Raw genomic sequence first — 134,672 nt, 5'->3', positions numbered from 1 at the left:
CCAATTCAAGAACTTGGCAGGAGGGGTACATCTTGGCTCTGAACCTGGGAGGCTGTGGGGAAACTTTGTTAGTGGAACAGAGTACAAGATAGAAATCAAGAGCTCCCTTTCCAACTGGGTGTTGTGGGCTTTTTTTTTTTTTTTTTTTTTTGGACAGGGTTTCTTTGTGTTGCCCTGGCTGTCCTGGCTGTCCTGGAACTCACTCTGTAGACCAGTCTGGCCTCGAACTCAGAAATCTGCCTGTCTCTGCCCCCCAAGTGCTGGGATTAAAGGCGTGCGCCACCACTGCCCGGCTGTATGGTGGGCTTTTAATCCTAGCACTCAGGGGGCAGAGGCAGGTGGTTCTCTTGAGTTCAAGGCCAGCCAGATCTACAAACCATGTTCCAGGACTACACAGAGAAACTCTTGTCTTGAAAAGAAAAGAAAGCCAGGCGGTGGTGGCACATGCCTTTAATTCCAGCACTTGGGAGGCAGAGGCAGGTGGATTCTTGAGTTCGAGGCCAGCCTGGTCTACAGAGTAAGTTCCAGGACAGCCAGGGCTACACAGAGAAACCCTATCTCGGAAAAAAAAAACCAACCCCCCCCCAAAAAAAAAGAAGAAAAAAAAAAGAAAAAGAAAAAGTCCCCTTTCTCCTATCCTAGGGTAGGGATTCATGTGAACTTCAACTCACCTGTGTGAGCCTGCTCTTATCTTTTGGGACAATAACAGGTTGGCATATACCTCTGGGCACCATCCGAGCTTCTGTTTCCACTGGTTGAACGCCTCAAATGTGCGTCCTGACTCTGAGCCCCTCCCAGGCAGCTTTTGAAGGAGCTGCTGGGCTCATAGGAAACGGTTGCTCAGTTCCTTCACGGCATAAAGGCACCTGGTTGATGACACTTGCCACTGTGTCACACCATATAACCCAACAGGAGTGCATGGGTCCATGTTGCCTGGAGTAGGATGTCTTTTCCCAGCTAGTACAAAAGTCTTAGAAGGATAGGTACCGCTTTGTGGAGGAGGGCCCGTTAGAATGTGTGAATACAAGTGTTCACATTAAAGCTGGGTAAGGAGGCACATGTCTTTGATCCCAGCAGAAGCAGAGACATTTGGATCTCTGTGAGTTTGAGGCTAGCCTGGTCTACATAGTGAGACCCTGTCTCTAAACAAAAAACAAACAAAACCAGTCATTCACATAAACCAGGCATACTTGTGATCCCAGTATTTGGAAGGTAGAGGCAGGTAAATCACTACCAGTTTGAGTCTAGCTTGGTTTACATAGTGAACTCCAGGCCAGCCTGGGCTGTATAGTCAGAAGCTATCACAAAACAAAACAACTGTGCTTGCACAAGGAGGAACCTATTTCTCTTCTCTGACTTCTCAGAGTTGCCATGGAGATGGCTGGCAACAGGACCTGCTGAAGCGCTGCCCAGAGAATGGTTCCCAGAGGAAGAACAACAGTGACTCTGCCCCAGCCAGGGAGGGTCCTGCTGGAAAGCACCTACTACTAGTAAGCCACTGCTACAGAGACTGAGCTGGTGGCTCAGGCAAAGGTTGTCCCATCCCCATGGTCTCTCAGAAGAGCTTATTTGTAGAGGGAAAGCATCGTGGGTGGCCTCCCCTACCTATGGCATGCCTGAGATCCCCACTTGTTTTTGTTTTTTTGTGACAGGGTTTCTCTGTGTGGCCCTAGCTTTCCTGGAACTTGTAGAGATTTATCTGCCTCTGCCTGACATTAAAAGTGTGCACCACCACTGCCTAGCAAGATCCCCACTTTTGCCTGCTAGGGCTTGGGCACTGACTAGAGCCTGTGAGATTATGTCCTGGCGATCCTAGTGGCCTCCGCCTCCCACTGTGGCCTTGGGCTGCATGCTTTTCCTCTCAGACGACTTTTTTCTAGTGAGGCTGTCAGGACCTGTGCAGACACTGGGTAGGGACTCTGAGGAACAGCCTTATGAACCCCAAATGAAGAGATTATTAAGCTGCAGGTACCCCAGTGAGTGAAGGCGATGAAGGAGGCGCCAGAGGCCCCATGTGTCTTTTTTCCTTCTCTTGTGTCATAGGATGGAATCCAAGGCCTCACACAAGTTAGGCAAGCACTCCTCTACCTGCACCCCAGCCCTGTTTCCTTCTTGTCTTGAGACACAGTTTTCCTAAGTTACCCAGGCTGGCCTTGAACTTAGTAGGCCAGGCAAATCTTGAGCTTCTGACTCTCCTGGCTCAGTCTCCAGTGTAGCTGCACCACCAGGCCTGGCTTTTCTAAGTATTTAACATAGGAGTCCTCCTGGAGAGTAGGCCAAAGTGGATGTCCAGGGTTGTGGGGGTCGAGAGTGGATGCTAGTGGTTCATGGGATGCTAAGAGTGGAACTCAGGGTAAATCGTTGGTCTGCCATGGTAGTGAGGATTTGGCCAAGTTTTTTCTACTTCCAAGTCTCCATTTCCCTAGAGAAAGTACAGATAAAGGTCTGGTCTTCTATAACTTTTTCCTCCAAAGCAAGCTCTTGACAAACTCCTGATCCTCCTACCCCCAGTTCTTGGGTGCTTGGATTACAGGTGTATATCCGAATACATTTCTATTGCCCTGTGACTAGAATGTTCCAGATTCAGATTCTGATAGGGGGCCATGCCAAAGTCCCAGCACAGCTCATAGGACCCTCCTACCAAGGCCCCACATTTACTATGTCTATGTGTGTATGCTGGCATATGGCTTCCCCTTTGCACACCAGCTCCTTCTCCAGCATTGTATCACAGGAACTGATACCAGGGGCTTGTCCTGAGCAGGGTAGTGTAATCATACCTCCAAGGATACACTGACCTCTGATCCATATCTTACACAGGGAAAATCTTATTTAAAAAAGGAAGACACACTTGTGAGAATGAAGAATAGCAGGTCTTGGCCCATTGTCTCAGAACATTGTAACATTTGCCCCTCCTTCATTGGGGGCAGGGTGGAAGTGCTGGTTTCTCTGACTCAACACTGCCCCTTCTCCTGCTCAGTCCCACTTCTGTCTTCCCATGGACGGGAGGGTCTCTAATGTACCTTCCCAGCTCCCGCCTTGCTCCCACTTTCAGGGGCTGGGAAGTTACCCAGGGAGTCAGAGAGCCAGGGCAACTAGGACTCAACTCTGTGGAGACAAGCCAGCATCAGATCCAGCCCTGTTGTCTTGACAATGGCTCATGTCCCAGGCACCCTAGGCACCCACAGGGGCAATTAGTGAGTGTGGGAGAGGGTTTCTATGGTGGCGGTTCCAAGGGAGCACATCAGGGTTTATGGAAGAACAAGGCCCAGCAGGACCCTTCTCCTTTGTCCTCAGCACACTAGGCCTTTGTTCTTCTCTGGCTGTCGTTGACAGATGGGAGCAGGAGCGTGGTTAGGAAGGCCAACATGGTTTAAAGTCCCCCACCGGAAGGGAGCCCTGAGCCATCTAGGGGAGGCAATGAGAGGTTGGAGTGCCCCTCTGGGACCTAGGTGTCACTGGGGAGCCTTCCTCTGGCAGGTAGAAAAGTCTGACCTGTACCCCAGAGGCTGGGGCAAGCTGGCTCTCTTCCCTGTAAACACCTTATCCAGCAGCCAATGGGCAGCCTTGGTGTGTCCCCTGTGGGACAAGGGCAGAAAGGGTGGATGCACGCAGGAGAGAACATGGCCATAAGTCCAGGGTGGAGAGTGGAGGAATATTTGATCCAACGTTATCTATCCAGTATCTTCTCAGTCAGGCTTTATTTGAGGATTCCCTTGCAAGAAGCTCATGGAGTACCATATCTCAGCCAGAAGCTTTATTCCCACAATCCTTCAGTGCTGGCTTTGGTGCTGGCAATGACAGGCACCAAACAAGCTCCCCACAAGCTCCACTCAGTATCCTTCCTTTCTTTATCTTTGTTCCTAACATAGTCCTTAAAATGAGGAGATACTGCATGCACTCCTCGAGGTGATCCTTACTGGAAACAGCAGAGTCATGCAGCCCAGCAGTAAAGGACAGTACTCATTTCTGGGGCTGGCATTACTGTTCAGATGATTGAGATATTGTGGCACTAAGTACATGGTACCCTTAGAATCGGGTGTCCAGGAAAGAAGCAGAGCCTCGGTGGGACCTGGAGGGACCCTCAATAGGGGGTCCTCTGGCCCTTATCAGGAGCCCATGGAAAGTCTTGCCACGGGTCTGTGGCTTGCGCCGTGGTGGCTTGGGCTCCTCTGGGGGCTGCACCACAATCCGTGGTATCTCAGGTTTGGTGCCTTCTCGAACCCCGGCCAGCTGCTGGGACTCAAAGATGGCTTGGGCCCCAGGAAGGCGGGCCTGCGGCAGAGGGGCTGGTCCCGGTGATGACTTGGGCAGCTGGCTTAGCTGGATCCTGATTTCCCGTTGCAGATCTCGCTCAGACAGGGCTACATTGTGCACCTATGGGGAACAGTTGATGCTAACTTTGCCTGGACTGGGGTGTCAGGGAGCAGGAAGCCTTGAGGTCCCATGGGGCAGGCAGTACACAACCCCAGGAAGTGGCTGAGGGCTGAGACACAGCTTTGCTGAGACCTAAAGGAAGGCAGTTGAGGCCTGGGGTTCTCACATTTTCTGCAGTTCAGAGCACAGGAACTGCGCCTTACTATGAGTATGGGGCAAGGCCACTGAGGATTGCTAACAGATACCCACCTGCGCCATGAAGACCTCTTCCTGCAGCTGGGTAGGAGGGATGGCTCGTAGGGCCCCTAGTGTCTCCAGGAGCCCTGGGCATGCCGTGCGCTGTTCAACAGTGCCCAGTGCCAGCCGCATCAGGGTCAGCCCTACGCGGAACAGTACTTTAGCACCTGCAGGGAAGGAAGTAGCTCACTCACAGGAAACCAGTCTGCGCCCCTCCCCCTCGGTTCTTCAGCTGAATCAGCCCTCAGACATGCTCCTTCACTGCAGCTCAGTTCACCCAGCTCAGGCATGGAAAAATGGCCAGCGACTGCAATGAGTTTACTTTTGAGACAGGGTTCCCTGTAAACAGACCTCCATCTGCCTGCATAGCTGAGGATGACCTTGACCTGCTGAGCCTCCTTTCTCTTCCTCTAGAGAGCTGGATAGCAGTCATGGGACATCACAAGTGGCTTGGGGTTTTGTTTTGTTGTTTTGAGACAGTCTTACTTTGTAGCTCTGGCTGGCTGGAACTTACTATGTAGCCAAGGCTGGCTTAGCCTTGGATAGCCTCTGCTTCCCAACTGCTCAGATTAAAGGTAAGCACTGTCATGCCCAATGTGTTCTGTTTTGTTGAGACAGGGTCTCACTGTGTAGCTCAGGCTGCCTTGGAATTCAGTGTGTAGCACGGATTGACCTTGAACTTGCAGCAATTCTCCAGCCTCCTGAATACTGGAATTATAGGTGCGTGCCACCTCGCCTGGCTATTTAGTTGTGTGTATTATGTGCCTGCCACATCACTCGTGACGGTCATAGAGCCTCTTGTAGGAGTCAGTCCTTTTCTTCTACCATGTGAGACCTGGAGATCAGACTCGGCAGGCTTGGGAGCAAGCACCCCTACCCACTGAGCCACCTCACCAGCTCACATACTGGCTTTTAGTTTTCCTGAGATAGTGGCTCACTCTGCAGGCCACGATGGCCTGGAACTATGTGACCCAGCCTTGCCTTGGACTCACAGCAATCCTCCTGTCTCAGCCTCTGCACTGGAATTTTAAGTATGAATTATGATGCTTGGAAGGAATACTACAATTTGAGGTCATGGGACACTGAAGGAAGTGCACAGGACACAAGAAGCCTGTCTCAGGACGCCAGACACTTCTAGGAAGGGCAGCTAGGGAGCAGCCAGGGCTGCTAACAATCTTATGCCAAGCCTTCTCCAATCTCAGCATTCTGTTTCTTTGAGGAGTTCGGGTCTGGGTCGGTGCCTATTAAGTGCTTTCCATCTTGAATCTGCCACCTTCAGATTCTGGAAAGGTTCTGTGCAGAACTTTTCTTCCTACAGCAAAAACATAGCACTCATGTACACACATGCAGACACACACAGACACATGCACACACTAACCCTTGCCAGTCCTAGGACTTCATAATCCCTTTCTGGCATCCTCTGAACTGGTAAGAGCGGCTAGCATGCCAGGGAGACCTAGTGACAACAACTATAACTTATTAAAGGAACAAATGCCACCGACAGTGTCATCACTGCTGTTGAAGGGAGCCTGTGCCTTGCTTGTCCCCAGGTACATTGGACAGGGATCAGATGGACAGCCATGATCAGCCCTCCCTCTTGGGGTCTGAAGCTACACGGGGAGGTGATATGTGTGCTTTGGATACTTGGGACATGATTTTCTTGTTTGTTTGCTTTTTAAGTTTTGGAGCCGGGCAGTGGTGGTGCACGCCATTAATCCCAGCACTTGGGAGGCAGAGGCAGGCAGATTTCTGAGTTCGAGGCCAGCCTGGTCTACAGAGTGAGTTCCAGGACAGCCAGCGCTACACAGAGAAACCCTGTCTTGAAAAACAAAACAAAACAAAAGAATGTTTAAAGGGCTGGAGAGATGGCTCAGGGGTTAAGAGCACTGACTGCTCTTCCAGAGGTCCTGAGTTCAAATCCCAGCAACCACATGGTGACTCACAACCATCTGTAATGAGATCTGATGCCCCCTCTTCTGGTGTGTCTGAAGACAGCTACAGTGTACTTATATACATAAATAAATATTTTTTTAAAAAAAGTTTTGGAGACAGAGTCTGATGTAGCCTAGGTTGGTCTCAAATTCACTGTGTGGCCAAGGAGGACGGTAAGCTCTGATTCTCTTGCTATTGTCTCCAAGTGCTGTGATTAAAGGCATGCATCCCCATCACCAATTTTCTATAATGCTGGAGGCTGGACCCAGGGCTCATTGCATACTTACTGCAAGATTTCTACCAACTGAAGAAATAGTACATTACCAGCCCAAACTCGAACCTGACTGTAGGAACAATCTCTAGACTTATGGGCAGCATACGACAAAGCTCTAAAGATCCAGTGTCCAACTTGGCTCTCCTCTGAAGCCCCTTCCTCTCTCAGCCCCAGAACCCCCTTCTCCACCTTTACCTTTCCATATCCTTCCTCCCAAGAGTCAGCTGGGCTGGCTGTGGCCTGGTCTTCCTGCTGTGGCCTGGTCTTCCTGGCCTCTACTGTCCCCCTGCTTGCCTTCTTGTTTACCTCCTCCACAGAGCAGCCAGAACTGTCTTTAAAAACAGCAACCACCTCTTGCTGCTCTCCTGACACTCTGTCACATCCCTTGATTTATTTTCTTCATGGCACTCATGACATTCTATAAATATCTTCTTAATTTAGGTACTGTCACCTCCCAGCCCCACCCCCACTAATGAAAGTTTCACAAGCTAGCTGTCAGAGGCAGCTTCGCTGAGCTCCTTAGGAAGAGTCATGGGTACAAGGCCCTGAGAAGGAGAGCCTCCTGTGGCAGCGGACCATGCCTAACCCTCGAATGCCCTGAGCCACTCACATTCCACATGTTCTCTGACCAACCCAGTTCCTGCACTCAGACCCCAACCCCGTCAGAGACCTTCCTGTCCTTGCTCTCGGCCACCCACAGTGGTGTTTGTGACAAAGCAGAGGCCCTCATTCATCACTCTGGGACTGTGACCATGAGATGGTCTGTCTTCTCCACAGACACACTCAGGTCCATGTGACAGAATGTGGGAACTACGAGCACTGCAAACTCAGAACCAAGAGCCAGCCCCAGCCCCACTCACCCTCACTAAGGAAGGCGTCCCAAATGCGCAGCACGGTGGGGAAGGGCAGCGATCGAGTGAAGAGGCACAGGAACCACTCAGGCAGGTAGAGCAGGGGGCCGACGCCTACCTGCTGCAGGTGCTTGTACACGCGTGGGAGCAGCCGCCGCAGAAGGGCCATGAACACTTCGGCATCCAGCTGCACGGCCTCCTGCAGCCAGGCTCCTCGTCAGTCTGGCCGGCCCACGCACACCTCCACTCCAAACCCCTCATTTTCCATCCCCCACCTCACGACCCAGCCTCTCACCATGTGGGGCCCGTAGTAGCCAGGGAGGTAGACCTCACAGATCTGCACCAGGCACCAAAAGGCTTCCTGAGGACAGGGCACAGGCCAGTGAGCACTCAGTGAATTGTCCACAGAGGGGGAGGAGAGGTGGGGACCAGCACAGAGGCCTGGATTCATGCCCCTTCCACTCTTCTCAGAGCCTGCCCTGTCCTCGGGGTGAGGAGTTAGAAATCACAGGGCCTGGGGTTCTGTATTTGAGGGCCATAAGGTTGGAGCAAAACTTGGGGGACTCTCAGAGTTTATATCCCAGAATCCTAAGGTCATTTGGGTTCCCCCACCCCCACCCAGGGCCAAGGCCACAGTGCTGCAGATCCTCAGTGCCACAAATTATAAGATAGGGAAGGCCAATGTGAGGGGATGCTCCCGATAAGCCTGGGCATGGTGCAGGACTCAGGGTCAATATTCAGAATGTCAAAGTGAAAATTTTCCAGACTCCTAGGTCACTGGGTCAGGATCAAGGATAACAGACTTAAAGGTTACTGAAATTGGTGGACATGAAGCTTTGGTCACAAGAACAGGGCCTAAAGTAAAGGAACACAGATTCCTGAGGTCTAGTACCTGGAGTTGGGGTTAGGGGAGTCTCAGAATGATGGGGGCACAGATCGCTAGGGCTTGAGGGTCTGAGAGCAGGGTCAGGGTCACTCACCTCTGGGGGCAGATGCATGAGCAGCACAGCAGCTACAGGCCCCTGAGCCTGGCAGTACCCCTGCTCTGGCCGGTACAGGGTGTAGGCCTTGAGAACCTGCAGCAGCCCCTGCTGCCTGTGCCAGAAGACCTCATTAAGGCTAGCCTCCCAGGCATCCCTTCCCTGCCCTCTGTGGCCTCTGCCCAGGCTGTAGTTCCCCCCCCCTCGTCCAAGGACGTAAAACTAGGACTGAAGAGTCTAGCATGAGGACCTGGTGTCACTGGGTATCCCTGGCCTCGTACCCATGTCCCTGGGGTGACACAAACATCTCGTGCAGAGGAAACTGACGGTGCAAGTCCCTGCCAATGGTCTCCATCCACTGCGGGTCTCCTGGGGCCACTGCCAGCTCCTATGGGTGGTAGGAAGGTAGATGTGAAGGTTCAGATGGAGCTCTGAGAAGGGTAGTAAAGATTCTGCCAACTTTCTCACCTGATAGGTACCAGGGTTGTTCTTCTGACACATCTGAGCCCCACACAGTAGGGGCCAACACCGGGCACGTAGGGCTGAGGGGATGCCCTTCCGGCATTGTATTTTTACCTGCGGGTAAGGTCAAGGTGTGTTATGTTTACTTCTCCTGTTTCTTGCAGGTCTCAAGCACACAAGAACAGCTTGCTTTCTTTTTTCTCTTCCTTCCTTCCTTCCTTCCTTCCTTCCTTCCTTCCTTCCTTCCTTCCTTCCTTTCTTTTTTTGTTTTTGTTTTTGTTTTTTTTTTTGTTTGTTTTTGGAAACAGGGTTTCTTTGTGTAGCCCTGGCTGTCCTGGAACTCATTATGTAGACTAGGCTAGCCTCCAATTCAAGGAGTTCTGCCTGCCTCTGCCTTCTGAGTGCTGAGATTAAAGGCATGTGCCACTACTGCTCAGATCTAAGCACAGCTTTTCATCAGTCAAGAGTCCACTTGGGTAGCAGAAGCAGGGGGGATTAAGAGCTTTGGGAACCAGTGTACATAGCCCTCTCTTTCCTGACCTTCTTGTATCGTCGAGACATGGTTTTCTCCCAGTGTAAGGTCATTTCCACCCATTTCATCTCTCGCTGGCGGATGAGGTCTGCAGAGGGTTGACCAGGCCTGGAGGCACACAACAAGCACAGTACCAGAGTTAAAGGAAGGGATTTGGGCTTCAATAGGGATAGAAGCTGGAGAGACTAACGGGATGATGAGGTGTGTATTTAGGGAAGGTCTGTTTGGCTGTCCCCTAAAACAGAGACAGAGATAACTCATAGGGGAAGCTGGGTGGATAGTGCCCTGGACTGGAATCCATTAGTCCTGAGTTTGAATCTGCTTCTGTTTCTTATCTGCTGTGTGATGTGTCAAGTTTCTGTCTGGATCTGATTAACTGCATAAGGTAAACCTGGAGAAGAGAATGAAAGACATCCGAATTTCCATCTGGGGTTCTTGGGCCACAGATTAAAAGGGAAAAGATGTTCAGTTTTAGGGGAAGGTGCAGACCCTCGGAGGACAAAGACATGGAATGGGCATTCTGTCCACCGCCCTTCTCACCTTGGAATCCCACATGGAACCCGAGGAGTGACACCGACTAAGTTCTGGGCTAGTGTCGACAGCGAGATGCTTGGGAACTCAGTTCTCAGCCTCTGTACCCCACTCTCCCTCTACCCACACCTCACTCACCTCAGTTCAGCTGAGTTGCCCCCAATGAAGCCATAACGGTCGGCCTGTCGATATGGACTGGGCCCACTCAGCTCTGAGTCAGACCCTAAAGAGCTAGAATCATCCTGTAGCTCTGATGGTAGCAGCAAGTCCTCGCCCAGGGCCTGGGCCATTCTGCCCTAGACCCCAGTGTCACAGGCTGCAAGACATACAGAGAGCCGGTGTGAGCAGCCAGATTGAGGCTGGGAGTTCCAGTCACCAGTCCTCAGCCACAGGGGACTAAGCCTCCTCTTTTGCTGGGGAGTTAGGTAGACCCTGAGGTACCACAAAGACCAGGCCTCTGTTCAGAGAGCCAGCCATGGGCCTGGCCCTGCCCTAGAGCCCAGCTTACCTCCTTGCTGCACCTCTCCTCCTCCTCTCACTTCCTCCTCGGTCTCAGCCTAAGCAGCCTGTTGGGGGCCCCTCCCTGGTGGGGGGACTCCCCCTCCCTCTATGAGGTTCTTCCTGCTTGCCCTGGCGACCTAGCCTCAAACTCCTCCCATCCACGGGATGCTGGGTATGTTGGGTCTCTGGCTTGCCCAAATTGAAGATGACAGGCCACCATCAGTTTTGAGGTTACTTGCAAGTAAAACCAATTCATGGTTCCAATAATAATTATCCTTTAATGTCGTCCCACCCCTCCATCCGCGTGCCCGGGGTTTTCTTCTTTGAGAGTGAAGGGGTGCAGTCTGGGAACAGGGGTCTCATGTAGCCCAGGCAGGAGATGATCCTCCTGTGTCCAGACGTCTGAGGGCTGGAATTTCAGGCACTAGAATGACAGGTTTAAGACACCATGCCTACTTTAATATTTTACTGTTTAAAAATAATACCGTTTCCCCCCCCCCCTTTTTTTTTTTGCTTTATTTTCCTTCCAGAGCCAGAGATGGAACCTCAGGCCTTGCACATGCTAAACAAGTCCAAGTACACAAAGGACTTGCAACACAAACGAGATACAATAGTATTACATCACTCGTGGGAAAAAAGATGACGTAGCAGGCACCAGGCAACCTGGACCGAAACACTGCTTAGAGTGCAGTAGCAGGTGTTCATGGGTCTGGCCATAAAGACGGAGGTGAATGTGAGGTTCTGAAGGTCTGGAGCCCACTCTCATTATCATTGAGCCTTCGTGTCTTTTTCTGCACTTCGAGGAATTACTTTAATGTTTGAGAACTCAGCGATTAATATGCTCACACCACAATCCCACGCAGGGCTGGGGTGGGGAGAGACTTGGAAAGAGAAAAACAATTTCTACAGTACTTCCGGTCCTAATCCTCTGAACGCAGCAGGGTGATTCCAGGGTGGAGCCGACCCTACACCGCCCTACCAAGCCCCGCCCACCACTCCTGCCAGGCCCCGCCCGCCCCCTCCCAGACCCTCCCCGGCTGCTGTGCTTCCCGTCCAGGGGAGGCGCTAGAGAGCCGGGAACTACGGACGCGGCAGGGCGGGGCGGCCGACCGAAGGGGCGGGGCGGCGGGCCGGGGGCGGGCTGGGGAGGGCGGAAGGAGAGCCAGGCCGGAAGGAGGCTGCAAGAGGGCGGGAGGCAAGAGAGGGCCCGGAGCTGGTGGGCCGGAGCGGCGGCGCCGCCATGTCCGACAGCGAGAAGCTCAACCTGGACTCCATCATCGGGCGCCTGCTGGAAGGTGGGTAGGGTAGGGAAGGGGCGCGCGCGCCGAGCCCGGGCCCCTCGCCCTCCGGAATCGGCGCGCGGGCGGGCCCGCCGTCCCAGGGGCAAGCGTCGCTTGGGCGGGGACAGGCCGTGAGGACCCATGGCCACGGCAGCCCCCCCCCCCCAACTCCCTGCGCCTAGGCTTTGGAGCGCGCTCCGAGGCCGTGGACGCATAGTGGCCCGGAATCTGGGTGAGACTCCTGCGAAGCGAGCTGGGAAGGGGTCCCTAAACGAGGAAGCTTCGGTTGACAGCCTGCTGAGCATAGGCGTCTCTCTGGAGGCCCTCCGGGTGGCTAAGGGGTTGGATCTTGCCTTGAAAGGCCTGATGCCAAGGTTTCGGGGAGGGGGGTGCTCACTTGCAACAATTGCCCATGGGGGGGGGGGCATAACACCTCCCCTCATCCGGTCTGCGAGGTCAGGGTCCTAAGACCCAATTCCGTACCTAGTGCAGGGCTCACGGCCTGGAAAGAATGTGCAGCTGACAGAGAACGAGATCCGTGGTCTGTGCCTCAAATCCCGGGAGATTTTCCTGAGCCAGCCTATTCTTCTGGAGCTTGAGGCCCCTCTCAAGATCTGTGGTAAGCCCTTGCTCAGAACCCCTTTGCTTGCTGAAAATAGCCCCTATTCCTGCCGCATTGCCCGTGTTTCTCCACCCTTTAGCTCATTGCTGGCCCTGGGTTCAAGTTTACATCTTGCACCTTTCTCTGGTTCCCAGGTGACATCCATGGCCAGTACTATGACCTTCTACGGCTGTTTGAATATGGTGGCTTCCCTCCAGAGAGCAACTACCTCTTCTTGGGGGATTATGTAGACCGGGGCAAGCAGTCTTTGGAGACCATCTGCCTGTTGCTGGCCTATAAGATCAAGTACCCAGAGAATTTCTTTCTACTTCGTGGGAACCATGAGTGTGCCAGCATCAACCGCATCTATGGCTTCTATGATGAATGTGAGTGCTTTGAATGTTGCTGGTTGCCCAGAACTACGTTCCCTGCTCTTCATGGGCCCCCTACATTGCTCTAGTGCTAAAAGACCCCTGGTGATGGGCCCTGTAAGGCTCCAACATGCTATCTGCCATCCAGGGCACTCAGGAGGGGCCTGGTGAATGGATGTACATGCAGGGCTGCCTGTTTGCTAAAACTCCCCCAGTCCCACCTGATGACACTCCCCACTCTTACATCCCCTACTAAGCATTTAGGTGCCTGTATGAATAAACCAGACCCACTTTTGGTTTGGCCTCATTCATGGGACCAGAGTGGGCACCAGCGTGGAGGTTGGGCCAGACAAGTGCAGGTTCTTGTGGGCCGAGGTTAGAATTCCGTAAGGTAGATGAGGGCAGAGCAAGGAGAAGAATGTCAGCTTTCCTTGCCTTCCGGTCTTTTCTCCCAGGTTTGTCAGAGGAGCCCACAAAGTACCCTGGGCGGGTGCACAGAACACTAGACTGGGTCTTATGTGGTGGGTGGTCTTCCCTATGAGCTGTTCCTTCTGTGCAGGCAAGAGACGATACAACATCAAACTGTGGAAGACTTTCACTGACTGCTTCAACTGCCTGCCCATAGCAGCCATTGTAGATGAGAAGATCTTCTGCTGCCATGGAGGTAAGAGTGATTGTGGGGTCTGTGCTTGGGTTCTTGGGCCACATCCTTAGGGGCCTTGGAAAGTTGTTTTTTTGTTGTTGTTTTTCGGGACAGTGTTTCTTGGTATAGTCCTGGCTATCCTGGAACTCACTCTATAGAACAGGCTGGGCTCGAACTCAGAAATCCATCTGCCTCTGCACTGGGATTAAAGGCGTGTGCCACCACCGCCAGAACTTTTCTCATTTCTCTGGAATAGCTCTTTGAATCTCATCTTGGATGTCACATATTATAGTAGGTCACCCACACACGAGTTTGTTTTTGAGAAAGGCTTTCTCTGTGTAATAGCCCTGTCTGGAACCCACTCTGTAGATCAGGCTGGCCTCAATCTCACAAGAGTTCTGCCTACCTTTGACTCCCCAAAGTGCTGGGACTGAAGACCTGTGCCCTCACTCCTGGCCCCACACACCAGTTTGGCTGCACTCTTTCCTGTTGTGGCATCCTGTAGGCGACTCATTGATCTGCTTTCTTCCATGAAGGGGGTCTGCTGTCTGCACTTCTGAAAGTTGAGGGATGGGCAGGTGGTGGTGCTATAGAAAATGAATTCCAGGACAGCCAAGGCCACATAGAGAAATGGGGCTGTTGGGGGGGGGGGGATAATGAGCCCAAAAGATGAACCCAGTGGTGGTGGGGACAGTGGAGCTGACCCCTAAGAGCTTCTGGGCACGGGACAGCACTTGCCTTTTGCTTTAAGAACACTATTCCCACTCCATCACCCCCAGGCCTGTCTCCAGACTTGCAATCTATGGAGCAGATTAGACGTATTATGCGGCCCACAGATGTGCCTGACCAGGGCCTACTGTGTGATCTCCTGTGGTCTGACCCTGACAAGGATGTTCAAGGCTGGGGCGAGAATGACCGTGGTGTCTCCTTTACCTTTGGGGCTGAGGTGGTAGCCAAGTTCCTGCACAAGCATGATTTGGACCTCATCTGCAGAGCACACCAGGTGGGCTAGTGCTCCGGGCAGGCTGGGGTGGCTGGCTACTTAACTTCCAGACCAAACTGTCCCTGTCCTTGACCAGGTTGTAGAAGATGGCTACGAGTTCTTTGCCAAGAGGCAGTTGGTGACACTCTTCTCTGCCCCCAACTACTGTGGAGAGTTTGACAACGCTGGTGCCATGATGAGTGTGGACGAGACCCTCATGTGCTCCTTCCAGGTGGGTGAGGGGAAGAGGCTGCCAGGTGCCTGACTCGGCACTGGGACCCTGACGAGTGTGTTCTCTTCCAGATCCTCAAGCCCGCTGATAAGAATAAGGGCAAGTATGGGCAGTTCAGTGGCCTGAACCCCGGAGGTCGTCCCATCACCCCACCCCGCAATTCTGCCAAAGCCAAGAAATAGCCGCCACGTGCTGCCCTCTGCCTGCCCCAGATGACATGTACAGAAGTCATGCTGCCATGGGTCACTCTGGCCCACCCTTCATGGGGAACACACAGCGTTAAGTGTCTTTCCTTTATTTTTTAAAGAATCAATAGCAGCATCCAATCCCCCAGGGCTCCCTCCCACCGGCACCTGTGGTGGTGGCTGCAAGTGGAATCCTGGGGCCAAGGCTGCAGCTCAGGGCAATGGCAGACCAGATTGTGGGTCTCCAGCCTTGCATGGCTGGCAGCCAGATCCTGGGGTAACCCATCTGGTCTCGTGAATAAAGGTCAAAGCTGGATTCTCGCCATGGCCTCTGTCTCCCTCATCCCAGACAGTGGGCCAGCAGTTCTTTGGTACAGAGCCACCTGGGAGCGCAGACTGAGTGGCTGGACATGGGCCCAGCCGGGGCAACACCAGTAACAAGAGGTCCAGAGGCTATTAGGACTCTAAGCCAAGGTCCACGTGTTGGGACCACAGAAGGGTCTGACAGAATTCGTGACTGGCAGGAGGTGCTCAACACTGATCATCTTCCTTTAAGGCAGGTGAGCCTGAGGAAGTGAAGTTTCTGGCTCTGGCTATACTATAGAGCCTCAAAGGAAGTAAGAAGTGAAGAGTTTCTCAGGTGACAGCTGGGCACCAGAAAGAGACATGATTAGGCCGAGTAAACATAGAACACAGACCAAACATGGTTGCCTAGGCAGCTCTGCAGCAGTCAGCCGGGTGGAGCCTACCCAAGGCATAGACCCTTCTCCATGTCCTTGTCCAGGGATTGACGCCCAGCTCTGCCAGTGGCTGGGCCTGGTTCTGGTCCGTGAGCCTATGGACACAGACTTTAGTTTCTCAGAAGATTCAGCCTTCACCGTCACTGTCTTCAGCCAGCACAGGGTTGGGGCCCTGGGGCGAGTGTGCAGGGGCCAGGATGGAGCCAAAGAAAAGTGATCGGAACTGGAGAGAGAACGGAGAAAGCCAGTTAGTCCTGGGAGCTCTTCCTTCCTTCCTCAGTTCCTACCCCAACCTTCTGCTTTTACCTTCTTGGGTGGGGGAGTCCCAGGCACTGTACTGGGCTCAGCCTCCTCCTCTTCCTCATCTGAGGTGGGGGCAAGGTCACGGGAGGCCTGGGGGGCAGGTAGGAGGGATGTGGAAGGCTGTGCCCGGGAGCCCTCATTGCCCACGGTGGTTTCCATAGCAATCATGTAACAGTCAATGTCATCACTGGTAAAGTCATCTGAGTGGGGTGTACTGTAGGCAGAGATAATAGCAAGGTACAGAGAAAAAAGGGATACAGAGGCAGGCCCCACTTTGGAGGGCTCTGAGGAGGGCTTGAGGCCTCAAGACTGTTGGTGAGCTTTTGATTTTATTACTTCCTGATTTGGCCGGGAGGATAGGATGCAGGGGTTAAGTGGGAGCTTCCTGGAGGGGGCGGAACTGGAACCCCTTTGATCAGAGTTCAGGTAGGGGCCTGAGGGCGGATCCTGGGGCCAATTTAGCTCAGCTGGGGGAGGAAAGCAACAAGTCCTGTGAACAGGGCCACGTGGGGCCCAATCCCTCACCTTCCCAAGGGACAGAAGCTGGAGAGCACGAGAGCCCAGGGATAAGCTGGGCTGAGCGCCAGACCAAACTTCCTCTGCTTCTACTACACTGAGCTCAGCCTCCCAACCCACCTGCCCTTCCAGCCACCTGCTTCCCTGCACCAGGCAGCTCCCTGCCTCCCAGCAGCCCTTTCTCTCCAAGTCTGGAAAGAGGCTCAGAGGGGAGGCCTCAGCCAGAGAAGGAAGCCAGCAGGACCTTGGGGGATGCCTCTGTGGATGGGAGGGGTCTCAGTACAGCTGACCATTAAGGCTGGAAGCCCTGTTGAGGCTGGGCCTGACAGGAAGTATGTATGGGGGAGGTGCAGAGCTAGAAGTAGCAGGCTCAACCTGAGTGTGCAGAAGATGGAGGGAGAGCTAGGTAGTGAGCACCCTTACCTGTGTGCCTGCTTCTGAGGCACTGGCTGGTGGGGCTTTGGGGAACACAGGTCCTGGGAACATGAGTCTGGCTCTAAAAGTGTGGCCAAGACAAAGTGGGCATCCAGCAAAGAATCCTCAATGGTAAAGATGACTGGCCTGGGTGACAGACAGGGGTTAAGCTAGGCTATCCTGTTCTGGGCATCCCAGAACCCTACCTCCTCCGCAGTCGAAAAGCCTGGAATTACCTGCCTGAAACATCAAAGTGGATAGTAAGAGGCAAATTCGCTGACTCTGCAAAGCTCAGGAGCCCCTGGGATGGAAGAAGCAGGTAGTGAGAGCCTGTGTTGGTTCAAAGACCAGGTGACAGCCATAGTAAACTCACCCGAAATTCCTTGAGGCAGAAGGTGAGAGCTATCCCTTCTGGGGCGTGCAGCTGCTGGAAGTCCTCCTCCCCTATGCTGGTCTCCGTCACCATGGCTCTGCTGGTACCATCTATGTGGCAGGCACAGGAGGAGTTAAAGTCCTTGAGCCCTGGCTTCACTCCTAGCTCTTGTTCCCTCTTGGGACAGGTCTAACTCCCTCACCTGCCTCCTCTTCCTGGTAGCTGCGCAGGATGACCCGTCGGCCACGGCCAATGCCCAGTGTCACCTCAGTCAATGCAAGGGGAAAGGACAGAACAGCCTCTGCCAGAACCCTGTGACAAGGACAAACAACAGATGCGCATGAAATGCTTTGTCCATTCTTAAATGTTACCTGATCAGAAGCGCTTAAGGCAATGGAAGCCACGGCTGTTGATCCGGCTACGTTTTGGGGGATGGGGTGGTGGTTCTTTATATGTAGCCCTGGCTGACCTCAAACTTATCCCCCCCTTTTTTAAGATTTATTTTATTTACATGAGTATATTGTAACTGTCTTCAAACACACCTGAAGAGGGATCAGATCCCATTACATATGGTTGTGAGCCATCTCTCTAGCCTGACTCTACCTCTTAAAGAGCTGGGATCACAGGTGTGCACTTAACATACCCAGCCCAGCTCTTGAACCCAGGGGCTCAACAATGCTCTATGTAAAACAGCAACTCCCTGCGCGCGTGCGCGCGCACACGCGCACACACACGCGCGCACACACACACACACACAGAGAGAGAGAGAAAAGGAACAGGTTTGTTTGTCTTTTGTTTTTTTGAGACAGGGTCTTACTATATAGCTTGGGCTGGCCTTGAACTCAGAGATCTGCATACCTCTTCTCCCCAAGAGCTGGGATTAAAGGTGTAGAACACCGAGCCAGGTCCTGGCTCCCATCTTCTTAAGGATATATACTGCTGAACATTTATAGAAAATAACTCCTGGGGCTGGAGAGATGGCTTAGTGGTTAAGAGCACTGACTGCTCTTCCGGAGGTCCTGAGTTCAAATCCCAGCAACTACATAGTGGTTCACAACCATCTGTAATGAGATCTATTGCCCTCTTCTGGTGTGTCTGAAGACAGCTACAGTGTACTCATATACATAAAATAAATATCTTTTTAAAAATTTAAAATTAAATCTTAAAAAAAAAAAAAAGCCAAGCAGTGGGGGTGCACGCCTTTAATCCCAGCACTTGGGAGGTAGAGGCAGGCGGATTTCTGAGTTCGAGGCCAGTCTGGTCTACAGAGTGAGTTCCAGGACAACCAGGGCTATAGAGAAATCCTGTCTCGGAAAACAAAAACCAAAACCAAAAAAAGCCCTGACAACTCAACTGGGCAGGTTTAAAGCAAAAGCCTTAACTGCTGAGCTGTGTACTGACTCCTGTATCTGAAACTCTCTGTGGGAAAGAGCAGTTAGGGCTGGGAATTTAGCTCAGCGGTACAGAGTACCTAGCAAATACAAGGTCCTGGGCTCTATTGCCAGTATTTAGGTGGGGGGAAAAAAGAAATAGCCCCTCCGGGAGGGGGGGGAATCCAGGAAAGGGGAAATCATTTGGAATGTAAACAAAGAATATAGAAAATAAAAATATAAAAAAAAGAAAGAAAGAAAGAAAGAAATAGCCCCTCCAAAAAGGAACTCTTCACTCTTAACAGACCCTACCTCAGGAAGGTGGCACTGGGACCTGCAGATCCGAACTCACAATGAATGGGGGGGGCCTTGGGCTACTTGGATGCAGTAATGTCTGAAAGGGACAGGGGCCGGGCAGGGGAGCCCACTGCATTCTGGGCTTGTCCTCAGTGACCCCAATCTCTGGGGGAAGCACACTCCCCTTGCCATGCCGCATCTTCATGCTGACTGGTGGGTTGCGCAGCTGCCCTCCTGGACTCCAGCTTCCTGCCCATGTTCTTCCTGTGGCCCAGATTCTAGAGCCCTGGCAATTAGGAAGAAGCCACTATAAGGGGGACACTACCAGAAAATGAGAGGTCAGAGGTCTTTCAAACTATCTAACATAGGGTCAAGGACAAGCCTTCAGGGTTATTCGGGTCATACACGAGATCTGTAGGCAGGTCATAGGTTCTCTTTAGAAAAGCAGTTGGAGCAGGCCCCTGGGATACAGAAGGAAGGATCAGTCAGTGGAAATGGGGAGAGGCAGCAGCCTCTGCTTTTGGTAAGGGCCCAAATATGCACTGGACTGTGTGGCCTTGACACAGAAACCCCGAGTTTCCCCCCAAAGACAAAGGTGCTTTCGTGTCACATGTGAACACGCACAGGCAGGAGCAAGACGTGCTTGGTGCTGCTGCTTCTCAGGCCCTGTCCATCCGAGGGTTTGGTTTTGCTCTTTTTTATTTTATTTTCTTAAAAGACAGGGTTTCTCTCTGAAGCCCTGCCTGTCCTGGAACTTGCTCTGTAGATCAGGCTGGCCTCACAGAGATCTGTCTGCCTCTGCCTCCTAAGTGCTGGGATTAAAGGTGTGCGCCACCACCACCCAACTGATACTACACATTTTTATAGAAGCCCTGGGACTCAACACCAGGCCTTCATGCTTGTACATCAAACATTTTACTGAGTTATCTCCCTAGCACATGCACCATTTTTTGAGAAAGAGTCTTATATTACCGAGGCTAGCCTAGAAACTCACTGGCCTTGAAACTTCTGATCCTCTCATCTCTATCTAAAAGCTACCAGGATGACAGGGGTGGGCTAGCCAGGCAGCAGAAAGTGGAGCATTCCCTAGAATGACATCGAAGCCCCAAAGGTGGGAGAGACTCAGCTGAGTTTGAAGCAGGTGTGCTCACCGTGCTGGGGTGCGGAGCAAGTGGGGGCATGAAGCCGGATCGAAGACAGCCTGCAAGGACTCACAGTCCTGGAAGGAGAGGTTGTGTGTCTTCTTGACCCCTGGACAAGGGGAAATGGTCTCAGTGGGCTTGACGACCTTCACCTCCATCCCCCCACACCACAGAGGAAGTCTCTCGGCTGGCTGCTTGCTCACCATGCTTGCAGCGGAGCTGGACCACCAGGTGGCTGTTGCTGCCACTGAGGGAGATGCAGCACTTCTCCACAGTCTTCTCCACCGTTGCCAGAGAGCGGAAGACGGACAGGAAGGACTGGGCAGGGCAGGACATCGCCTGGCACTCTGCTTCCATGGACCAGCTCTACACCCCATGTCCATCACTGGCCCCACAAAGCTGTGCAAGGGGTTCCCACTGCATGCAGGACATCTGTGCACTGCCATGCACCTTGGCCATGCTATTTATTCCCTTTGCTGGGAAGGGCTGCTAACCTTTTCCTGACCAACTTGAATGCCACCACCCTCCCCACAGCTCTTATATAAGCCTCTAGAGTCTAAATATCGTTACCTCATTGCCTTTTACAGGGAATCGCTCCCATATGAGACTAACACTCTAGTCATGATTTACTGAGGCCCTGGTGCAGAGGCTCAGCTGTGGAGAGGCTGCAGGAGGCCCTTACCTTCATCAGGATCTTACAGCGCAGCTGGTCCTGACCAGGGGATGCCTCCTGGTACTGCTGGAAGAAGAGTGGGGCAAAAAGGAAGCAGGCATAGGCAGAACGGGAAGAGTTCACGGTCCGGAGGGAGAGCTGAGACACACAGAGCAGGCAAGGCAGTCAGGGACAATGGCAGGCCCACCCCAATGGCCTGCCTTTTCACCCTGCCGCACTTCTCTTCCACCGACTTCCCCTTCTGTGTAGCAAGACCTTCAGCATGTAGACCTCCCAGTCTTCCGCGCCCCAGGGTCTGCCATGCTTGCTTTTCCCTTAAGTTAGTTTAGCCCCACCTTGCCTGCTACTAGGCGTTCCTGGAAGAGCAAATGTCCTGTGTATACATACATACTCATGCAGCCTCAGAAGACTGGGCCCAAGCTGATGTCCCAACAACCCAAGATAATCAACTGCGCCAAAATGCCTGGCCACCATTACCCCGTAAGGCTGAGTGAACGCCAAGTCCAGGCTCTCCACTCACCACTGAATCCGCCCCCATCCCTGCGTCCCAGTCTCTCACCCCGTCCTTCAACGGTTCCAGATAGAGCTCGTCCCCGATCCGGGATAGCGAATGGACAGCCTTGCCCAGGACTGCAGGGACGAGAGCAGAAAGTGGTTAGGGGAACTAACTCCTGGGGCTTGTCCACATGGTCCGCTGTTAGGCAGGTCCAAACTTACCCTTCACGTTGGCCCCGGTGATCAGACACTTCATGGTACATAAGCACTAAAGTCGAGCTTGTTTTGCAACCAGACCCGGACGGGATAGGACATACAATGAGTCCCAGCAGCTACTACGAATGCCTGAAGTTCCCTTCCCGCGTACTGTTCCCACCCCGCCGCCAGCCTGGCCTTCTCTTCCTTATTGGTCCACTCGGGGTTTCTCCGTCACGTGAGAAAAAACGTTCCTAGGCTAGGTGTCACGTGATTTAGACGTCTCCTTGGGTGTGGCCTGGATCACGTGACTGCGTAGTGCGAGCTCCTGCGTACTTTAGGTCTGGGTCTCCCACCCGAACCCGAGCCCTACACATCCGCAGAGCTCTGCTGCTCCACTGGGCTCCGCTGGGCACACGCGGTGAAGGGCACACTAGATGGGGCAGCAAGGTGCCTGCACCAAGGATCGAGCTCTGGATCAGAGTCCGAACGTGAGAAGAGTAGACCCTCCCGGGTCGCTAACTTCAAGTGTAGGGTTACAGGGTCAAAGGTTAGAGGGTTACAGGGTCAAAGCAAGATAGTCTGCGCTCATCTGGGCTGGGGATTCTGTCGTGGCCGCCACCACCAGCTCCCCTCAGAAAATTAACTTAACTTGCTTCAAGAGCGATGAGAAAGGGCTGTTCTTTCTGGTTTCAAGATCCTTCACTGACCTTCATAAATACACGGAAAGATCAGAAGGTTCTGGGACAGGAAAGGGTAGAAGATGGACCTGTCAGAGAGGAAGCAGAAGCACAATGGGGTACGCGCATATGGGTGGATGGGGTGTCCTGAGCCTTGTGGGGGCGGGAGGGAGGGTCAGAGCTGAAGGGATGAACTGGGAAGCCCTGGAAAGGTTTAAGCAATAAACGTGGTTTGTGTACGTTTTACCAGTTAACCAGTCAGTGTGAAAGGACGAAGGTTATCAGCTGGGATGCATTCACCTCGCTCTGGGTGTTAGTTCAGTTCGTTACCTAGCAGCTCTTTGTTTTTCTAGGCTCCTCTGCTTTACTAGCTGCTTCTTTCTTAAAGCCTCTGGGGACGACGCTGCTTTTCTTTGCACATCCAAGGCAACCTGCATACAATGTAGAGGCGTCCAGTTCTCTGTTAGACTAGGAACTAGCTTTACCATCATCCTCTCCTCCTCACTTGCGCAGTTCTTCGGTGGATTCTGGATGCTTCATTCCCAAACAGATGGCAAAGTGGCCCTCCTTCCATCTCCACTGTCCTCCTCGCACTGTCCAGACAGCCCTTAGTGATCTGCCTCCACCGGCTTAACCCTCCTGACCAAAGTCCAGTCTTTTGATCTGGAACTTTCAGGATCCAGGTCCCACACATGCCTCCATTGTTTCCTACCTCTGATCAAATATCTCCAAAGCCCTGTCAGGCCCTTAGCTGCCACCTGGCTGCTTCCAAGGCTGTGGCCTGCTTCTCCCAAGCTAGCTCAACAGCAAAGGTTCCCTCAGCACAGAAAACTCTGGCTAAGCCCTGGGCTTTGAGCCATCATGGTGCTTCTCGGTTTTCTTAAGTGTTTAATGTTTGTGCTCCTTGCTGTTGTGGCTGCTGCATGTAGGCCGCTGCTTCTGTTTTGTTTGTTGCTCTGTCTGTGTACCTCACACACAGCCCACAATCAATAAATAGGTGTTAAGCCAGGTATGGTGGCTCATACCTATAATCCTACCACTAGTGATTCTGAGAACTTGGGAGGACCCTGTCTCAAAAAATAGAAAAAGGAGGGCCTAGAGAGATGGTTCAGTGGTTAAAAGCACCGGCTGCTCTTCCAGAGGACCTGAGTTCAATTCCCAGCAACCACATGGTGATCTGATGCCCTCTTCTGGCATGCAGGTGTACAGATAGAGCACCCATGTAAATAAAATAAATAATTACATCTTTTAAAAAAAGACGGAAAAGAACAAAGTTGAGTATGTGGCACAATTAAGCCAGGCTGTTCCAGATCACCCTCCGCCTCTGCCCACAGTGCCCCTCTCCTGATTACTCTCCCCATATTTAGCCCATGGCTGCACAGGTTTGTAATCTCAGGTTCTTGGGAGGCTGAGGTAGAGTTGATAGAGGAAGTTCAAGGTGAGCCTGGGCCAGTGGGGGATGGGGCATAAGATGCTTCTGGGCAAGCCTGAGGACATGAGCCCTAAGGCCAGCAGCCACAGCAGAGGACGCTTCCTGAAAGCTGCCCTCTGACTTCCACAAGTGCTGCCAATCTCAAACACACCAATAATAGACAAAAGCAAAAATAAAGGGCTGCAATGTATCTCTGAGTACAGAGCACTTGCCTAACATTCAAAAGCCCTGGGTTAAACCAGGCCTGGTGGGGTACTCATTTAATCCCAGGAGAGGCAGAGGGATCTAGAATGAGTTCCTGGGCAGCCACAGCTACACAGAGAAACACTGTCTCAAAAACAAGCAAGCAAGCAAGCAAGCAAGCAAATGCCCTGGGTCAATCCCTAGAGCTTCCTGTTTCTTCCTCTCAAGATAACCTCCCACCCTACCCAGGACCTGGTGAGATCTTAAAACATGCACCCCCCCCTTGCTCCCCTGCCCTCTGCCTGAGCAGCCAGTCTCAACAGGAGACAGAAGGCAAGGTTCCCTGGAGGCCAAGGAGAAGTCTGTGATTGACCTGTTGCTGTCCCTGACAGTGGGTGTAAGAGGCTACCCACCTGAGGTGTATATAGTAGGAAAAGGAGCAAGGAGATACTGGGAGGGTGTCTTAGTCAGGGTTTCTATTCCTGCACAACATCATGAGCAAGAAACAAGTTGGGGAGGAAAGGGTTTATTCAGCTTACACTTCTGCATTGCTGTTCATCACAAAATGAAGTCAGGACTGGAACTCAAGCAGGTTAGGAAGCAGGAGCTGATGCAGAGGCCACGGAGGGATGTTTCTTACTGGCTTGCTCCCCCTGGCTTGCTCAGCTTTCTCTCTTATAGAACCCAAGAGCACCAGCCCAAAGGTAGTACCACCCACAAGGGGCCCTCCCCACTTGATCACTAATTGAGAAAATGCCCCACAGCTGGATCTCATGGAGGCACTTCCCCAACTAAAGCTCCTTTCTCTGCGATAACTCCAGCCTGTGTCAAGTTGACACACAAAACTAGCCAGTACAATTGACCCCTTGTCAACTTAACACACAAACATATCACTATTAAGCCTCAACCCTTACTTTCTTATTCATCCCCAAGATCTAAATTATTTTAAAAGTCCCACAGTCTTTACATATTAAAAGTTCAATCGCCTTAAAATGTCCAATATCTTTCAAATTCAAAGTCTTTTAAAAATTCAAAGTCTCTCAACTTTGGGATCCACTAAAATACTTTCTTCCTTCAAGAGGGAAACATATCAGGGCACAGTCACAACCAAAAGCAAAACTCAAACTCCAATGGTTCGATGTCTGGGATCCAACTCACGATCTTCTGGGCTCCTCCAAGGGCTTGGGTCACTTCTTCAGCTCTGCCCTTTGTAGCACACAGCTTGTCTTCTAGGTTCCAGCTGCCTGTACTCCACTACTGCTGCTGTTCTTGGTGGTCATCACATGGTACTGGCATCTCCAAAACGCTGCTATCTTACACTGTAATTAGGCTTCACCAATAGCCTCTCATAGGCTCTCATCAGGGTGACAAGCCTCTGCTCCTATGCATAACCGCTTCAAGTCCTGGGCCATCAATTGCAACTGAGGCTGCACCTTCACCAATGGCCTTCTGTGGCCTCTCACAGTGCCAAGAGCCTCAGCTGCTCTTCATGACCCCTTCATGCCTTCAAAACCAGTACCATTTGGGTGACTCTTACACAGTACCAAGTCCAGCCACAGCACAAAATACAACTGTGGCTATCTCTGGAACACACTCTCTGTGCTCTCAGAAAACACTTCCAAGAAGATTTCATCTCAGTGATGCTGGTCTCTTCTTAATCATCACTAATTTCTTAGCTCCAGCTAACCAGCATCAATAGTCCCAGTAGCCGGGTGGTGGTGGCACACGCCTGTAATCCCAGCACTCTGAGAGGCAGAGGCAGGCGGATTTCTGAGTTTGAGGCCAGCCTGGTATACAGAGTGAGTTCCAGGACAGCCAGGGCTAAACAGAGAAACCCTGTCTCGAAAAAAAAAAAATTCAAAAAACAAAAAACAAAAAAATAGTCCCAGTAACACAAAGGTTTGCTTTAGTGGTTCTGGTATCTTGTTACTCACAGCTGATTCTTCAGCCCCAGCTAACCAAAACCACAGAATCTTCACAATCAAAACATGGCCACTGTAAGAGTCTTTAATCTTCCCTCTAAAATTTCACAAGCCAGGCTTCCATCTTTTGCACTGTTCTTAACATTGTCTTCCAAGCTCCTACAGAACTTTACACAGAGCTCTTAATATCCTAATGGCTCTTCCAGTTCAAAATTCCAAAGTCCTTCCACAGTCCTCCCCAAAACATGGTCAGGTTGTCTCAGGAATACCCCACTACGCTGGTACCAATACATATGGTATTACAGTTTGTTTGGAAGAAGAAATGGCCAGATGTACGATTGTTCACTGACTCATGGGCTGTAGCCAATGGATTGGCTGGATGGTCAGGGACGTGGAAAGATCACAATTGGAAAATTGGTGAGAAAGACATCTGGGGAAGAAGTATGTGGATATATCTCTCCAAATTGGCAAAGGATGTGAAGATATTTGTGTCCCATGTAAATGCTCACCAAAAGGTGACCTCAGCTGAGGAGGAGTTCAATAATCAAGTGGATAAGATGACCCGTTCTGTGGACAGTCAGCCTCTTTCCCCAGCCATCCCAGTTATTGCCCAGTGGGCACATGAACAAAGTGGCCATGGTGGCCGAGATGGAGGTTATGCTTGGGCTCAGCAACACGGACTTCCACTCACCAAGGCTGACCTGGCTACAGCTGCTGCTGAATGCCAGATCTGCCAACAGCAGAAACTAACGCTGAGCCCCAGATATGGCACCATTCCTCGAGGTGACCAGCCAGCAACCTGGTGGCAAGTTGACTATATTGGACCACTTCCCCCCGTCCAACAAAACAGCGTTTTGTTCTTACTGGAGTAGATACTTATTCTGGTTATGGATTTGCCTTTCCTGCACGTAATGCTTCTGCCAAAACCACCATCCGTGGACTCACAGAATGCCTTATCTATCATCATGGTATTCCACACAGTATTGCTTCTGACCAAGGAACCCATTTCACAGCCAGAGAAGTGCGACAGTGGGCCCACAATTATGGAATTCACTGGTCTTACCATGTTCCCCATCATCCTGAAGCAGCTGGTCTGATAGAAAGATGGAATGGCCTTTTGAAGACAGTTACGGCGCCAATTAGGTGGCAACAGCATGGAGGGCTGAGGCAGAGTTCTTCAGAGGGCAGTATATGCTTTGAATCAGCGTTCAATATATGGTACAGTTTCTCCCATAGCCAGGATCCATGGGTCCAGGAATCAAGGGGTGGAAAAGGGAATAGTTCCACTCACTATCACTCCTAGTGACCCTCTAGGAAAATTTTTGCTTCCTGTCCCCACAACCTTAGGTTCTGCTGGCCTAGAAGTTTTGGTTCCAGAGGGGGGAGTGCTCCTACCAGGAGCCACAACAAACATTCCATTGAACTGGATGCTCAGATTTCCCCCTGGCCATTTTGGGCTTCTAATGCCCTTAAACCAACAGGCTAAAAAAGGAATATCAGTGTTAGGAGGGGTGATAGATCCAGATTACCATGGGGAAACTGGATTGCCTCTCCACAATGGAGGTAAGCAGGATTATGTCTGGAGTGCAGGAGATCCCCTAGGGCGTCTCTTAGTACTATCATGTCCTGTGATTAAAGTCAATGGGAAACTACAACAGCCTAATCCAAGCAGGATGACAAAGGATGACCCATCAGGAATGAAGGTATGGGTCAATCCTTCAGGAAAAGAGCCAAGACCTGCTGAGGTGCTTGCTGAAGGTGAAGGAAATACAGAATGGGTAGCAGAGGAAGGCAGTTACAAATACCAGCTAAGACCACGTAACCAGTTGCAGAAACGAGGATTGCAAGTAATACGAATGCTTCTATCTTATTGTGTTAAGGATACATTTGTCTTTCTTCCAATTACTTTAACATCAATTGGTATTGAAATACTAAAAGAATGTTCCCAAGGGACATTGCCCCTTTGTAAATTTACAAATGCATTTGCGATTGTATGAGGAATAGTTATATCATGTTAGGTGTATTCATGACCTTGTTATTGTTTTATGTGGACATGAGATATTATTTGTGTCAAGTTGACAAGGGGTGAATTGTAGTGGCTCTTCTGGTTGTCAACTTGACTATATCTGGAATGAACTACAATCTAGAATTGGAAGGCTCACCTATGATCCTAATCTAGAGGCTTAGAGATATAAATTTCTGACCTGGATCTTGGCATGGAGATCTTGAAGCATAGTGACTATGAATTTCAGAAGATTAAGACAAGGAGATCGCTGAGTTCAAGATCATCTGGGATTAAAGGCATGGAGGCACACACCTTTAATCTGGGCCACACCCTCTGCTGGAGACCCACATGCCTGTATTCTGTGCCACACCCTCTGTTAGAGACCTACAGCCTTTAATCTGGGCTACACCCTCTGCTGGAGATATGTAAGGACATTGGAAGAAGGAAGATTTACTCTCTTCCTTGCCTGCTTGCCTTGTGGGACTCAGCAACTGCTAGATCCTTGGACTTTCATCCAAGCTGCTGCTGACCATTGTTGGGGAGTTGGACTATAGACTGTAAGTCATCAACAAATTCCTTAACTATATAGACTATCCATATGTTGTGACTCTAGAGACCCCAAACTAATACAGAGGGATCACCCTCCTGTTTTCTTGCTCCCTGCTGGAACCTTCTATAGTGCACTAGACCCAGGAAGGGTAGGGAACAGCATGCTCACCCAGACCCCCTCCAACTTGACACTTAAGATCCTGAAGGGCTTCCCTCTGAGACAAACTCTCCTAGGGTCTGTTTCCCCATCCCATTCCTGGGTTGTGAGCCTAGTAGGGAGCTTTCCAATACACCACTTTGTCTTGTGGTTGGCACAACCAGCCATGCATGTATACCCAAGAAGCACAGTAAGAGGGAGGGAGCTAGGGCCCAGGGGATGTTATTATGTTGGGTGGGAGATGGATCACCCAAAGAGGGCTTGGGTCCATCCTGAAAGTAGAGCAAAGTGTGACTCCAGCAAGCCAAGGCCCCTCTGCATCTCCATTTCTCCTTCAAATGCAGTTAGTTGCAAGAGATGATGAGATGACCTCTCAGGATTCAACCCCCAAGTTTATGGTATCCACCTCACCCCATGTTTGAGTCAGCTTCCTACAAAGGTTCATCTGTGTAAATGCAAGTGTATCTGGGATAGTGATGAAGGGTTGCTGCTCCTGCAAAATCTCAGAAGCATCCTCTGTCCAGGACCTCTTCCCTTCCAGAGCCACTTCTCCCCAGCTGGCTAGGGCTGAATCGCATCACAGGAAGCCCAAAGCTGGGACTTGGTGCTCAACTCTTCACTAAGTCAACACATGCAGCACATGCTATGTGCAATTTTCCAGGTTTGGGACAGAAACAAGATAAAACTCCCTGATCTCCGAGTACAGTGTGTAGGTGCTACGGGGAGGACAGACGGATGCTGGGAGAAGAGCCTCCTCTAGAACAGCATGTCCAGGTTAGGCATTTTTGCCTGAAGACCTGAGGGAGGCAGCTGCAGAGTGAAAGTCAAAGCTCTGGGGCGGGGCTGGGAGGGTCTCCAGGGACTATAGCGGGAGATAGCTGACAAAGAACAAGGGCTCACCAGTCCATGTAGAGCTGCATTGTGGGAAAAGCCAGGAATCTGTGGCTCTGGGAATGTGCTGTCGTACAGGCTTATCAGGAGGGCTGTCACTTCGTGGTGTGTCCCATGCAGTCCTACTTATAGTTGACACAGGTGGGATAACTCTGGGGGTTTTGCCAAACTGGGGTAAATAACAGAAGTGCAGAAGAGTTTGGAGAGTTGGGGTTCACTTGGGTTTGTCTTGATAGAGGCTGTAGATATGGCATTTATGTGCTTACTCTGGGATACCCAAGTAGACATGGCAGCTCTGAGCTGTTGGGGCACTAGGAAGGGAGAATACCATTTGGCCTGCCTGTGATGCACATGTAGCACACCAGGTGCTGCCAGTCCCCACTGCCAAACCCTACTCAGGGTTTCTTGTTCCCTGGCATCTGTCCCATCAATCAGAACAATGTTTGGCACATAGCATTAGTTTGATGCATCTATGCTGAATAAGTGAAGAACAAAGATTCAGAACCTTTGCAAACTTGAGCCCAAGGTTGTTTGCTGAGACACAGAATGAGGTCTAGGTGCCAGGTCTGCCTGGGTCTGAATTCTGGCTTCATCACAAGTTGTGTAAAAATGGGCAATAGGCCAATAGGCTGGTATTCTTTTTTGTTTTGTTTTGTTTTTTGTTTTTTGTTTTTGTTTTTTTCGAGACAGGGTTTCTTTGTGTAGCCCTGGCTGTCCTAGAACTCACTCTGTAGACCAGGCTGGCCTCAAACTCAGAAATCTGCCTGCCTCTGCCTCCCAGAGTGCTGGGATTACAGGAGTGTGCCACCACCGCCCGGCTTAGGCTGGTATTCTTAAAGTCTGAATTTTCTAATGTATAGACTGGAGGTACTCAGGGTCGCTCCTTTGAGGAGCTACTGTGCATATTTATTTAGTTCATATGTGCAAAGCTCTTTCAATGTGCTATTGCAATGATGGCATCCTCTCTACTCAGTCTGTGTAGTTATCCTCACTGCAGCCTAAGCATCACAGAGGGCAACAGAGCAGACCATCAGATTAGTCCAGGATGAGGGGATCATGGAGGAAAGTCTCCCCAGGAAAAGGGTATAGAGAAAGGCATGGAACCCCCAGGCTGGAGAACCTTCTATGACTGTGTTTGCGACAGAAGGATGAATCAGCCCTTGAAAGCAGCTAAGAAAGCAGGTTGCTGCTGCTTTGAGCCACTATGTAGTCCTTCCATTCTGGACTTGACTGGTCCTTAGCCTCCAGAGCAGGGAGAATGACAGTGCTTATGTCTCTCAAAGTCTCCTGGAGGTTCCCATGAGATAAAGACATGGCCACACTCTAGACACACAGACACTGTGCACATGAGGGACCAGGTCTTTTCAGTTTGCAGGGCTGGAGGTAGAGGGAAGATGGAATGGAATTTTTCAAACCCACAGGGGGATGGAAAGGGGGAAGCTCAGCTTGTTCACCAAAACCTGGCATGCTGGAGTTACAGGCCCCCTTGGGGTGCAAGTGAGGTAAGCTTAGGATAAATCAAAGGCAGCAGCGTCACCCAGCAGGGGGGACACCGATGGAACTCATTACCCCAAGATGTGGTCCCGGCTGGAAATATAAATAGCTTCACAAAAGGTTTAGATAAATCCATGGATGACAGCTCCATTCATGAGTTAGAAAGGAAAAAGGGCTGTTTGGGGCCCCCCTGGGCAGGCATCAGGGGGGGGCAACCTGACCTCCTTAAAGACCACCCCTTGGGGGGTCTTGTTAAAGACAATACCATGGCTGCAGGAATTCCAGAAGGTAATGTTGGCATTTCTGTGGATCAGGGTATGGCCTGAGTCCCATGTCTCCTGAATGTCCCCAACACTTACCAGTCACTGCAGGGGAGACATGGACTTCAACCAGCTCTAGGGAAAGCAGTTTGGCCAGGCTGTCCCCCTATGGGACCAGCAGAGGGAGACAGACACCACATCCAGTCCCAGATCCCATGGCAAACACAGAGTGGCTGGCCTGACCCTGGGTCAGGCATGCGTCTGTGGGTACTAGTCTTGAGCCTGTCTTATTTTAGGTCCCATGGGGAAACAGGGCAAAAAAAGGTGTCATTCCTAGGGTTGCTTGTGGACATGCAGGTGGGAACAGGCTTTCCGATACAGGACAGAATGGGGGAGGGGCCACTTACTGAAAGCAGGATTGCTTTAGAGCTAAGTTGCCTGCCTCTGTGATCTTAGCAAGTCATACAAGTTGTGCTTCGGATTCCCACATGGTAAGGTGGCACCTGCAATAGCACCCATTCAGGTGGGCTATATGAGGGTGTCTGTGGGGAGTATTTAAATATTTTTTGCACTGCCAGGCAGAGAAATGCTCCGTAAGCAGCAGTGACGCCCATGGGTGAGAGACGAGGAGACTCTTGAATCAACGTGGAGCTCCGCAAGTCCCAAAGCCTTTCCTTCACTGTTTCATGTGAGCCTCACCACAACTCTGAGGATTTTGTGAGGTGGAGAGGTGGAGAGGGTCACTTGTAGCTGTAGAGCTGGGCCTCCACTCTACCCAGTGTGGGGGATGAACTCTATGTGTACCTGCTCAGCCACTGAAAATCCCAGTCTGAAATTTCTAATAATAAAAAATCCTGATGGATCTGTCTAGAGTCCTTGTGAATTGGAGGCTGAGGAAAGACTGGCTCTAGGCACCCTGGTCTGCACTGGAGCCTTACAGCAGGCTGCCCACATATCTAATCAGTATTAACGTCATCCTTCCATGTGGCCCTGGAAGGCAGGCTTTCCACATTGGACAGTAAGGGTATACACAGCAGTATACACAATAGCTGCTTCAAGAAGCCTTTGGGAGGTAACAGGATGGTACAGACGTGGGAACCACCTCCTCCCCGGCTCTACACTGTTCTGTTGGCCACGCAGTTCTCTCTGACTAATCAGCGAGGTCTTCCTTGACACTGCCAAACTTTCCAATCCCCTCAGCCCCTATTTCATTATCATTGTTTTGTTCTGGGACAGGACCTCATAGCCCTGGCTCACACCAAGTGTCTTTGCCTGCTCAGTACTAGGATGAACTGTGCTTGTCATCCTCGTGGTGTTGTTGATGCTGTCTGTCTGTCTGTCTGTCTGTCTGCAGTTCTGCAGTGCCGGGGACCAAATTCATGTCTACCGGGGACGCACTCTGCTACTGAGGTTCCGCCCAGCTCCAGTTCTTACTGTGTCTATACAGATACTCTCTTGGGGACCACAGGGAAGATGCCTCTATCATATTATCACCATCCCTGTCCTGAAGAAGAAGGCATGAAAAGAGTAGAGGGGACAGTGACTTGCCCAAGGTCACTTAGTAGAGGAGGAACTTATTCTCTCCTCTGTCACTAAGCCTCTTCATCAGTTCATCATTGATGGTCTCAGGGAAGGGACTATCTCTGACCCTTGGCCTGGACAGCCTGGAAAGACCTGAAAAGAGGATAGTGGGGGAAAAGGGAGAGGAGAAGGCAGGAGGAGCCAGCAGTGACTCAGCAGGGCAGGATAAGGATCTCCCAGTCCAGGGAGAGGTAACCCCGCTCCTCTGCCAGGGGAGACAGAGTCACAGAGCCTGCAGCATGGGTTGGCCAGGGCAATGGAACATCCTTCGAGAATGGCAAGGACAACTCCTGGCAGGCAAAGGAAAAGTCAAGCACCTGGGGGTATTCCTTCTGCGCTCCCCCCCCTTCTGCCCACACCCATCACCCAGGCACCCTGTGGATGACAGATACAGCCATGGTGGGGCAGAGGGGAAGACAGCAACAGAACCAAATAGCCAGTAAGGGTGCATCTCAGCTTCCTTCCAGCTCCAAGGGGAAGTAGGGTGGGGTGTCATTTGGGGAGGCTTGAGCTGGGCCAGGTGTGGGCGGGGAGCCAGGGCAGGGCAGGGAAGGCTGAGGTGAGAGGAGCCCTCTGCCCCTGGGGTTTCCGCTGACATCAGGGCCAGCTCAGGGTGAGGCAGGGCCCTCTGGGCAGAAGTGTGTTGGAGAAAAAAGTGAAATGGCAGCTCTCCTCTCCTCAGCCTCCTCCTCCTCTCCTCACACCACTGCAGGAGTTTTCGTTACACCCTGCAGAACACTCCCAAAGGGTATCTGGGTTAGGCCCCTGAAGCCATCTAGGGAATTTCTTTGTGGAACAGTATAGAAGGAAGCCCGTCTTGCGTCGTTGGTAGATGACTTCTAATCCCCACTTTAATACTCATGGTGTGGCTCCAAGTTCCCTACTAATAGAATCCAGAATCTAGCTAAGGTTTCCATTGTTAGGATCTGGCCTCTCTTGGACACAGGAGGGTGATGTTAAGGCACCTGGTCCAGCTTACAGTGCTACATGTGGCAGAGGGCGGGGGTGTCAGGATTCTACTACTCCATGTACTAGAATAATCTGTATGTGTCTCAAGGAACACCTTGGTATCCTGAAGGACCCCCTGTGCCCATACTCACAGACCTCATAGCCACAGAACTCAATAAAGTTTTGTAACACAATTGTGTTTTCAGCCTCTTCTCTGTGGAATCCTCTCAAGGCATTCCCCAGGTTGGTACCTGCATGGTGTAGTCAAATGGCCACAGTCCCTGAGGTCAGACAATGCTGCGTCCCCAGCCCTGTTCTATCATGAGTTGGTGGAGTATGGCGAAGTGCCTTCACCTGCTTCCTCCTCAGTTTAGGAGAAGGACAACAGATGTCTCATGAGGTTCCTACAAAGGTAAGATGAAAGGGACAAAGACGGACCTGAAAACTGCTGCCACTGAGGAAAGGGGAGCTTGGTGTTTTAAAAGACTATGAGAATCTCTAAGCCAAATAACCATCAAGAAAAGACTTAGCAGGAAGGTGGATGTGGATTTCTGAGTTCAAGGCCGGCCTGGTCTACAGAGTGAGATCCAGGACATCCAAGAATATACAGAGAAACTCTGTCTCAAAAACAAAAACAGAACACAACAAACACAGGGGACAGGGAGGAGACTCACTGGCCTGGTCGGGCTGAGGAGCCACTCCTGCCTTCTTCATGTATATCTGGGCCAGCCTGTCATTCTGCCCACAGCCCCTTAGGGCTCCTCTGTTTTTCCTTAGTAACCAGCATGGAAGAGGCCCTCAGGAAAATGTCTAGTGACAAATGAATTAAAAAATGTCTCTATACCCTCTGCGGGCTTCTCCAAGCCCTTCCTGATCACCTGTCAAGAGGAGACCAGATTAGAGGTTTCCCTACCTCCAGAATTGGAACATTAGGCCTGGACCTTGTCAATGCCAATAGCTATAGAAATATAGTATTTTGGGGGTACCTAGAGAGCTCCCTCCCATAATGGTTATAAAAGAGGAAAGGGAGGGAGAGGGAGAGGAGAAAGGATGGGATTATAGCCAGTCCCTGAACTAATACCCAGTTCCGTTTAGTCCTTCCTTGGAGGGCAGTTTGGTTGCCAGCTCTTCTCCACACACACCCCCCCCCACACACACACACACATCACATTTCTTGGGTTCCTTTGTCACCTCCCCGTGGAGCAAACTCACTGAATACCGGAAAAGGAGAGCGATGAGGTCAGACCTTACTGCACACTGGCCAACTGGAGCCCAGGTACCCTGAGTCCCAGCCTCACTCCCACCCTCTTGATGCTGCTGGGAGCTGTGTGGCTGGTGCCTAGTGGACTCTCGCACTGTGCCTAGTAATGGCATTTAATAAGTGTCCCCGAACCCAAATTCTTGAAGGTAATATTGGGATTTCCACTTGTTTGTTACAAGACAGAGTATCCCAACAGAACCTGAGAAGGCAGCCTAACAGGATCTCACAGGACAGAGAGGAGGATTCTCTTCCTGAGGATACTTATCTGGAGCTGGGGGGAGGTATCTAGTTTCTCCTGCAGCCTCTCCCCTACCCTCACTCCCAGGCTGTTGGAGTTGGAAGGGCCCTGACCAGACTCTGAGATCCAGCAAGCATGAGGAAGGGAGAACAGGAGCTTCACGAGTTCTTCAGCTGGAAACCAGAAGACAGCACCTGTCCTGCCCCACCCTGCTCCACAGAAACCCTGGGGGGCTCTCCTGATTCACTTTCCTTTCTTCCTTCTCCCCCAGATTCCAGCAGCCCACCCCTACTGGGGATCTGGCAGGAGGCAAAGTCTTTACTCTGGCCCCCACCCCACCCCAACTGGCAGCTTCTAGCTTGCTGCCTTTGCCCAGACATGGCAGAGGGGCACTGGCAGCTTGGAGACAGAGCTGATTTTCCTGTTGGCACTGTAGGAGTTGGGGGGTGGCCCCCACTGGGTGAGGGGAGAGGGCAGAGAGGCAAGCCCAGACATGGGGCTAAGGGAGAATTTGACTTTCCTAGAATGTGGGGTCACTACATTAAGAATCAAAAGGCAAACAGGGAGCCTCAGGAGCCATGTGTAAAGCCAGCTGTCCTGTGCCCGACCTGAGCTGAATCTACTGGGAACAGCTGTCCACAGTTTCTGCAAGCCAGTGCTGTTGGAGGCACAGCTGGGTGAAGTAAGCCTGAGGAGCCCTCTCCAGCCTTAAGAGGGCATTCCTCCTCATCGCTATCTTCCTTCCCCTTCCGTTGCTATGGCTCTCCTCATGCTATCTGTCTCTGTGTCTCCCCTCTCTCTCTTTTCCCAGGTCCCTTCTCCTTCCTCCTTGCCTTTCCCGCCCCCTCAGCCCTCCTTACTTCTCTCTTCATTGAGACTGTTCCCCCTGACTCAGCAAGGTGCTTTATAAGGTGCTGAGGGGCTCAGCCAAATCCAAACCACATTGTCTGCAAAGCTCACGGGGTCTGGGGGTGGTGAGCTGCGGAGCTGCACAGCCCACGCCGGGCTTTCAAGCTGCTCCCCTTCCCTTCCTTGCTCCCTTCAGAAGGGGCAGTAGATGCTAGGGGACCTCCCAGTCCACTCCGGGTCACTTACTTGTGGGCATCTGCCTTCTTGACCTTGGCAAGAGCACCAAGAGATGGTTAGGCTCAGTGGCCAAGAATGTCATTGAGACTCCAGAGCCCGGGCGGGTGGGAGGCTGGGGAGGTGGGGGAGGGAGGTCTAAGCACTTTTCTCAGGGCCCCTCCAAGGCACTTTTCATCAGAGCAGCTACTGATGCTCTAGAGGCCCCTGCCCCCACCCAGACCAGCTCTCCGTTCTCAGCGTTTTCTTCTAGTTCAGAAAAAAAAGGGAGGGGGGATGAGGGAGAGAGAAAGGAAGGGAGAGAAGGAAAAAAATAGAAAGAAACAACCCAACAACAAAGTCTGTCCCACTCCAGTGAGGTAATTGAAAACAAACTTCTTCCCCACCCCCCCAGCCCCCCCACCCCCCCAGTTCTCCAGTGCAGAGAAGGGAAGTGCTACTCTGGGAACCAGCACTGGCCATGACTGATGCCTACTTGACCCACGGGCTGGAGGGGCTGTGCTGGACTGGCAGAGTGCCCTCCTTCCCCAGGGGTACCAGCAGAAGTGGGGGGGGGGTGAATATCTCATGCCATTCCAGAGACAGACATCACCTTCCAGGGCTGGCTGCCACCGTATCTGCCCCTGTTGAGACTACAGATAAACAACACAGCAACTTATCAGATGACTTAATTGGTAGTATGCTTCTACAAGCACCCAAGACTTGGGGACCAAATGACTGTCCCCCAAGAAAAATCACAAAATGGGGCTGTCTCCAAGCCCCAGATGACAGCTGTTTCCTCTGCACTAGCTCTCTTGCTCACTCGCTCTCCCTGGCAGCCCTTTTGAGGGGGAGGAAGGAGGAGGAAGGAGACCCTCCTGGGAGGGTCTAGGCTTATGGGTCCCCTAGGTCTCCCACTCACACCGTCCCAACCCAGGCCTGAGGGGAAGGAGGGAGAGTGCTCGTTGCCAAACCACCCCTACCTCACCACCGGAAAAACCAACAACCCAAAACCCCAAAGGGAAGAGGATGCCAAATGTCTCGGTGGGGAAACATTTCACAAACGGGATACTGGGTCTATCCATGGCCTTGAATCTTCGAGTTCCCGCTGAGTCACCAGGGAAGCCTCTGGTGTTGAAACTGGTCCGGTGCCTTGTGCTGATTAATGAATTACAAATCCCCCACCCATGTGCACTCTCCCTGGTCACTGGGAAGAATGAAAACCCTTGTGATGTGAACTTAACTGAGAAGCTGGGCCCTGGTGCCCTCTCCCCTCCTCAGGGGGCATTGTGAGCTGGTTCGTCACCTGCCCCAGCCCCTGGTGCCTCACTTAGCTCTAGCTTTTGGAAGTGGGACAAGTGGCGGGGACAATAGGCAAGGGGGGCGGTCAGCCCAGACAAAGGGCAGCAGGAAAAACACCATCACTTGCTTGGAGGCCAGCTTGCTGGCATTTGAGAGAATGTGTCATTGCATTTACTCAAGTGGGAGGGGGAGGGAAGGTTAGAAATGAAGAGGCAGAGGTAGAGTGGGTACAGGGACCCTAAACCCGGCAAGGAGCAGAGGGAAGGAGGCCAGCATGCCCTGGCTACACCAAGGAAGAAGCCCACACCAAGGCCAGCTCCCTTTCCAAGCTCTCTAGAGTTTGCAGAGGGACGATGCCCTCCCTGCCCCCTCCCCCAGGAGGCCTAGGGTGGTACCGTCGCAGCCTTGCCTCACCTCACCCCCCCTCAGTGTTGTGGGAGGGAGAGGAGCCCCAGAAGCCCTCCCTTCCCTCCTCCCCCCTCTTCCCCCCACCCGGGGAGGGCTGCTACAATTTGTGGTTACAGCTTTACACGTCAGAAAAAAAAAAGTTTGCAGAATGTCCCACACCGAAAAAAAAATGCGAAACCGAGAGAAAAAAACCTGCGAGTGGGCCTGGCGGATGGGATTATTAAAGCTTCGCCGGAGCCGCGGCTCGCCCTCCCACTCCGCCAGCCTCTGGGAGAGGAGCCGCGCCCGGCCGGCCCGGCCCCCAGCCCCATGGACCTCCGAGCAGGTAGGAGCCAGGCGTCCGAGGCCGAGGCCTCCGCCCCCGCCCAGCACCAGTGAGATCCGGTTCCCGTCCTCCTCCCCACCCTCGAAGCCCCAAGCCTGGGCCGGGCCGGGGAGCAAAGCTCGGGCTGGGGAGGTACGGCCGGGCGCCCTCGAGAGGGGCCGGGTGGGGACGCGGCATTCCTGGAGTCCGCTTGGCGGAGCCAGGAGGTGGCTGAGAACGCGGCAGGGAGCCTGGACAACCCTCCGACCTGGACGGGCAGCCACCTGGAGCCACGGCGAGGCGGGGTCCAAGGGAACCCGCGGACACAGCCCCGCGCCAGAGTCGGGGCGAGCGAGTCCGAGGCGGGCAGCGAGGGTGCGGGGGGGGGGGGGGGCCGCGGCGCGAGGGAGGAGGGGGCCAGGAGAGGAAGAGGGCGGGAGGGAGGCAGAGGGGGAGCCCGCGGCCGAGCAGCGGGAGGCGAGGGGGAGGCCGACACCTCGGGCCGCGCTGAACTCCTTCCTCGGCCCGCGGGGAGGGGAGGAGGGCGCGCGAGAAGAGGGCGGAGGGCAAAGCAAACCTAGCTGGGCCGGGCCGCGCCGCGCCGCGCCGCGGGACTCCGGCTACTACGCTGCCCGCGGAGTGGCCGGAGCCCTCCATGCTGCCCACCGCCTGGGAGCCAGAGGCAGGTAGGCGCGGCGGGATGGCCGGGGCCCCGGGCCCGCAGTGGCCTGGGAGTGATTACTGCGGGAGGGAGTTGTGGGGGAGACGCAGCCTGGCCGGACTCAGCAGGGAAAAGTCCGTCAGCGGCCCGGGAGCGCCGAGACTGCCGGCAGCCCCCTCGAGCGGCTGCCTAGCTAGGCGGCCCGTGGCAGGAGGGCGGGCCAGGCAGGGAGCTGACGCGCCGGAGCGGGCAGCGGCTCAGCCGAGCCCCGAAGCCCGGCGCCCGGACCCGCCTCCGCCCCCGCCGCCGCCGGGAAGGGAGCAAACGGGGGGGAGGCGGGGCCGGGGGCGCCGAGGCCACACAAGGGGAAGGCGCCACCGCCGCCGGGAGGGGTCCGGGATCGAGAGGTCACGGTCGAGAAGGTAGGGCCAGCGAACTGCCATCTCCCACCTCCCCAGTTCTCGGGGCTGATCCCCTCAAGCAAAGTCCGTGTAGCTTCTTCAAAAGTCCCCACACCCATGTTCTCACCTACCTTTCTATTACACTGGGGTGCAGAAAGCTAAGAGATCACCAATCCCCGTGTTCTCCAGAGCCTAGGAGCAGGAAGAACCTGCCAAAAGAAAGAGGGCAGACAGGAGGATGGATGGATGGCAGCAGCAGTCCGAATTTTAGAGAAAGAATAGAGGTGGGAAACATCATGCACCTTCTCTCTCTCTCTCTCTCTCTCTCTCTCTCTCTCTCTCTCTCTCTCATTGTCTCTGGCAGGCATCTGTCTCAGTCCAGTACACACCACCATCCCGACCCCCCCCCCCCCATCGGACTTTTCAAACAGTCAAGGTGCACCCTTCTAGCTCTAGTGTCCTGTAGCTACACTTCAAGGAAGAGGAAGAACAACTAGAAATGGAAGCCGGTGACCCTGGGCAACCCCAGAAGTGTCTGCTGACTGGAGTAATGGGCTCCCTGGCTGCACACTGAAATGTCCAGTTCACACTTCTGCAAGCCAGCCCTACACACTAGCTGCTGATTCCCGACACTTCACATTCCTCCCCATAATCCCACCTGCCTGTTCACACCCTGGCTCCTGCACTCTCTGCAGCCCCTCCCACACCCTCCTGTACACTCTTGACCACAACACCCTCCCAGTTCATCCGCGTGCACGCACGCTTGCTCTGGGCAATTTCCTTCATTTCTTTTCCGGCGGCCTCGGCAGGCTGTTCAAGCACAGGCTGTGGCTCTGCTCTCCTTACCCTGAGACACCAAGGGCCCTCTTGTGGCACATCGCAGCAGCTTTTCCCTCAGCCTCTGCACAGCTCCAGGATTTACTTCACAAGGAAAGACCTGCCTTGCCTCCCCTCCTGCTGCTTTCCCCTGACACTGGTCTGTCTTTTGGACTAGAAAGGAAGAGAAGGGGGAAAATAGGACTGTGTGAAAGGGCACAGAGACGGAGCCCCACTGCATTCATCTGGGAGGAGCCTGAGCACAGTGCTGCACCTTATGGGAGCCACTGCCACCAGATGGGTTCCTGGGAGAGCTCAGTCTCCTCACTTCCAGGCCTACCTCTATTCCTCACCAGCCATGGGGGAAGGGAACCTGAGACTGCAGAAATGAAGGAAAAAAATACAAGGGGCAGCCATTCTTGAGGATGGAAAGACTAGGTTTCTGTGGGCCTTTCTGTAGGACCCCTGGATCTCACACCACTTCTTAAGACTACTCCCTCCAGTTCCCCTCAGTGGACTCCAAAGTCACCCAGATGCTAGTTCTGATATGGATTGAAGGCACGACCTTTCTTCTGGCTCCCATATTTAGCCTAGACTGTAGAACTTCTGAACCCAACGTCTAGGACTTACAGCTGTTAGCCCCTGGTCCCAGGTGCAGTCTCCCCCACCTACCCTGGACATCTGCACTGCTGAGCCCCCCACCCTCACTGAGGGTGGTCAGCCTGTGGGATGGGCAGGAGGGAGGAAGGGTGCTGAAGGCCTGCCTGTGTAGCATGTGGGGGTGGCCTTTGGGCTTGCCAGGGCTAAGGCTGTGTGTGTGTGTGTGTGTGTGTGTGTGTGTGTGTTCATGGAGGGGGGGGGCTGGTTTCCCAGGGCCCAGGGATCTGGATAGAATTAGGGGCTGGCCCTGGCAGGGGCCAGGATAGGGAGTGTAGGGGTGCTGCAGCAGGAAACGTGAGCTGCACTCATTAGCTGCTCACGTGCTCAGCGGATTTATAAACACAGAGAAGAGGATGTAAACAATCAGTGGGCAGCAGCCAGCAGCAGGGCTGGGACTGGGGACAGGCCGGGGCTGGGGGAGGGGGCTGGGATGCAGCCTTAGGGTGGGGTCCACCTGCATACATCATGAACTAGAGAGAAAAACGGGGAGCTGGGGTCTACAAACCTGGGCATTGGGAGTCCTGGTTCAGTACTCACACTGAGGTCAGGTGCTCTCTGTCCTGGCCTTCCAGCTCCGCTGCCTGAGATATGGGCACATCTTGTTCAAGACAAGAGCTCTCATAGGACAGAGCAGAGTCCTATACTTCAACTCCCCGTTCACCTCTACTAGCCTCCACTCTGATTCCTACTGAACTCCCATGCTTCTTTCTGGTTCTCTCTAGGGCTGGCCAGTAGGCTCTCCTTCTGTTCTCCCATGTCCCCCACCCCCCAGCTTGCAGTGACATAGTTACCTCAGAACTGAAATATTCCTGGAAACACCGGCCTCGTCTGGTTAATTTCATGAACCGTTTTTCTGCCCAGATGACTTAGCTTTTGTTTATCCAAAGGCTTTTTCTCCCCTGTTGTCCCGGTGTAAAGAGCTATTCTCCCCAGAGATGTCCCACAGAGCCCAGAAAGGGAGGAAGAAACAAGTTTCCTGCTAGGCTCCTGACTGTATCTCTTGCTACAGGACAGACAGCCTAGTCCAGGATTCTGGATGACAGGGCTGCCTTCGGCAGGGTCAGGGGAAGAGGCCAGCCAAGCCTCCAGGTTCTGCTTTGGCAGGACTTTGGCAGTGCCGCTGGCTTGCAGCACAGCCATGCTCCATCCTAAAAGCTGTCCTGAGACTAGAATAGCCATGCTCAACTAGTCATGGCTCCAGACCAACCCTGCACGATACTAGGGTCGGACAAGGACTTAGCCAGATGCTAGCTTGCTATAGAGGAGACTTGGACATATGTGGAGACACAATGATCAAGGAATAGAAAGTAAAAACAGGTAAAAACTGGGGAAACAACAAGGAAGAAACACAGGCTGCAGATGGGAGAGAGAAAAGTGGAGCCTGTTTGTCCAGGAAGCAGTTAAGTGTCTGACCCTGCTGCCTGAAAACACGTGTGAGCCAGGCGGTGGTGGCGCATGCCTGTAATCCCAGCACTCTGGGAGACAGAGGCAGGCAGATTTCTGAGTTCGAGGCCAGCCTGGTCTACAGAGTGAGTTCCAGGACAGCCAGGGCTACACAGAGAAACCCTATCTCAAAAAAACCAAAGCCAAAAAGCTAAAAAACCAAAACAACAACAACAAAAAAGAAAACACATGTGAACTCGCGCGTGCGCGCGCGCGCGCGCGCGCGCACGCACACACACACACACACACACACACACACACGATAACCATTCTGCCATGTCCCACCTGAAAAGCTAGCGAGTCAGGCCCCTGCACTGAGTATGTTTGCTATAGCAAAAGCCCTCAACTGCCTTCTATTCTAAATGTGACAACCAGCCCTGAATAGTAACCTCTAGAGCCCTAAAGACTTGGCATTACAACAGACTCTAACCCTAATCTAGTCTCCATGCCTCCTTAACTCCAAACCCTATCCTAAGTATGACTACAGCCAAATAGTTAAGCCTATCCACTTGTTTCTAAGAAACATGTCATTATAGAAAAATCTGGAAGTATAAAATGTAAACTAGAGGAAAGAAACCACTTGATCTCATACCTATCTGAGCTTAAAACCCAGACTAGCCCGGCTTTTTGTGACATGCCAGACACCAGTTTGTCTGATGGGTAAAGCAACACATTCACATATCTTGGTCCTAGCTAACATTCTGCCTCCCAGACCTAACCACATCCTCCTCCTGGACTCAAATCTCAACCACACTCACTCAACCAAATCCCAGTCTAAATTCATCTGAAATGGTAAGACTAACCCAGCCCACTGCCTATTATATTCCTACCCTGTCCGAGCCCTGATTTTTATTTTGGACCTCACCTAAAAGTTTCTTTAGAAAAGCATGTTTCCCACCTGATTCTGGTCCTTCTCTCAACTCCTGGCTTCTGGAATAGTCAAACCCTCCATTGTCTTCTGTGGATCAGCCTCCCTCTTTAAACTCACATCTTTCTCCTTGGTGCTCCCCCTACAACACCCTAGATACAGATAGGGGAGGCAGGGCCTGACAGGACAAGCCTATAATCCCAGCTACTCCGGAGGCTGAGGCAGAAAGATCGTAAGTTCACAAGTAGCTTGGGCAGACCCTGCATAGAAAATAGAGAAGGCTGGGACTATAATTAAGTGGTAGAGCACTTGTCTGCATGCACAGGCCCTATGTTTAATTCTAGGACTACAGGAAAGAAAAGGAAGGGGATCAAAGGTCTACATTGCTCCCACGAGGAATGCTGCATCTCCTTCAGTTAGCCCCGCCCGGCCCTCACAGCCCCCAGGAACTGTATCCTAGTCTATCCCCCCACCTTTCACTCCACAGACCATCTTGGACCCTTGACCTGACCATGACTGGGGAACACTACTCCTGCCTCCCATGGCTGCTGCCTCTCTTCTCGTCCTTCCACAGGACTGTGGCTTACTGCTCACAGCTTGCCAGAGCTAGCATATGCCATATTCCCACCCCTTAATTCCTGCTGCATGGGACTGGAAGGCTTGGCGAAGAGACTGGGACACAACTGGAACTCTGGCATATTGATACAAAATCCCTAAAGCCTGGCCTGCCCCTCCTAATAGACACGTGCACACATATTTGGCACATATAGGGACATAGATGCCAAAGATTTTCAGCTAATAGCGGTCAAGTATCTACTGATAGACAACAAATGGCAGGACTGTGTCCTTGCATGCATACCTCCACATACACTCTTGGACCAGAAGTCTTCGCCTCCTCCATTCCCTTCACTTCCCCATCTGGTCTCTCTCTCACCCCCCCCCCATTCCTAGCCCAAGGTGGGGACAGACACCTGAGGGGCTGCCAGCTGTTTCCCCATTTGGGCCTGGGCCCACCCTCATACTTCTTGCCCGTCCTATCCACAGGGGACTCGTGGGGGATGTTAGCTTGCCTATGCACGGTGCTGTGGCACCTCCCTGCAGTGCCAGCTCTTAATCGCACAGGAGATCCAGGCCCTGGCCCCTCCATCCAGAAAACCTATGACCTCACCCGCTACCTGGAGCATCAACTCCGCAGCTTAGCTGGGACCTACGTGAGTATCCCTTTCATCCCTTTCCGCAAAGAGGAAGCAGAGGCTTTTGGGAAGAGAGAGCATGGGGCAGGGGTCCTTGTGAATGATGGGGTGATGAGAGGCCCTTTGGGTTCGCACAGTTTCTCCATCTGGCCAATCTTCTGCCCTTCCCTCTCAGGTGCCCCCCCATCTTGGCCCCAGGAGTAGGCATGTGGGCAGGCCTCGAACCCGCCTTGGCCCATTGCCCCATTGGCTGCCAGCCCAGCTGCCTGCCTCCCCCTGGGGGCTGGGGAAGTCTCTTCTGTTTACACCGTGTTGTGGTGTCTCTTGCAAGGGTGGGGCTGGGTGGGGATGGAGGGGCCCCACCTTCTATGCTTGTGTTCCAGCTCGCTTCTACCCCCAGACCTGGGGCCCTGTTGTTCTGGACCCATGGGCCTCCCTCTGTCTGCCTCTCCCATCCTTCACAGACCTCTTAGGGGGTCAGAGGAGGGGCTCTACAAAGAATCTAGGGCAAGGGGCTCAGGGTATGGAGGGTGGTTGTACCATAAGAATTTGAGGGTACTCTAGAGATGTTCACAGAGCCCAGGAGAGACAGAGAGAGGAATCGGAGGCACTGAGGACCACAGGGAACAGGCCCCTCTTCCCGTGTTCCTCTTCCACATCCCAGACCCTAGTCCTGAGCCAGGGAAGAAAAGGGGAGGAGGTGGCGGGGGAGCTGGCTCCAGCCCCAGGATACACCGAGGAAATTAGTTTGTCTCTGTGCTTGTCAGCGTGTGAACCTCCCCCTGGGCCCGTGCCTATCCCAGGCCTCGCCCCTCTTCTCTTTCCCTCCCAGTTGCACATCTCCCACATCCCCTTCCCTGGGCCTCAGGCCTTTCCTGAGACATTGGCAGGGCCTTTGCCCTCTTCCTATACTCCTCTGCCTGCCACGCCCTTTCTCCTGTCCTCTCTTTAGATTTCCTCAGTTTCTTCCTTTACAACTCTGCTTCTAGCAACTGAATTTTCTTTCTGGGGGTAAGTATGTTGCTATCTCTTGTCCCTTTGGCTTAAAGAACTGGGCCTGTTGAGGAGGAATTTTGGTGTCACCAGATCCCTTTGTCTTTGATACGGACTCTCCTCTGCCTGGTTTCCCAGCACAGAAAGCCTCTGCCTAAGTCTGCTACCCTCTCTAATTCCCGACCCTTTCTCTCCTAACTTCCTCTGCCAAATTTCTTGAAGGAGTCGTCTACACCCTCTGCCTCCACTTCCTCTCCTCCCACTCACTTGTTAACCCCTGCAATCTGGCTTCCAGGCCGAGGCATCCATCTCTCGCAGGCCATCAGGCATCTCCAAACCTGAGACAGCATTTTCTGCGGCTCGCTCTCATGTTCTGCAGCTGCCCCGACCGCGGAGCTCTGCTGCCTGCCGTCCTGAGCTCTCCCCTGGCCTGCACTCTCAGAGGCCACCTTCTGCCTCTCCAGCCTGGTCTCCTGGCTCCTCCGGCTCCTCTTCTTCTCTGCCCTGCCCTGTGGTGGGCATTCTCCACCCAGACAATCAGCACGTCCCTCCTGAGTGGCTCCTTCTCCTTCGTGGTTTTCTCTTTCACACCTCTCCATAGGAGAGCTCATCACCTACTGCTTCACCTGTCTCCTCCATGCAAATGACACACTTGCTGGAAAAACTCGGGAGGTCTATGACCAGAGGCCTCCCATGTCCGGGGTCAAGAGCAATAGAAGCTTTGGGAGGAGGTATCTCTCTGGTGGCAAGCTGGCCACTCCGCTCTGCCCCTTCCCCATTGCCCTCTCCTTTTCACAGCTGAACTACCTGGGGCCCCCTTTCAACGAACCTGACTTCAATCCTCCTCGGCTGGGGGCAGAAACTCTGCCCAGAGCCACAGTCAACTTGGAAGTGTGGCGAAGCCTCAATGACAGGCTGCGGCTGACCCAGAACTATGAGGCCTACAGTCACCTCCTGTGTTACTTGCGTGGCCTCAACCGTCAGGCTGCCACAGCTGAACTCCGACATAGTCTGGCCCATTTCTGTACCAGTCTCCAGGGCCTGCTGGGCAGCATCGCTGGTGTCATGGCGACTCTCGGCTACCCACTGCCCCAGCCGCTGCCAGGCTCTGAGCCAGCCTGGGCCCCCGGCCCTGCCCACAGCGACTTCCTCCAGAAGATGGATGACTTCTGGCTGCTGAAGGAGCTGCAGACCTGGCTATGGCGTTCAGCCAAGGACTTCAACCGGCTTAAGAAGAAGATGCAACCTCCAGCAGCTTCAGTCACCCTGCACTTGGAGGCCCATGGTTTCTGATCTCTGACCCTTAACCCTTGCACCTCCAGCCCCAGTCCTGTGCTTCCATTGTGGGGTGAAAAGTCCTGTATACCAACATTCGTTGAGCCAGAAGCCAGACCATGGGAGCTCTGTCCTCCTCATCCTTGGATAGGGAGTGTAACTCAGTAAACCCTCTAGCTCCTCGAGTCCTAGGGTCTGGGGGAAATGTACAGTGGGCACCAAGAAGTAATGCCTGAGGGAGTTGAATGGCTCCGTGGGTATAAAGGCTCTCTCCCTTCCTCCTGCTTTCTGCTTGCCACTTGCCAGTATCCACTCAGTTCCTCATGTGGCATTTGTAGAAACACCTGGAGGGCATGGGCGGGAGCCACTGTAGCATGTGCCTTTCTGGGATAAGGCCCCTTGGCTTCCCTCCCTCTCCCTGGATGGGTATTGCTCCCCTACCCCAATAACTACATATCCAGTTCAGGAAACAAAGTGACTGATCTAAAGAAGAGTGTGATAGTAAGAGGAGGGGTAGGGTCTATGCTGGAGATGGCCTAGAAACCAGATGTACTTCTAAAAGAGAAGGGTGGGGCAGACCAGACCCAGCAGTCACCAAGACAATTGGTGGCATAGGGTGGAAAACAAAAGCCATGTTGAGTGTTAGGACCTTGCCTTGAAGTTTCCTGCCAGCATCTTAGTGCCCCCTCTCCGCCCCCTTTCCCAGGGTATCTGTGGTTGCCTGGGCTGGGGACGGCAGCCATAGCCACAGCCACAGGGTTTCCTGAAAGTTTACATTGCAGTAGCATTGTGGGGTGAGGGGGATGGCTCCCCCAGGCTCCATCCCCAGCCCCACCCACTCATGACTCTAAGTTTGTTGTATTAATATTTATTTATTTGGAGATGTTATTTATTAGATGATATTTATTGCAGAATTTCTATTCTTGTATTAACAAATAAAATGCTTTCCCCAGAACTTGGGACTCTTTGCCTAGCAGGTAATCTTACTGGGGTGCATTGCTGGTGAACCTAGCCCTGCCTGCGTGGTTCTGTCTCTTTATGCCATAGAGGTACACCGGTCTTGAGGTACATGCTCTTTCTGCTGGCTCTGGAGCAACCCATCCACTCCCTTGCCACACCCACAATGCCTCAGTCCTCCCAGATAGCTGAGTGTGTCTCGTGTTGTCTGCCAGTCTTCCTTGCCTCTGGACTGCTTGTCTGGTCTCCCAGGTTTATCTGGCCTCAAGTTTCCCCACTCTAGCTCAGCCTTCGCTTGGTGGGACAAACGGTTGTGCTCCTCTCTGACTTGCTAATGACTCACCGCTGACATCTAGGTCCCAAGCTCCCCTGGCCTCCATTAGTCCCCCTGTCCCTTTGCTCCTTCTTTCCTGCTCTCCCTCCTCCTTCCCATTCTCCCTCCTCCTCCTGCTCCCACGCCAGCTTCTTTTATCTCACTTTGTAGCCTAGGCCACCATTGAACTTGCAGTCCTGCTTCCCAACTCTGCGGTGCTGGTTTAAAAACACGCACCACCATGCTCTGCTCTTTTCCACTGTGTGGCACCAGCCCAGGGTCCAACCTAAAGTGATGAATTCTGTAAGTGTGGAACAAAGCAATCTAGAAACGGGACTAGGATGGCCACTCACAAATGTTAGGATAGGATACAGCAGATTTACTTAAATGTAGAGAGACCTAGGCGATGGGCCAGTGAGATGGCTCAGTGGGTAAAGGTGCTTGCTGCCAAGCCAAACATGAGTTTGATCTCTGTTACTCACATAGTAGAAGAGAACCAATAAATATTAGGAAAGGTTGAGAGTCAAGCAGGCAGACCCATCAAATGAAAGTGTAAGACAGATGGCAGTACCTAATGGGGGAAGGCCTTGGGCTGAGAGCATGTAGGGAGGAAGCGGTGAGTCTCTCCATTGATGTGTGTAGTGCCTGGCACATAGCAAGTGCTCAGCACACCCTCTGCACAAAGGCACGGGGTGAGATTCAGTACTGTTCTCAGAGGACAGGAAGATAGGCAGAGATGGGTCAGGACAGGTGAATCTCCTTTTCAGGCAGACAGTATTTTGGGGGAAGGCTCCAGGATTGCTCAACCAAACATCCAGATAATGTTTTAGCCTAATGTCAGACACAGTGAAATCCTTGGCAATTTGATTTAAAGTGATGTAAAGACTCTCCAAAACCGGCAGGGGTGGCGCACGCCTTTAATCCCAGCACTTGGGAGGCAGAGGCAGGTGGGTTTCTGAGTTCAAGGTCAGCCTGGTCTACAGAGTGGGTCCAGGGCTAGAGAAATGGCTCAGCAGTTAAGAGCACTGACTATATTCCCAGAGTTTCTGAGTTCAATTCCCAGCAACCACATGGTGGCTCACAACCATCTGTAATGGGATCCAATGCCCTCTTCTAATGTGTCTGAAGAGAGCTACAGTGTACTCATATAAATAAAATAAATAAAGGACCCAAGTTTGGTTCCCAGCACCCATATGTAGTGGCTCACAGTGGCCTGTAACTCCAGTCCCAGGGGACATCTGCCTCCTTTGAGCTCTGTGCTCTATGCTCTGTGGGACTCATATGCTCATGCTCCCTGACTGAGCATATAACTAGTGGTAGATCACTTGCCTACCATGCATAAGGCCCCAAGTTCAAATCCAAGTACCTCAACACCCTCCTGAGTGCCCCTCAAAAAACCCAAAACCAAACAACATCTCAGAAACAATCTGAAAAAAAAAAAAGAAAGAATCTGACTTTTGCCAGGCTTTGTGGTATATGCCTTAATCTCACCCTCAGGAGGCAGAGAGAGGCAGATCTTTGTGAGTTCAAGGCCAGCTTGGTCTACATAGCAAGTTACAGAATTCCAGAATATCCAGGGATACCCAGAGAAACCTTGTCTCAAAAAAAAATAAAAACAAGAAGAGTTTTAACCTAGATGGCCAAAGACAACTCATTATCCCCATGACAAAAATGTACATGAAACAACCTTCAATTCTACCGGGAGCTACCAGCTCAGCAACAGACATTCCCACAAGATGCTCTATAGGATACACTGCTGAAACTCCAGTCTCTGTGATTGGGAATTACTAGTGGGTTTGTCAAAAACTCAAGTTCTGCTGCACATCTGTAATCCCAATATTTGCGAGATGAAGGCAAGAAGATCAGGAGCTCAAGGCTGGCCTTGGTTTACATAGTAAATTCAAAGTCTTGAGATAGTCAAAAGACTGTCAAAACAAAACAAAAAACAGAAAAAGAAAGAAAAAGAGAAAAAGCCCAGAGCTCTGAAGTGCTCTCCCGCCTGTTCTCACCTGTGGCTGACCTGTGAAGCCCCACCCTCGCTTTCTGTGTGTGTGAATTCAGTGCTCCACACATGAAGCATCTCTACAATCCATTCCCTGCCTTTGTTCCTTCTAGTGTCTACTCTGCTTGTAGTGTGTGGCACAATGGCTCACACCTGCTCAACAGTTCCATCCCAGTCACCTCCTCCTCCTCCTGACTGCCAGGCTTGTCTTGCTGATCCTCAGGACTGGAAATTGCCCTCTTTACTCAGCCTCAACCCCTTGCTTAGGTCTCCAGGAGTCTGTGTCCTCAGGGAGAAAGGAGAGGGTAGGGATGAGAGGGGTTGACTTCCCCCTTGTCCTCCAGAGAGCACCTGTGAATTGGAAACCTGCACCTAGGAGAGAAGGCAGCTTCCTGGAGGTTAAGAGCCAGTACTGAGGAGGCTCTAGGTAGAGGCGACTCACCACACTACAGCTGGGACTCAGGGACCCCATGGGCAGCAAGGGAACTCATTCAAACACTCATCTTACACAAACACATTCACCAATCACTACAGCCACAGCCACTCAAAATGGGAAGGCAGAGAGAGGGAGGCAGGCCTTTGCTTCCAAAGGTCAGCAATTCAGGGGAGACTGCATATCTGATAGTAGTTCCCTCTGAGTTCTCCCTTCTAAGGAGCCATAATTGTCCCTGCCTTTGTCCTCTTGATTCTTGAGCTCCCTGACTCAGTCTGGTATCCAAATTTCCTAGAAGGGAAAAAACCCTTGCCAACAGACTAGTACCAATGACATAGAGGCGCAACTGTGAGCAAGCTGTGGGTCTGAGTCCCAGTTCTCTCTGTCTTACCCTTCAGGGTCCCTAGCCTGGACAGTTCAGAGATAGCCTGGAGGTACCTCCCCAACTTGCCTCGACCTTCAGGCTATGGCTCTATGGACTAATTAGGACCTCTTTCCTGCTGGACAAAGTCTGACACCTGGTGGCCATAGTGAGGAATGACCAGAAGGGCACTTTTCAAATTCCCAGAATTTCTTCTGAACTGTTAGCCCTGGTGACAGCGGAGCTGGTGTGGAAAGGGCAGAATAGACACCAGGGACCCAGAAAAACCTTCCTGTTTTCTCACTCTTTAAACACAGGAAACTCAGAACCTTCTAGGCTAAAGTGCTGGGTCTGAGATGGTGAAGAGGGATTAGGAGGAGCTCCTGAAAGAGTAGGTACGTGGGGAAAAGAATGAAAGCTGGCCAGGCGGTAATCCAGCACTCTGGGAGGCAGAGGCAAGTGAATTTCTGAGTTCGAGGCCAGCCTGGACTACAGAGTGAGTTGCAGGACAGTCAGGGCTAAACAGAGAAACCCTGTCTCAAAAAAACCAAAAAGGAAAAAAAAAAAAAAAGAATGAAAGCTGGACGGGTAAGGCGTGTTGGGGTGTTCACCTGGGTGCACAAAATCCCCTAAACTGGGACTGATTTTCAGCTAGGAATGAGTAGCAGGGAGGAGTCGCTAAGGAGAGGGAAAGCAATGGGAGGGATGGCACATCCCCTGAGCCCCATGCAGCTGCTCTCCTCCTGCCCCGTCGCAGCTCTGTCTGGTTCTGTCCAAATGACCTGTCTCAGGCTGAAGGAGAGACTTCCAGGATGTATATTTGTGTACAGCACTGACCCCACCCAGAACTGTCACACTGAGCGAAGCCAAGCTTAGTCCACTTCCCACTGGAGCCCTGCGCACTGAGTTCCAGTTCTGGGCTTCTGTTCAGGTTGTTTGTTCTCCTGGTCTCCACAGGACTTTGACCTTGAACCTAGCAAGGCTTTGGGTATTTCCAAGGTGTAAGTTAACTCTGTCTACGATCACTAGCTTCTGGAATCAGTGCTGACCAAAGACACTTTGCATACAAGACAGAATTGAGCTGCTAACTTAGACCACCAGTTTGGTTTTCACTCTGAGAACTCTGCAAAGTGTTCTAAGCAGGAAGGAAAACAATGAGTTTAGAGAAGAAAGTAGGAAAACACCCAAAGATAGGAGAACAAGCCAGTGCCCTAAACACCTTAGAGAACCATGGGATACTGAGCAGGCCAGGATGATCCCACGGCTCACCTGGAGAAGACAGCATGCTTCTTTCTAGGGAGAGCCCCACCCCCATACCCCTCCGCAACCAGAAGGCCCATGCTAGGGTTCCTGCACTGAGGCAGTCCAGACCCCTTAGGGGCTGAGGGAACTTAAAGCCCCTGGGAGATATCTTTCCAGACAGTGCAGGAGAAGCTACCTGAACCTGAGCCAGGCAGACCTAGGGTGGGGGCTGGAGGAGGGCAGGTAGGGATGGCCAGGCCAAGATCCACAGAGCAGGTCAGGGTGTCAGGAGCTGCCAAAGGAGACAGGGGAATAGGCCCAGGCAGTGGTGGGAGCTGCTGTGGCCGCCCAGTGGCACACCCCATTTCACGCTCCCTGGGCGGTGGCAGGCCCCACGGCTATCAGCTTTCAGGGGTGGGAGGGACCAGGAATGAGGAGGGGTCTGCCCCACCCAGGCTTCCCCGCTCCCTCAGGGCTTTGTGGACTCAGAAAGTGGGTGTCACATACCTTTGGGAACAGCCCCAGAGTATCTGAGGCCCTTTTAGGGAGGAGTGGTCAGTCCCATAGAGCCTAGGAGCTATCTCACTACAGAGCACTCAGCCTGACTAGACCTAATGCCTACACCTTTCCCTTCCTAGTAGACAATCCTCCCTGTCTCCTTCCCAACTCTGTGGGGTCTCTTCTCCCAGATGTGGGCTCCACTGTCCAGGAGACAGATGGAGGGACCAGACCTGAGCCACCCCAAACAATGAGTCAGAGAAAGGCCTTCCAGGTCTTTGCAGTGTGCCCACAGCTCCTTCTAAAAGGAAGCTAATGGGGAAGGCTAGGCAAGAGGAGGCCCCGGAGACGCAGCCTTCTGCCCACCACCGGTGGGTTCCTCTGTGGAGCACACGGGAGGCCCGCCGAGTGCTCCCTAAGCCAGATCCCAGAGCTTCAGAAAAGGAGGGCAAAGGCCTCCAATCAGCCATCCTTAGACCTTGCACCCCTGGAAGGAAGAACCGGATGGGCTCTGCAGAGGGTGATTAGTGCTGGGTCAGGCCCAGGGCTGCTTCCCAGACTCCCACGGGCCAGCACTTTCACCCGCTGCCAGGAAGTTGGTGAGGGGGAGGTGGTAGTAGGGGTGAGTCAGCGATGACAGGAGCCCCGAAACAAAGGTCATGGGGAGAGAACTGAGAGAGCTGTTTCCGGCAATGACCTCCTGGAGGTCTTCTCCCAGGGCCCACCCTCCTCCTCTAGCTCTACCCCGTTCTTACTCCTGCTCTCCTCCTGTCCAGGGCTAACAACTGTGGATGACCCTTTACCTTGCAAGCGTGGGAGCTTCTGGAGCACAAGGAAGGCTAGTTAGTTACACAGTATCTATTACTAAGAGCACTAATCACAACTTGCCTACACTTCCCACTTGTAAAAAACTCTTTTGATATCTATTTTGAGTTGGCATGCGGGAGATGCTTAAAACTCGACCTGGACTTACGACTAAGTCCAATATGAGGGTTAGGTTTATTGAAATTATTTTCTGCTCATGATACATGTTCAGAAAAAAAAAAAAACAGAGCAGATCTGTCAATTAAGAACTTGGAACATGAACCCATGGAGAGTAGGGACTATATTTCTGGCGTCCTGCTTGGAATGAAATCTTCCTGACTAGCAAAGTGGACAGAGGCAGGCTGTGGGACTTGACAGCGGGCACAGCAACCGCATGCCTGGGCTGGGTGGACAGTGTCTTTGCCAGCAGACTGTGAGAAAGGAGCCTTCTGAGCTCATGGGTTTCTCCAGCAAGGTCTCCTGGGGCCAGTAGGAGCAGGGAAGGACCTGGACTAGTCCAAACTCTTTTTGGACCTACAGATCTGACCCCACAGCGCTCAAGGGCCAACCAGCAAGAGTAAAAGGTTCTCAGGGGACTTACAAACTGGCCACGGGGATTAGTGAGGCTGAAAAGAACATTTGCCTAGGAAGGAAAACGGGAAGTGAGAGGCCGAGGATAACTCTCTATACGTCCCTGGGGACCCAAGTGGACCAATGAGAAACCCGAGGAGGTGGTGAAGTCTGGGGCATCTTGACAGGTTCTTGGTTCCGACTAACCCCTCCACACTCGGAACGCAGCAGCAGCTACCCCGCCCCCTGCCTTCTGCCGATTACCATTGGCTAGAATTAAGGCCCCGCCCCACAAAGGCCGTTTGCCATTTGCTTAGGTCTCTGATGTTTGCGTGCTTGTGGGGGCGGAAGACAGGCGTCATTCCCTGGAACCTAGGAACTTCCTCTCTCTGCTTGTCTGGGTCAACTTGTCTGTCCATTGCTGGCCCATCTCTCTCGCCCCCTCCTTCTCTCACTCTCCGCAGCTGTCTTTCTCTCACAGGCCCGCTGCCCTGCCTTTTCTTTGCCTCCTGCTCCGCCTGCCTGGGTGGCCGCCATGGGTCGGAAGCGGTTCATCACTGACTCCTATCCTGTTGTGAAGAAGAGGGAGGGGCATCCTGGGCACAGCAAGGGGGAGCTGGCACCCGAGCTAGGTCTCTAAAATGTGGGGGTGGCTGGAAGAGTGGACATGAAGGGACTAGAAAGGACTCTGTGTGTGTGTGTGTGTGTGTGTGTGTGTGTGTGTGTGTGTGTGTTGGCCAAAAGGGGAAGCTAGCATGTCTCGCACTTGCGATGAGCTGTCTGTCTGCTGGACGGCAAAGGCAAATAAGTGAGGAGATAGCCAGGGTGCAGAGGCTCAGCTCTCAGTCCATGGCAGGGCAAAGGCCTGGGTGGGCCTGAGGAGCCACGTGTTATTGCAGGGGAAGACACCCAGTCTCTGAGCCAGGAGGAAATAGAGCTGGAGCTGCTGAGGCAGTTTGACCTGGCCTGGCAGTATGGGCCCTGTACAGGTGAGAATCCCATTTCCAGCCCTTCCCATCAGGCACATCTCAGAATCAGTTCAGTCACTGATGTGTCTCAGAAGTAATGCAGGTGCCTGCCTAGCTCTTGGACACTGTCTCCTGAGACTGACATATGGAGGCTCAAGAAACCGTGCTCTGTGTTCTTTAGCCTGGACTCTCCTGCCCATCCTGTCTTCTTTCCCCAATGGCAGGTATCACAAGGCTACAGCGCTGGCATCGGGCAGAGCAGATGGGCTTGAAGCCCCCCCTAGAGGTGTACCAAGTATTGAAGACACACCCTGAAGATCCTCGCTTCCAATGCAGGTCAGAACAGGCTGGGGCAGCTTTCAGGGGAATCAGGAACTTCTCTAGGAGTTGCCCTCTCTTGGTCTACGTAGGGGCTACCTTGACTTGGAGAAATGGGTACAGACTTAGAGGGTCCTTTCTGACAAGGAAGTAGGGTCTCCTAGGTGCCTGGCTCTCCATAGATCTCTATAACAATCCTTATCTCTATGAGCTAATGGTGGGGGTATGTCCAGGGCCCCCGGGACTATCCGTGAGTATTGAGGTGTTCACCAGAGCCACAGAACCATAGGCCGTAGTTCTGACTTAGAGACAGCCCATCAGGAAACAGAACTGACTTGGTTATGTGCTCGCTCCTTCTCCCACCCCATCCTCCACAGCCTCTGGCATCTTTACCCACTCTGAGGCACCACCTAGGTTGTCCTCTTGGCACCTCTTTGCCACCAAGAACTTCCGGACAGACATCATGGCCTGCTCTGCTTGTCCCATCTTTGGAGAAACAGTTAGGCTGGTGTTGGAGGTCTTCCTGGTTCAGCTCCTTATCCGTGTAAACAACAGGCTGCTGGAGCTCCTGGGCCCTGCGAAGCTGAGTACCTCCAAGCCCACCAAGACCACCAGATTCCTGCCACACCCTCTCTGACCTATGGTGTGGCAAATCCAGCACAGTCTGGCATAAAGCCAGATGTAGGCAGATAACCTAAAGGGCCTACCTTGGGCATCTAGCTGAGGGCACACCTGGCAGAGCTCTTGAATCAAGGAGCTCACTGACGTTTACAATAAAGTACATTAAGCCTGAAATCCTGACCTGTGGTGTCTTAATATGCTCTGCTCCAGCTGGCGGTTCCCAGATGTAAGCAGGCTGCGAGCCAGCTATGGGCTTTTTTTGTTTGGTTGTTTTTTGTTTTTTTTGTTTGGTTGTTTTGAGACAGTTTTTCTGTGTTGTCCTGGTCCTGGAACTTAGTCTGTAGACTAGGCTGGCCACAAACTCAGAGATTTGCTTGCCTCTGTTTCCTGAATGCTGAGATTAAAGGGTCCCAATATGGGGTGAGGGAAGCACTGTGATTGGGATGTAAAGTGAATAAATTAATTAATTAATGGGAAAAAAGGTCTCACTATGTAAGTCTGTCTATCCTAGAACTCACTATATAGACCAGGCTGGCTTCTAACTCACATAAATCTACCTGCTGTTGTCTCCCAAGTGTTGGGACTAAAGGCTTGTGTTTCTATACCACCAGGCTTCCATATCTATTTTTTCTAAAGCAGTCTTTTCAAAAGCTGAGTGGCCTCTGGAGTTCCCTGGTAGAAACCCACTCTTAAGTTTCCTTCCCTGACCAGCCATCAGAAAACCTGCCTAATATGCCCAGCTTATGAACAGTTACTAGGTTCCTGCTTCCGTAGGTCCCCATGCGGTGTTACTATCACTGAAAATATAGGCAAAACAATCATGGAAATTAGTCATGTCACGCAGTAAAGCATTAAGTAAAATTAGGGTGACGGGTTTGTAGTGGGGTAGAAAATGTCAACAAGATATTCTGGAGAAGTTGGACAGGAAAGACTCCATAGTAAGAAAGCACTTGAGAGACACAAGAAAGGAAGAAGAGAAGGCTCATACCTTGGTAAATGTTTCAGACAGGAAGAATGACAAGAAAGGTTCAATAGCAAGAACATTTCCAGACTGTTCACACAAGCTTGTGAAGGGGACAAGAAGACTGAAGGAAACGAGGCCAAACAGGCCAGTCCACTGCGCATTGTAGACCATGGTGAGAAACCTGGATTTTACAGTGAGTGAAAAGAGATATAGATGGCTTTAAGGGATGACATCAGTGAACTTAGGTTTTGAAAATACAAGTGCAGCTGTGTGTGGACAGTCTGTGGAGTTGGGAAAGCAGACAGGTGGTGAAACTGCTAAGGAAACCTGTCTGAGAAGAGGTGACAGGGATGTGGTTGAAGCAGGGTGGAGAGATGGAGCCGGTGAGAAGTGGCCAGATTTTATTTTGAGGGGACAACTGACCACCAGTGGTTGCTGATGCTGACTGGGATTTTAAGGGGTAGGAGCCAAGGATAATGCCAAGGATTTGAGTTTGAGTGACTGGAAGATCAGATATCTCATAGCAGCAGAAGAAAAAGAGTGGGAAGAGGAGAGCAGGAAGGAAACAAATCTTTAGATGATTTGGCTCTGGGGGAGGGGCTGTGGGTGGAACCTGAGGTCCTCCCTATAACAGGCAAGTGCTCTGTTACTGAGCTACACCCCCAGTCAATATGTTACATTTGAAGTGTTTGCAATGTATCACAGTAAAGATGGGATGTAGGCAGAAGATATGGTAAATCTGGAATTCTGGAGAGGTCTAGATTTGAGATTTAACTTTGGGGAACTTTGAAATGGCATTTAAGGTCACAAGAATGAGGTGGGCAAAGTGGCAATGGTCATTTATAATCCCAACACCCTGGAACCTGATTCAGGACTAAATTTTTCAAACATAGCAAGTTAGCAAGTCTAGCAAGACCTTATCTCCAAAACGTTCTCAGCACTCAGAAGACAGACAGGAAGATCTCTGTGAGTTCAAGTCCAGCCTGATTTATGTAGAGAGTTACAGGACTGTTAGAGCTACATAGAGAGACCCTGTCTTATTCCTTTTTTTTTTTTTTTTGATTTGGTTTTTTTGAGACAGGGTTTCTCTGTATAGCCCTGGCTGTCCTGGAACTCACTCTGTAGACCAGGCTGGTCTTAAACTCAGAAATCCACCTGCCTCTGCCTCCCAAGTGCTGGGATTACAGGCGTGAACCACCACCACCCGGTAGACCCTGTCTTAAAAAATCCAAATTCATCAATCAACCAGTGTATTAAAGAGTATTGAGAGCAGAGGGATCCAAGGGCAGCCTAGCCCTGCTCTTAGGCCAAGGAGGTGGGAGATGGGAGCAAAGGAGACAGAGGTGAGGGCAGCCTGCCGAGCCAAAGGGCGAGCAGAACAGTGGAGGTGACAGGGGGCCTGGAGAGTCCCAGTGGAGAGTTTCAACTGTTAGGTGTTCCCAAGAAGGTAGTCAAACACAATTTCACAGGGGTCAGCCACACAGAGGTCCCTGGAAACTTTGGTAAGAGGTAAGAGCCTGCCTGGAGAACTGGGAGCAGGAAACTTGTCAGTTTTGGTTTGATTTATTTTGACTCATGGGTAAAGGCAGTATTCTTATGCTAGGGAAGGGTTAATAGCAGGAGTGGCTCTGACTCTAACACTGGATTGTGAGGAAGAAAAATCTGGAGCGCCTCACAAATTCTATGCCATCTTAGCATTCCTAGCGTATGTGCTGATTGGATGAGCACATGCCAGTTCTGGGGGACATTTTACTGTGAAGGACTGGGGACTGCAGTGGTAGCTGACCGGGGATGAGATCAAAGGAGCAGTTGGATTTGGTTTTGTTTTAGATGGCGCAGCAGAGCAGCCTAATTACACAGTGTGCACAATCAGGAGCGGTGCCTGGGACAGGACGTGACAGATGGTCAGTCAGGACTAGGTAAATGACTGAGAACATGCAAAAGAGGTATAGGGAAAGGGTGTCCTGGGGGAGGGGGTACTGGAGGAGCAGGTGCTCAGAGCCTGGCAAGGCTGGGTACGTGGTACGTGTTCAAAGTGCTCACCTTGCCACCTGTTGTGCTGAACACTGCATGCGTGTTATTAGTTGAAGTCTGAGAACATTAATTATTGCCTATGCTTTACAGATAAAGAAACTGAGGCTGAGAGGGAAAATGCTCTGCACAGCAGCAACAGCAAAGCCAGCCTTCACAGCTGCCCAACTGGCTAGCCAAACACCTGCACTCCAGATGTTTAGGATGGACTTGATGAGATAAGGCCTACATATGGGGAAAGTTAAAAAAAAAACAAACCTCATGTAATACAAGTGCAGCCCCCAGGCAACCTAGGAATCTAGAGACACAAAAGTGCCCGGTTTGCAGGAAGCAGAGTGTGTCTGGGGTTGGGGTGTACAGGAACATTCTGCAGAAGCCTCCAGTGCACATGACTCCCCCTGCCTCACTGAAGTCACCCTGCTGACCCTCATTTGTACCAAACCTTTGAGTTCACAGTGTTCCTTCTTCTTAGACCTTCCTATGGAATTACTATGGAATTAATGCAGTCTCTGAGTATGAATACTTCTGAGTATTAATTTTCTCTGAGTGTTTGGTCTTTTTAAACTCTGCCAATTTTACATTTCACTCCAGACTCTAGTGATGTGTTGGAAGTAGCTGTTTTAACATAAAAATAAAACTCTTCAGGAAGATATGCTTGTGCAGCCTAAGGTTGACTTCATAAGCCTCTGACAACTATCATAGCTTAGCTCAGTCTAAGTAACACTGTAACAGTAAATAAGCACTCGGCCACAGGAAATGGAAGGTATCCAGTCCTTGATAGCCTGCAGGCAGAGACTCAGAAACTGGCATTCTGGCCTGAGCAAACAGAAAGGTGTGTGTGTGTGTGTGTGTGTGTGTGTGTGTGTTTGGGGACAGGGGGTGTTTGGTGGTTTTTGTCAACTTGACATAGACTAGAATCATCTGAGAAGGAACCTCAGCTGAGAAAATGTTCCCATCATATTAGCCTGTAGGCCATTTCTTTTTTCTTTTTCTTTTTCTTTTTCTTTTTTTTTTTTCCAAGACAGGGTTTCTCTATGTAACCCTGGCTGTCCTGGAACTCACTGTGTAGACCAGGCTGTCCTCGAACTCAGAAATCTGCCTGCCTCTGCCTCCCAAGTGCTGGGATTAAAGGCGTGTGCCATCACTGCCTGGCAGGGCATTTCTTGACTAATGATTGATGTAAATGAGCCCAGCCCATAGTGGGCAATGCCATCCATGAACAAGTGGTCTAAGGTGTATGAGAAAGTAAACTGAGCAAGCCAGCAGGACCAAGCCAGTGAGCAGCACTCCTGCATGGGGTCTGCCTGAGCTCCTCCTTACAGGCTCTTGCCCTGCAGGGTATATCATGTGTATTGTGGTAGTACAACCAAAAGCTATCTGGGGACTGGAGAAATGGCTATGTAGGTTAAGAGTAGTTGTCTCTCTTGCAAAGGAGCTGGCTTTGGTTCCTAGCACCCACATGGCATCCCTAGTACCAGGGGCTCTAACACCCTCTTCTTGCCTCTGCTGGCACCAGGCACACAAGTGCTACACATGCATACACAGAGACACAACATTAAAAAAGAAAAGCTAAAACCAGGCAGTGGTGGCGCCTTTAATCCCAGCACTTGGGAGGCAGAGGCAGGCAGATTTCTGAGTTTAAGGCCAGCCTGGTCTACAGAGTGAGTTCCAAGACAGCTAAGGCTATACAGAGAAACCCTGTCTCCAAAAAAAGAAGAGGAGGAGGAGGAGAAGGAAAGGAAGGAGGAGGAGGAGGAAGAGAAGAAGAAGAAGGAGGAAGAGGAGGAGGAGGAGTTGTTGTTGTTGTTGTTGAAAGAAGATCCAGCCAGCCAAAAAGGAACGTCTTGGTGTGGCAGGAAGACTGAGGTGAGTGTCACGAGGCTTACAAGGAGGTTGGCTGCAGAGCTATCTGGACAGGTGCTGTTAGGAAGAACAGAGGCGATGAATCCACATTCCCCTTTTCTGTTCTTGCTTTGCACATCTATTTGGGCTTTCTCCATGCCGTGGCAATAATGGGGACCCCAGTAACCCTCGGGGAGCACATGACTCATTCATACTGATTCAGGTGTGTTAGCATTCATCATCCCTCAGACCAAAACCCCAGCCAGGGCACGCCTGATGGGAGGGCCCACAGACGCTGCCTAAGAACTAGACAGATGAGCGCACAGCAGGGTTCAAGTGAATCTCGACAATGTGCTAGGTCCCAAGTCCTTCTTGGGTCCATGTTTGGTTCTTTGTAATCCTGCTCTAACTTTGAGGCTATCTCTGACACCACACTATGAGGTGCTAATGGCGTCTACTCTTGCTGGCTCTAGCCTTTCCTGCACCCTGGTTTTCTCTCTGTGGAGCCTTGCTAAGATGAGCTGAGCCCCCTCCCCCCTTCCCTGTGATGGCCTGTATGTATTTGTTATAGCATGGCATGTCAGGATGACAATCCACACCATTGACCTCACCGCTAGAGAGGATTTGATCTTTGCCCCCACCCCCAGCAAGGTCAGTTCTGTGGCTGACAACCTTCCCACGTCATGTTCACATCTGGTTTCGATTTATTTCTCCAGCCTGTGAAATAATTTACAGTGTGAAGGCTGCTCCTAAGCTTTAGTGAAACTTAGGCTCTACCTAAATCACTCTTCTGTCAAGTTCAGAAGCAGACCCTTTCCTGTGCGCAAGCTCAGGCCTCCAGTGGCCAGCCGATTCAGCGCACTGAAGGACACAGTGGAGACAAGCATCATGCTGGGAGCACTTGGCACTGGCCAGCTTTTTCTCCATGCGCTCCTCAGTCGCTGGCCAGGATGCTACCGTTACAGTCCTACACCGCTGAAGTGCAAACTTATCCAATCCTTCACTGAGATCATGAGTCTAGATAGATCCCTTTCATCCTCTATCTAGAACCCTATCCGGCAGGTCCACTTGTTTGTGAAAAACACTTGTCTAATGAACACTTTTTGTAAGAGCAGAACATAGCGGCATAAAAATGCCAAGAATGAAGTTTAAGTGCCTGATGGATATAAAGCTGTAGACGGCTACAAAGTTTTTCACAAGCTGGCTTATTTGACTCAATTCTAAGACATATAGAGGAGTGAGAAAAAGATTTGCAGAAAAGTATGCATTGGAACAAAAGTATATACATATAAGGCTGACCATGTGGCTCAGTAGTAAAACATGTGTTTAGTATGTGTAAGATCCTGGGTTTGATCCCAGCAAAACTCTCTCTCTCTCTCTCTCTCTCTCTCTCTCTCTCTCTCTCTCTCTCACACACACACACACACACACACACACACAGTTTGTCTTATGCATACAGTACCTCTAAAAAGGCATCCAGGAATTTTATGCCATTAGGGCTTCCCAGAGCGCTCCACAGCAAAGACAGTTACCCCAATCCTGAGTTGGATCCTCATCCACAACCAAAGGAGAGGAGAGCCAACTCTGAGGGCCAACTCTCACAAATTGTCTTCTGACCTCCACACATGCACCACAGCGTGTGCCCCCACTACCACTAAAAATAAATAAATGTAATTTAAAAAATAAATTTATATTAGTTGCCTTTGACAGGAAGGTAATTTGTGCCTTAGAAATTCAGAGTAAATCTGGGTGTGGTGTGCACGCCTTTAATCCCAGTAGTCAGGAGCAGAGGCATGTGGCTCTCTGTAAATTTAAAAGCAGCCTGATCTATCAGTGAACGCAGGCCAGCTAGGGCTAAAACATGAGGCCCTATCTCAGAAAAAGAAGAAAAAAAATAGAAAAATTGTATTTGAGCAGTAACTTTGAATTATTTAACTAAATTACCTGTTTAATCAAGTAAAAAGAAAAACCTTATTACCAAATTCATGCCTTGTGTTTAAAGAATATTAAAAATAATAGAAATACCAAACACCTATAACTCCAGCACTTGGGAGGTGGAGCCTCACCTATACTGTGAGCTCAGCATGGCTCCTTGTGACCTAGTCACAGAACAATGATGATGGTGAGAGTGGTAGTGGTGATGGCGAAGATGGAGGAAGAGGAGGAAGAAGCAGTGTCATGAGGTAAAAGGTCACTGTTCCATACACTACAACATTTCTGTAGTATGTCAGGACTCACAATTCTGCCCTCTCCATGTTACAGTGACTGAGAGAGAAGGGATTCCTACCTAGTCCTGAAGTAGGTATCCTTTTAAAATGTCTAGTGTGCTTAGTTTCCCCTTTACCAGGCAGTGCCCTAACAGTGAGACAACAGGCAACTTGTCGAGGCAACAGACTCAGCAGAAGTTCAAATATGATGACTTTAAAGTAAACACAGGGACTTTCAGTCAGTTGGTTAACAAGCCCACATGGGGGCTAGGGAGGGCACAGCAGTTAGAGCACTGACATCTGCAATGGGATCTGATGCCCTCTTCTGGTGCGTCTATGTGACTGTGCATACTCACATACATTAAACAAACAAACAAATAAAATAAGCACAGATAGGACACCTGTAGGTGTGGTAGCTTGTGGAAGAAAAAGCCCTGCTCCATCTCATAAAAATACACCCAGCTCCATGCTAGTGTCCCGGACAGCACCTCCTCTACCCAGGAGCAGCGGCAGGCAGCAGCTCCAAACAGCCTGGCTCTGGGAGGATCTGGACAAGTGTGAGGCCATGTGTGCCTGCTGTTCACTACTTGACTCAACCATCCCAATGCTACAACTAACCCTGAAGAATTGCTTCAACAAACAAAACAGCATGTGCAGAAGCTTGCTTACTGTGGTATTGTGTGAATACTGAAAGCCGTCTGCGACCCTGCCTGCAGCAGGCTGCCCGTGCAGCTCCATAGCTAGAGACATGGGAGATTTCCTGGTTCATGAGCAGTGATTGATTTCCAAGATAAATTGTAAAGTACATAGGAAACTCAATTTGTTTTAGGAAAGAAAGAGAAATAAACTATGTATCTGATAAATAAATCACTGCAGGAAAGGTAACATAGACATGCTGGGTTAGCTGAGAGTAGAGGGACGTACAGGGCCCAGCTTCTCTACAGAGATCTCATGCAGTTTCATTCTTGAGCTATGTGACTGTGTTAAAGACGTTTTAGGACATCTTTATATTTATATTTAACTTAGGACCCCTGAGTTCCAGGATAGCCAGAACTTCATAGAGAAACCCTCCCTGTCTTAACAACCCTCCCCACAAAAGGTCACATGCTGTGAAAAAAATGGAGAAAAATTATGAGAGAAAACCTTCCAGGGTGGGATTTGGAATTAGATATATTAGTAATGTGCATTTAAAAAAATCATCTTTACTGATATATAATTCATCTGCAACAACATTACAGGGTTTTTGTTTGTTTGTTCTGTTTCAGTTTGTTTTTAGTAGTATTGTAATCAAGACCAGGGTCTTGTGCAAACTATGCAACTGGGATCAGATACACACCTAGCCCCCCAAATCAGATTTTAAGTGCACATCTCTGACAAATGTATAAACTACCTTAACCGCCAAGGCCATGATAATCTAGAATGTTCCACCAGCCCAGAAAGCGTCTTACCCTTCTGTGTACATTCTCCCTTCTCATGTACAATTTGGTCTCTGTAACCAGAGACATAGCTTGTCTGTCCTAGAATTTCTCATAAACAGCACCAGAGCTTGCCTGCCTTACTTCACATTCTAAGATCTATACAATCTGTAAGCCGGCTGAGCAGATGAGGGCACAAGCCAGGCATGCTGAACTTGACTCCTGCACCCCACACAGATGTTGGTGAGGACTGACTCCACAAAGTTGTACTCTCACCTACACATGGGTGCCCCGCCCCTTTAGCCTGGCTTTTGCTGTTTTATGGGGTCTTCTTTCTTCTACTCTTCTTCAGACCCCCTTTTATTTTACCCTTTCGACCCAAAACCACAAGGTAGGACAGAAAAAAGGATAGAAAGGAAAGGGGTGAAGTTATTGTTAGCCTACTTCCTGCTGAATAAGGGGTGTCGAGTTCTTTGGGCCAAGTTTGATCTTCACAATCAGGATATGTAATTTCTTCTTGTTTTTCTTTGTATACACCACTTAACAAACAACACAAGGAGCAACAACAGCCCACGTTCAACCTCTTGAGGCCCTTGCATTCATATACCCTCTGAAGTCTCCAGAATTCCAAATGTCACACTATCGCAGAAACTATCTACAGCTGTCGGAATGGCACCCCTGCTAGTGCACAAGGCAAATCATAGTTGGCTGCTGCGGACACGGACACTGAAGCAGCCCCATACTCCACCCCTGGGATTAAGATGAAAACATATTCTTATAATATTTCTGACTTTTTCAAGGAAATGAAAACTCCAAAATTGTCACTACATCCCCTAAGTAAAACTTTTTTAAAGATTAAAATTAGTAATCCCCTCGAGGTCCACTGCACTGCTGTGCCTCAGACACTTTGTTCACTGTGTGAGTTGGGGACCAGTGAGAGCAGAGCAGGGTCACAGTGAAGGAGATGGGGAGGGAGGTTCAGGCTACACTGCCCCTCCCTGGTAACAGCCGGGAAGAGGGTGTGAGCAGTTTTACAGACTCAGGAGTGAGATCTGGAGACAGAAGGGCTTGAACTTACTTCACCAACCAGTTATCCAGAGAAGAGTAAGGCTTTTGTTATTGAGGCCTAGTCAGGAATGAAGGAATACCTGGTGACTGTCCCATGGCCACAGGCCATTGGCCTGGGGCAGAGGCAAGTCACAAATGAGTCAAGATGAACTCATTTATTTTTATGACTGAGTAATATTTCGTCATGTGAATAAGCCCTGATGCATTAGCCATTGTCAGCTGGTGGACAGTTCCAATTAATTACTTCTAGTTTTGAACCCTGCTTAATAAAGCTGTTATAGACAGTCATGGACAAGTCTTTGTATAAAGTTTTCTATTTTCTTTTGGGTAAATGCCAAAAAATCAGATTACTGGGTTGTATGTGTATTTAATTTTATTTCGTTTTAAAGACATTTTATTTCCTGTGTATGAATGCTTTGCCTGCATGTATATCTGCGCACTATGTGCATACCTGGTGCCCATAGAAGTCAGAGGAGGGCATCAGATCCCTTGGAACTAGAGTTATGGAGGACTGTGAGCGGTCATGTGGGTGCTAGGAACCCAACCCAGGTCTAGAAGAGGACAGAGTACTCCTAACCACTGAGCCATCTCTCCATCCCATGTATATTAAATTTTAGAATACATAGTAAATTCATTTCCCAAAATGAGCCTACCATTTTACACTCTCATCACCATGTAGGACAGTTTTAGGGGATGTAGCCCAAATGTTGCTAGCACTGGCACCCCGAAATGTGTGAAGTCCTGAGCTCCATCCCCAGAGCTGAAGAGTGGAGGTGGTTTAAGAGTCTTATACCCACACCAACGACTAATAATGTTGGCCTTCTAAATTTCAGTCATTCTTCTTAAAAATGTATTGTATTGGGGGTGGGCAGATGGCTCAGCAGTTAAAAAAGCTTTCTGTCGTGTTAGAGGGACAGGCATGACCTCTATGTGTGCAGGTGTGCAGTCAGAGGGCTAGGCATGACAGCTATGTGTGCAGGCGTGCAGCCAGAGGGCCAGGCATGACAGCTATGTGTGCAGGCGTGCAGTCAGAGGACATGTCAGAGAACAACTTTGTGAAACTGATTCTCCTTCTACCTTTACATGGGTTCTGGGGATTGAACTTAAGTTGCCACACTTGGCAGCAAGGATTTGCCCCCTCTGAGCCATCTCAGCAGTCCATGTGGAGAGATGGCTCAGTGGTTTTGAACACTAACTGCACACAGATATACATGCAGGAAAAACACCAATGCATGTAAAGGAATTTTAAAAAGATTTTAATTATGATGGGGCTGGAGAGATGGCTCAGAGGTTAAGAGCACCACCTGTTCTTCCAGAGGTCCTGAGTTCAATTTCCAGCAACCATATAGTGACTCATAATCCCATCTACAATGGGATCTGATGCCCTCTTCTGGCCTGCAGGCATATATGCAGGCAGAATGCTGTATACATAATAAATAAATAAATCTTTAAAAAAAATTTAATTATGTGTGTATGGCAAGGGTTACTGTACGTGCACATGAGTGCAGGTGTCTGCAGAGACTAATTCCTCTGCTGCTAGAGTTACAGGTAACTGCCTAGCTATTCTGAACATTTTACACAGAGAAACCCTGTTTCAAAAATACCAAAAAAAACAAACAAACAAACAAACAAAAAAACTAGGACAGGCTTCAATAACCAAGAAACATACATTAAATGTGCCCCCCTCCCCTTTTTAACACAAGACAGGGATTCTCTGTATAGCCCTGGCTGCCCTGGAATTCATTCTGTAGTCCAGGCTGGCCTTGAATTCAGAGATCTGACTGCCTCTGCCTCCTGACTGCTGGGATTAAAGGTATGCACCTCTATGGCCTAGCAAGTTTTAATTTTTTTTTTTTTTTTTTTTTTGGTTTTTGGTTTTTGGTTTTTTGAGACAGGGTTTCTCTGTATAGCCCTGGCAGTCCTGGAACTTACTCTGTAGACCAGGCTGGCCTCGAACTCAGAAATCCATCTGCCTCTGCCTCCCAAGAAGTTTTAAAATTTTTAAGGAAACACTATTTTCAATTTTTGTACACAAATGTTTTAGCTGAACATGTGTGTGTGTGTGTTGTGTGCATGCACCTGTGTGTCTGTGTGTCTGTGTGCCTGTGTAAGTGCCTACATAGCCAACAGGATGCTGGATCCCCTGGAGCTGGTTGTGAACCACCGAGCATGGGTACTGATCCAAACTCTGGTCCTCTGAAAGAACAATCAGTGCTCTTAAGCAGCAAAGCCATCTCTGCAGGTTCCCCTCTTTGATCTTTTTACAACTTAATTTTAGGCTGTATTAGATAGGCTTGGCATAGCTTTGTTCTTCACAGGGTTTAGAAAAGAACTGAGCTCTGTAAAGAGAAAGACAGTGAGCTCAGATATTCCTGCCCTATGGTCTCTGATACTGTAGCATAGAGGGGCAGATGGAGGAGGCAAAACACGCACAGGCTGTGGGGCGGGGCATGTGGTGGGCCAGGTCTGGGCAGCCCCTAGTTTGTCCTTCCAGTTTCTAGGTCATGGTCCCTATTCCTACAGCTTCACTGAGGTCTCATGTCAACCAAAATATTAATGAAGTATTTTCATTCTGATTAACCCAAAATCCAAATTCTTGTAGGACTGTGGGATCTTTAGTACCTCCATTTCTCTCCCAGCATCACATCAACAGTAAACCTGTCAGCTTCTCAAAGCCACCCTGCACATGCTTAGCCAGCCTCAGCTGAGGAGTCACAGAGAAGCCACACACAGACTTGGGCATCGCCCATGGCTATCTTTCCTGCAGCTTGCCTTTGAAGTCCCACCTGCTCTGACGGCCCTCAGCTGTGAAGCTCTGCCTCTGTGCAGCAGAACTCCTGTGTTCTGCTTGAGTGCCAGCTCTGCTCTATCAGGTGAGGGGAGGAGCCTGTTATCTGGTTAACCTCAAATATTGTCCTTCCCTCAGGGATCATTTCTACCTATTTCTAAAAGCTGATAACAGTGACCATACACACTTTACCCAATTTTGGCACCATTTACAATGGAAGGGCTCTGCCATGTTCTGAATCAGCAGTTCTAAAACTCACCATCTCTTCCCATTTGCCATCCATCACAAAAGCCTAGAAGCAACACAACACTGTAGCAATAAGCATATTGGAGTTGCTCTTAGTTTCTGAAAACAGCTTTCCCCACTTAAAAGAACCTCAGGTTGAATGGACGAGTGGCTGGTTTTCATCAGGGTGGACATAAGGTGTACCTGGAACAGTGCACTGTGATGGGAGCAACAAGGTGCTCAGAGACCTAGGGTCAGCTGTAGGAGCTCTTCTGCCCAAATACAGGATGATGTGGGTACCAGAAAGAACAATGTGGAGCCGGAGAGTAGTTGAACTGATGCTGTTATAGCAGAACATGGAGGTTCAGCTCCCAGCTCCTACATCCCTCAGAGCTCACAGCTTCCTGTAAGTTCAGTTCCAGGGGATCCAACACCCTTTTCTGGCCTCAGAGAGTACCCACACATACATGGTGAACATACATATACTCAGGGACATACACCTACACATAAAATAAATAAGTCCTCAAAGACAATACTGACTGCAATGATATAACACATTGAATCTGTAGGGACAAATGGGACAAGAAAAAAATCTTTTTACTGAAAAATAATAGTTTACTAAATCAATCAAATGCATAATATAGAAAAATTACATAATTTTAAAAATCAGTGAGATAGATAATTTAGGCAAGATTGTTACCTGATGGTAAAACTAGTGGTTGAGGGTTTAGAGGTACAACTTACACACTGAGGTCTTTTTTTGTTTGTTTGTTTTTTGTTTATTTTTTGAGACAGGGTGTCTCTGAGTAGCCCTGGCTATCCTGGAACTCACTCTGTAGACCAGGCTGGCCTCGAACTCAGAAATCCGCCTGCCTCTGCCTCCCAAGTGCTGAGATTACAGGCATGCACCACCACTGCCTGGCTACGGAGGCCTTTCATGATCCATTACACACACAAAGTAAATAAAAATAAAACCAGTGGTTGATAGATTATTGGGGAACAGGATATCCACATGGTTTCAACTTATCACTTGGTAAAAAATAATAAAAGGGACAAGTTTTTGATAGAGGAGATGGTTCAGAAGGTACTAGAGTATTTTGTTTATTGTGATTATGGTCTTTAGACTTTCCTTATTATTTCTTGGTTGGTATGGAAAACAGTTTGGCAGTTCCTCATCAGTTGCGCAGTGTGATCCAGCTACTCCACTTAGGTATGCACTCAGACTAACTGAAAGCAGGGACTCAAATAGACATGAGACAATGTCCACAGTCACATTATTCACAACAGACAAAAGTTAAAAGAATCCAAATGCCTAAAAGTGTGAGAATAAATGAATAAACTGTATATATACATAAAAGGACTACCATTACTTAATAAGGAATGAAACTCTGGATTATGGTACAACTTGGCTAAAACCTGAACACACCATGCTAAGTGAATTAAACCACACACAAAAGCCCAACTAAGGTAAGATTCCATTCACAGCAGTACTGAAAGAGGCAAGTTCACAGAGAGCAGACTGTACCACAGGTGAGGTTCTGTTTGTGATAATGAAAAGTTCCTAGACACAGATAGTGCTAAAGGCTGTATAACATTACAATGTACTTTGTGTGTGCAATGTTGGGGACTGAATCCAGGATCTCACTCATACGTGAAAGGCTCTGCCACTGAGCTATAGCTGCATCTGTGATACAATTGATGCTACAATTATATATTTACTAAAATTTAAACTTTTTATTAATTAAAAACAATTGGGTGTGTCATCAAGACAGGGTTTCTCTGTGTAGCTCTGGCTGTGCTGGAGCTCACTCTGTAGACCAGGCTGGCGTCGAACTCAGAGATTCACCTGCCTCTGCCTCCAGAATGCTGGGATTAAAGGCGTGCGCCACCACTACCTGGCTTATATTTCAAATTTTTATTTATATTTTATATATGTGTATGTTTGTCACTGTGTGCACATCTGCTGTCTACAGAGGTAAGAGGAAGGTACCAGATCCCCTGAGACTGGAGCTAAGGAGGGTTGCGAGCCACCCTGTGGGCACTGGGAATTTAAGTCAGGTCCTCTGAAACGTTTAACTACTCTTAACCACTGAGGCATTGCTTCAGCCCCCAAACAATTATGTACTTTGGTTTTTGTTGTTGTTGTTGTTGTTGTTATTGTTGTTGATTTCTTGAGACAAGTTCTCTTATTAGAACCCCAGCTATCCTGGAACTTGATATGTAGACCAGGCTGGCCTCAAACTCACAGAGATTCATTGCCTCTTTCTCCCAAGTGTTGGGATTAAAGACATACTCCACCATGCTTGGCCCAATTATATATTTTAAAATGACTAAAGTAAATTATAGTAGTGCACACTTAGCATCTCAACACTCAGAACGCTGAATCAGTAAGACTTTATGGCCAACCTAAACTATACAGCAAAGACCTGTTTTACCAAAAGGGATAAAATAGTCAATTTTATGTTATGTATATTTTTACCAAAATTATTATTTTTTTTTTGTTTTTTTTTTGAGACAGGGTTTCTCTGTGTAGCCCTGGCTGTCCTGGAACTCACTCTGTAGACCAGGCTGGCCTCGAACACAGAAATCCGCCTGCCTCTGCCTCCCAAGTACTGGGATTAAAGGCGTGCGCCACCACACCCGGCTCCAAAATTATTTTTTAAATATTATTTATTTAATGTATGAGTATACTGTAGTTGTCTTCAGACAAACCAGAAGACATCAGACCCCATTACAGATGATTGTGAGCCACCATATGGTTGCTGGGAATTGAACTCAGGACCTCTGGAAGAGCAGTCAGTGCTCTTAACCACTGAGCCATGTCACCAGCCTGTTTTATTAATTTTTACATTAATTTCTTACATTTCTTTATTGCCAAGTAGTGGTGCACATCTCTAATCCAAGTACATGCGAGGCAGAAGCAGGTGGATCTCTGATTTCCAGGACAGCCAGGGCTACACAGAGACCTTACCCCACCCCCCAAAAAAACATTTGTTTGTTTGTTTGTTTGTTTATTATTTATCGGGAGGGAAGCTCACTTGTGCCTCAGACAGCATGTGGAGGTCAGACAGCAGTCTGAGGAGTCCGCTCTCCCCTCCCACTTCCACTCCTTGGGCTCCAAGGGTAAACTCAGCGAGCCAGGATTGGGGGTGTGTTTACATGCTAAGCCATCCTGCCAGCCCCATTTTTAATTTGTTAGTATAGTTTCTATTGTTGTTGCTGTTTCTTTCTTTTTTAATATTTATTTATTTATTTTATGTATTTGAGTACACTGTCGCTGTCTTCAGACATGGCAGAAGAGGGCATCGGATCCCATTTCAGATGGTTGTGAGCCACCACGTGGTTGCTGGGAATTGAACTCAATACCTTGGGAAGAGTAGATGGTGCTCTTAACAGCTAAACCATCTCTCTACCCTGCCTGTTGTTCTTTCAAACAAGGTCTCACCAGGTTAACTTGGCTGGTCTGGAACTCACAAAGATCTGCCTGGCTTTGCCTCTTAGTGCTGGGATGAAAGGAATGGCAACCTTGCCTGTCCTTATTTTTAAGTTTGTGAAAGACTTATTTTTATTTTATTTGTGTGAAATGTCTTCCCCATGTGCCTGGTGTGCTAGTATTTTGTTTTGTAGATAGGTATGATATGTCTGTGTGCTAGTGTGGATCCATACATGCCACAGCATGCAGGTAGTGGTTAGAGGACAGCTTTGGGTGTCAGTCCTTGCCTACTACCTTCTTTGAGACAGGATATCTCTTCACTGCTGAGCATGCACCAGCCTTCCAGAGGTTCCCTTGTCTTCTCCTCTTCTCATAGCAGCACTGGGATTACAGGTGCCTGTGCTGTTGTGTCTGAGTTTACACGGGTTCTAGGGTCTGGGTCATCAGGGCTGCATGGCGAGCATCTTCTACACTTAGCCTTCTCCTCATTCCTGTAAATTTCTCTTAGGTATAAAGGTAAAGGTAAGAGGGACCTGTTCCAGGCAGAGTGGGCAACAACAATGAGTGCAAAGAACAATTATTGTGATGGCCCACACTTTTAATCCCAGTACTCATGAGGCAGTGGTAGGCAGATCTGACTTGAAGACCAGTTTGGTCTACAGAGTGAGTTCTAGGACAGTCAGGGCTACAAAGAGAAATCCTGTCTTAAACTAACAAACAAACAAAAAAAGAGAGAGAGAGAGGAAGATAGATAGATAGATAGATGAGAGAGAGAGAGAGAGAGAGAGAGAGAGAGAGAGAGAGAGAGAGAGAGAGAGAAGATACTAGGGGTTAGGATTCCTGTGAGATAAAGCTAGAAAGGCAGGCTGGTGCCATTGTGAAAATATTCCTGAGTCATGAAGGAATCAAAAGTCAGAACTGCACTGGCCAGGCCATAGAAAGTACCACTGAAGGCATTGGACATGGAAGAACATGAAAGTAATGTAAAGCTTCCAAAAAGATGGACCTAGCTCTGGGCCGATGGACCTAGTCTCTGGACCTAACGTTATCCTAGAAAAAGCATTGCAGGCCTAGGAACCATGAAGGCATGGTGACAGGGACTGGGCAAGGTAGAGGTAAATGTTTGAAGAAAGACCATCAGAATCTGGTCATTATGTGTGGAAAGTGGGAGAGACTTGCTTTCTGGAATCCAGCCGAGGGCTATGGCCTCCCCAGTCCCTTAGTGATCTGTACAGGCAGGAAAGACTATGGCCCTGACGCCATCATTTAGCTCTCTGACCTATTCCCTAACAATCAGACCTGCAGACTGAAAAGTGAAGCTAGCTCACAGAACCTGCTGCTGCGGAGACCAAGTGAGAGCTCGTGTGAGTAGCAGTGCTTTACAGACGGTAACGACCATTGTACTCTTGAAGCCAGCTGGCACACATGGAGCTATTGTGACTTCTTAGCCATGCGGCCTGGACTCACCAGGCTTCAGTTAGCTGCAAAGGAGTCTCACATACTGTACAAGCACTTACCTGCAGCCAGTGGGGAAGACGTGAATGGAGAGCAGCAGCAGGGCTCCAGGCACAGACAAGGGCCGTCGGGAGGCTAGGATCTCTCCTCCGCTTATGTTTCCAATAAAGGGAGCCCTTGTCCCCTGAAACTCTGAACCATCCCATATCTGGAGACAAAAAAGGCAAGTGGTTGTGTACTCTCCCTCTTCTACAGCATCTCCACAGTCTCCCTGATTTGAAGGTAACCTTGCACCCATCTCAAGCCAGAGGACTGGAAAACTTAGACCTGTGTAAAGGGGCCCTTCCTCCAGGCTTCCTCCTTTCAGTCTTGTCTGTTTGTGCCTTACTTAAGAGACAACATTGCGAAGCTGGAGAGATGGCTCAGTGGGTAAGAGCACTGACTGCTCTTCCAGAGGTCCTGAGTTCAATTCCCAGCAACCACATGATGGCTCACAACTATCTGTAGTGGGATCTGATGCCCCCTTCTGGTGTGTCTGAAGACAGCTACAGTGTAATCATCTAAATAAATAAATCTTTAAAAAAAAAAAAAAAAAAAGAGACAACATTGCCTTGAACTCCTGGACACTTGTCTCTGAAGGCTAACTTCTGGGTTAGGGGAAAAGCAGGACCCCCAAATCAGCCTGAAGATGGAGCTGCGGGTGCTCATCCTTCTGCAGCAGCCTGCTGTGGTAGAAAGAGCTCCCTGCTGCCAAGGGGGTTATAGATTGGGGGCAAATGCCCTGTGGAAGAGTTGGTTATAGGGAGAGAGTTATCAAGTCTGGACATGAACTGAGGGGTGCCCTTCTTGTTCTTTAAGGTTGCCTCACGGTCTAGGTTTCACTCCTCCTCTCATTGCTCTTCCTTTAAGCTCCATGGACCTTTCTACACTTTGAAGAGACTATTAGTTTGTTTTCTTAGTGGGCTGGCACTGTACAGAATATGCCAACAATCTGGCTCTTGCCCCATAACTGCCCGCCTGATCATGTTCGTCCTCCTATAGGAATGTATGATGGCCTAGGGTTGTTAAGTACCCAGCCCGGTTCCTCTTTACAGGGAAACTATTCACTGATACATGTTATCACACTGAGAAGAAAGCGATCTCCAGAATCTGTCTTCTAGAACCATCTAGTCAGGAACACAGACAGTTCTCTTCTATGGTCACAAGCTGTGAGAAGGGTTCTCCAGAGTACCTTTCCCCTAATTTTTTTTTAAAGATTTATTTATTTATTATATGTAGGTACACTGTAGCTGTCTTCAGACACCAGAAGAGGGCATCAGATCTCTTTAAGGATGGTTGTGAGCCACCATGTGGGTGCTGGGATTTGAACTCATAGCCTCTGGAAGAGGAGTCAGTGCTCTTAACCGCTGAGCCATCTCTCCAGCCCTCCCCTAATTTTTGATGTATATACTTTACACTTCCTCATACATTTCATTGGGAAGCTCATGTGAAGTCTCCTCTTTTTCTAGGCATATTGTGAGTTGGGAGTGGTCTCTCCTGCACTGGAATCTCCAGAGCACAGTGACCTAGGACTTGAATGCTACATTAATTTTTACTTAACACGGTTTAGACTCATAATTACTTCTCTGTCAGATACTATGTTTTCCGGGGGCAAAGGCTGTACTATACATCATCACATTCCTCGGAGTACCCACACAGTACTACATATACAATAGGTGTTTAAAGTTCTGGGGGAGTGGGTAGGAGAGCTGGTTCAGTGACTTAGAGTACTTGTGACCCAGATTTTATTCTCAGCACCCATATGGAAGCTCAAAAGCATTCCTAATGTCAGTTCCAGGAGGATCTGATGCCCTCTTCTGACCTCCATGAGTACTAGACATGCGCATGATACACATACATACATACATGTAAGCTAACATGCATACACATATACATCCACATGGCAGCTCACAAGTGCCATTCTAGGGGCTCTGATGCCCTCTTCTGACCCTTGTGGGCACTGCATGCATTCATGTTGTATACAGACATCCACAGAGCAAACACCTATACATATCAAATAAAAAAAACAAATATTTTGAAAATGTTTTGTTAAGGGCCAGAGAGATGGCTCAGTGGTTAAGAGCACTGACTGCTCTTCTATAGGTCCTGTGTTCAATTCCCAGCAACCACATGGTAGCTTACAACCATCTAATGCCCTCTTTTGGTGTGTCTGAAGAGAGTGAAAATGTACTCATGCATAAAATAAATAAATACATCTAAAAAAAAAAAAAGAGCACTGTCTGCTCTTCCAGAGGTCCTGAGTTCAATTACCGCAACCCCATAGTGGCTCATAACCTTCTATAATGGGATCTGATGCCCTCTTCTGGCATGCAGGTGAGCATGCAGATAGAGCACTCATAAATAAAAAATTTTAAAATATTTTAAGTATATTCAGTGACTTTCATATAACAAGTAAGTGCTCACCTCTTCTACGAATTCTAAGGGAGGAAAAGTATCTTCCCCACCACCTGATGCTGGACCCTGAATCCCCCCTACATCCCTCCTACATGCTGTGCCAGTAAGTACACTGGCCTTCAGCACTGAACTCTGCATGAGCAGACTCAGGCTTCCTTTTTACAATCGTGCCTAAGAAGAATGGATATGCCCAGAAATGAAAGACATTTCTAAAAATTAGGACTATTCTAAGAAGCACTAGTCTTAGAATAGTGCTTACTGTATGCAGACATTGAGCTAAAAATGAAATGTTATCTCATTTAATCATTAAAAAATCTGAGGTGGGCTGGGCAGTGATGGTGCACGACTTTAATCCTAGTTCTTGGGAGGGGGTGTGGGGGTGTGGGGGAGCGGAGAGGAATCTCTGTGAGTTTGAGGCCAGCCTGATATACAAGAGTGAGTTCCAGGACAGTCAGGGCTACATACAGAGAAACCCAGTCTTGAAAAACAAAACAAAACAAAATACAACCTGAGGTGGGGGTCTAGCTCAGCACTTAAGAGCACTTGTTATTGCAGAGGACTAGGTTTGATTCCTGGCACCCACATGGGGGGGTTCATAATCATCACTGTCAGTTCCAGATGATCTGACATCATTTCTGATCTCCATTAGCACTAGGTACTCACATGGTGCACAGACAGACAGACAGAACATCCCCACACATAAATCTGTACCCAAATCATAAATCAAGGTTGACTAGATCACACCCCAAGCTGAGCGTCTTGCTTAACCCATCTCATTCCCCACCCTCCGCCCCCCTTTTTTTCTTTGTACTTGGGGAATGGCGGCAACTATAGCTGTAGGTTAAATGGCATGGCTGGAAAACATTTTGAGAATTATTTGATTTGAGTGTCATTTTATTTTATTTTTGAAACAAATTCTCATTATGTACCCTTGGCTGGCCTGAGCTCGATATATGTGTATATATATGTCGGGCTGGCCTTGAACTCGGAGAGATCCATTTCTTCTTAAGACCTGTAGCACCACAACCTGCTCAAGTACCTTTAATTTACAGAGACTGAAACTTAGGTTCAACAAAATAAAGGGATTTGTCTTCTATTCCAGAGCAAACCCAGTTGTACTGGGCGGAACAAGGACGAATACTGAAACTGGGGATCAGCCTAGGGTTCGTACTTCTTTGGAGACAGAGTCGGGTCCAAGCCCTAGATGCACGGATCTCCTCCCAGGCAGGATTCTACTTCCACGTTCACTCAACACCCACCATCCCCACCCTCTGTCAGCTCGTTCCCGAGGAATACCTGTGTGTGCCACGTAGGCCCTCCTCTGGAGGGTGACAAGATTTAGAAATTGGCTCAAGGCGAGAGGCACCTTACCGGCCAAATAGCCAAACTCTGGTCTCTCCCGGACTCCTCAGGACGCCGAGGCCCCAGGAGCGCGCGGACTCCAGGACACCCAGGAGAATTTGGCAGTGCTGGTCCTGGGAGGCAGGGTAAGTTCTCCACTTTGTCCCCGTAATTGTCTGCCAACCCGGTCCCACCTCCTTTGCATCTGAGAGAGCAATATTCTAACTAACCCCTCGGAGCAAAACTGTCCGGATTACTCTGGTCGAGGTTCCCATGGAAACAAGAGGGCGTTCTTTGCGTCTGCGCAGTTGCGCTAAGCACTCTGGGAAATGTAGTTTCCAATTTGCCACAAATAGACCTAAGGCATGGACACAAGATGGCGCCCGAGCGTCGCGGTTGGTTCTAACGAGCCGGAGTCGGCCGACGCCGTTGCTGCAGCCTGAGGAGAGGCTGCCCAGGCCTGAAAGGTCTTACTCTTGGATGCCCTGCCTCTGAGGATTCTATGGTGCGGAGTATGGGGCGGAAGCGCGAGCTATGGGGAGGGGTTGATTTTGCTGTGTTTTTAAACAGCCTAATGAGGTGTTACTCTGATTCCGGACACAGGGGTGACCACTAGTGATCCCCACCCCCACCCCCCCACTCCCACCCGTCGGCACAAGGAGAAGGCTTTGAAGGTGGGACCTAGCTCAGGATGGGGGTAGCCTGAGCGATAGAGCTCATTACCCCGAGTGTTCAAATCAGGCTGCAGTATGAGGGGGAATTGAATGGGGCCCCTGAGCGCAGGGATGTCTGACTCTGAGTTGGGTGTTTCCAGTCAGTTTTCCACCCAGAGCCCTGCTTCAGCACCAGTATGAAGTCAGTGAATTGACCTCTGAGAAACAGCCTCTCTGTGTCCAGAGTGAGTTCAGTCTTGGATTGAAAATCTAGACACCCAGAATCAGATTCAGGTATTAGATATGTGGTAGTTTTTGTTGAAGCTCAGTTTCTAAACACTGGTCCTTACAGGCCTGCCCTTTGCCCGTCTGAGAGTACTGTAAAGTGACTTGGGTGTGTAGGTTGAATGGCTCTTTAAGGAGATGGACGTTCCCACTTACTGTAGGAAGGTGCAACTTCCTGGAAGGAAATTGGCGATATCTCATGAAATTAAAAATGTATATAGTCTTTACATTAGCAATTTTAGAAATATGACCTACAGATTTCCTCCCTTCCCTTTCTCCCTCTTGCTCCAGCCTTGCTCAATCTAGCACCCTCCCCTTTTTTGAAATTATATTATTTATATGAGTACACTGTAGCTGTGTTCAGACACACCAGAAGAGGGCATCAGATTCCATTACAGATGGTTGTGAACCACCATGTGGTTGCTGGGATTTGAACTCAGGACCTCTGGATGAGCAATCAGTGCTGTTAACCACTGAGCCATCTCTCCAGACCACTGACCTACAAATTTAATAGCAAACAAAATATTTTTGTAAACAAAAATACAGACAAAAGTGCTTAATAAGGGAATGTTGCTTGGACTGGGGTTTTTAAAAATGTAAACAGACTGCTCATCATAAACAGTCACTTATATAGCCCACCAAGTGATGCATGCCTTTGATCCCAGCTCTGGGGAGGCAGAGGCAGGCAGACCCGAGGTTCAGGCCCACTGGTCTACAGAGTGGGTTCCAGGATAGCCAGGGTTACAAAAAGAAACCCTGTCTCAAAAAATAAAGTCAGCCGTGCGGTGGTGGCGCACACCTGTAATCCCAGCACTCTGGGAGGCAGAGGCAGGTGGATTTCTGAGTTCAAGGCCAGCCTGGTCTACAGAGTGAGTTCCAGGACAGCCAGGGCTACACAGAGAAACTCTGTCTCAAAAAAACTAAATCCAAAAACCAAAAAAAAAAAAAAAAGTAATTTAGAACATCACTTAAAACACATAATATCTCATCTGATCTCGGAAGCTAAGCAGGGTAGGGCCTGGTTAGTACTTGGACGGGAGACCGCCTGGGAATACTGGATGCTGTAGGCTTTAAAAAAAAAAACACATAATAGATTCTATAAAATTGAATATGTATGCTTCTTTAGTTTGTATGTGTGTGTACTTGGTGCTGAGCTCAGAGCCATGAACAGGCTAGGCAAGATCTGTACCTGGGTATTTTTTAAAATTGTGGCATGATATGAAACTCATGGTTTGAAATTATTTTAAAGTTTTCTGTAGAATGTTAATGTGCTGTTGTCTAGGGCCAGTGAGAGGGCTCAGTAGGTAAAGGCACCTGCCACCAAACTACCTGAGTTTGATCCCTGGCACCTACATGTTAGAAGGGGAGAACTGTCTCCTCCAGTTGTTCTCTTGACCACCACATACAAGCTGTGGCATATGTGTACACACACACACACACACACACACACACATACACACAGTATAAAATTTTAATTAAAAATGTAAATGCTATCACCTACATTTCAAAAGAATACACACACTAGTGTATTTGATTTCATAACCATGAAGATTCTGTGGGACGCCTCAGTAGCTAGGTTAGCAGCTGCCTATGAAGACAGGTGTGAGGCTCTAAAGGGTAGGACAGAGACTTGATTCTAGTTTTATGTCAGGGTCTTCAGCTTGGTTTGTTTAAGCTTTGTATACACATATCTTAGTTATTTGCAAATGCTTTCCTTTCCAGTCTTTGTTTTCTTCCATGCTGAACCCTTATTTCTTATAGACTGGGGGGGGGGGGGGGTTGCAAGGAGCAAGGATGACCACACCCCTGCCTTTTCAGCAGGGAGCAGTGCTGCCAACACTGCTGACCTCACAACACTGCTGACCTCATGGCCTTGGCAATGCTGGGCAATTGGGTGTGACTCCTGGTTAGCAGCCAGAGGGAAGGCAGCCCCAGATTTGCCCAGTAGTGAAACTAGCTCCCCTGTAGCCCTCCTTCTGACCCCATGCAAACCACCCAGGCTGATTTAAACGACTCTTATTTCAGAGAGCAGTCAGAAGCTGAGCTCTAGCTGTGTGTAAAAGACCCACACTGTTTTAAAACAAAAACAGAAAAGAGAAGGGGTGCATATGGCTTCCCAGTTTTGCTTTGTTTTACAAAAAAGAAACCAGACTTTTGAGTGCAGGGAAGTGATGGAGTCCGGGCTGAGGCCCATGGTTCCCCTCCCAGAGACACCCAGCTCTGCTCTGCTTTAGGTTGAGGATAGGCCTGGGAATGCCCCCAAGGGTTTGTAAAAGACACTTTCATGAAACTGGATGTACTGTGACATTCATGTCTGGTGTCAGTTCCTCTCAGGACAGCATTAAGGGAGGCACTGAGCACACTTACCCCAGATTCTTGTAGTATGTCACAGTGTCATAGACAGAGCACAGCCTTGGGACTAGGATGACTGGACCTACCGTGGGAGGGCCAAGTCTCTTAGTATTTGTTAATTTTAAGACAGGGTCTTACTGTGTAGCCCTGGGTGTCTTCAACTTCCCAATGTAGTCTAGGCTGGCCTCAAACTCACAGAGGTCTGCCTCCAAAGGGCAGAGGTTAAAGCCCATGCTCCTATGCCTTACCTACTAAGTGCTCTTACAAGCCAAAATGAGCAGCAGCAGAAGCCCCTAGGACGGTAGCATCAGTGAGCAGCCCTCTTCCCTGATGACTGTGGGCTGGCTTTGAAAATCAGGCTTTCTTGCAGTGTAACAGGAAGGTGATTCTTAGAACCCAAAATATAAAATATGCTCAAGAACTAGCATCAAATGTCCAAAAGGAAGCCTTTAAGGATGGACTTGGTCTCTTCTGCTTCCTCATAGTTAACTCCCTTCAGCTGTCTCCACAGAGCCATACAGCTTCTCCCAGGCAGGGTTGTCCCCTGGACCTGTGGATGGGCAGGATGGCCAGCATTTACCAGGCCCGGCCCTAGAGATGGGAAGATAGCACCGGCTACCTCATTCCCTCCCCCAACACACCACCCAACCAAAACAGGTCTGTCACAGGACACCCGAGAGGCCGAGAAGCTGGAGGGGCAGTACAGGCAAAGTGCGGTGTACAAACAGAGAAGAGTCTGACTGAACGACAGATGGCTTGTCACAGAGGGAAAATAGTTAATATGAAAATGTCTTTTATTTCTCAATACAAAGCCAGACACTATACGACTATGAAAAACTTGACTGGGCAGAGATCTTCAAGAACAAGAAGACTCTCTTTTTAGCTCAGTGCCCCGTGACCCAGTGAGGAGCATGGGAGAACTGAGGGCAGCAGCAGAGATTCTGGTCAGTTGTGTGGGTGGGTGGGTGACCTGTGAGCCCTCTCAGAGCCTGTGGGACTGGGGGCTGAAAGTGCTGTCTGCCTTTGTGGTCCCTGGTTCCCTGGCCTAGCTTCCTGTGGGACTGCAAGAGGAGAGAGAGGGGAGAAGGCGCAGGGTGGATGGCCAGCAGGTGAGAGCCAGGGAGACCTGAACTAGGAAAACCACCCTGAAATTTTGTTTTTAATTTCATGGCTGCACAAAGTGTTAAGAGAGTGAGTGTAAAATGAAACTAGGGTGTTATTACCCTCAAAGGCACCTTGAACCGCGCTAACCCATACCCTTTGTAGAAAAAAATCTTGAGCCCTTAACAGGTAGCCATGGGTCTGAGACCCAAGACTACAGGAAGTGGCCAGGGTCTGAAGGCTGCTGGGGAGGAGCTGCAGGGAGTGTGCAGGCCCACAGCTGCAGAAGTCGTTCATCTGAGGGCCGTGGCCAGTCATTGAGTAGTGTGGGGGTAGAATCCGGCTTAGGCCGCACCCTCCTCCCTGCTGTCGTCCACACTGGCCTGCCTCATCACCTTCCGGAGCCTAGGTGTGGGAGACATACCAGGCTCCCTCTGCCCTTGCCCCTGCCCCTGCTCCTGGAAGGCCCGTGCCCTGCTGGCCACCAGGGCAGCACTATGGAGGGCAGCCACAGACTGGCGAGACCTCAGGGCAGGCCAAGGCCCCTTGCGGACCTGCTGGCCACCTTTGGCTCTTGAAAGCTGAGAGAAGGTTTGAAGAGGTTCTTCATCTGAAGAGAAAACCTGTGTGGGAGGAGAAAGAGAGGCACAGGAAATGGGTAGGTGCACATTTCCCAAGGGAAAAACTGCATCCCTCCCCTGTTCCTTGGCCTGGCCTGCTTGAGCTTTCTTCTAGTCCCTAGAAGCCTTTTTAGCCCAGTGAACCTGACTAACACCTTCTCTTCTTGCCTCTCTGACTTTGCACATTCAACCCAGAGAGCCACAGCTGAAACCCTGCCAGGGCGCAGGTGCCAGGTGCCAGTGCCAGGCCCTGAAAAGGGCTCCGTGAACCCATGTCGCGTGCCTCACAGGACACTTGCCTTTGACAATAACCACAATTAATCCCACACCTCCTATTGGTCTATATCCAGTGTTCTGTCTGCGTTGACTCCTTTTGGGCTAGCCATGTGACCTCCTGTCACATGTGGGGCCTGGCTTCCTCTGAGGAGAGCCAGCTTCCTGTCCTCACTTGTGCCCAACAGCTCTCAGCATACAACATGCTTTTCTCTTAGTCGGAAGATGGACTGTGTGAGTCCCAGGGCTCCTCTCTGTGTGACTTTGCTGTGACTCCTCAGCTTTAGGAGGGGCTTCAGGACTGTTGTCTGCCCATCCTCTCTAGTGTAGTGTATTCTCCACCCACCAGCCACCAGTGGAGCTCAGGGCCTGGGGAGGATGCGCACTCCAAAGCTAGGAGACAAGCTCCTGAGGAAAGGAACCTCAGGAGTTAGGCTGGGCCCTGCAACTGTCTAGACCTTGGGACTACTGCTTTTGCCTAGCCTGGGGTAAAAGGGAAAATCCTGAGGTGTTCCCCATCCTCAGGTATTCAGGACGGTCTTGAGTGGCCTTGTGCAGAAAGGTGTGAGGTGATCAGTGTGGAGGGAGTGAGACAGCGCCCCACTGTGAGGGGCCTGCCAACCTTAGTTAGGCCTGTTTGGACCCACATTCCCTTCTGTAAGGCTACTGCAGGGAGAGAGCCCCAGCCCAGACTCACTTCTGGCAGGTCTCCAGCCTCTGGGGTACTCTCTGGCTCTGAGGAGGGCTCCAGGAGACTGATGGAGCGCATGACCCCCCGGAGGTTGATGCGGGGCCGTAGTCCCCGCTCTTCTTTTGAGGCATCCTGGCTTCCTTCCAGGCCCATAACCATCACCTCCCCACTGCCCCCCGGTTCTGGTGGAAGAGGTGGCAATGGTGTAGAAACTTCAGGTGCCAGGGGCTCCTCTGGGGAGACCACACCCACTTTCTGCTCCCAGACATGGCTCTGCCGGCTGTGAGGAGGTGGCTGTGAGTCAGCTTTGAGTGACACAGCAGCCAACCCTCAGTATACACAACACCTCCCTGTCCCCTCCCTTATACCTGGCAGTCAGAATGCCCTGGTAGGTCTGCAGCTGACGCAGGAAGCCAGGGTTGGGGCGGACAGTGGGTCGGAGCTCCTGCACGTGTGTCAGGGCTTGTTCCAGGCCCCAGCCATACTGTTTCATGGCATAGGCCAGTACTGTGGCAGCAGAACGGCTGACACCCATCTTACAGTGGACTAGCACCCGAGTGCCCTGTGCTCTGTGGAGGTGGGAGATGGTCAGTCCCTTCCCTTTCAACCCCAGTAGTCTGTAGACTGGGAAGGGGCAAGTGAAGGCTTAGGACCCAGCAGTGAGAAGGAAGTGAGGGTAGAGAGAGCAATGAAGGAAACACGGGGCGAGATGGGCACCGGTCTCCACTGGAAACTGGGGCTTAATTATGTGTGGGCTGAGGCAGCAGAAGCTGGGCTACTCCCAACCTGGCATCCTCAATGAATCGGTGTGTCTCCTTCCAGTGGGGCAGCAGTTGTGCTGATTCCTCATCCCAGACACGTACATTGTGATAGGTGAAGCGCTCAGGGAAGAAGTTGTCAATCTCCCGGGCCATGTTCAGGATGTGACTTACTCTGTACCAGGGGATCCAAAACCAGACTGATGTGGCAAAGGAACCAGGCTCCCTGGCCATTTCTGTTGGGTTTTTGGTTCTGAGAGTCAGGGGATGTCAACACTTGGAGGGGGAAAGAGAACTGGGCCAGCCCATCAGCTGACTAACCTTGGGTGCATGTTGTTTTACTCTGTTGGGCATGAGTTTCCCTGATGAGGAGTCAATAATAACTCTCTTCTATGACTCTGTGAGTGCAGTTAGATTTCAGGCTAAGCTGAGATGAGGTAGCTCTCAGCAGCAGGTTATAAAGGCTTCAGTGGGTCTCCCAGAAGCCCATTGTGAAGGGTGACAGGTACCTTCCAGAAGAGGCAACCACATCCCTATGAGGAGGCATTTCCTTCTGCCTGAAGAAGTGGCCAAGTGGCCAGGAACCTTATTTGGCTTGGCAAGTGCCCACCACCATCCCTTATCTTGGCACAGTTGAGATCTCATTTCTAGACTATAGTGTGCTGAGTGGGGCAGATGACCTTGGAGCCCACCTGAGTGCAGCATCCCCAGGAGTGGGTTAAAAGCAAAAACAGTGAAACAGTGGGGCTGGGGGTGACCTAAGGTTCCAGAAACTGGTCAGGCCATCCCACAGGAAGGCTGAGAGAATAAGTGGTAGTCCCGAGTGAGGCTGGGAACCCTACCTGTTTCTCTGAAGTTCCTCCAGGTTGGCAGCATTCCACTCAGAGCCCTGTAGAGTGAGAGTAGACAGACGCACCAGGCTCCCATGGCTTGCCTCCAGCTAGAGGACCTGTCACAGCAGCTGCATTGATGGTCTGGTCCTACCTCCTATAGCCTGTACTCACCAGGTAGAGGTGCGGGAAGATGCGGGAGGCCCGATCTTGCTGGGCCATGAGCAGCAACATCTGGTTGTCTATAAAGTCACGGTACTGCTGGAGAGGGCATCCCAGACGCAGCTCCAGGGCCTGACGGATCTAAGCGGGTGGAGGTGGGGTCAGCACGAGAAGAGGGTCCCCTGGGAAGCCTCTGATGATAGTGCCCTGGCCCAGCTACACAGAGCTAAAGTCAGGCATTGGGAATGGCTTAGTGCTAGAAGAAACCAAGGTGAGAAAGGCCCCAAGAAGAGCTGGGTCTCAGGCTCTGGGGTCCAGCCACCCTGCCCACCTCTTTAGAAGTAACGCTGTCCAGGTCACTGGTGTCCAACACCTGCCACAATTCAGCCAGGATTGCCTGTTTCATCTGCTCCTGCTCTGAAGCCCTGGTAGTGATCCTTTAGTAAGAGGCCATTTCACTGAGGTACCACCTCCTCCCCCCATTCTGCCCATCCTCCCCACCCACCCCCACCCCGGCCCCGGCAGGCACTGACTGTCCAGGCTCAGCATTAGGTGATCGAAAGGACTCCAGGTCAGCCATGGCCATCCACTCATTGAGGCAACCCTGGTCAGAGTTCAGTTTCTCCTGGTAGTAAGTGGCCCAGGCAAGGGCACTGCCACCAGGCACAAGGCCACTGCCTAGAGCCACCTCACATGCTTGGTGCAATACCTGTAGTGTGGCCCTGGGACAAGAAAGAGGGGCTAAGTCACAGTCTTACTTGATTCCTTCTCCCAGCCTGGCCATCTAAGATGCTGGCCTAAGGCTAGGCGTCTGCAGCACTCACCACATGGTCTGGATAGAGACAGGCTTGAAGATTCGGCTCTGACCACCAGATGACACACTGAAGCCCCTGCAGGAGACCAGGGAGGGTGAGAAATACCAGGCTCTCAAAGAACCTGTTCATTTGCCAGATATGGGGATGCTGAGGCCCAGAGTTAGGGGACTTGCCCAAGATCATATAGTATAAGAAAGTTGGTCCCAGCTCTGGCCCCACTGTTCAATGCCTGCCTCCCTGTTCTCCTTTCTCCCCTCCTGTTGCCACTTCTTACCCATCGCCGTCCAGGTACACCTGGGTATCACTCCAGAGGGGCAAGACCAGGCCCAGGGTGCAGCTGTGGGAACTGACGGGACAGGAGAATCATTGTCCCTCAGCACGTTACAGCCTTGGCCCAACCCGTCTCTCCCTGCTCCTACCTGCTGTCGGGGAAGTCCACCCCAAGAAGGATGGTCTCCTCTTCAGTCAGATCCAGTCCTGTGGATACTACCAGCAGGTAGCGAAGTCGTGGGGGTCGGGCTGCCTCCAGCTGGGCTGCCTGGCAAGAGAAGAAGGCCTGAATCACAGGGGCTAGATCTGCTCCTTCCCTTCCACATGGTCACATCTTGCACCTTGCCAGCCCCTGTACCACCAGTTCCCAGACAGAAAATCAGTGGCTACTTGAGAATATAGTGATACTCCATTTTTGCAGTTTGTGGCTCAACAAAGTGTCTTTTGAAGTCTGACCCCCCCCCCAAAACTGTGCTACCTGCTGGTAGTATCCACAGGAGAGTATCTGAGTGAGGAGGAGACCATCCTTCTTGGGGTCTTGAAAAGACAAGTGAACTAAGGGCCCTCTGGAAGAACAGCCAGAATTCATAACTCCTGACCCACCTCTTTAGCCCTGCTACTTGCCAATATTTTATTTGAGAAATGCCTTCTACCACAGATTAATAAAAACAGAGCCTTAATCTTTGTTTTTGTGGTGTTAAGATTAGATGCAGGGCTTCACACATGCTAGGAAGATCTCATCTTATAATGGCTTAGAACAACATTCCTGGGGCTGGGAAGATGGCTCAGTGGTTAAAAGCATTGGCTGATCTTCCAGGGGACCCAGATTCAATTCCCAGCACCCACATGACAGTTCATACTGGTCTGTAATTCGAGTTCCACAGCTTCTGACACCTTCACATAGACATACATGCATGCAAAACACCAATGCACATAAGAAAAAAATTACAAAAGAACAAAAACAAAAAGCCCTTCTGTTCTAAACAGCTTTACCAAAGCTCACATCTTCTTCATGCTTTGTTGCCAACAAGTGTCCGCCTCCACATACTTTCCAGAGCTAGCCGCAGGCTCCAGCAGACCCTAGCCTTCCCTGGGTGCTCAGTTTGTCCCAACCCTGGGAGTATGAATCCAGCTCTGGGCAGCTCACTAGCATCAGCAGAGGCCTCCTGTGGATCAGCGGAGACCTCCCTCTTATACCCCTGCCCCTTGGCTCCCTTGTCCTTTCCAGACCTCCAGAGACAGACACGCTCTTGCCCTGCTAAGATGTCTTTAGGTGAAGTAGCAGCGTTGTCAGGGATTGATAACCCTCCTCCGACTACCTGGGTGGCCCCCAGTCTCACAGGGTGGCCCCAGTCCACAGCATTGTTCTTAAATAGACACAAGCTCTGGATGGTTCCTTACCAGGCGGATATCATCCTGCGGCCTGAGCAGCTCCACCATAAGGTGCAGGTGCTGCTTTTGCACTTGTTTCCAGGGACTCTGGAGTCCTTGCCCGTTGTCAGTCTGGTCCTCGGTGGGCTGCTCCTCACTTGAGGGTTCCCCCACCGGCTCAGAGTCAGCCTCTGCTGCGTCACTCCTGTCCCCTCCATCCTGAAGTCCCAGGACAGCCCCTCGGAGCACTGCAAAACTCTGCCTGACAGAGTGATGGAGACATGGTTCAGGCCATGGGTTTTCAAACTTTAGCAAGGGTGGGTTCCTTGGATGCCTGAGATGGGTTGCTGGCTTGCTCTCCAGAGTCAGATGGGCCGAAGTGAGGCAGTTTGCATTTTTGTACCCAGGACCCTGATAGTGGTAGGCACCTCACAGCCTTGGGCTCTCAAGCCCCTTCTCACCTTGTTTTGCACTTTTGGGATGTGTCCCTTTTCTGGGTGGACTCAGGTGCTATAAACTTGCTTAAGCACCTATACTTCTTCTTCAGGTCCCGTCCTGCCCTTGGTCCTGGGATCACTGGCCCGAGGTCCGGGGAATGTGGGAAAGTATCCACTGGCCAGGGCCAAGTGAGCCCTGCTGGTTCCTCCACGAGCCAGAGATGTGATGTTTGCCAGCTCCACCCACAGCATCTGGCTCCCACCTAAGCATGAGTTTATCTGACAATACTTAAGTGAGTCCTTGGTCCAAGCGAGACATCTGGAGTTCACAATGGTAGCGGCTAGGCCACAGGCTATAAGGAAGCAAGTGGAAGAAGGGACTCACCTGCGCTGGAGCCGGCCTCTGCGCTTTACCACTCGGTCCTGCTGAGAAAGCAGCCCGGGAATAGATTAAGAGAGTAGCTCCCAGCACAGGAAGCACCCAAAAGCCTCTCCTCTTCCTACAAGGGAGCGCTAGGTGGAAAAATCTCTTTCCTTTAAGCCACTCCCCTCCAATAGGCCCCAGAGAAATCCCGGCCTAAGTCCAGGCACAGCAGTGCTACAAGGTTGCAGAGTGTGCGAGGTATTTGGCCAGATCTGGGTCTCAACAGACCCAGACGGTTCTCAGTACTCCATATCCACCTAGGTCGAGCTTCTGGGAGCCTCAGGTCCTCCCAAGTGCCCTAAAAGGTGAGGCTCAAGGTCCCCTCCGCCTACTCAGCCGGCTGCTAGGGGCAGGACGTGCTCCCTACGGCCTACGGTGGCAGCCAACTGCAAGAGCGTATAAAACCAAGCTAAACTCACCGGGGGTCCCACAGGCGTGGAGTGGCCACTTGCCGGCGGCGAGCGACTCACTGTGACCAGCGCCATAAGGCAGGCAGGCCCGGAACACCTGGGCGAGCACCCTGCACGACCCCTCCCACAGCCCTACGGTCAGTCCCTGCCTTCGCACAAGCAGGAAGAAGAGATTGGAGCCTGGCACCTCCTCGGGAGCGGCCCTTAAAGGGCCCGACTCATGACCAGTCTGGCCTCATACAGCCGGTACCGAGCGACAGCGGCCCCGCCCCTGCGGTCTCGGTTCAGATCGCCCCGCCCCGTCCGCGCTGGAGGCGTGGTCGAGGGCGTGGCGCAGGTGAGGAGCCCAGACCTCACTTTCTCTCTCTGCTTTGGTCGCTTTGCCCAACTCTCTTTGCTGCACACAGTAAGACTTGGACACCCCCTCCCCCACCACACACACTGTTTATGCTATGGTTTCTTGGAAAGGAAGGAGCAAGGGCAAAAGAGGTCTTTTTGTTTAGTTTTGAGACAGGGTCTCACTATGAAGCTGACAGGCCTGGAACTCATTATGTAGACCAAGTCGCCTAAAACTCTGAGATCCACCTGCCCCTGCCTCCCAAGCACTAAAATTATGCCACCATACCTGGGAGGCAATGGGTCTTAAATCTACCATCCTATTCCAAACTTGGGTTTTTTTTGGGGGAGGGGGGTGGTTCCAGACAGGGTTTCTCTGTGTAGTCCTGGCTGTCCTGGAACTCACTCTGTAGACCAGGCTGGCCTCGAACTCAGAAATCCTCCTGCCTCAGCCTCCCAAGTGCTGTGATTAAAGGCGTGCGCCACCACCGCCCGGCTCCAAACTTGTTCTCTTCTGCTTGGCATCATTCCTCTACTCTGAGGAGATCTGGGAGAAGAGAAGGCTTTTTTGGGGGGTCTTAGCAATAGTCCCTCAAACTTGTATGCATCTCAGGTCCACCCTAGTGGTGACCAGGACAGGGCCAAGACCTTTCCCCTCAGAAGTGACTTGTTTAAAGGTTCATTCTGATAGAAAATATTTCAAACAGGGTAGGAATCTGTGCCTGAGGTTCGCGGATCAAGTGAGAGCTTTCTTTCCCCCTTAGGTAGAATCAGGAGAATCAGCCCTTTCCTCTCTCTGGTGGGAGTATGGACGGACCATCAGGCTGGGTGGCAGGCAGAACCGGGGGTTGCGGTAGCATCCAGGGAGAAATGTCAGAATCTCCAGGAACTCCTGTCCTGTGAGGAAGCAGTCTTATTTTATAGCTGTGGAAACGGAGGATCCAAAGTCACTGGGTGCCAGCTCTAGTGAGGACTGTCCATCAGTAATACCCCATCCAGTGTCCCCTTGGCTCCAGACCACAAGGACAGCAAGCCTACTGCTGATGGTCTCTTTATTTCCACCTTACTCTCACTGCTAGCCTACCTCCAGTGCCCAGACCCCAAGCTCAGCAGCAGACAGTTTATAAATAAATAAATTACAAAAACAGGCAGAAGGAATGACCCTGGGGAGGCGTCCCAAGGCCAGGTGTCTCAGTGCTCCGTGAGTGACAGCTGCAGAATCCGCTGTAAGTCTTCCTCCTCCTGCTGACCCCGACGCTCCAACTCCTCCTGTTCCCTTGAAGACAACTCCAGGGCCAGGCGAAGCTGCTCCTCAAAGCTTGGGGGTGCAGGGGATGGAGGTGTCTTCTGAGGAGATTCTGGACCCCTGGACTCTGTGGACAGCTGTAGGCTTTCCTGGAGGGCCCTTCAGGGTAAGGGTAGAGCGGGGAGCAGACTAATGAGAAGGCTTGGGGAGGGGCCAAGAACATGCAGTTCTGAGAATAAAGGTGTCAGGGTCAGAGACAAGCAGGCCCTCTCCTGGCCCTTCGTGGCTGTCATGGTGAACAGCATTTTGTCATGTGAAGGTCTGGAGCCCTTGGATCAGAACTCCCTGGCTTCCCACCCACCACCAGTTAGCCAGGGACCCACACACAGTTCCTGGGGGACTCACTGCTCCAGCTGAAGCTGCTCTTCAAACACTGTGACTCGGGGAGAAGGGTGAATGCCAGGCCGTGTGTTGGTCAGGGCTTCCCACACGGTCACCTGCAGCAGCCAGAGCCCAGAACTGTCACCTCGGGCCTGTGGCTGTGGAGGCTATGACCCACCTTCCACTTGCAGCCCACCTGCTCTGCCTCTGTGCCTGCCTCAAGCAGGCTCTGCTGGATGGCAAACTGCAGCAGGTCATCATCCTCATCTCGAAGGGGCTCACTGCGTTCAGCACCCAGCACACTGTACCCCTCGGGCACCTCAAACACAGTGGGGTCCACCTCACATGGAAAAGGGCTTCCTGGGCAGGGCAGCAGGAAGGTCATATTCAGCCCCGGGGCTGATCAGAGAGCTGCACTACCAGCTATGTATGTCTCCTGAAGCTGTAGTCATACCTGAAGCCGCAATGGCAGAACTGGGTTTGGGGACGCACACCGAGCTCACGGGCTCATCGCAGCCACACAGGTTACTGAAGGTGATGCGGGCATTGAGCACATGGAAGAGGGGGATCTCTGAGAGGAGAGAGTGGGCTTAGCTGCTTGCACCCTTCAGTAACCCCAACCTGAGGAGGGTGCCATGCCCACGTCCTGGTTACCCCTTGGTTGCCCTCTCACCAATCTTGACAGGGAAGCCTGGTGGGAGGCGTAGAGTGATGAAATCCCGCAGCTTGGCAAAATGAGCGTTGCTGATGGCCATCAGGTCAATGATGGGTGTCACCTGGTCACCCAAGGACAGTGGGTGCTCCTCACTTAGCCACAGTGTTGCCTTGAACCTATCCAGCCGGCCACAGCAAGTGGGTCAGGGGCATCCCTGGTGCCTCACCCTCGCTGTCACCCCTTCTCCCTGCTCTGCTCCCTACCGACTGCTGCCCACAGGGACTCAGCACTGCTCTAAAGCCTGAGCAGCCCCTGGCTCATTCTGGGGCTGGTGATGGCTTTGTGCCACTCTTTTGAGCTGCATGAAGAGGGCCAAAGCCAGCCTGTGGGCTTCTCTCTGGCCTTGCCCACAGCCTAGTCTTTGTCTTCTGTCTAAAACTAGTCAGCACTGTCTACTTGACTGTGCTGGACACACACACACGCTGTGCTTGAGTGTCAAGCACAGCCCAGGGGTTGAGTGCTTCAGGGTTTAAGCCACGTCTCCAATAACGTCTGAGTGGAGGCACAGGAAGCTGCATAGGTGTTAGGCCTGCTACAAGTCATTGTCACCGTGACTACATCCACAGTGACCATGCACATCGGTTGACTTTTTGCTTTTCTGGAGAAGAAAACAGACTCCCAGAAGGGAGGATTATTTGCTTGTAATATAAGGCGGTGTCCAGCAGGGCTCTGGCCTCCTACCCGGCGTGCGTGCGTGCGTGCTCTGGTCCCTGGCACATGCTCATTGAGCAGAGCAAGTCAGGGATGAATGATGCAGTCCCACTCCTTGGATTGTCTGGAGTTGGAGATTAGCCTGGACTACATAATGAGCTTCAAGCCAGGCTACAAAGTGGGACCCTGTATCATAAAGCCCAAAATAAACAAGCAAAAACAAATACACTGGTGATATGAGCACCCGATCATGAGTGACTCCTGGGGCCCAGGTGCAGCCAGGTTCCCAGCCTGCAGTTAGAGGCCTGGCTCCCATACTCTGAAGCACAGTCAAGAGAGAACACAGTCAAGAGAGAACTTAGGTGAGCAGATCCCTCACTGTGACACTCCAGGCATGACAGGACTCTGCCAGTGCTCAGAGTCCTCTGATGGACTCCCCAGCTTTCCCCCAGACCTCACCTCTGCACCTTGCTGGACATCTCAATGGGGCGGCCGATGTTTCTCGATTCCAGGCTGAAGCTGGGGTCAAAGTACTCTTCAGCAGAAATGGCTGTAGGGTTGGTGGGGCTGGCTGCCTGCTGCACTGGGGCCTGAGTGGACCCCCAGGGCAGGAGTTAGTTCTCAATATGAAGAGAATGTGCCACACCCACCCAGGCTTGTCCCAGCCCTCCCCTCGGGAAGCTCACCGCAGTGTGGGACGAGTGCTGCTGGGCCATCCCCAGGAAGGACTGGAATGGAGTCTTCCCCCCTGGGAAGGAGTAGAAGAAGCCATGAGGGAATCTTGGGCTACTCCCCAACCTGTGTTCAGCCACTGCCTGCCTAGGAGCCTCCCCTGGGTGGCTGATTCTGACAGGAAGAGAGAGGCTTCCACCCTGCCTGGGGTTGCTGAGTCCTGGCACCGGACCACAGAGTGACTGGGTAGCAGGCCATCGCACCTGGGTTTACCTTTGTTCCTTAACTTGTCCTGATCAGAGAGGTGTTCTGTTCTTGTGCGTGTCACCAGCTCCACATTGGTGGCACTGTACACCTGGAGATGGAGGTGGGGTTGGGGGGAGACATGGGTAACTCAGGGTCACTCCTCGTCAGTCTAGGGTCCAAATTCTCCTGTTCCCAGAGACATACAGACTGTTCCCACAGCAGAGCAGGTGGCAGGGTTTGAACTCCAGGAGTTACTAACAGGGACATGCAGTTAGAGAGCCAAGAAAAACAAAACCTCACCCATTATTTCATCTCAGAGCCTAGGGAGGGGTCAGCAGGGGCTAGGACTCTGGGCCATAGAAATTCCCTTTGGTTGGTAAGGCTTCTGGGGTGAAAACTATTCTGTCTCTCCCTCCATAGTATAAGGGTGTGAAGAGGCTCATCCCTTGGCCTATCCCCAGTGCCCCAGCCCAGCAGCACCACCCCCAGCCCAGCAGCACCGCCTGCCTTCGCCTCGTAGCCGCTAACAGCCTCCATCTTCTCAGACCGCCATCCCCAGATACCACATTTGTTCCTGAAACAGACCAGACAGAAGTAGTGAAGATCAATACCCTCCAATACACAACAAAAGCCCTTTTACCTAGCTGGCTCGGACTACCCAGTGCCCCTTCCACGGTGCCACATGGAGGGGTCTGGACTGGGCAGCCAGAACATTCATTTGCACAAAGGCCAAGGACCAGAAGAGCAAGAGAAATTCTTTTTAGGTTTTTTGTTTGTTTTGTTTGTTTGTTTGTTTGTTTGTTTTTTGACAGGGCTTCTCCGTACACAGGCTCAGGGATTGTTCTGCCCCTGCCTCCCTAGTTTTGAGATTAAAGATGGGTGACAGCATACCTACTTCTTAATTCTTAGTTTTATTAGGCATGATAATGGTGTTGTGACTCAGTTAAAACCTGTCCATGAACGCATTTATTATTGAAATGATAGGATGTCTGGGATGATTTTGTTGTCTGTTTCTTGTCGTTGTTGAGACAGGTCTCTCTTTGTAGCCCTGGCTCACTATGTAGACCAGGCTGATCTTGAACTCACAGAGATCTGCCTGCCTTTGCCTTTCCAGGGTGCACACATACACATAAAAATACAATAAAAGGGGCTGGAGAGATGGCTCAGCAGTTAAGAGCACTGACTGTTCTCCTGAAGGTCCTGAGTTCAAATCCCAGCAACCACATGGTGGCTCACAACCATCCGTAACAAGATCTGACACCCTCTTCTGGAGTGTCTGAAGACAGCTACAGTGTACTTACATATAATAAATAAGTAAGTAAATAAATAAAAATACAATAAAATAATAATAGTAATTTAGATGAAATGAACAAATCTCTTGTGAGGCACAAACTATTGAAACTAACTTAAGAAGAACTAAGTAAGGTATTTATAACCAGTGAGGAGATGCTTCATTTTCTGTTTACCATCCTCTACCCAGAGAGAAAAGTAGAGGACTGAATGACTTTGCTATAAAATTCTTCTAACCATTTAAAGACCAGGTTATTTACCAATTCTTCTACAAAATGAATGATTAGGAAATAATTTTCAACATGGTGGGGTGGTGGGGTGGTAGTGTACACCTTTAATCTCAGCTCTGGGTAGGCAGAGGCAGGCCAGTCTCTGTGAGTTCAAGGCCAACCTGGATTACAGATTTAGTTTCAGCACAGCCAGAGCTACACAGAAAAAACAAGAAACACTGTCTTGAAAAACAAACAACTCAAATGGCTGGTGGGATTTGTCAATGGTTAAAAACACAGTGCTCTGCAGTTCCTGAGAATCCAAGTTCAATTCCCAGCAGCCACAACCATCAGTAAAGGGATCTGATTTCCTCTTCTGGAATGTAGGTATACTTGGAGACAGAACAGTCCTATATTTAAATAATAAGTACCTAAATAAGCCGGGCAGTGGTGGTGCACGCCTGTAATCCCAGCACTCTGGGAGGCAGAGGCAAGCAGATTTCTGAGTTCAAGGCCAGCCTGGTCTATAGAGTGAGTTCCAGGACAGCCAGGGCTATACAGAGAAACCCTGTCTCGGGGAAAAAAAAAACAAAAAAACAAAAAACTAACTAAATAAGTTAAAAAGAGAACAATTTTTTTCAACTCATGTGATAAAATTTTGCCACATATCAAGAACAGACAAAGACATGAAGAGGAAACTGCGAATCTTGGATATAGGTCAGCATTCTGGATATAGGTCAGTAACAGAGTGCTTGCCTGGTGTGCAGGGAAACCAGCACAGAAACAGAGAAAGAAAAAGAAATAAGGGAGGCAAGCAGGCTAGCTATAGATTTATATTTCTTAAAGTATGTAGACAAAATCCTCAGAAAATTAGCCAGTAAATCCTTACAACAGATGGAAAGAATTCTATAGCACAATCAAGTGACATTATCCCAGGAATGCAAGGTTGGCTAAATACCAAATAACTTATGTAACAAATCATAGGAGCAGAAATCTTTAGGTGTACGGTGGTTTGAATACGATGGACCCCACAGGCTCATCTGCATGAAGGCTTAGTCACCAGGGGGTGGCACTATGGAGACTGATTAGAAGGGCTAGGGCCTGGTTAGAGGAAGCATGTCGCTGGCTCCAAGGCTTCACCAGTCCATTCCAGGGCCAGTCTCCCTCTGCAGGTCTGTACCAATGCCGTGCTGCGGCCATGCCCCCTGCCATCATGATCTTGGACTAAACTTCTAAAACTGGAAGCCAACCCCCATTTTTTTTATAGTAGCTGCAGTGATCATGGTGCCTCTTCACTAAGACAAGGTGGTACTGGGGTTCAAACCCAGGGTCTTGTATATGCTAAAGCTTACACTTATTACCGAACTATAACCCCCACCCCAAAAGAAACTTTAAAGGAGGCACTGAACAAATCCAACACTTTCATTATGTATATGTATATGTATGTATATGTATTCAACTTATTCAACAAATTAGAAACAAAAGGAAACGTCTTCATTTCATAAAGAGTATCCCCCGAGCCTCATAATTGGTATTAAGTAATGATAAGACTGAATATTTTTTTCTTTAGGCTGAGGTGCCAAGGTTCTTGACACCTCTAATTAACGCTGTATTTGAAGTCCTACCTGGGAACCTTAGGGAACCAAAAGACAGACAGCTATATTGAAAAGAAGCAAAGAAACAAAACAAAACAAAAAAACCCTATATTTACCGAAATGACTTTATAGAGTAAAACTACTGAGGCTGGAGAGACGGCTGCATGATAAGAGTGCGTCCTGCTCTGGCACAGGGCGAGGATTTGGACTCTGGCGCCATGTAAGACAGTTACACATGCCTGTTACTCCAGCTCCAAGGACTCTGACAACCCCCTTCTGGCTTCCTCGGGCAGTGTACACACACGGTCGGTGCACATATGTATGTAAGCAAACACTCATTCCAAAACCATCTTTTTTTTTTAAATATGAAGGAGTTTAATAAATATCTAGTTGAAATAATGAGTACAGCAATGTTTCAGTATATGTGACCAATATAGAATTATATTTTTATATTCACAATGAAGAAATTCATATTTTAAAAATGAGCCAGGCGGTAGTGACTCATGCCTTTAATCCCAGCACTTGGGAGGCAGAGGCAGGCGGATATCTGAGTTCGAGGCTGGCCTGGCCTACAGAGTGAGTTCCAGGACAGCCAGAGCTACAGAGAGAAACCCTGTCTTGGAAAAAAAAAAAAAGAAAAAGAAAAAGAAACATATTTTAAAAATGAGAGGTTGGAGAGATGGCTAAGTGGTTAAGGGTACACATTTCTCTTTTAGAGGACTAGGTTCCATTCCAAGTACCCACATGGTGGTTAACAACCATACTTGATTCCAGATCCATGGGATCCAACACCCTCCTCCTCCTCCTCCTCTTTTTTTTTTTTTTTTTAAGATTTATTTATTATATGTAAGTACACTGTAGCTGTCTTCAGACACACCAGAAGAGGGCATCAGATCTCATTACAGATGGTTGTGAGCCACCATGTGGTTGCTGGGAATTGAACTCAGGACCTCTGGAAGGGCAGTCAGTGCTCTTAACCAGAGTTTGAGGCCAGCCTGGTCTACAGAGTGAGTTCCAGGACAGTCAGGGCTACACAGAGAAACCCTGTCTTGAGAAAAAAACAACAAAAACAACAACAAACCTCCCCACAATGAGGTGTCACACATATCCTACCCATAATTCTAGCTGGAATACAAAGATCAGAGAATGACCAGCCTGGAGCGCTGCTGTGAGTGCGGAGGAACATCAGACACTGCTGGTAGGAAAGTGAAATGATCCATGCCCATTGGTAAACAGTCTGGAGTTTCATCAAATAAAAAATACTGAGTTGTTACATGATCCAGAAGTTCCACTCAAAGGCTAGGGATATATCCAGGAGAGATGAAGATACATGCTCACACAAAATTTATATAAAAGTATATAGTATGATTATTCCTAATAGGCAAACAGCAAAAACATCCCAAAAGTCCATTGATGGAAATATATAAAAAATATAGAATAATTATGAGGACTGGAGAGATAGCTCAGAAGTCAAGAGCTCCTCTGCTCTGCAAGGGGCGGGGATCAATTCCCTGTTACAATGACCAGTTTCAAGGACTCTGATGCCCTCTTCTGGTCTCCTTGAGCACTGCAGGCACACAGTGCATATAAACATATGCAGGCAAACCCCTCATGCACATAAAATAAAATAAATAGATCTAAAAAAAAAAGTAATTATGGTATGTCCATATAATGCATTCAGCTATAAAAGTAAACAGTTACATGCTACAGTTTTAGTTTGGATAAACCTTGAGAACATCATAAAGTGAAAGAAATCAATACCCAAAAAGCAACATATTTGCAAATTCCAAATAGGAAGCTCCTTAGCATCAGAGGTCATTGGATATGCAGGCCTGGGTGAAGGGAGACTGCAACTCAATGGTTACTTCTTGAGACATTAAATTTTAAAAAGTTGTGCTGGGTGGTGGTGGCAGCGCAGGCCTGTAATGCCAGCACTCTGGGAGGCAGAGGCAGGCAGATTTCTGAGTTCAAGCCAACCTGGTCTACAGAGTGAGTTCCAGGACAGCCAGGGCTATACAGAAAAACTCTTTGTCTCGGGAAAAAAAAAAAAAAAAAAAAAACAACCAAAAACAACAACAAAAAAAAGTTGTGATGTGGGGGATAGGGTTGTGGGATGGCGTGATTGGGAAGGGCAGTGAGCAGGATGTAAAGTGAATAAGTAAAATAAGTAAATAAAAAATTTTAAAAATTGTAATAAGAGCCTTAGTAAACTCTGTACCCCAGCTAAGAAGCCTCTAGTGGTGTGGGGGTCAGCCTCCCATAGGTGTCAGGAACCTTAAGGACAGTGCTTTTATCAGTGGTGGTTTACACTGAGCACGATGCCGCATACCTATAAAGGTATTCAGGATTTGAGGCATGAGGGTTTCTGGTTCAAGACCAGCCTGGGCTACACAGCGAGACCCTAACTTTAAAAAAATATATATGGGTTTTCTTATGTCCCCTCCCTCCTCACCCATAGTACACTAGGCCCCAACTGACCTCTCGAAGGCCACGTTGCGAGTGTCCAGGTGGGTGGAGACAATAGGAGAGGTGAGGCGACTGGCTACATGCTCCTCACTGGGCCGCATGGCAGCCAGCAGCGCTTCTGGTTCATGCAGAGCTGGACCTAGCGTCTCTGTGTGTACCACCTGCCGGTCATGATCCACTTCCATCACCAAGGCTCCTGCCTCTGTCAGTGGCAGGGGTGTCACAGGAGGGGACTTTATTAGTGCCAGGCCCTACCAGCGAGCTCTCCTCAGCCAACTGTTGCTACGTAGATAAACCCTCAGCCCCTGGATCCCCCTCCACCCTTGGCTTCAGTCTCCACTTTCAGAAAGCACAGAGATAGAAGGATACCATCCTCACAAGTCACCAGGAGTCTGAGGGTAACGGGACACACGTCCCTACAGCTCATCCCAGAGCTCACCCTGACCCCTGAAGATGAAGCTCCTCCGGCCACGCTGCCAGGTCATGTGCTCAAAGCCCAAGAGACTAGTGTCCACCCGCAGACTCTCACCCCTCTTCCACACACGGTACACATCGCTTGGGCACATCTTGGACACAAGAGGTACTGCAAGAAGTCTCAAAGTCATTGGGGGTCCTTCCCAGATGGCCCACTCCAAGTCTCTGGCAGCCAACTGAACCCCACTCACCCCAGCTAGTGAACTCCCACTTCATTTCCACGTAGAAATCAGGGGCCTAAGAAGAACCAGAGCTGCCTGTTAGGACCCATGACCTGGAGCCACAGCCTAGGAGGCCTTGGGCCTCAGAATCCACTACTACTCTTTGGGAAACCACAAATTCTGAGGCACTACTGTGGCCCAGCTATACTCCCACTCCAAACAAACGACGCCAAGGAGAGAGCCCAAGTAGACCCTAAAATGACCTACACATATAGAAGCTATAAGCACTGGGGGCCTGGAGCCAGTTTTGACATGGGCCACAGCCCACTGTAGGGCCCTACAAGGTCCTCTGTCTTTTCTGTGTCTCTGAGTCCTTGTCTATAAAGAAGACACAATGATCCTTCCAGGCCTTCCTGCATGTGAGGGAGCACAACTGTGCGTCTGTCCCTTGTATGCTTAGGATGGAGCACACAGGATTACGTATTCCAGGGTCCAGGCCATCTCTACCAGTCACATTCTCTAGGAGTCCCAAGGCCCACAATTCTACCCAAGAGATTCCTGGTGTCAGGGACTCTTAGTCCTGGTGAATGTCTTCCTCCCAAAATACCCAGTCTCATCTGTACAGGCCTGGGATCCTCTATTTCTTACATGACCCTTGGCAGAGTTCAAGACACAGAGGGTGGGAAAGCGTACTGCACAACCTAGAAACTCTTCCAATGCCAGGTTTATCACAGGGAACAGGATAGCCCGTTACAGTACCCCACTTCTCTACTCTACCCTACCATACCTGACGGAGTTTGTTGAGCAGTTCTGGAATGCCAGCCAATCTCTGTGTGGCCCTCTGGAAGTCCCGATACTGGAGTACCAACTGTACCATCTCAGGGTCTCCAGTGCTGACTGCTTCCTGCAGGACTGGAGATGATCAACTGCTGGGGAAGTCCTCTTAGTGACCCCAGGCATGGATACTTACTCCCAGTCACCAGCCTGCATGCTAGTCTCAAGGGAAGAGGCTCTGCCCTGCATAGTACCTGCCCAGCCCTGGTGGCTCTCTTTGCCCACGTTGGCATTATGTCGAAGGAGGACTCTCACAGACTCCAAGTTCCCCAAGGTCACAGCCAGCTCCAGGGGGGTTCGCCCTCGGGGGTCCTCCTGTTCAATGTCGTGCTAAGGGAGATGGGACACGACACTCAACACAAGGCAAGAGAGAGCCAAAGCAGGGAGGTCATGGGATTGAAAGGGCTGGGAAAGTAGAGTAACCAGGTCAGTAGAAGACAGAGGGTAGCCTATGTCTGCTGGAGAGTGTTGGGGTAAGGGGAACAGTGAGGCCAGTGGGAAGGAACAGTTCATTTCTCCTGCTCTCTGCTATCCAGAGTTGAGGGACTCATGGCAGGTCTAGTGAGACAGATTCTGGCTAGGGATGTTTAGAGTTTAGACCAGCTTGAGGACTAGAACAAGGCTCTTGTCCTCATTCTAGTTCAGAGGTGATGAGGGTGAACCCAGAGCTTAATGCAATACAAAGTGGGCAGAGAGCAGAGCAAGGCCCAACCAAGGGAGATGCGCTAAATAAAGCCTCAAGCTCGAGGGTAGGTGACCAGGGATTTGAATAGAGCTGGACCTAAGGAGTCAGGATGCAGCTGCGGAGTACAGCAGGGGCAGGTGAGCTGCGGGGTGGATTCCCTACCTTGGCACCAGGGCTTGTAGGGGAAACCAACAGGATCGGATCCCCTGCAGGGCCTCACCTTGCGGCTGTGCAGTGCGGCCTCCAGTTCGCGGTGCTGGTTCGCCCAGACTAGCCGGTGCAGCGGGAAGGTGGGGCCCAGGCCGGCCATGCTGAGCTTCAGCACCGCATCCCGAGGGAACGGCCCAGCCCTTCTTGGCCTGCGCCTGGCACGTCCCCTGCGCCCCCACTCTGAGCTGCACCTCAGCTGCACCCGCTGCAGCCCCGCAGACCCCTGGTAGAAGCCGCGGCAGCAAGAACGAAGGCGGCAGGGAGGGCGGGGCGGGAGTCTGGGGGCGGGGCTACATGGAGTTAGGGCGTGGCGTCGGGCTCTGCGCCCCCTCGCCTCCCGTAGCTACGGCAACCACTGCAGGCCTGCGCGCTGTGGGCGGGCGGAGTGTGTGTAGTGCTGTCCAGTCTCCAGGGCAACCACACGAGCCCCAGGAGCAGCCGGAACTTCATTTTGAAGCGCCAGGGTCGGTGGGGCGTTCCGGAGGGCGGGGCATAGCTGCAGCTCCACCCGTGCCCGCAGGGGGCGCCCCAGGCTCTGGGCAAATCTTTTCTTAGCGGTCAGAAAGGTGAGGGAAGGCGCTAAAAGGGAATGGGGAGGCTCGATGGCGCTGGGATTGGGCATGTGTCGGTTGTTCTTGCAGGTCCCCGCCTACAATGTGTCCGTCCATCTGGCCCACTCCTGAGTTCCATCAGCACTGACTGGACTTTTATAGGCGGGTGAGATGGGAAGTCTTGACCTCATGCCTGCCAGGCCAGCCGCTTAGCTTCTGGACATGATAATGCTGACCAGTCAAAGCCTCTTTCCCTGCCTGGCCTTGATGCTTGGAAGACATCATACCACAAGTGAGGAACCCTGCAGCAGCACTGGAATTAGGAACAGGAATGTTGGGGTTGGGAAACACAAATTCATCAACAGCTAGGGCTCTCCTGGTTGGGAGATTGGCCGTGGTGCACGCTATGGCCAATGGGTCCATTTTGCAGAGGCTGCATTTTACTGCCAACAGGGAAGGAAGGAGAATTTCGAAACAAGGTTGGCACTTGCACCCACACAGGATCTAGGTAGGGTTCAGGCAGTCAGTCAGTCAGCATAGTTGGGACCCCTGGTCATCTTCAGTCCTACTATGGGGTCTCTGATCCTGGTCTTGTTGGTTGGCAAGGTGGTAAACCAGACTTTCCAAAACTGAGCCACTGGTCTGTTTCTCTATTTTTAAAATTTACATTTAATTAACTATACATCCATTCTTGTGTGCGGGTGCTCATGAGTGAGGAGGTTAAAAAAAACAACTTTTGGGAGTTAGTTCTCTCCCACCCTTGAACTCAGGTTGTCAGGTTTGGCAGCATCACCTTCATGAGATGGCTCCACCCCCACCTGTAAAACTCAGTGTGAAGCTGGGCGGTGGTGGCTTCATCCCAGTACTTGGGAGGCAGAGGCAGATGCATTTTTGAGTTCGAGGCCAGCCTGGTCTACAGAGTGAGTTCCAAGGCTACACAGAGAAACCCTGTCTCGAAAAAAAACAAATCCCCCCCCAAAAAAAAAAAAAAAAAACCCAAAAGAAACAAACACAAAAACCCCTCAGTGTGATAGAGAAAGGCCATCTAACTTGAAGCTCCCTTCCTGCCCTAGGATGTCTTCATCTCTGCAGCCTGGGATCTAGGCTACCCATATTGTGTGGTGCGGTCAGGTCACCTGTGATGTCTGGACTTTGGGAGGAGCTCAAGGTCATCCATAACTTCTAAAGGTCCAGAGCTCTACAGTTAGGTTCTGCTGGTCTCTGCTTTCATCAGAAGCTGCTCCTCGCCTACATCTTCACCCTGGCCCTGGAAGGCCGAGGACTTGCTGCAGTCTTGGGCATCTGGCGCCCTTACTCTTGACATTGACCCTTTCCCCACACGGATCTCTCTTAGCTGACAGCTTGTCTGCTCCCATGCTCCCACTGCTGACTGAGGTCACTTCCAGGACACCTCTGCCTTAGGTGGTCCGTGTTACCCCATTAGGGTGTCAGAAGCCGAATCCAATGTCTTTCCCTCTTCCTCCAGGCCAGCTGTGCTCTGGGCTATCTCATCTCTTTTTTGTTGTTTTGTATTTTGAGACAGGGTTTTACTAAGTAGCCTTGACTGTCCTGGCATTCTCTCTGTAGACCAGGCTAGCCCCAAACTCAGATTCACCTGCCAGTGCCTCCCAAGTGCTGGAATTAAATGTGTGCTCTACCATGCCCAGCTCTACCTTACCTCCTGACAAACAACATGGCCTCCCTCATGTGCACCATGCCCTCATACCTAAGTGTGGCCCGGCCTACCACACTTCCTATTTTCTCCTCTCAGGACCCTTTCACTTCTTCCCTCACAATCACCAATTACAAGAACATCTTTCCTGGACAGAAGCAATGATCCTATCTCCCTACTTCTTGCAGAAACTAGCTATTTGTTTTAGAGCCAGTTCTAATGACCTCAGCCTGCCCTAAAACTTGAGACCTAGCCAGACATGGTAGCAAACACTTGTAATCCCAGCACTTGGGAAGGGGAGGCAGGAGGGTGAGGAGTTCAAGGCCATCCTTAGCTACACAGTGAGTCTGAGGCTAACCTCTGCTAACCACCCAGACTGTTCATAGCTCCAGGGTGCAGTCACTGAGTAATCTGGGCTGTGCTAAGTTGAGGCTGGCCTTTCGGGCCCAGGCCTGGCTCCTTCCGTTGTATTATTGCTGTCTTAAAATACTCACACGCATTTGACTATTCCTGGTTTTAGAAACATCTCTACTACTGTCCACACTAATGCTGGAGGTCCAGCTCAAATGCCATTTCATCCAAGACCCGGCAGTATCTGTCCCAGAACTATCCCCTCCTCTGTGCACCCACTCCTGCACGGCGCAGGAAGGGCAGTGGTGCTTCCATATTGTGACTGGCTCCAAACACCTGGAGCAAGGACACAGGGGAAAGAAGTTCATTCTCAGGAGAACAGGCTTGAAGCTGAGGTACTCAGGCCCAGAGACCCCAGGAGAAGTTACACAGTGAGACCACAGAGAGGCCAATGTCAGATAGTCAAAGGCCCAGGGGATGCAGTGTAGAATAAACAGATGTGTGCTGAGAGGAAGTGGAGATTAACATAGTGCTTGACATGCAGGGGCCACTTGCTAAGACTAATACGTCCCCAGCCATTCCAAACACAGCAGCTGACAGGGACTATGGGCCACTCCTGCTTATGTGGGAGGTGGGCAGAATAATCTACTCCTTCCAGGGAGGGAGGGATGGGTAACTAATATTCTCCCCTTTCAGGCCCCAGACTGAAGTGACTGAAAAGTGGTCACCAGGCACAAAGAGTCTGAGACAGCAAGGAGTCAGGCACCATTTTTTATAAAAACGCATAGTCTCATTTTCCACTCTTTAAAATCACATTCAAAAATCGGCAAAGAAACGCCCCAGAAGAGAGTAGACAAGAAGGGAGGGTGTGCCCACCCATTCCCAGGGGGAGAGGGCGCGACACCACACACAGCTGCGCGACTGGCACGAGGGGGCATGCGGTGGGCAAGGTGGCACCTGTGGGCGGTGGCCACTGACATGACATGGGCTGGGGGCTGGACAGTGTGGGTGGGGGCACACTGACCAGCCAGGACAGGGAGGGCTGGCCCCAGCTGGGTTCTTATGCTGTGCCACCCACCTGCCCAGGCTGTCCCACTGTGGTCCTAGGCAGGTGAGCCTCGCCCAGCCCAGGGTCAGGGATCTCGGTTCAGGCCAGGCCAGTGTGGCCCATTCCACAATTGCCTTTTCTGTGCTCCTGAGTCCAGGCACACAACGGGAGGAAGAGGGGACTTGCAGGGAGGCCAGCAGCAGCCACTGCCAACAGCAACCTCCTGATGAGGCAGTGGTAACACACAGGCTTTTCCTGAGCAAGGACCCAGGAGACCGTCACTGTGGGAGACCTCCAAGTCTGAGGAGACAAGGGCCTTCTCTCACCAGTGGCAAGAGGGCAGGACAGCAGGGGTCTGTCCCTCTGTGGCATGGGAGCTGTGGTAGGAAAGTTCAAGTAGTATCCCTGTGTTGCACCTTCCTAGGCAGGGGTGCTGGGCCACTCTGTTGGGCCACAGGCTGAGCACAGCCCACAGAGCCAGAAGTGACACGCCCACTGAGTGTGACTTCACCCCATGGAGGGGCAAGAGGGCTGCTGAGGGCTGCTCCTCTTCCCTGTAGGAAGATACTGGGAGCAAGGACCCTAGGGAGGTGAGGGTGGGGACAGGGCAGGGGTGCTAGACAGTGGCTGGGTTGGTGGCAGCAGGAGCTGAGGCAAGCAGGCCCCTCCCTGGGGACTGGGCCAGGCCGGGGCCACAGGAAATCACAATAATTACAAAATAAAACCTTTTCCGCTTTGCGGGAAAACAAATAATAAAAATTCAACAAAATAAATTAGAGGTTTATAAAAGGCGGGTGGGCAGGCGGGCAGCAGATGGGTGGGTCAGAGGCCATTGGCACTGCCACGCTGGATCAGCGGCACCTTGCTCAGCTCCACCACAGGCGAGCGTGGCTTGTTCTTCATCTTGGGCACTCGCTGCACCAGCTGCTGGGCCTCACGGTAGGCATCGCGCAGCTCTTTCTTCCATTGCACCAGCTCAGGGTCACTCTGTGCACACCCAGCTCGGTCAGCCTCTGCCGGCCAGGCGCCCGCCCACCCACCTGTACCCTAACCTCACCCCCCTCACCCCCACTTACATCACACTGCAGGACAAACTGCTTGCCACCTCGGATCTTAAGCAGGAGACACTTGCGTTCCTTGATCTGTGTCTCTTCCACCGACTGGATCTCTTCCATGGTCAGGAGGCTCTGCTGCAGGGCAGGAAGACAGCGGGCTGTGAAGGAAGGCCCTAGGACTCACCCTGTGCCCACACCATGTCTTACCAGAACCTTTTCTTACCGGAGCCTCGCCTTCACCCCTCCACTCAAGCCGGTTGGGGAACAGGTAGAAGTATCGCCGTTGCCACTGGGTCAGGAAGGGGTTGCCCATCTTGGACATGTAGCCATGCATGATGCAGTCCTTACCCAGGGCATAGTCTGCACAAGAGATGCGATGCAGGTTCAGCACCCTACCCCCACCCAGCCACTTTCTGGCTGTGGTCTTGGTCAGTTTCTTAGCAGAACCCGCTTCTCATTTCCGCAGTGTGAAACAGGCCTGGTTTCCCCCATGGTCATAAGTCCTCACCCTCCTCGTGGCCCAGCTGTTTGTTTTTGGCCTTCTTCCGTGCCTCCAGCCGGTCTGTCTCAGCGTTGATGGTGTCAAAGACAGTCTCTGCCACCTCTTGCTGCCACCGCTCGGAGATGGTGAGAGGGAAGTTGCGGTACAGTTCCTGGTCACTGTCCAGTAACTTCACCAGGTGGACGTGGCAGGGATACATGGAGAGACAAAGGGCGCCAGGACAGTATTAGCCACAGGCCTGTGTGGGCCCTAAGCTAGGGACGATCGCACGGAACCCCCATCCCCAGGGAGGCTGGGGGATGAGGAAGTATGACCTACAGTTCACAGGGTAGCCACAGGGTCTCACAGGGGCAGAGGCGGCAAGGGCCGTCCAGACCAGGCTAGGCTCTGGGCTTAGAGCCAAGCAAGGTGCAGTACCTTGATTCCTTTTGTGTCCTCCTCATCGAAGGAGCCAATATCGAAAGCGTCAGCTGCATTCACCTCCCCACGTGGGGGGATCAGTGGAGGAGGGTACTGCACAGAGTGAGCAGGGGTTGGCCATCAACATGGGTTAGGGCCATGGAGTCTCCCATCCTACCCCTGGAGAGACTTTTACCTTCTGTAAGAAGACCATCTGCCAGTCCAGGGAACGGAAGAAAGGACTTTCTTTTACCTCCTGAGCCCTGTGGAGAGACATACCTGTCACCTGGGCTCTGCACCACCCAAGTTGAGCTACGCCCAAACTGTGGGTCATTAGCTTAGGTTTGACTTCCAACTCAGCCACTTTTTGGCTTTGTGGCCTTAAGCAAGTTCCATAGCTCGCAGCCAGTTTGCTCAACTCTAAACGGGAAAAGCAGTTCTTGCATCCTGGGACTGGTGTGTGTTTTAATTCTATTTCGTCTGATAATTCACCAATATCCCAGTAGACCTACAAAGTTGCTATCAAGCTGGGTGTGGTGGGACACACCTTTAAATCAGAAGCAGAAGTGTTTAAGGCCAGCCTCAGCTACAGAGTAGGGCTAAGGAGGCTTACATGAGACCTTGTCTCAAAAACTACCCCATTCCTCTAGCTCATGCAAAAAAGGTCTTTGCTGCAAAGGTTTTTTCTGGACTCTTTGGAAGCTGACCCTCAGTTGGTTCCAACTGTGACACACACAGCCAGCCCTGCCACCTTGAGGACACAGGGCCATGACCTCTCTCGTGAGCTCCATGGAGGGGCTCAAATGACGGACACAAGCACTGTTCTAAGGGGGCACAGCCAGAGGCCCAGGCAGGCTGGTCCAGCAGCCCACAGCAAAGACTGAATATGGCTACATGGTGGAGAGGCCAGGATACTCACCCACGGCCCAGACAGCCTAGTCTCCGATTGACATCCCTCTGTAGCAAACCTTCCAGCAAGGATCGGAGTTCAGGGGAGAAGGAGTCAGGCAGCTCAACAGCCTTTCAGGACAAAGAGAAGGAGGATGTCAACAGAAGCCAGGAAGACAGAGCCCTTGGCTCTGGGGGAGGGTTAGAGGCCAGCAGAAGGAGATGAGGCCCAGCTTCCTACTGGTCCTCAGCAAGTGTAAGCTCTGACAGCATAATAAGCAAGGCAAGAGGCTACAGGGCAGGCAGCCTGTCCCTTAGGACAGAGAAGGGATCACTGGCCAGAGCTCAGCTGGCCAGAGAGAACCAGGAGTTCATGCACCATGTGAGTCTTCACTGGAGTCTTACACCTACCATTGTCAATGTCATGCGGTCAATCTCATGCTTGTCTTTGGTCTTGTGCTGCCGGAAGGGGCTGTGTCTGGACAGGAGTCAAAGACCAATGTCAAAGAGCAAGAATGGGAAAAGGGAGATTGACTGACGGAGGAGTGAGCGCTGAGGGAGGCTCCACCTCTAATACCCAGGCCATACAGGGCTCTCCACCCTGCTTCCCATCTGGATTGGCCATCTGGGATAGCCTACTTACCCCCGCAACAACTTGAAGAGCATGCATCCCAGGGAGAACCAGTCCGCACTGCTGTCATAAGCCACGCCCTTCTGTAGGACTTCGGGGGCCATATACCCGTGTGTGCCCCTAAGGGAGCACAGGCTCTAAGTGAAGTGGAGGAGGGCTGGAAAGGAAGGGAAGGGCTAGGCACTTACACACTGGCATGAGGCTTCTTCTTGGAGAAGTCACAGGCTAGGCCCAGGTCCGAGATTCTCACGTGGCCATGCTCATCCAGGAGAATGTTGGCTGGCTGTGAAGGAGACCCAGAGAGCTGCTGAGCGAGCCAGGATGCGGCCAGCTTGGGCCCTCACCAGAGGGAACTATAGGTTTTTGGGACAAGGCCTCAGGTAGGACACCCGGCCTCTCTCCCACCCCATCCCATCACAACTGAACTCAGAAAGAGGCTCAGGCAGGAAGGGGAGGACGGTAAGACAGGGAGATAGCTGGCCCTGTTGCAGGCCTAGAGGGAGAGCTGGTGGCAGCAGCCCCTCACCTTCAGGTCCCTGTAGACTACAAAGCGATTGTGCATATGTTCAAGGCCCAGGATGATCTCAGCTGCGTAGAAGCGCATGTCGGCTTCAGAGAAGACTCCATGCTGAGACAGGTGGTAGTGCAGGTCCCCACCTGAGGGGTAGTCCCCCAGGTGAGACTCAGCTTCCTGCCCAGGTCCAGCCCTAGGTCCGCCCCCTGGCTGGTCCTGAGCTCACCGTTCATGAGATCCAGGATGAAGCTGAGCTTGTCTGGTGTGTGGAACGCATACGACATGCACACGATGAAGGGGCAGTCCTAGGAGGGAGGGGAGGAGAGCTGAGGCTGGCTGAGGCCGGGTCAGAGGTCACCGTGGAGGCCCGCCTGGCCACCCACTCACCCCAGTGCTGACGAGGGAAAGCATGATCCGCTCGTTCAGAGCCAGGGTCTCTCCCTGCTTCATCTTGATGCGCTTCTTGTCCAGACACTTCATGGCGTACCTGTGATGGAGGAGGAGGTCAGCTGTGTCAGTACACCCTGCGGGGCAAAGCCCAGGGCTGCTTCAGCAGACCAGATGCAAGACAAACCACGTGACACAGCCAGTGCTTTAGAGAGGGCAGAAGGTACTGGCAAGTTAGTCTCTGAGGAGCCTGAGGGAGACAGGACAGCCAAAGCAAAAAAGGAAGGAGGGGACAGCGGCAAGAGTCACTCGTAGGCAGAGATTCAGGGATGGCAAGCTTGGGACACTGATCCCCGTGACAGTGACAGCCTTCTTTAGAAGGCCCCAGTCCCTCATGACACCTCTAGAAGCCTGACTCCTCCCTCGGGCACCCCACCCAGTGCCAGCTGATCAGGGTGCTCACATCTTGCCTGTGTCTGCTTTCCGGCACCCATAGACCTCACCGAAGCCCCCACGCCCGATGATTCGATGCACACTGAAGTCATTCATGGTCAGCTGCAGAGTGGCAACAGCCAGGGTCACTGCAAGCCTCCTGGGCCCCACAGCAGAGGCATTTGGGCAGTAGGGACAGGCCCTGGTACCAGGGTCTCCACTCCTGTGATCTAGACACACACTTACCTTTCCCCAGCCTCTCCTACTGCCCCTCCCATCGCCCACCCCCAGAGCCGCCACTGTGGGGCTGACGCACAGCCCTGGCCCTGCATGTCCCCAAGGCCCCTGGCAGGCAAGCCCCTGAACACACTCACGTGGATGTTGAGCTCCACGTTCTTCCACTGGCAGAACCGTGTGAACCTGTCACTGGGAAAAAGGAGGACACACACTCAAATGAGCATCAAGGCACTGCAGTCACCAGTCTGTTCCACCCACTGCTCTTCCAGGGTCCTGACACACGGACATAGAGACATCCTGGGCTATGGTTAGCTCAGGCCAACAAGCCTCAGCAGCCTGAACCATGTTGTCCTGCTGGGATTAGAGAGAGGGTCTCCAGGCAGACCTGCACCATGGTGCAGCACCTGCTGCTCACATTCGCAGTGATGTCACCTCCTCAGCCCCTGCTGCCTATGACTGGGTGGCTGTGACTGAAAACGCTGTTCCTAGCATTCTGCCTAGACGCTGGCGGCTCACACCACAGAGGCAAGTGTATACTTCTAGTCAAGCCCTGCCTGGACCCTGACACTCCATAGCACAGAGAGACACAGGGTGGGAGAAGAGAACATTGGATCTATGTGACCTCCCAAGAGTCCCTGTGATGGGACAGAGTCAGACTTCACACCTGGCCGCTCAAAGCCAGAGCATGCGGCTGTCCAAAGACCGCTCATCTTGCTTCTCCTCCTTACCTCTCAATGAACTTCTGGAACACATCCCCTCGGAGGTTCTGACAAATCTCCTCAATGTATGGCTGTGTGGAGAGGGAATTGGTGACCAAGTTTATGAGCCCTGGTGACCCAGGTCCTGCATCCAGCCCCAGGCTCCAGGGCCCCAGCTGTCTGAAGGCAGGAGGGCCTGATCTGGGCAGACCGGGGGCAAGAGGAGAAGTACCCAGCACGCACGAACCTGGAAGAGATCTGGAGGCACCTGCTTCTTCACCAGGTGGCCCTGGACATGCTCCGTGGCATTCTTTGAAAAGGGCTGGAGAGGACAGAGGTAGCTATGACTCCTATACAAGGCCCTTTCTTCCCTTCCAGCCCCATGTTGCTGGGGGTCAGTACATGAGGTCACACCCCAAAACAGCTGACCAGGACACTCACATGTGAGCAGGCCAGCAGTTCTTTCATGATGTAGGAGTCAAAGATCTCTCGGCTACGGACTACTCGTTCCTCCTCTGTCTCCAGCTTCTCATATTTCTTGATCTGGTGGAAGGAACACCCACAGATGATGGTCTGTGGCCAAGGCATGAAGCTAGATGCAGGGGCCTCAGACACAGCAAGGTGCTTATGCACCGTTATCTCAGTAGACCTCGCCCATCTTACCTCTTCATAGAACTCCACCAAGGGCTTGGCCTCTTCCAGATGGTTCAGGCAGAAGTCCCGGAAAAGCAGGTACCCTGAAAGCAACCAAGTCTGGTTCTGCTGAGCCATGCACACCCTCCTCTTAGGGGCCTTCTCATCACTCTGAGTGGAGTGAGCCTGGGGATTCCTGGACAAAACTAGCCAGGGCAGCAGCAGAGATCCTCTGTACTGCAGGAAGGCTCTAGGTACTGTGGCCACTTAGGCTGCCACCAGTCTAACAATCCCAGATCCCAGGTTAGGGTCCTTGTACTTCTGCCCTGTTCCCAGAATCTGCCTCTGCAGATGACAGCCAGAGAATGCTGGCATCGTGGTCAGGTACAGTGAGAGTGGGGTTGGCTCTGGCATGGAGTTCAGGGCAGTGCATGTGGTGACCCCATCTGTGCTGGGGACACTGTCTGCTATGGAAAGCAGTAAGGTTCTTGGTAAAGACAACAGGATGGACAGGTCAGGCTATAACAGGAGGGAGACGATAACCAGGACAGAGAGTGCCCTCCTTCAAATATAGGTGATTTTCACAGTATCTCTGACCAGAAAGGCAAGTCCAATTGGGAAAACTGAGGCTCAGGGACACCTGTCATAAGAACTCAGAGCTCTTCAATCCACTGGAGGATCCCTTGAAAAGCCAGGCCAACAGTGGAAGTCTCAGAGTAGCTTCCAGATGGCAAAGGTGAGAGTGGCTCCCCCCTCAGGCCTCTAGTCCAGCAGGAATGCCTGAGGGTTTTGTTGTTATTGTTGTTGTTGTTGTTGTTGTTGTTTTGGAGACAGGGTTTCTCTGTGCAGCCCAGGCTGTCCACAAACTCAGAGATCTGCCTGTCTTGCCTCTACCTCCCAAGTGATAGATTAAAGGCCTGTGACAGCACTGCCTAGCTGGGGTGCCCAAGTTATGCTGGTGGCCTCCTATGCTCTTAGGAGCACTGCTGGCCTCCTAAGCTCTTAGGAGCACTGCTGGCCTCCTAAGCTCTTAGGAGCACTGCTGGCCTCCAATGCTCTTAGGAGCACTGCTGGCCTCCTAAGCTCTTAGGAGCACTGCTGGCCTCCTAAGCTCTTAGGAGCACTGCTGGCCTCCTATGCTCTTAGGAGCACTGCTGGCCTCCTATGCTCTTAGGAGCACTGCTGGCCTATGTTATTAATGGCCTCTAGTCAGGTTTCTCTGCTAATGCCTAAAGCCATCGATTCTTCTAAGGGAAGTCTGGTGGAACCTTTCAGGGACTTATGAACAAGGTCAGTGGAGAGAGGCTTGGTATTACAAAGCACTCTTACTGACATCACTGACTCAGGCCCATCCCGTCTGCCGTGGGCAATTGGGCTCAAGGTCCCATTTCTCAGATTTGAAAAATATGAGACTCAGAGAAAAGAGGCAACTTGCCCCAAGCCAGACAGTACAGACCTGTACCCCCAGGCTGTGTTCTTACTGCTGAACTAAGGCTGACTTCCAATGCTGATCCTTCCAGGATGCCCTCAGTTCCATACTGAGACCCCATCCCTAGGACACTCAAATCTGAGGCCCTGGGTGGGATCTCACCCCAAGCTTTCCCTTTAGGTTGGGCATTGGGTACATAGCATGATACTTCTAAGACAATCCAAATTTATACTCCCCCCCAACACACACACATATATACCAGAGGAAGGATGGACCAGCTCCAAGGCAGGTTGCTCACTTAGGGCCTGGGGGGGTGAGGGGGGTGTGAAGGGTGGAGGCGGGGCCAACCACAGCTCCACAGGCACCACAGGAAGGGCCCCGCCTCTTCCTGTCAGTTCTACCAACGGCCCAAAGCAGCTGTGGCTGCGCCAAGGGGAAGCTGCAACTCTCAAAAACAAAAACCCCAAAGGAGGAACTTCCCTGGCGCCTGGGGAAGACTGATGGGTCCCCACCCCCACCACAGGGCTGCCTGGGCAGAAGCCAGGGGCTGGGCTGGGAGACACAAAGGGTCACAATTCTTTACTGGAGGGGGAGCCTGAGTAGTGGGGAAACTTCTGGGGCAGGGGCATAAGGCACAAGCAGAGGCAGAGTGGCAGGAAGCTGAGCCGGAGCCCTCTTGGAGAGACCTCAGGCTGAGAGAGGTGTCTGCACTTACCTAACTTCTGTGAGAAGATCTTTTCAAAGGTCACTTCTCCTCGATCCTCTAGATACTTCTGCATGACGCTGCGGATGCTGCAAACCAAGGAGTGCAGTGAGCAGGCCACAGAAGCCTCGGGCTAGAAGCCTGGACCAAGGCACTCATTTTCTAAAACAAATTTATTATTTTGTGTGTATGAGTGAGTGTGTGTGCGCACACACACACACACATGTGCACCTACGGTATATAGAAGTCAGAGCATGACTCATGGGCGTTGGTTCCCTCCTTAAATGTGAGTCCCAGAGATCAAACTTAAGTCTTCAGGCTTGGCAGTAACCCTTTACACACTTTACTTCCTTTACCAACTGAGCCATCTCTTCCAGGTATTTTTTTTCTTTTAAAGATAGAATCACATACATCTGGTGGCTCACACCTTTAATCCCAGCAGAGGCAGGTGGATCTCTGTGAGTTTGAGGCCAGCCTGGTCTATAGAGTGAGTTCCAGGAAAGCCAGGGCTACACAGAGAAACCCTGTCTGGAAACAAATAAGCAAACAAACAATGCTAGAATGCCATACTATAGTCCAGGTTAGACCCACAGCAGCCTCCTACTTCAGCCTCTCCGTGCTGGGATTACAGACGAGAGCCACCATGTCTGTTCTGAATGGATCCACTCTTAACTCAGTGTTTCCGTGTTCTCCAGGGACTCCCAGCCCCTCAGCTAGCCTGGTCACTCATTCTGTCCACAGGTTACTTCAGAGGAATCCAAGGTTATGATGACCAGCAGAGCCTCATCTGTGCCTACTGCTCGCAGAGGTGTGTGTCACACACTGCCCCTTGCTGACTCTGGGAAAGCCAGGATTTGTCCATTGGTCGGATACTGGATAGAACAGAATGTGGCTGTGTTATGGTCTGGCAACGGAAGAACCAAAACCCTGATACTTGTCAAGTTCAAGACCAGGACAAGGTCATGAGCGGCGGCCTCGGAGCACCCAGCTCTGTATGAACCCATCCATGTGACTCCATGACAAGCTCGCTGACAGAAAATTAGGTTGGTGGGTACTAGAGACTCGGGGGAAATTGCCAAAGGGGCCATGGACTTTTTGTTGTTTGGCTGGTTAGTTTGTCTGTATAGGTCAAAGGACAACTTTTGGGAGTCAGTTCTCTCTTCCAGTATGTGGGTCCCAGGGGTTAAACTTGGTGTCCTTTTGTTTGTTTTTGTGTTTTACTAGCTGAGCTATGTCAGTAGCCCAGGGGGCGGGTTTCCTTGGGAAGTGATGGATGCTCCAGGTCAAGGCGGACGAAGAAAGTGAACACATACAGAAAACACTGAATTCTGTCTTTACTTTTTGCTTTTGTCTCAGAGAGACAGGGCTTTGCTGTTGTAGTTGAGGCTGGCTTCAAACATGTAGCAATCCTTTAGAGTGCTGGGATTACAAGCATATGTTACCACGCTTAGCTTTGAATTGTAGTCCTTAACCAATTTATATTGTATTTCATCTTCATCCCAGCACTCAAGTATATCAGGGGTTCAAGGCCAGCCTGGGTTACATGAGACCCCGTCTCAAGAAAAGAAAAGTTCAAGCCTCAGTTTGTATGTCCCTAACATTTGGATAAAAAGATGTCCCCTGTAAGACCACAGCAGAAAACCTAGCCACCAAAGTTCTTGAGACAATCTCCACAACCCCACCTTGTTTATTCATTGCAACACTGCCTGGCCTGGGGAAATCTCACTGAGCTACACTCCATACTTGAGAGGCCTCCTGTCTCCACCCTTCTCTAGACCTGCCAACCTGTCCCAACAGTCAGCTCTGGTCACATCTAGCCCCACTAGCCTGGTCTCTTCAGGGAACACACAGCTGCCCAAGTGCCGGCACCAGAAGCTGGGGGAGCGCCAGGCCAAGTTCTAGAGAACACTTGGAACCCAGCAGGTCTGCGAAGGAAACTGAGGCTCCCTCCATGCCACAGTCCAGCCTTCTGTACTTGCCTCTGCTTCCCACAGAATCCCTAGCAGGTTAAGCACAGGCTGGCCTGGTCATTTAGGCATTGTTCATGGCACGAGACCCACACCTACTTCTAGGCAGGTCTTTCTCTCTGGTACAGCCCCCTGGAACATGTTATCAGTGGGTGCTGAAGCCTTGGGGGCCTGTGGTCAGACCAGCTCTGGGAGGTGGGGAGCTGCTGTGAGGCGAGGTGGACCTTTGCTGGCTTCCTGAAGTGCAAACAGGATGTCACCAGGTGGTAAAGCCCAGGGCAAAGGGCTGGGGTATTAATATGGGTGAGGAAAAACTGGCCCAGCAACAAAAGGCCCACAGGACAGAGAATGTAGAGCAAAACTGCATGGAGAGAGGTCAGGAATGGGGTGCTGGAGATTTCAAAGCCAGAGTGTGGCCTGAAGGGATGGCCATTGGGATGCAGGATGTAGACAGGGCAGAGACTTCATGTGGTCACTACGTGAAAAAAAAGTCCAGGTGGACGTTGCTAAGGTGAGAGGAAGTGGGGCTGGGGAGGTGGCAGAGGCTGCTAGCTGTGGGTACAGGAAGGGTGTCTGTAGCCCTCCCTGACACTCTGAGCTTCCAAGTCTTTGGAAAGATGACAGCTCCAGTTCAAAGTGAAACTGGGGAAAGTGGTGTTAGTGCACCAGTCTCCAGGCCCAGCCCTTCCAGGATCTAGCTTTGTTGGCCTTCCTCCAGAAAGGCCTGTCAAGATAGTGAAGCACGCTGAGCTAGCTGGCCAGGGCCCAGTCCTGGAACAGCCAGCGACCCTCTCGCCTACGGGCTGGGAGACACCACAGGTCCACCAAAAGCTGTTTCTGACAGGAAATGGGGCTCTGATCACCAGGCCAGGCCTTGGTGACTCTGGGCTTCCAGCCTGCAACTCTTACCTAAACTCAGGCTCTCCCATACTGTTGCCTCAGAGCTGTTCCCTCTGGGGCAGCAAGACCATTCCTTGGCAGAGGTACCAAGGTTACATGTGCCCTTCATCTACACTGGGCCAACTTCTCGTCCTGGGGACCACCCACCATCAACATACTTCCCTGTCTTCAGAAGACTCAGAGGGACTTGGGATAGGACAGACTAAACCTCACAGACACATATGAACAACAGGAACTTGGAGAAAAGCTGCTAGTCTGAGAGCGAGTCCAGCTGGGTGGTCTGTACCTAAAATCTCAGCACTCAAGAGACTGAGGCAGGAGGTTTTCTCAAACCTCCTATCTCAAACAAAACTGAAAACGAAATAAATCAAACACAGCTTGCTCGGCCTGTAGATGGCAGCCTGGCCAGGCGGCCCTCCACATAGGAGGCTGGTCTCTCAGATGTCACAGGAGAGTGGCAGTCCTGACAACCTGGCAGGAGAGCACAGAGACAAGAAGCTCAGGAACCTGCACAACCAGGTGCCTGGACCTCATCTGGCAGACAGCCCAGGAGAGTGACTGTCACCACCCCCCAAGTCTTGGTCCACAGTGCTCTGCTTGTCACCTACTCTTTACATTCCGGGACATTTTGGTCCACAGACAGACAGAATATGAAGCAGGAAAGTGATGGTGGAGGTGTGTGTGTGTGTGTGGGGGGGGGCAGCTTGTCAGTTCTCCATGCAGTGGGGAGTCAGACATACAGGCTCAGGTAGAGTAAGGTGGGATATATGGACAGAAAGATGTAGATGACAGGCAAAGACCCCAGCTGTTAGGGAGATCTCACCAGAAGCAGAGGAGGGCACTGGGAATGGGAGCCCTGGGTACCACTGGGATACCCTCCTAACCCTATACTGGTTTCCTGAGAACTGACAAAGCAGGCTATCTTGGCTGAAGGCATGCCCACACAGAGTCGGGGGACATGGCCTAGAGCAGCTGAGATATGGGTGTACAAAGGTGCCTAACAGAGACAGTGCTTGGTAAAAGACCCTGCCTTAGACAGCCAGTGGCCAACGAGGAGCCTGAGACCCAGCAGGAAGAGGACCTCAGGCTGGAGACTGTCCTTCCTGTGAAGGCTACACCCAGGCATGGCTGTATCGCTCTTCCCAGCCCACAGTACCTCCTTTTTTTCTTAAAAGAAAAAAGTCTTTTTAAAATAAAATAAGTACTACCCCAAAACCAAGCCTAAGGTCAGCCTGGAGCAGAGCCCTTGAATGGAAGGCTCTCCAGCATGGCCGTTTTAAGGTTTCCAGTGTATCCGCATGGAGTCAGAGGCTATGGGAGCTGACAGATTAGAAAAGGTGTCAATGGACCAAACCCTGGGCCAGGAAGCAAGTGCAGGCTTGCCTGGGAGGGGCAGCCGTCTCCTGGATGGGCCCCTGGTGCTGGCAGTGCCTGAGCATGTGACAGGCACCTTTCTCCCCACCCAAGCCGATAACCCACATGCATCCAGGGCACATGGTTCTCAAAGCCCACGCTTAGGAAGCCGAGGCTAGCACGCAGTAAGTTTCAGTTGGTCTGAGCTACAGGACGAAGGGCAATTAAGACTGCCACTGCTGTGTGGAGGAGACAGCAGAGCCCCTTGTGCCTTAGTGGCTAGAAGGGCACCCTAGCCAGGTTTCAAACAGGTCTCCCCAGACCCCCCAGGAGGTCATCACAAACTGTGTTTCTTTACTCTTTTGGCATATGTACATATGTGTGTGCACATGAATTCTGGCACACGTGCATGCAGATGCAGGTACACGTGCTCATGCTTACAGAAGACAGAGGTTGCTGTCAGATGTCCCCCTTAGTAACTATCCACATCATTTACCAAGGCAGAGACTTTTATAGAACCCAGAGCTGGTAGCAGAGCTACCAAGCTTGCCCGAGGGATCCCATGTCTCTGCTGTTCAAGTCCTGGAATTACAGCTGGGCCATAAGCTAGCCGGGCCCTTATGTAGGTGCCGGGGTCCATATTCTAGACCTAATGTGTATACAGCAAGCTGTTCTCTCCACTGAGCCATCTCTCCAGCCCTATTTTAGTTTTCTGGTATAAGGTCTTGCTATGTAGCCCAGGCTGCCCTTAAATAGCTATCTTCCTGCCTCAGCGTCCAGAGTGCTAGACCATGTCTCTCCATGCTCACTCGGCTAAGCTGGTTTCCTCTTTTGCAAAACGAAAGTGTCAAGGAACTGGACCTGTTACTTTTGTACTACATATTGGAAAGCTTGAAAGGTCTAAAAGGGAGGGGTGCTCCTGGGGTGCCCAGTTTTCTGTGCCACTGTTGGCCTGTGCTTTCCCTCTTAGACATTGAGACATGGCTGCCCTAAGCTTTATGACCTGGCACTCCACAACTCCTAACTGCCTACTTAGAACATGACCCTATGCTATGCTAACCAGTCCAGACTTGTTCTGTACTCAAAGGAAGGGGCTATGGCCAGGCAGTCTCGTAGAGGCAGAGCAGTGGCCAGAGCCGGGCCCACTGGCAGGAGGTGAACTAAACAGAGTGGCTGCCACTCCTCTGGCCCAGAGAGCAGTTTTAAACACTCCCATGGCTCCACCCTGGGCCACAGAAGAGAGATACCGGTTCTGCCAAGGAATTGAGGGCATCTAGGCACTAGCGTGCTTCGTGCCAGGGTGACCCACCCCATCCCCATTCCTAGCACCTCTAACAGCTAGGGTGCTTACACAGTTTGAGGAGTAGGCCTGGCCTGCCTTGAGGAGTAAGAAGAGGGTGCTTCCTCTCTCCTCAGTGACTAAGGTGACAGTGAGAGAACAGGCGGGGAGGGAGTGGCATCTAAAGAGAACTTCTCGTAAGAAAGGTACCATGTGCTTCAGTATGAGAGCCAGCCCCACTCTGGCATAGTGGCCTAGTATGTCAGGCATGCCCTCACAGATGACCCACGCAGGATCAAGGGAGCTCAGCTATATGGACTGGAGGGCCTGCAGGAAGGAGTCTGAGGCAAACACACCCATTTGATAGTGAGGAGACAAGGAGTGGAAGACTCCTCAAGGCCACCGCACTGCTCTGGAGGCCCACAGTGAGTAATGTCTCAGCAGGGGACAGGTGGGGGCCTCAGAGGAACAGGGCAGTACCCAACTTTTCTACCTCGCAAGGCATTAGAACATGGCGGCACATCTCCCAGGAGCCTGCAAGGCTGGGAGGGATAGTCCTGGCTGGTACACAGATCTGGTGTTTGTGAAATGGTGACATTGGCGCTGTGACCAAGAAGCTGGTGCAGAGGCTATGGGTCTCCAGGCTGGTATGTCTCGGATGGCTACATTGGGACCTGCCACACTCTGGGAGGGAACAGCTAACAAGCTGTGGCTGTAGCTAAGGCATTCCCTGGTGGCATTTCCAGGATCCTGGCACAGAGGTAGCAACAGCAGGAGGAAGTCCCCTGGGGCTTCTTATTAAGATTTCTCAATGACTCTCCCAGGGGCTCAACAGTGATCTCAGAGCTCAAGGACAAGGCCACTACCAAAGGGGAAAGACGGATTGCAACCACCATGTCCACTAAACCTAGCAAAGGACAACACTGGCTGACACGGAGCCCCTGGTCAGTGTCTGGCAAAGCCCGGATCCCCAGGTTCTCTTGCAGGATGGCCAGGAAGACACACTTCAGGCCTCACAGACAAGATGTAAACAGGCACCCTGCACCTTACTGCCTACAAGGACATCAGGAGTTGACATCCTGTCAGTGTGCACTAAGAACACCATTCTAAGGGTCCTTGCCCAGCAGTCACTGGAAGGGGGTTGTCCCCATTCCAAGTCTGGGGCACCTTCCACCCTCAGAGAAGTGACCCCCACTTTATCACCAAACACCCACGTCTGCATCACCAAGGCCGCCCTTTTCAGTAAGCAGTGATGCGAGACAAGATGTCGTTATAGAGAAATGCTGTTGCCAAACGCCTTACTTTTGGGATCTCATCTGAAGTGGGCCTGAAATAACCTAAGTGTAACCGTGCAGAAGAAGAAAGGGCCTTAGGAGCCAGTGCGGGGAGGGTGGGGAAGGGGCCCAGAGAGAAACAGCGGGTATGATGGAGGCTGTGCATGCCTCAAAATCCACCCATGCTCCTGGCTCCCGCTGTTTGTTCCACAATATCCTGAGCGCGGCAGCCATGTGCAGGCAGCTGGAACTCCCTGGGGCCCCCAGGGCTCTCAGCTTCCTACACAGCAACCTGGGCACAAGGAGAGACTGCTGCAGAGTGTGTGCCTGCACTTGACGTCACCCAGGATTTACTACTAGCATGGATTGTGCATTAATAGGACACATCATCCCCAGGCTGACAGAGCCCAGATTCCTGGGCTCAGATCCTGACCTGTGATGCTCACGCCCCCCTCAAATCCATTTACTGAGTGCACAGTGGAGAAGCAAGCGGAGCTGAGCAACTTAATAGCAAATCCATGAGAGCCTCACTCCGGAGAGGAGGACAGATGGGAAAAGGCATCTCAGAGCCATTCCCAGGGAGCAGTTGCAGCTTCAAAGGCCCGCAGGGATAGACTGCAGAAAAGATAATCTTGTTTTCAGGGGCAGGAGGGGGTGGGCCGCTGCTACTGGAGTGGAATGTTCTGGTAAGGGGTAAAGGCTGGCAACCGCAGGCTTTCTGCTACTGATGGAGATGGACGTGGAGGGAGGAAGAAGAGCAGAAGCCTTCTCAGCTCGCCTTCCCCCACCAATCTAGGCAGGAAGTCCTGGCTGTAATGAGTTAACAGGAACGAAGAAGCAGAGAAGGAAGAGTAGCAGGGTCTGGGGAGACCGGGGAAACAAGCACAGGGCGGGAGGGCGGGCAGGGGCAGGCAGCATCAGAGGAAGCTCGTGGTGGGGGAGGGACCAGGAAATTGCCCAGAGAACCAGAAGGCTGCAAGAGGCACCCAGCTCCCACATGCTGCTGCTGGGGCTGCCACTGTCACTGGGGAGAGCAGGGACATCTCCTGGGGACCGCCCAGGTAGGGCTCCTTACCAGGAGCCCTGAAATTAATTACACAGGGCCTCAGTGGTCATATTAAGCAAATGATGATAATTATAAGACTGCAGCAGCTGCTGGAAAAGAGGCAACAGCTTCTGTAGGGTGAGGACCAGACCTCAGTCCCACAGGCCTGGGAGGTCATTGGCGAAGGACCAGCCCCCTTGTTTTACCAAAGCAGATAGACTGAGGCAGGGCTAGTCAGGATAAGTGTGCTGGATCCAGTATGAGCTGGTATTGCAGGAGTAAGGAGCCAGGACCCCGTGTTCTATCCACACAGAACCTCCTCCTGAGAGAAGGCTGGAGATGAGTCTTCTTCCCCAGATCCTCTAGGTGACAGAAGGAAGGGGAGATCCTTCTGCCAAGTTACAGTGGCACTATGCCCAACAGTTCCCAGTCCCCAGCCCTGGGAAATAAGAGCTGTGATGCCAGCCAAGCTTAGCCAAGCCACAGCCCTGGGCACCAGTCACAGAGAGGCTGCCAAGATGGCCTACCCCAAAGTGGGAACAACTCCCATTGCCATACTGGCCCAGGAACGAGCCCCACTGCCTCTTTACCCGACCCTGGCTTCAGGGTGGGGAAGCAGGGCCCTGCGTCTGATGGAGGCCCTCGTCTAGGCATCAGCTCGGCCGGGGCAGCCTGTTTCTGTCTCAGCAAATGGCAAATGGGTTGGGTCTTGTGTACCGTGACAGGTGATGATACCAGAAACTGCCCTGCTACTTTCAGGCCACCACCCCAGACCCACAGCTCCCACGACAAGTGGTTTCAGCCATCCCAGCCCACAGACCAATTGTATGGGAGTGGGAGGAGGAAACAAGGTACAGACAGGAAGAGTACTGTGTCAGGATCCCAAAGATCTGTGATCTAATCCCAGATCTTCTGTGTGACAAGCCTCAAAGCCTCGGTTAGCAAATGAGGAAAATACTACCTGCTGGGTCAGCCAGTGTCCCAGAGTTGTGAAGACAATACACTTCACAAATTGGGACAGAGCCATGATTATAACCACCTTCAAGGAGAGATATTTGCCTTAATAGTGTGCAAAGTGCATCACGAAGGGGACCTGCTCTCCACCATGGGAGGCGTGCATGCCTCTAGGGCCATGGCCACTGCAGGGTGACTCGTCTGAGCATACCAGTGGTCAGGGTTAGAGACTCTGAACCATTCACAGACTGAGCGGCTGGTCCAACAACATACTACTGGTGGTAACCCTGCCCCTGTGGTGTTGTTTTCTAAACTCAACAGCCTGCTTCAGTTTTGCTCACAGCTATTACCCCATCCTGGTACTGTTGGCCTTGCCAACTTCACATGTTGGTTTTTGGATCCACTGAGATAACAGATGTCAAAATAAATAATGAATTATTAAACTTTCCATTCTTATTCAATCACATCACATCATAACTGCCACCATATGAAAAGGTAAAAAGAAAGAGAACCAATTATCGGGGTTCTTGAACACCAGCAAGGAGACGACCCGAGGTGGGATCTACTAGGAGCAATGCATTCTGGGGAAAGATTGTCCAGACATAGAGAATTCTAGAAAAGGTACCACCTCAAACTTTGCAGACCTCCCACCTGCAGAAGAATCCCATGGCTGTGGCCCAGGAGAGCTGGACAAGCACCCGAGATGCTAACTGCACCTCCCCCACTCTTCCCTTTAAGTTTTGTCATTTCTGAACTCATTTTCATCCTAACTGTTGCTGCCCCTAGACAGCCCCAGCTGACACTCAGTCTAGTTCCTGTTTTGAGAAATCTGATTGCAAATGTCTTAGAAAAAAAGGGGGGGGGGCCAACGGCCTCTTCAAAACACAGACCATTTTTTCCTCTACTGGGCTTGGTTCTCAGTCAAACTGAAACCCAGTGTGCAGCGGCTGGAGGAGGGACACAGTGAGAGCAGCCCGCCCGCAAACTGCCCACCTGGCTCTAAGGACTGAGGCCCCAGGAGGCCTATTTCACAGTGCCCGCTGGAAAGAGAACTTGCTCCATGTCCTATGGCAGAGAATGGCAGTAAAATCAGGGCCATTGGCTGCTAAAGGGGTCGGCATGAGAGGCTGCTGGGACTGGGCTCACCACCCACCATGAGGCATCTGGTGGGTGGAGGCCAGGTACCACTATGAATTACCTGGGTGACATTGCCCAAGCCATCCAAGTCTCAGTTGTTCTCTCTCTCTCTCTCTCTCTCTCTCTCTCTCTCTCACACACACACACACACACACACACACACATACACACACACACTGTTCTATGGGAACAAAACTACACCTGTCTCACTCACTCTCTGGTCTCTTGTGCAGTTCAAATGGAAAGATAAGTCTATTTGCCGTAACAGACTGGACAAGCCCCAGCTACACCACTCACATCCTGCCCCGTTCTGCACCCACATCCTGGACAGTTTAAACTTTGATACCAGGTGCGATGACATCAGTTATCTTGCAGAGAAGTGGCAGCCCGGTCCAGCTGCTGTAGGATGGGAGGTCCCTTGGTCAAAAGTACCCATAAGGAACCACAAGTGGGGAAAAGGGTAAAGAAGGGACTTCCCTCACCGGAGCGCAACCCTCAGGGATGGTACACTGGTCTGTCCCCAGAAAGCACTCTCAAACCAAATCCCATAGTGACCCTACCATAGGGGAAGGGAAAAAAAAAGTCTCCAGATTGGTCCTCTTCCCTCCACAAACCTCACAAGAGTGTTATCCACTCTACAGGGAGAGGATAGAGAAGTGGAATACCAACGGGAGGTGAGTGGGTGCTGGGAGCAGGAGCAACAGACTGTATGATACAATCGGGTAAACAGAGGCAGGTTTGAGGAAGGGAACCACAAGGGAACACAGAGGGTAGTGGGCATAGCCAAGCATCAGGGTGGAAAGAAGGCTGCAGCAGAGTCAGGGGCTGACAGCGACCAGGCCGGGCAGTGAGATACAGGAAGCGGCAGGGCGGCCCGGGGAACGCAGCTAGGAGCTTGGACTTGGGGCGCCCTGGGCTTGCGGACACCAAGCCTGCGGCGGCGGGGACAGAGGAAGTCTCCGGATCCTGGGGCGGCCAGGATAATGGGGTCTCCGGGGCAGAAGGTCCCCGGAGTAAAAGGGGTTCCCGGGTCCTGGGGCAGCCGGGATAGTGGGGTCCTGGGGCAGAGGGTCCCTGGGGTACGGTATGCCGGGGCGGCGCGTGGGGCCCGGCACAGGCGGGCTCACCTGGGCTCTGGCAGCAGGATCTTCTTGCTAGCGCGCGCGGCCGGCGTGGCCTTGCTCTTCTCCATGGCCATCAGGTAGCTCACATCGGCCAGCACCGCCTCCAGGTCGGCCATCTTGGCGGCGGCGGCGCTGTTCCTCCCGCCGCCCGAGGCTCCGCTCCGCTCCCGCTCGCTCGGCCCGGCCCGGCCCGCGCGGCTTGTCGGCCTCGGCGCCGCCGCCGCCCCGCCCGGTCCTCGCTCGTCGCCTGCTCAGAGGCGGCGCCGCCCCATGGCGCCGGCTCGGGCCCGGCCCGGCTCGCGCTCCGCTCCCGCCGGGACTGCAGTCGGGGCGCCGCCGCCGCCGCCACCACCACCACCACCACCCGCTCGCCCGCGCCCCGGAGCTGCCGCCGCCGCCTCCGGCCCCGCCTGCCGCGCACAGCGCCAGCGAGCCGCCGAGGGGCCGAGCCGGGCGGGCGGCGGGCGGGCGGGCGACAGCGCCCCCTAGAGGCCGCACCGCTCGGGTCCGAGACTCTGGTCTCAGTCCTGGTCTGTCACCCAAGTCTTGCACCATGGACTCTAGGACGACCCCAGACCCCAAGCCATGACCACCAACTCAGATCCCATCTCAGGATGCTAGCTAGACTCCACGCTCCTACTAGGGCGTTGACCCAAGACCGTGGATTATAACAAGAATCCTGACACCGACCAAGACCCCATACTCAATTTTCTGAACATTTCTATCAGAATCACATCATCATTACCACCCCTGACTCCTGACCTGACCAGATCTTGGATGACAATCCTAACTTCAAACTCCTAACAGGACCCCAGACTCAGACCTTGGGTCACTCTCCTGACTATGTACACTTGTTCTTGTTTTAGAGAGGGTGTCCCTGTGTAGCCTTGGCTAGTCTATAACTTACTATGTAGACCAGACAGCCCACTAATTCGCAGAGATCTGCTTGTCGCTGCCTCCCAAGTTCTCAAATGGATTAAAGGCATAGTCCATCAAACCACACTCTGATGAGGGCTGAGCTTACTGATTAGCTGATTGATTGATTGTGTATGCACATATGGAGGCTAGAGGACAGACAATTTGACAATCAGTTCTCTTTTTACCACATGGGTCTCTAGGGATGGAACTCAAGGTCCTCAGGCTTGGTGGCAAGCCTTTTATCCACTGAGCCCTCCTGCGCCTTCTTTCTTAGCCAATTCCTGCCTACTCTTTCTGGCCAGCACATAGGAGGCAAAACCAGATGTATTTCTGTAAAATCAAAGCCACCCAAGGCTTGATAGAGAGACCCTCTCTCAAGCAAATGAATGAAAGCGAGTTAAACTACAGCACCTCTCTAGAGCACCTCTTTGCTGCCCCAGCTGCCAGGACACTCCCATCCCAGTCTTGGACACTTAGAACCTGATTTTCCTGTCAATTTATGTCCAGCAAAATAAGTACCCTCACTCCCTTGATTTCTTGACTACTTCAGATGAAAACAAATCATACAGGGGTGGCGGAGTGGATTGTCAGTGGATGGCATCCCTAGACAGCCAAGTCGAAACCCAGTGGCTTCCCTAAGCCCTGCATCTGCCTTTCTTATGTCACCACTACAGCCTCCTGAGACTCCCCTCACCTATCCATCAGTCAGGATTCCTATAACTACTGCCCTCTGATGCAGACTCTGACCAGAGGGCTGTCCCCAAATGTAGATCTGATGAGATTACTGTTCATTTAAGGTCAAACAGCAGCTGTCTAGTGTACAGAGCTACCAAGAGTGAAAAATCTTGTTTTTGTTTCTGGTTTTGGTTTTTCCAGACAAGGTTTTTCTGTGAGTTCCTGGCTGCCCTGGAACTCACTCACTCTGTAGACCAGCATCTGCCTGCCTTTGTCTTCCAAGGGCTGAGACTGTCAAGTCTTGTTTTTTTTTTTTTTTTTTTTTTTTGGAGACAGGGTTTCCTTGTGTAACCCCGGCTGTCTTGTAACTTGATCTGTAGACCAGGCTGGCCTTGAACTCGAATTCAGAGATTTGCTTGCCTATGCCTCCCAAGTGCTGGGATTAAAGGCAGAAGTTGGGGCTGGAGAGCTGGCTCAGCAATTAAGAGCACTGACTGACTGTTCTCCCAAAGGTCCTGAGTTCAAATCCCAGCAACCACATGGTGGCTTACAACCATCTGTAATGAGTTCTGACACCCTCTTCTGGAGTGTCTGAAGACAGCTACAGTGTACTTATATACAATAAATAAATAAATCTTTAAAAAAAAATAAAGGCAGAAGTCACTACCACCTTGTCAAAAGTGTAAACAATTTATTTATTTATTTATTTATTTGGTTATTTTCAAGACAGGGTTTCTCTGTGTAGCCCTGCCTGTCCTGGAACTCACTCTGTAGACCAGGTTGGCCTCAAACTCAGAAATCTGCCTGCCTCTGCCTCCCACATGCTGGGATTAAGGGCGTGCGCCCACCACTGCCCAGCTAAATGTATAAAATTTTAAGGGGACACTTTGGACTCCAATTTTCTGCCACTCAAGCCAGGTTAGGTGAATAAACAGTAACTTATGCTTTGCTTTTTCAAAATAGAGTCTCACTATGTAGACTTTGACATGCTAGTCTTGAATTTATAGAGATCTACCATCCTAGTGGCCTAGGTAAACAGACTCTCTCTCTCTCTCTCTCCTTCCTTCCTTCCTTCTCTCCCTCTCCCTCTCCCTCTCTTTCTCTCCCTCTCTCTCTCTCTCCATCCCTCTCTCTCCCTCCCTCCCTCTCTCTCTCTCCCTCCCTCCCTCTCTCTCTTCTCCCCTCCCTCCCTCCTCCCCCTCTCTCTCTGGTTTTTTAAGACAGAATTTCTCTATGTAGCTGTGGCTGTGCTGGCCACTCTGTAGACCAAGCTGGCCTCAGACTTCCAGAGTTTGCTTGCCTCTGCCTCTGAGTCCTGGGATTAAAGGCTTGCACTACCATGCCAGGCTGGTGAACGTCTCTTAAGCTGAATGGTGGAGTCTTGTTGCCCTTTTAGCTTGGTCCTCGCCCGCCCATAGTGCTCCTTTCTCATTGTCAGTTCTGCACTCTGGGCTTCTGCTTTCCCACGGACCTGGAGGCCCCTTTATGTGCCTTCTTCCCTAACCAATCCTGCTTGTCTCTCGGGCCCACGCCCGACGCCCTGACCCCAGCTGTACTCATGCTCCGTTCTACATTTAGCACCACCAGGTCCTAGTGCTTTCATTTAAAACCATCATCAATCAAAACATTCATTGTTGTAAATTTAAATTGTTGGGGGGGGGAGGCAGACACTACATTTCTGCACTGAATGTCAGAAATGCTAATATATTAGGAGAGATACCCACTGACTTCCACTGTAACTGATGTTCTTGTGTGCATATGAACATATGTGTTACAAGTATGTGTACATATTCATGTGAGTATGAGTGCATGCTACGTGCAGGTATGTGTCTTCGTAGAGGTCTGGTCAATTTTATATATAATTTTCAGGACCCATCTATATACTCATTGTAATTAGTTTTAAGATTATTTTTTAAATAAATCTTTTTTGAAAGAATTTATTCATTTTTTAAGAGAATTGATTGTTTTGCCTGCATGTATGTCTTTGTAAGGATGTTGGATCCCTTGGAATTAAGAGTTACAACAGTTGTGAGCTGCCATGTGGGTGCTGGGAATAGAACACGGGTCCTCTGGAGGAGCAGCCAGTTCATAACTGCTCAGCCGTCTCCCCAGCCCTTTAAATAACTCTTTTAGGTCTTTTAGTTTATTTTTATGTGGGATTGATGCTTTGCCTGTATGTGTATCTGTGTGAAGGTGTCAGAGCTTCTGAAGCGGGAGTTACAGACAGTAGTGAGCTACAGTGTGTGGGTTGGGAACTGAACCCAGTTCCTTTGGAAGAACAGTCATTGTTCTTAAGTTAAGTCATCTCTTCAGTCCTTTAAGATTATTTTTGCTGGGCAGTGGTGGCGCACACCTTTAATCCCGGCACTTGGGAGGCAGAGGCAGGCGGATTTCTGAGTTCGAGGCCAATCTGGTCTATAGAGTGAGTTCTAGGACAACCAGGGTTACACAGAGAAACCCTGTCTCGAACAAACCAAAAAAAAAATTTTTAATTAAAAAGTTATGTGTGTGTGTGTGCATTCATGTAAGCATGACTGAGTGTGGGATATGTTCACAAGTGCAAGTGCCTGCAGAATCAAGAACAGGGTGCTAGATCCCCTGAAGGTGGAGATGCAGGAATTTGTGAGCTGCCTGCTGAGGGAACTGGAAACTGAACTCAAATCCTTTCCACAGACATGTTCTTAACACTTAACCACTGAGCCGTCTCTCCAACTACCTAAGTCATTTATTTTGAGACAGAGTCTCTCAAGTGGGACATGAAGCCTCAGAAATCCGCCTAGCTCCAGCACCCTAGTGCTGGGACCATAACTGTGTGTCACTGTGACAGGCTTTTTTTGTGAGCATGAGGGACTGAAGTAAGACTCTCATGCCTGCCGGGCAGTGGTGGCGCACGCCTGTAATTCTAGCACTCTGGGAGGCAGGGGCAGGCGGATTTCTGAGTTCGAGGCCAGCCTGGTCTACAGAGTGAGTTCCAGGACAGCCAGGACTATACAGAGAAACCCTGTCTTGAAAAAACCAAAAAAAAAAAAAAAAAAAAAAAACAAGTGCTTCACCAACTGAGTCCTGTCTCCACTGCTCCTGGCTCACCTCTCACCCTGCTGTGTCCATTTCAGGTCCAGACTCAGACAGCATTGATGTTTGATGAATAAATGAGTGACCACACTCCTGAACACATGAAATTTGAAGCAGACCAGGAGCTAGCAGCTCCAGCAGAACCAGTGCCTCTGACCTTCCCACAAGCACTGACCTAACTCTCTGAGACTAGGCCTGTGAACACAGCCCCACCCTGGCCTGGGTTTTCTGGAACAGTTCCTGTTTAAAAACAAAACAAAACAAAACAAAACAAAAAAACATCTGCCTGAAGAACTTGTCAGACCAGAGTCTGCGTGTGGGCTTGAAAATGTCTGCCATCTTTCCATTTGCTACCTGGAAACCCAGATGGGCCGTCCCACCCACAGCCCCCACCCACTGTCCCAGCCAGGCCTTGTTCCCAGGGGCAGCTCTCCAGGGCATCCTTCCTGGATTCTTGAGATCTGAGAAAGCAGTTTCAGTGTGCCAGGGCACTAGATAGTATGAGGAGGCCTGGGCGGCTAAGGCTGGTCTTTGAGATGCTGCTGCCCCCTGGTGGTGTCTAGAAGGAAGGTTGATTGCAAACTTGACCTTTCAGGCCAGTTTCCAATCATTTCCTTCTTTCTACAAACCATGTTCCATATCCAGATTGTGCTGGATTGGGCCAGGATGCTGCCAGTGCAAAGAGGAGAGGAACCCCATTTCTGTTCAGGGCAATTGTAAGTGTTGAAAACTCAGTCCACACTGAGCCCCTGATCCCACCACTGTAACCTGCTCCCTTCTCCCCTTGAAGCCTCCAACTTCCAAAACATTGAGTCTTCTTCAACTCCTTGCCTGTCTCCGATCCCCATAAACACCACAGCACCATCTGTGTGAGGCACAGTGGCCTCTTCTCAGGCTCTCTGTCTGTCTCTCTATTGTAGCTTTCACTGCTTAAACTAAACTCTACCTTGACAGGTCTAGGGCCTAGGACAATGCCCATTTACTTCCAGGAGCTGTGAGAGTTAACGGCCCTGCCCGCCCTCTGCATCTCAGTTAGGTGCCCCCTCCACTTCTCTGCTCTCCAGACTCTGTCTCGTGAGCAACTTTGTTATATTATCCCCTCTCCAGCCTGAGATGGACTGTGCACTTCTCCGTATGGCAGGCTCTTGCTCAGCCGTTCTTTTCCGAACCTTTGTTTAGAGGGCAAGGGGCTCTGTCTTTTTGTTCCTGTTTGTGCTGGTCAGTGCTGCATCCCTCATGGCCAGCATGCAACTGGGGTTGGCCTTAAACTTGTGTGATAACTTTCCTGGTTCTGCTTCCCCAGAGATGGAAACCAACTACTACCTCCATTCTCTCCCAGTTCAGGGAATAGAATTCAGGACATTTCAGTGATGGAGAGATGGCTCAGTGGTTAAGAGCACTCATGGCAGTCTTTTAGAGGACCTGGATTTGATTGCTAGCACCCACGTAGCAGTTTACAACTTTCTGTAACAGCAGGAAATTATACCATTTTCTGACCTCCACAAACACCAACCATGCATGGTACACATACATAATGTAGGCAAAGCATATATACACATATATACACATATATACACATGAAATAAAATAAATAATTTAGGGCCTTTCACATGCTAGGCAAGTGATCTAGCCCTGAGAATTATTTCATTTGTGTGTGTGTGTGTGTGTATATATATTTTAAAGGGTCTCACTATGTTGCTTTGCTGTTTGGACTGGAATTCACTATGTAGAAGGCTATCCTTGAACTCAGAGAGCATTTTTTACCTCCCCAGTAGTGCTTGGAAAAAAAGGCATGCTACCACTGGTGGTTTGCTAACTGGTCTTATGTCAACTAAGTAGTTATCTGAAAGGAGGGAATCTTACTTCATAAGATCCAGCTGAAAGGCATTTTCTTTTTCTTTTTAAATATTTATTTATTTATTATATGTAAGTACACTGTAGCTGTCTTCAGTCGCCAGAAGAGGTTTCAGATCTCTTTACGGATGGTTGTGAGCCACCATGTGGATGCTGGGATTTGAACTCATGACCTTTGGAAGAGCCGTCGGTGCTCTTACCTGCTGAGCCATCTCTCCAGCCCCCGGCGTTTTTTTTTTTTGTTGTTTTTTGTTTTTGTTTTTTTTTGTTTTTTTTGTTTTTTTTGTTTTTTGGATTTGTTTTTTCGAGACGGGGTTTCTCTGTGCAGCCCTGGCTGTCCTGGAACTCACTCTGTAGAAATCTGCCTGCCTCTACCTCCCAGAGTGGTGGGATTACAGGCGTGCGCCACCACTGCCCGGCTGAAAGGCATTTTCTTAATTTGTTATTTTAGGGGAGGGCCCAGCATTGTGGCTGGTTCCATTACTGTGGTGGTCCTGAGTTCTAGAAGCAAGCCAGTCAACAGCACCTTCTATGGCCTCTGCATCAGTTCCTGCCTTCAGGTTCCTACTCTGATTGAGTTCCAGTCCTGACTTCCTTCAATGATGAACAGTGCTGTGGAGGTGTAAGCTGAATAAACCCTTTTCTCCACAACTTGCTTTTGGTCATGGCGCTTTCTTCACAGCAATAGAAACCATAACTAGGAAACCTTGCAAAAACAACAACAAAAAAAAGGCTGGGTGGGGTTTGAGATAGGGTTTTACCATATACTCTTGGCTGGCCTGGAACTTGCCAGATCCAGGTGGTTTTAAACCTCCATTGATCCTCCTGCCTCAGCCTCTAAAGTCTGAATTCCAGTCACCATACTCTTTGTTTTGTTATTGCTTTTGTGTGTATATGCATGTTGTGCATGTGTGTGGCTATGCGTGCCTTAACACACGTGTGAAGGTGAGCAGACAACTCTGAGGTTTGCTTTTTTTTTTTTTTTTTGGATTTGTTTTTTTCGAGACAGGGTTTCTCTGTGTAGCCCTGGCTGTCCTGGAACTCACTCTGTAGACCAGGCTGGCCTCGAACTCAGAAATCCGCCTGCCTCTGCCTCCCAGAGTGCTGGGATTACAGGCGTGTGCCACCACCGCCCAGCTGAGGTTTGCTCTAGCTCCACATCTACACTAGTTCCAGGACCTAACTTTGATCACCCCCCTGGAGGGTCCTATTTGTTTGGGACATGCTATTTGTTTGGGACATGTTCAGGCTGGTCTCAAACTCACCATCCTCTTGCTCAAGCACTGGGATTACAGGTTTCTGGTAAGAACACAGATTGCAGGTTTTTAGCTCCTTTTCAGCTTCTCATGAACAGTAGAACTTTCCAAGGGACTCTTAAGGTCATGCAGTCTGGCCCTGTCCTAGACCCAGCCTGAACCTGCTTCTCAAGAGTTTTTGCAGAGGCTAAGATTCCAGCTTCAATCTTCTGGATCTCAGCTACACCCCTAGTTTTGGCCTCAGCCCTGCCCTAGTTTTGGTCCCACCTAGACTCACCCTCCCAAACTCAATGGACATGTGTTCCTGCACCCTAAGTCAACCTATCAGGGTAGGTTTCATGGAGATCCCTTCTATGACTGGGCATTACATCTGCTTGTGAATGTTCAATTTACTGTCTTGCAGCCCTCACGTTGGTATAAGTATTAGATGACTGGATCTGAGAGCTATCTTCTACTAACCCTGTCCAGTGCCTTGGGCAAGTTTACCCTTTCTGAGCCCGCACTGGTGAACAAAGATGAAGTGCAAGCTCTGGCTAGGGTAGAATCTTGGCCTGCTGCCTCTGCCACCAGTTGGGGTCTTGTGTTTCATTTGTTCTCCAGGCATCCTCTCAAGCCTTTTGTCTCATTTCTTCTGCCCTCTACCTGTTACTTTCCTTTTTCTGGTTCTCTCAAGGTGCATTACTGCCTTCCAGCACCCTCCTGGCTCACAGGAGTCAGCAGCTGGCAATTTCTGCACTCAGCCTCTAGACAGGGATTGACAGGATAGGAAAAGTTAGGGCACTGGATCAGGCCTAGTGTTCTCTGGCTTCCAGAGTCCATCCTGGCTTGGACTATATCTGTGGCCTGAAAATATGTAGGGAAGAGGAAGTATTGTGCATCCAGAGAGTATAAAATAGCCAATATCCAAGCCACACTTAGTAAAGTGTGTTCCTAGGGGAACAGGGACCCCTCCCAAGATCCCCAAAATAACATCATTTGAAGGGCCCTATGCAAATAAAATAGAAAGATGGTTTTATTGGTTAATAAGCACTTGCTATATAATCTCCGGGGCCTAGTTCAGAGTCCAGCACCTAGTAAGCCAGTGGTCTTGTAAATACCTGTAACTCCAGCTCCAAGGAATTTGATGTCTTCCGGGTCCAAAGTACACAGGCGCACACACACATACTTACAACTGAAAACACACACACACACACACACACACACACACACACACACACGGCTCTGAGTGCTTTCTTCTGACCTGAGGGCACTGCCCTTGTGCACAAACGGTCCTCAACCACATACACAATACACATCACTTGGGAAAGCAGAGGCAGGTGGATCTCTCAGTTTGAGGTCAGTCTGGTCTAAAGGTTCTGAATTAGCCAAAGCTACATATAGAGACCTCTCCAAAAACAAAACGAACAAACCTTAAGTAAATTTTAAAAAAAATCGTTTAAAGATAGGGTTTCTGTGTAGCTCTGGTTGTTCTGAAATCACTCTGTAGACCAGGCTGGCCTTTAATTCATGAGATTAAAGGCATGCAAGAACCACTACTAACCATTCAATAAATTTTAAGTATGAAACAGCACCTGGGTCAGTCATTAAAATATTCTTGCTCCTGAGTTGGAGTTGGACTGAAGCAGTGGTTCTCAACCTTCCAAATGCTGTGCCCCTTTAATACAGTTTTCATGTTGTGGTAACCCCCAACCTTAAAACTGTTTTGTTCTTTCAAGACAGAGTTTCTCTGTGTAGCCTTGGCTGTCCTGGAACTCACTCTGTAGACTATGCTAGCCTTGAATTCAGAAATCCGCCTGCCTCTGCCTCCCCCAAGTGCTGGGATTAAAGGCATGCGCCACCACTGCCCAGCAAAACTGGTTTTTGTTGCTACTTCAAAACAGTGACTTTGCTATTGTTATGAATCATGTCTTTAGTGCTCTTCGGCTACTCCAAAGGGACTGCAGCCCACAGGTTAAGTCGCTCTGGACTAGAGGCTGTGGCTGACTGAGGTCCTAAACAGTGGTGGTTTCCACTCAGGTGGCAAGGGTGAGAACAGAGGCCAAACTGACAATTCCCTCTTCTCTGCTAACATCCAAATAGCTCATCTTCAGGATACTTAACCAGTGTTCCATCGGTTTCTAAAGGCTTAGGGCAACAGGATGAGTAAGAATTCATTCCTCCTGAAACAGTGAGGATTTCTGTCAGCAGGCAGTGCTTCTCTAGAGGTTGACTAAAGAACAGATCTGGTCACATGGTTAACCTAGAGTTGGGATAAATGTGAGCTACAGGCCATCTGGAGGCTTCAGACAGGAACTAATCTCAAGGAGGTGCCTAGTCTGTGACTTCAGCTTGTGGAGGTTGGTCTTCGTTATTGGGGCTGATAGGTCAGAAATGCCCAGGCTGTTCCCAGGAACTGCTGTTTCCTTTTGGGAAGGCCCTTTAACCTTACCACATAAAATACATACACATCCATTAAAAAGTTTGTTTTTGGGGAGGGGGTTGGAGAACTGTATAGATGGCTCATTGGTTGAGAGCACTGGCTACTCTTTCAATTCTCAGTATAATTACATGGTGACTCACAACCATCTGTAATGGGATTGATGCTCTTTCTAGCATGCAAATATGACAAAGCACTCAGAATTCATAAAAAAAAGTGTCAGAAACTGCCCTCTGACCTTTATAGGCATAGAACAAGGTTATGGTTACATGGATACAAAAACAGACTCCTTCAAGCTACCCTGTGACCTCCACAGGTCAGAAGTATGCCACGGTATATGAATATGCCTACAATCACACATAAAGTATTTTTTTAAGTTTAACTTCATGGAGCAAGTGTTGCTTTTTGACATTAAGAAAGCTAGTAAGGCCGGGCGGTGGTGGCGCACACCTGTAATCCCAGCACTCTGGGAGGCAGAGGCAGGCAGATTTCTGAGTTCCAAGCCAGCCTGGTCTACAGAGTGAGTTCCAGGACAGCCAGGGCTATAGAGAGAAACCCTGTCTCGAAAAAACCAAAAAAAAAAAAAAAAAAAAAAAAAAAAAAAAAAAAAAAGAAAGCTAGTAAGTATACAGGCTTGTATCACAGATGTTTCTGTCCAGAGTGGTGGGGCAGGCACTTCCTGGTTCTAGCTAGACATCAGCATGTCTGTATGATCTTCTGACATCTCTTAGATATAGACATACACATACACCAAAGGAGAAAGGGGTTAGTTTTTGTTTTTAAAGTCTTTTTATTTAAAAACAAAAACAAAAAAGAAAACCAAATCAAAATATTTCCCACTGGAGGCTATTTCTTTTTTTGTCTTTTAAAAATTTTATTACACAAATATCTCCCATTCCCAAGTATCAGAAG

The 134,672-nt window shown here is 50.9% G+C and overlaps 8 protein-coding genes and 1 long non-coding RNA gene across 21 annotated transcripts; 4 read left to right on the top strand and 5 right to left on the bottom strand.

Annotated features, from left to right (window-relative positions):
* Positions 1-3,739: 3,739 nt before the first annotated feature.
* Positions 3,740-10,789, bottom strand: Tbc1d10c (TBC1 domain family member 10C). Of its 2 annotated transcripts, XM_052193682.1 has the most exons (10): positions 10,682-10,789; positions 10,312-10,489; positions 9,651-9,750; positions 9,117-9,224; positions 8,930-9,036; positions 8,649-8,763; positions 7,964-8,029; positions 7,678-7,867; positions 4,624-4,778; positions 3,740-4,374 (listed from the first exon to the last, which is right to left on the bottom strand). In XM_052193682.1, the coding sequence occupies exons 2-10, from the start codon at positions 10,461-10,463 to the stop codon at positions 4,027-4,029; spliced, it is 1,341 nt and encodes a 446-aa protein (XP_052049642.1). In that variant the 5' UTR covers positions 10,464-10,489; positions 10,682-10,789; the 3' UTR covers positions 3,740-4,026. The 2 variants fall into 2 exon arrangements, with proteins under 2 accessions (XP_052049642.1, XP_052049652.1); XM_052193692.1 differs by lacking the exon at positions 10,682-10,789 and having other exon boundaries at positions 8,649-8,759; positions 10,312-10,409.
* Positions 10,790-11,828: 1,039 nt separating this feature from the next.
* Positions 11,829-15,289, top strand: Ppp1ca (protein phosphatase 1 catalytic subunit alpha). The gene is made up of 7 exons (XM_052193730.1): positions 11,829-11,969; positions 12,442-12,573; positions 12,711-12,941; positions 13,486-13,590; positions 14,349-14,572; positions 14,649-14,783; positions 14,855-15,289. Exons 1-7 carry the CDS (start codon positions 11,915-11,917, stop codon positions 14,963-14,965), a joined length of 993 nt encoding a protein of 330 aa, XP_052049690.1. The 5' UTR covers positions 11,829-11,914; the 3' UTR covers positions 14,966-15,289.
* Rad9a (RAD9 checkpoint clamp component A) lies at positions 15,063-21,699 on the bottom strand. Of its 3 annotated transcripts, none has more exons than XM_052193704.1 (11): positions 21,514-21,699; positions 21,356-21,426; positions 20,806-20,934; positions 20,327-20,441; positions 20,133-20,232; positions 17,517-17,626; positions 17,315-17,424; positions 17,178-17,242; positions 16,951-17,088; positions 16,015-16,101; positions 15,063-15,931 (listed from the first exon to the last, which is right to left on the bottom strand). In XM_052193704.1, the coding sequence occupies exons 1-11, from the start codon at positions 21,545-21,547 to the stop codon at positions 15,577-15,579; spliced, it is 1,314 nt and encodes a 437-aa protein (XP_052049664.1). In that variant the 5' UTR covers positions 21,548-21,699; the 3' UTR covers positions 15,063-15,576. The 3 variants fall into 3 exon arrangements, with proteins under 3 accessions (XP_052049664.1, XP_052049677.1, XP_052049670.1); XM_052193710.1 differs by having other exon boundaries at positions 15,754-15,931; positions 16,015-16,225; positions 21,514-21,698; XM_052193717.1 differs by lacking the exons at positions 21,356-21,426; positions 21,514-21,699 and having other exon boundaries at positions 20,327-20,522; positions 20,806-20,904.
* Positions 21,700-37,985: 16,286 nt separating this feature from the next.
* Clcf1 (cardiotrophin like cytokine factor 1) lies at positions 37,986-47,447 on the top strand. 7 transcript variants are annotated; one of them, XM_052193542.1, is made up of 4 exons: positions 37,986-38,184; positions 39,415-39,509; positions 44,057-44,223; positions 45,997-47,447. In XM_052193542.1, exons 3-4 carry the CDS (start codon positions 44,071-44,073, stop codon positions 46,489-46,491), a joined length of 648 nt encoding a protein of 215 aa, XP_052049502.1. In that variant the 5' UTR covers positions 37,986-38,184; positions 39,415-39,509; positions 44,057-44,070; the 3' UTR covers positions 46,492-47,447. The 7 variants fall into 7 exon arrangements, with proteins under 7 accessions (XP_052049502.1, XP_052049481.1, XP_052049487.1 ...); XM_052193527.1 differs by lacking the exon at positions 37,986-38,184 and adding an exon at positions 38,210-38,316; XM_052193534.1 differs by lacking the exon at positions 37,986-38,184 and adding an exon at positions 38,651-38,849.
* Positions 47,448-54,006: 6,559 nt separating this feature from the next.
* Pold4 (DNA polymerase delta 4, accessory subunit) lies at positions 54,007-55,734 on the top strand. Its single transcript, XM_052193497.1, has 4 exons — positions 54,007-54,285; positions 54,553-54,642; positions 54,846-54,957; positions 55,317-55,734. Exons 1-4 carry the CDS (start codon positions 54,189-54,191, stop codon positions 55,339-55,341), a joined length of 324 nt encoding a protein of 107 aa, XP_052049457.1. The 5' UTR covers positions 54,007-54,188; the 3' UTR covers positions 55,342-55,734.
* A 737-nt stretch (positions 55,735-56,471) lies between these two features.
* On the top strand, positions 56,472-59,091 carry LOC127678506 (uncharacterized). The gene is made up of 3 exons (XR_007976583.1): positions 56,472-56,696; positions 58,355-58,443; positions 58,649-59,091. It is a non-coding gene; the product is annotated as an uncharacterized LOC127678506 (long non-coding RNA).
* Positions 59,092-80,849: 21,758 nt separating this feature from the next.
* Ssh3 (slingshot protein phosphatase 3) lies at positions 80,850-88,490 on the bottom strand. Of its 2 annotated transcripts, none has more exons than XM_052193480.1 (14): positions 88,245-88,490; positions 87,787-87,827; positions 86,995-87,226; positions 85,743-85,861; positions 85,598-85,669; positions 85,333-85,398; positions 85,042-85,230; positions 84,840-84,933; positions 84,521-84,649; positions 84,359-84,405; positions 83,545-83,691; positions 83,127-83,327; positions 82,765-83,038; positions 80,850-81,797 (listed from the first exon to the last, which is right to left on the bottom strand). In XM_052193480.1, exons 1-14 carry the CDS (start codon positions 88,308-88,310, stop codon positions 81,519-81,521), a joined length of 1,956 nt encoding a protein of 651 aa, XP_052049440.1. In that variant the 5' UTR covers positions 88,311-88,490; the 3' UTR covers positions 80,850-81,518. The 2 variants fall into 2 exon arrangements, with proteins under 2 accessions (XP_052049440.1, XP_052049446.1); XM_052193486.1 differs by having other exon boundaries at positions 87,787-87,824.
* Positions 88,491-88,900: 410 nt separating this feature from the next.
* Positions 88,901-101,203, bottom strand: Ankrd13d (ankyrin repeat domain 13D). Of its 3 annotated transcripts, none has more exons than XM_052193457.1 (15): positions 100,417-101,203; positions 99,706-99,841; positions 99,465-99,589; positions 98,708-98,753; positions 98,572-98,625; positions 98,055-98,244; positions 92,990-93,056; positions 92,510-92,591; positions 92,251-92,312; positions 92,024-92,154; positions 90,872-91,029; positions 90,653-90,769; positions 90,395-90,558; positions 90,223-90,314; positions 88,901-89,976 (listed from the first exon to the last, which is right to left on the bottom strand). In XM_052193457.1, the coding sequence occupies exons 1-15, from the start codon at positions 100,504-100,506 to the stop codon at positions 89,763-89,765; spliced, it is 1,728 nt and encodes a 575-aa protein (XP_052049417.1). In that variant the 5' UTR covers positions 100,507-101,203; the 3' UTR covers positions 88,901-89,762. The 3 variants fall into 3 exon arrangements, with proteins under 3 accessions (XP_052049417.1, XP_052049425.1, XP_052049412.1); XM_052193452.1 differs by having other exon boundaries at positions 88,908-89,976; positions 98,482-98,625; positions 100,417-101,196; XM_052193465.1 differs by lacking the exon at positions 100,417-101,203 and having other exon boundaries at positions 88,905-89,976; positions 98,482-98,625; positions 99,465-99,581; positions 99,706-99,831.
* A 2,535-nt stretch (positions 101,204-103,738) lies between these two features.
* Grk2 (G protein-coupled receptor kinase 2) lies at positions 103,739-123,961 on the bottom strand. The gene is made up of 21 exons (XM_052193440.1): positions 123,573-123,961; positions 112,549-112,625; positions 110,435-110,508; positions 110,213-110,314; positions 110,019-110,093; positions 109,802-109,863; positions 109,211-109,262; positions 108,868-108,959; positions 108,405-108,504; positions 108,244-108,322; positions 108,030-108,160; positions 107,692-107,786; positions 107,516-107,623; positions 107,284-107,350; positions 106,904-107,004; positions 106,181-106,247; positions 106,003-106,098; positions 105,592-105,754; positions 105,307-105,443; positions 105,105-105,218; positions 103,739-105,015 (listed from the first exon to the last, which is right to left on the bottom strand). The coding sequence occupies exons 1-21, from the start codon at positions 123,683-123,685 to the stop codon at positions 104,851-104,853; spliced, it is 2,070 nt and encodes a 689-aa protein (XP_052049400.1). The 5' UTR covers positions 123,686-123,961; the 3' UTR covers positions 103,739-104,850.
* Between the last annotated feature and the right edge of the window lie 10,711 nt (positions 123,962-134,672).

The sequence above is a fragment of the Apodemus sylvaticus genome, chromosome 1, assembly GCF_947179515.1.
Source record: "Apodemus sylvaticus chromosome 1, mApoSyl1.1, whole genome shotgun sequence".
NCBI lineage: Eukaryota > Metazoa > Chordata > Mammalia > Rodentia > Muridae > Apodemus > Apodemus sylvaticus.
The sequence above is the reverse complement of the archived record's forward strand: the minus strand, read 5'-3'. Positions and strand labels throughout refer to the sequence as shown.

What these genes read in the sequence shown, in the direction of transcription:
- Clcf1 (XM_052193509.1), top strand. Translation starts at nt 43,843, where the DNA reads ATGGCAGGACTGTGTCCTTGCATGCATACCTCCACATACACTCTTGGA. An exon ending in GCAGCTTAGCTGGGACCTAC is followed by an intron (nt 44,224 to 45,996) that starts GTGAGTATCCCT and finishes TCCTTTTCACAG; the next exon opens with CTGAACTACCTGGGGCCCCC.
- Tbc1d10c (XM_052193682.1), bottom strand. Translation starts at nt 10,463, where the DNA reads ATGGCCCAGGCCCTGGGCGAGGACTTGCTGCTACCATCAGAGCTACAG. An exon ending in GGCAACTCAGCTGAACTGAG is followed by an intron (nt 9,751 to 10,311) that starts GTGAGTGAGGTG and finishes GTGTGCCTCCAG; the next exon opens with GCCTGGTCAACCCTCTGCAG. An exon ending in TCATGCATCTGCCCCCAGAG is followed by an intron (nt 8,030 to 8,648) that starts GTGAGTGACCCT and finishes CCCTGTCCTCAG; the next exon opens with GAAGCCTTTTGGTGCCTGGT.
- Rad9a (XM_052193704.1), bottom strand. Translation starts at nt 21,547, where the DNA reads ATGAAGTGTCTGATCACCGGGGCCAACGTGAAGG. An exon ending in TGGAACCGTTGAAGGACGGG is followed by an intron (nt 20,935 to 21,355) that starts GTGAGAGACTGG and finishes TGTGTGTCTCAG; the next exon opens with CTCTCCCTCCGGACCGTGAA. An exon ending in TTGCTCCGCACCCCAGCACG is followed by an intron (nt 17,627 to 20,132) that starts GTGAGCACACCT and finishes TCCTTGTCACAG; the next exon opens with GGTTCTGGCAGAGGCTGTTC.
- Pold4 (XM_052193497.1), top strand. Translation starts at nt 54,189, where the DNA reads ATGGGTCGGAAGCGGTTCATCACTGACTCCTATCCTGTTGTGAAGAAG. An exon ending in GGAGCTGGCACCCGAGCTAG is followed by an intron (nt 54,286 to 54,552) that starts GTCTCTAAAATG and finishes GTGTTATTGCAG; the next exon opens with GGGAAGACACCCAGTCTCTG. An exon ending in GCAGTATGGGCCCTGTACAG is followed by an intron (nt 54,643 to 54,845) that starts GTGAGAATCCCA and finishes CCCCAATGGCAG; the next exon opens with GTATCACAAGGCTACAGCGC.
- Ppp1ca (XM_052193730.1), top strand. Translation starts at nt 11,915, where the DNA reads ATGTCCGACAGCGAGAAGCTCAACCTGGACTCCATCATCGGGCGCCTG. An exon ending in CATCGGGCGCCTGCTGGAAG is followed by an intron (nt 11,970 to 12,441) that starts GTGGGTAGGGTA and finishes TTCCGTACCTAG; the next exon opens with TGCAGGGCTCACGGCCTGGA. An exon ending in CCCTCATGTGCTCCTTCCAG is followed by an intron (nt 14,784 to 14,854) that starts GTGGGTGAGGGG and finishes GTTCTCTTCCAG; the next exon opens with ATCCTCAAGCCCGCTGATAA.
- Ankrd13d (XM_052193452.1), bottom strand. Translation starts at nt 100,506, where the DNA reads ATGGCCGGCCTGGGCCCCACCTTCCCGCTGCACCGGCTAGTCTGGGCG. An exon ending in CCGCACTGCACAGCCGCAAG is followed by an intron (nt 99,842 to 100,416) that starts GTGAGGCCCTGC and finishes CATCTCCCTTAG; the next exon opens with CACGACATTGAACAGGAGGA. An exon ending in GAGCAGCTTCAGCTGGAGCA is followed by an intron (nt 89,977 to 90,222) that starts GTGAGTCCCCCA and finishes CTTACCCTGAAG; the next exon opens with GGCCCTCCAGGAAAGCCTAC.
- Grk2 (XM_052193440.1), bottom strand. Translation starts at nt 123,685, where the DNA reads ATGGCCGACCTGGAGGCGGTGCTGGCCGATGTGAGCTACCTGATGGCC. An exon ending in CATCCTGGATCTCATGAACG is followed by an intron (nt 108,161 to 108,243) that starts GTGAGCTCAGGA and finishes ACTACCCCTCAG; the next exon opens with GTGGGGACCTGCACTACCAC. An exon ending in TAGTCTACAGGGACCTGAAG is followed by an intron (nt 107,787 to 108,029) that starts GTGAGGGGCTGC and finishes TCTCCTTCACAG; the next exon opens with CCAGCCAACATTCTCCTGGA.
- Ssh3 (XM_052193480.1), bottom strand. Translation starts at nt 88,310, where the DNA reads ATGGCGCTGGTCACAGTGAGTCGCTCGCCGCCGGCAAGTGGCCACTCC. An exon ending in GTGGACTTCCCCGACAGCAG is followed by an intron (nt 85,670 to 85,742) that starts GTAGGAGCAGGG and finishes CTGTCCCGTCAG; the next exon opens with TTCCCACAGCTGCACCCTGG. An exon ending in CCTAATGCTGAGCCTGGACA is followed by an intron (nt 84,934 to 85,041) that starts GTCAGTGCCTGC and finishes GATCACTACCAG; the next exon opens with GGCTTCAGAGCAGGAGCAGA.